We start from the raw sequence: 109,172 nt of genomic DNA, 5'->3' as shown, positions 1-109,172 counted from the left end.
TTGGTAGATCTTCAGGGCCGGGGAAAACGGGTCCAAATGGCTCTTTGGGTGATAAAGGTTGCCGACCCCTGATCTATATCATGCTAGGGACAATGGCTGTACACAAAAATGCCAGTCAGACATGGCACTATGAGGCACAGACTTAGGTGAAGCCAATGTCTACAGGATCACTTGCTGTGTCTACCACTATCAATTGCTGCCTTGGAGGAACAGAAACAAAGACGGCACAGAGAGCCAGCATGGTGTAGTAGTTAAGAGCGGTGAATCCTAATCTGAAGAACCAGGTTTGATTCCCCACTCCTCCACACGAGCAGCGAAATCTGATCTGGTGAACTAGGTTTGCATGAAGCCTGCTGGATGTTCTTGGGCCAGTCACAGTTCTCTCAGAACTCTCTCAGCCCCACAAGGTGCCTGTTGTGGGGAGAGGAAGGGAAGCCATTTTGAGACTCCTCACGGTTGAGAAAAGTGTGGTATAAATCTAGACTCTTCTTCTTTTTCACTAGAAAATGGAAATGGAAAACAGAACAATGGGAAATATTCTGACACTGTTTGAAAAAATGGCCACATCTCACTTGGCTATTTTGTACAGGACATTTTCAGATCAGTTATCTTTTCAAGGTTCACTGGCAGGGTGGCTTTTTAAATTGTGATAAGGGGTGCTGCAGACTTCATGGTGAACAGATTCCACTGGTGAATATGCCTTGGATTCAGAGGTGGGATCCAGCAGGTTCTCACGGGTTCCCGAGAGGAGGTTACTAATTATTTGTGTGTGCCGAGAGGGGGTTACTAATGGGTGATTTTGCCACGTGATTTTGGCCTCAGTTACGCCCCTCCTCTCAGCAGTAGCGCGCAGAACTTGAAGCAGTCTAGCAGGAGGTGCACCGGCATGTGTGGCAGCCTGCGCCTGTGCGCATTCGTTTCCCGCCCAAGGACCGACGCAGCTGCTGCGTCCTTGCCACAGCCCCGCCCACGAATGCCTTGCCCTCGGAATGCCCGGCCATGCCCCTGTCGTGCTCCGCCCAGCCCCATTTGGCGCTACGCCACAGCTTGAATCCCACCACCATGGGAACCTGTTACTAAAATTTTTGGATCCCACCACTGCTTGGATCTCTTCACAGTCAGCCTCTAGTACCGGCTGAACCCAGCCGAGTCAAAATAACATCTCAAACATTCCAGCTTAAAAGACAGGGACTCCAGGAGAGGTTTAAACAAGTGTGTTTGAGGCAGCTATGATTATGTGATGGGTATTACTGTGGGAAATGGTCAGCCATGCCATCTGTAATATTCTGAAGAATGAATAAGCTGCAAATTGTTATTATGTCCTTCTTGCAACAGTAGTGTAAGGGGTATACACTTCTGTATACATACAGTAGTGTATACCCCAACAGTAGTGTATGGGGCATACACTACTATATACATACAGTAGTGTATACATACCCTGGTCTGAAGCTGTTACAATTTTTCACTACAGAGTTAGCAACTCCACCTGGGACCTGGCCCTGTGAAAACATCTTCCCCTACTCCATGTTCCCATCATGTCAGCTAGAAAAACTTTATGGGCAATAAAAGGATTTGTGGGAAAGTTTTTAGAGTAATGCTGGAAAGTAAACATCCTTCTATTCCCTCCCCTTATCCTAGCCAATAGTCTCTTCTGATAAGCAGGTCCTTTTTCTTTTCCACAGTATCATAAATTTCAGTCCTCTGGCACCAGCTTTCTGAAAGGGAAGTTCCTCCAAGATTTTTCTGTAAAGTAATGTTCCATCTCTGACCCTGTACATTTTTGAAACGGGCCACCTTTTAAAAACAAACAAACAAGCAAACCAACAGCTTTCTCAAAGAGGTTTTGATGACGATTTTCTCCAAGATGGCACAACTGTGTGAGACGATGCTGGTGTTTTTAGTAAAAATAACATGGAAAAGTTGAGAACACCCAGCAAACTTTAATTCACTCTCATAGTTTGACAAGGTTGTGACTTTAATATCCAGGTGGGGTTCCAAGAAGAGGGCTAATCCCGCTAAACTTCTCCCCTTGGAATTAAGTTTGTAAGCTGGTAAATTATATATAGTATAGCCCTCCAGCTGGGGCTGGGTTGAGATCCAAGTCTCTTGGACAAGAATGACATTAAATCCCTTACGATAGTTAATAACATCAAGGTTTTGGGCCTTGTTGCTCCATCCTGCTATGCAGGGTTGGAGCGAGGGGAAACTGAGCCCGGGGCATGTGCGTGCCCTGCGGCCCTGCCACGGCACTGCCGAAACCCACCCCAGAATGCCCCCGGAACGCCCCCGGAACGCCCCCGGAATGCCCCATCCATGGCCCAGCCACACCTCTGCCACTACTTCACCCAGGGCGTTGCGCCCCTTCCAGCCCGTTTGCACTACGCCACTGCTGCTATGTTCCATGACAGGATCCTGACATCTGACATATAGGTGCAACGGGGTATCTGGCGTCATTCTAGTTCAAATTAAATAGATCAGCAAATATATACAGTCAAACCAATACTAAAAAAATTTCAGGCCAGCCAAGCCTAAGAAACACGGACTGTATATATAGTGATACAAGGCAATGAGCTAATTGGTATATGCAAATAGTTTGAGTATAAATTCAATAGATAATTCATAAACCGTTCATAAAGATTATACATAAAGATATATTGTGCTTATATGATAAGTAATATTCAACTGGGTATAAAAGTAATAACAAAACAAAACCAAAACATATAATGAGGGCACATAGGCAACTTAAGAAACTGTACAATGGGACTGTACTTAGTAATAAATTCTCAAAGGCATTGTATAGGATGTCATAAGCATTGTCCATAAGGCACGAAACCTGCAACACTCCTATTGCGTTCCAATCAATCCAATCATTGCCTTGTATGACTATATATACAGTCCATTCTTAGTCCATTAGTCCATATATACAGTCCATTCTTAGTCATTCTAGTTCAGCCAGATGGTCAAGTGTATTATTCATGTCATGGAACACACAGCCATTACCCCTCCCAGAAACATGGTTTTCAAATTCTAGATGCCTTGGGACGCATCATTCACCGTTTCCCTCAAACCCAGAGGAACAGATAGAACCTTGTTTATGTCGTTTTCCACTGAGGAGATTTCACAGGAAGGTTCAACTTGATTTAGTTCTATTAATTCCTGCAGCCCTAATTTTCCTCCCTCTGAATGAGGGCAGTGTAAAACTCGAGTAGAGCGCAGATCAAGGTCAAGGTCTGACGGAATCTCTTTGAGTTCTTTTCCCCGATCCAAAACAGTTAAGGAAATGCCAGACGGCTAAACTCTGTATTTGTATTCAACAAAATTCATTTTGAACTAAATTATTATCACAATGACTAGTACAAGAAGAGAAAAATAGCAAGTGAACTCCCACTTAAGTTCTCCGATGTCAGGAACTCCTGTTCTATGGAATTTGGCCACTGAATGGAAATTCCATTTAGCCCTCTTCCTTAATAACCACTGATAAGCAAGATTCTGAGGAAAGTGATGGATTCTCAATTCCAGACATTTCGGGATGAAGTCAAATATCAAGGCTGACTATCTAGAACTTTTTCAAGTTGGTTTCTGTCCTGTACAAGACACAGGAATCACCTCAGCCACTATGATCTATATCTTCACCAGGCTACTATAAATGCAAAACAGGGTACACAGCCCAATAAACTGGAAACCAACAGCACAACAAAAGTCTGTGTAGGCACAAGGAGATCTACTGTTAAGTACAATTTATTCCTCAGATAGGACTGAGAAGTCTTAATTCACCATGCAAACAAAACTTATTGGGTATATACCATGAAGCTAAAGAGTAAGACAACAATGCTATACTGGGAAGATATAATCTGTTGCCGGAGTTTTCCCACCCTCAAGTTGAATTATAATCTATTTTACTTCTGCAGTAGAGCTAGGGGGCCAGTCAGGCAGTTTCTCGATACTTGTCAAGGTGGAACCATAATTATGGTCATCATACATCCTCTGAGAATATGCAGCACAAACTTTTGGAGCTATGTGGAAATCAAAAGAAGATACTTCCTCACAAACGGAACCTGAGGTTATTTTCCAGAAGAGAGAGCGGTATTCCTGACTTTAGCTGCCTGATAAAGTTGTTTCTATGAGGCCTTAACATCTTCCTTCTTCTTGTAAGCAATCGTTTGTGTTTTTTCTTTTGATTGAGGAAGAATGTTGAGGGCAGTTGTCTAGAATCATCAACAACGTGCCAAGCTAACTACCCCATTGCTTAACAACAGCCAAGGTCGCTTGGCTCAGGCACTGGAGGATGGAAATCCCAGGATTACAGCGTCTGTAGCTACATTTTGAGCAATAGTTTATAAAATCCTATCAAATTATTTTGAGTCAGGTATAATTTAAGATATTTTAATACATTTTCAACGTCATCTGAACTTGACAGTGGTCAGGGGCATAGCTGCAATGGGGACATCTGGGACGGCTTGGCCTGGGTGCCGCCATTGCAGTCACGTGTCGGGGCCGGGGCTGGGCATGTCAGGGGCGTTTTGGGGGTGGAGTGGGAGGGGGTGCTTGGGCAGTTCACTCCCCGGGCACAGTTTCTTCTCCGTCACTGGCAGTGGTGGGCTGCAGCACTGGTGCAGCACTGGCCACCCTGCCACTCCCGTGGAGACCTCCTAGCAGCGCGGGGAGAACTGAATAATAAAAAAGGCTCCCTGCAACTGAGAAATCCCCCATGGGCTGAATGGACTTATGCTGTCTTTTTGGTCTGAGGCCTAGGCTGCCAGTGTAACACCAGCAAAGGCCGAGAGGCTCCTCCCCTATGCCAGGGGTGGCTGTGGCAGAGGTCCTGGGGCAGTAGCACAGCATCCAGGGAGGGCCATAGCGGCCGCACGCCAGCAAGTGTTCCGGAAAGGGTGAGCCTGCCAATGCAGCCATGTGCTGCCCTATATGTACCCTGGTCTCAAGCTGTTGGGCTTGAAAGGTGACCATGTGCCCTTTGAATTGGGTAGCTAGTGCAGCTGGGTCAGTAGTACAGTACCAGTGAGCAGTTGCTGCATGGCAGAGGGTTGGACTTGATGGCCCTTCCAACTCTATGATTCTATAAGAAATGAGTCACATTGGGGCAAGATCTCATGTCCCAACGTGCTTCCTCTTGTCCTGTGTGCACTTTTCCAGAGACGTTCCTCCCATTGGGCAAAGTGGGCAGTTGCCCAGGGTGCCCCCCTTGTGGGGGGCGCAAAAACTACAGGTTCGTTTGTGGGATTTTTTGTATTTCCAGTGTTTTTTCATTTGTGGCCTGCAGAGGGTGAGGTTTTTAGGCTACCAGCACCAAAATTTCAGGGATTTTTTTGGGAGACTCTCCTGATGATATCACCCAGGTTTGGTGAGGTTTGGTTTAGGGAGTCCAAAGTTACAGACTCCTAAAGGGAGTGCCCCCATGGGAGCTAATAGGAGATGGGGGCTACAGCTTTGAGGATCCATAACTTTGGACCCCCTGAACCAAACTTCACCAAACCTGGGTGGTATCATCAGGAGGGTCTCACAAAGATACTCTGAATTTTTGGTGCTGCTATCTTAATAATTGCACCCCTGACAGCAGGCACCCCCTAAATTTCCCCAGATTCTCCTTTTAAATCCACCCCTTCCTGCCAATGCTTGTTTTCTTTCTTTCTTTTATTGTCTCAATGCGTAATAAAGGTGGTTTATTATTATTATTATTATTATTATTATTATTATTATTATTATTATTATTATTATTATTATTATTATTAAATCCACCCCCTCCGACATGGATTTAAAGGGAGAATCTGAGATCCCCAGTTTAAACATTGAAAGTGATGCTGTTTCAGGGTGGGGGATAATCCAAGGATAGAGACATAAAGTTTTTGGTCCTATACAAACGTGAGGCCAGAAGCCCATTTGCGAATCTACATCAGAGTCTGTTAAGAGAAGAGGCTAAGTGGATATTTAGGCTTAAGACGTTTCGGACCCATTGGGGCTTAAATCAAGATCTTGACTTCAGATGTTTTTAATAAGTTTTTATATGTTTCTGTATTACAACTGTTCTTAACACGATAGGTTTATTTAAGTTGTATCTCTTTAAGTCAGACTGAGTTTTGTCCCACTGCACTTCTGTAATGTGGCACAGCTGCAGGCAATTTGAGTTTTGTTGAGTGGTTCTTCTAAAAAAATTATTGGATATTTCACTTTTTCACATACTGGCAGGATAATGGGCAGACCTGCGGTGTTGAGCTTGAGGCCAGAGCGAAATGCCTTATGTGTATGAGCCGGAATTGTATCGGGCTGTGAGTATGTTGCACATTATCTTGTTTAAATGGTTTTAGTTAATTCTGTAATGTTCAATCATTGGCCCCTTCCGCACATGCAAAATAATGCGCTTTCAAACCACTTTCACAACTGTTTGCAAGTGGATTTTGCCATTCCGCACAGCTTCAAAGAGCACTGAAAGCAGTTTGAAAGTGCATTGTTCTGCATGTGCGGAATGAGCCATTATTGGCCATTTTGCTATATTTTGTTATATCATGTGGGTTACTGTTGGCCACTGTTGTTTAGTGTGTGATGGAAGCAGGTATTTGTATTTATATTAATATTCTTATTACTGTAATAGAACAAACTGTGCCCAGAGTGATTTGAGTGGCTGAAGAAGACTACCAAGTCGAAAGTATTGGATTCATCCCGGGTCAATACTTCCACCTCCATCTCAGATTGACCATCAGCCAATGACTGGTTTTCAGAACTGTGCACACTCTACAGAATATCATGATCGCATCACAGAATATGATGATCTCATGATAGAGACTTGTTGCCTGTGAATTGGTTTAGGGATTTCCCTCCTAGTGTATGTGTGTTTGTGCTTCAGATTCATCTGTTGTCCACCTCATGTATAGTGCACAAGTTTAAGGACATATATGTTTTAAATATTTTCATTAAAATGGAGTTTTTAATCTTGTATTAGAGCCAGACAGGGGTATTGTGTTTTTGCTGTTGACATTTATACTGTCTCAGGCTCCGCTTTGTATGTAATTGGGGGATAATCCACCCCAAAACAGCATCACTTTCAATGTTGTTTAAACTGGGGATCCCAGATTCTCCCTTCAAAGTGGATTTAAAAGGAGAATCTGAGCTCCCTAGTTTAAACACCATTGAAAATAATGCTGTTTGGGGGTGGATTCCAGCATCACTTGTTTAAACTAGGGAGCCCAGATTCTTCTTTTAAATCCACCTTAAAGGGAGAATCTGGGGTCTCCAGTTTAAATAACATTGAAAGTGATGCTGTTTCCCCCCAATTGGGGGAACTGGATACAACACCATAAAATGTTTTCATAGCAATAATTGCAAAGCATTTTGAAAATGTTGTCAAAAATATTTCTGTTGTGTGGCATGGCCCACTGCTGTGTTCAGATTCGTGATGGTGACTTTGAAATGACCTGGTGGAAAAAAAAATCATTGTTTGGTCACGGTGGGAGAGGGTGGCCACCCATTGGGGGGGGCATCAAACTCAGGTTTTGCCCAGGGCTAAGTACGCCACTGCGCTTCTCGCTTTCCCTGGGGAAAGTGAGAGCACTTCTGGTGTGATTTTTCACATCAGAGAAGGGCAAGGCTGGGGGAAACACCAGCAGTGGGTAATTAACCATAGAGTTACTGGAGCTGTGTAGGAGCAGCTCCCATTGAGGTGCACCTGACACTGTTGTCTGCATCTTGGGCCAGTACCATGGCTCCTCCTCATACCTGTGTCCCTTGCTTGTCACTGGTGCTTCCAGGAGATCTGGAATTACAGCTGTTGTCCAGTCTGCAGATATCTGTTCCCCTGGAGAAAATGGCTGTTTTGGAAGGTCCACTCCAACAGCAGTATGCCCTACTAAGGTCACTGCCCTCCCCAAACCCCACTGTAAGCAGGCATCACCCCAAAATCTCTAGGAATTTTTCAGTGCAGAGTTAGCAACCCCACCTGGCACCTGGCCCTGTGGAAACATCTGCCCCTACTTCATGTTCCCATCATGTCAGCTAGAAAAACTTTATGGGCAATAAAAGGATTAGTGGGGAAGTTTGTAGAGTAACGCAAGAGAGAAAACATCCTTCTATTCTCTCCCCCTAACCTAACTAGCCAATATTCTCTTCTGATAAGCAGGCCCTTTTTCTTTTCCACAGTATCATAAATTTCAGTCCTCTGGCACCAGCTTTCTGAAAGGGAAGTTCCTCCAAGATTTTTCTTTTAAAAAGTCATGTTCCATCTCTGACCTTGTACGCTTTTGAAAAGGGCCACCTTTTTAAAAAACAAACCAACAGCTTTCTCAAAGAGGTTTTGATGACGATTTTCTCCAAGATGGCACATCTGTATGAGATGTTGCTGGTATTTTTTTTAGTAAAAATAACATGGAAAAGTTGAGGAAACCCAGCATACTTTCATCCACTCCCAAGACTGCCTGGATCATACTGTTCCTTAGGTGTGCAGCTGTGAATGTCCAGGTTGATTCTGTGATGTTACCATCTCTACATACACATCTAACAGCGTAGTGCAGTGATTAAGAACAGGTGGATTATAATCTGGAGAACCGGGTTTTATTCCCCACTCCTCCACCTAAGTGGCAGAGGCTTATCTGGTGAACCAGATGTGTTTCTGCACTCCTACATTCCTGCTGGGTGGCCTTGGGCTAGTCACAGTTCTTTGGAACTCTCTCAGCCCCACCCACCTCAAAAGGTGTCTGTTGTGGGGAGAGGAAGGGAAAGGAGCTTGTAAACCACCTTGAGTCTCCTTACAGGAGAGAAAGGTGGGATATAAATCCAAACTCCTCTTCTTCTTACACATCCAACACAGTGTTCCTCTCCAGGGAGCATCCGTGTTTCAAGGATCACAGCCAATCTCCAGGTGGGGCCCGGAGATCTCCCAGAATTACAACCAATATCCAGACTACAGAAATCAGTTCCTTTGGTGATAATGGCTGGTTTGTAAGGTTGGCTGCATGGCCTACTGATGTCTCCCTCTTCCCCAAACCCTGCTCTCTCTAGGCTCCGCCCCACATTTTTCTTTAGCAGCAGTGTGAATTTTTCTGCCAGGTCCCACCCGCATCCCTCCATTGGCTACGGTTGCCAGGTACCCCCTGGCCACCAGTAGAGGATGGGGAGCAGGGATAGCAGATCCAGGTTGACAAAGTCCTGGAGCCTGGGGAGGAACGGGACCTCAGTGGAGTACAGTGCCAAAGGGCCCACCCTCCAAAGCATCCATGTTCTCCAGGGGTACAGGTATCTTTAGTCTGGAGATGAGCTGTATTTCTAGGGGTTCCCTATATCCCACTAGGAGGCTGGTATCCAAATATTGTTGGGATCCAAAAGTGGTGGGATCCAAAAATTTTAGTAACAGGTTCCCATGGTGGTGGGATTCAAACTGTGGCGTATCGCCAATGGGGCTGGGTGGGGCATGACGGAGGCATGGTCGGGCATTCCGGGGATGGGGCATTCCTGGGCAGGGCTGTGGCAAGGATGCAGCCGCTGCGCCTGTCCTTGGGCAGGAAACAAATGCACGCAGGCGCAGGCTGCCACGCACACCGGTGCACCTCCTGCTAGACTGCTTCAAGTTCTGCGTGCTACTGCTGAGAGGAGGGGCATAACTAAGGCAAAAATCACATGGCAAAATCACCAATTAGTAACCCCCTCTTGGCACTCACAAATAATTAGTAACCTACTCTCGGGAACCTGTGAGAACCTGCTGGATCCCACCTCTGGCCAAAGTGCCCACCCTTCAAAGCATCCATGTTCTCCAGGGGTACAGATATCTTTAGTCTGGAGATGAGCTGTATTTCTAGGGGTTCCCCACATCCCACTAGGAGGCTGGTATCCCTGCATGGTGACAGCATGGATTCCCCATCATCACCACGTTACAGGTGGGATTTTGGTTTCTGCTGAAGGGGAGCAGAGGTGGAATTATGATTAGCAGAAGGTCCCAGCCAATCACCATGTAGCACAGCTGAACTCTGGTGCTTAAAGTGAGAGCCAGCGTGGTGTAGTGGTTAAGAGCAGGTGCACTCTAATCTGGGGAACCGGGTTTGATTCCCACTGTGCCACTTTAGCTGTGGAGGCTTATCTGGTTCACCAGATTAGCTGTGCACTCCAACACATACCAGCTGGGTGACCTTAAGCTAGTCACAGTTCTTCAGAGCTTTCTCAGTCCTACCCACTTCACAGGGTGTTTGTTGGGGGCGGGGGGTGGGGGAGGGAAGGGAAAGGAGATTGTAATCCCCTTTGAGTCTCCTTACAGGAGAGAAGGTGGGGATACAAATCCAAATTCTTCTTCTTCTTCTTCTTCTTAAAAAGAAGGTACTGATTTCTCCCCAGCCAATTCTGTCTGGAAGCTCATTCATCTGTTCAAAACGAGTAAATAAGGATCTACATCATCATCATCATCATCATCATTGGCTGCTCAAAGTATCATCATCATCAGCTGCTGAAAGGTTCTTGCGGTAACTCACAACATGGTAATACAAAAATCCACTGGCACTTTAAAAACAGACATTTATTTCAGTAGCAGCTTTTATGAATCACCATTCATTAGAAGTGTAGCTCCAAGGGAGCGGGGGGGTGGGGTGGTGCATGACGTACTGGGCGCGTGCCCCTGTGGGGGTGTGGCAAGGGTGTTCTGGGAGTGTGGCATGGGCGTTCCGGGGCGGGACGGGGGTGGAGGATGCACCAGTGCACTGGGTGCTTCCCCCCTTACTACTACTTAGAACCAGGGGGCATCCATTGAAAATGCTGGGGGGAAGAATTAGGACTAATAAAAGGAAACACTTCTTCACGCAACGTATGATTGGTGTTTGGAATATGCTGCCACAGGAGGTGGTGATGGCCACTAACCTGGATAGCTTTAAAAGGGGCTTGGACAGATTTATGGAGGAGAAGTCGATCTATGGCTACCAGTCTTGATCCTCCTTGATCTGAGATTGCAAATGCCTCAGCAGACCAGGTGCTCAGGAGCAGCAGCAGCAGCAGAAGGCCATTGCTTTCACCTCCTGCACTTGAGCTCCCAAAGGCACCTGGTGGGCCACTGCAAGTAGCAGAGTGCTGGACTAGATGGACTCTGGTCTGATCCAGCAGGCTAGTTCTTATGTTCTTATGTTCTTACTCCTCTGCCATTCATTTCTTCAGATACAAATGGAAATCAAATTGAGAATCCTTCAGATCACAATGGAGGAGGAGTTAAGGCACAGTAGTGCTAAAGAGTCATCATGAATCTTTCAAGTGCAGAAAGGAATTAGTGGTGGTGGAAAGTGCCGTCAAGAGACCCTTACGGGTTTTCAGGGCAAGTGATGTTTGGAGGTGGTTTGCCATTGCCTGCCTGTGTAGCGACCCCAGACTTCTTTGGTGAACTCCCACTGAAGTACAACCCAGGTGCTAGTGAAGCGTCCGTTCTGTCATAAAACTTCAAAATATGACTCCTCTCTCTGTTAGGGTTCCCAACCTCCAGGTGGTATTCTCCTGCTATTACAATTGATCCAGTGATGGGATCCAAAAATTTTAGTAACAGGTTCCCATGGTGGTGGGATTCAAACTGTGGTGTAGCGCCAATGGGGCTGGGTGGGGCACAACAGGGGTGTGGCCGGGCATTCTGGGGGTGGGGCATTCCTGGGCGGGGCTGTGGCAAGAACGCAGCCGCTGCGCTGGTCCTTGGCTGGAAATGAATGCACGCAGGCGCAGGCTGCCACGCACGCCGGTGCACCTCCTGCTAGACTGCTTCAAGTTCTGCGCGCTACTGCTGAGAGGAGGGGCGTAACTAAGGCAAAAACCACGTGGCAAAATCACCAATTAGTAACCCCCTCTCGGCACACACAAATAATTAGTAAACTACTCTCGGGAACCTGTGAGAACCTGCTGGATCCCACCTCTGAATTGACCTCTAGACAAGCAACATCAGTTGCTCTGGAGACAACAGCTGTTTTGGAAGGAGGACTTTATGGCATTATACCCTGCCGAAATAGCAAACAGATGACTGGCAAGCAGAGGAAACCTCTGTGGGGAATCTTCGTGGAGAATCTGCTGCAGCACACAAAATGGAGGGTGCCCCTGTGAATCTGACAAGAGCCCTTGCAGCATGCGGGGTGGGGTGGGGGGGAGATCTGTTTTGGCTGGCGACACTTGTGTTCTCCCATGCTGTGGGAACACAAAATGCTGAAATGAATCTTATTATAATGCCCAAAGGACGTTATATTTATGCTGTGTGAATTTACCCATGTAAACTGAAATAATCCACCATTCAAGAGCAGGTAGGGTTGCCAGTTCCAGCTTGAGAAATTCCTGGTGATTTTGGGACAGTGCCTTGGGTGGGGAAATTTGGGGAGGGATTTCACCTCTATGGTAAACCACAGAGCCTGTCCCCTGAAGCTGTCCTTTTTCTCCAGGGCACTTGATTTCTGAAGTCAAGATCAGTGATATTCAGGGGTCTTCAAACTATGGCCCTCCAGATGCTCATGGACTACAATTCCCATCAGCCCTCCCACTTGGCCATGCTGGCAGGGGCTGATGGGAATTGTAGTCCATGAACTTCTGGAGGGCCATAGTTTGAAGACCCCTGAGTTATATAATTCTGGAGGAATTCCAGGCCCCACCTAATCGAAGGACTGGGGTGAACAGAAACAGCTTTACCTGATGGTAGGTTCACCAGGATTTCTGACTGTAGTCACAGCTGTTCTTTTCCAGCATTTTTGGGTAAGAGGGGTAAGTAAATCCAGATGTGGCTGCAGCTGAATGAGTCATCACCCACTTAAGCCAAAATAAGGAATTAAATGGATGGCCCGTTATTTCCTGTTCTGAATGCAAGAAGATGGAACTTCTGTGTTCCAAAACTTTGGGGGGGGGGGGAGTCAAGCTGCCCCATTTGACTAAAAAATAGAAAATAGTTTTATTCCTGCTTTTGCCAGCAATAGTCAATCAGTAAATTTTATTTCTGGTTATATATCGCCATTACAATTTTAAAAATGCACCCAACATCACTCAAGGGGACTCAAATTCAATGGGACACAAACATACATAAAATAATTACAATAAGAATGTTTCAAAGTTAAAAACAGTAAAATATCAGTCCAGGGTTTTAAAGTTCTTTAAAGTCAGGATAAGGAACTTATTTAAAAAATATCTTTCCAATATTAGGCCAGTAATGAGGGAACTCTGTGTACTTTTAGAGGGAGAGAATTCCAAAGGTTAGAGGTGGCTGCCAAGAAGACCTGACAACAGAGGCGTATCTAGGCAAACTGGAGCCTGGGGACAAAACCTGAGTTTGGTGCCCCCACCATATGGGTGGCCACCCTCCCCCACCACGACCAAACAATGATTTTTTGCACCAGCTTACAAAGCACCCCACACCCTCAGAAAAACATACATGGCTCTCTCGCCACCAACTCTCTTTCCTAATTTTGTCCTCGCACCAACCCTATGAGGTAGGTTGTTAGCCTGAGAAACAGTTCCAAGACAGAGCAAGTGGGTATTAAGCATGTAAATCTTTCACAAGTCACCCCCAGCAAAATATTTACCAAACAAATGTCAGCATCATCTCTCACAAAACACCTCCAGTGGAATCCACCCCCAAGCAGCATCACTTTCAATGATGTTTAAACTAGGAAGCCCAAATTATTTTAAATCCACCTTAAAGGGAGAATCTGGGGTCTTCAGTTCAAACAACATTGAAAGTGATGCTGTTTTGGGGTGGATTCTCCCCCACCCTGAAACAGCATCACTTTCCATGTTTAAACTGGGGACCTCAGATTCTCCCTTTAAGTATATGCTGAAGGGGGTGGATTGAAAAGGAGAATCTGGGGAAATTTGGGGGATGCCTGCTTTCAGGGGTGCAATTGTTAAGCTAGCAGCACCAACATTTCAGGGTATTTTCAGGAGACTCTCCTGATGATACCACCCAGGTTTGGTGAAGTTTGTTCAGGGGATCCAAAGTTATGGACCCTCAAAGGTATAGCCCCCATCCCCTACTAGCTTCCATTGGAAACAATGGTGATGGGGTCACCCCCTTTGGGAATCCATAACTTTGGACCCCCTGACCCAAACCACACCAAACCTTGGTGGTATCATCAGGAGCATCTCCTGAAAAATCCCTGAAATTTTGATGCTGTTAGCCTAAAAACTGCACCACCTGGATCCACCTTGAAAGCGCCTCTATCTTCAAAAATAGAAATGGTGCCTCTATCTTCAAAAATGTGCAGCCTGCTTACAAACTCAGAAATTCCCCATTAGCTACAATGGAGCCAAGGCACTGCAAAGCAGAGAATCTGGGAAAATTTCTGGGGTGCCTGTCAGGGGTGCATTTTTAATGCTAGTGGCTTAACAATTGCCCTTTAAGTACATGTTGAAGGGGGTGGATTTAAAAGGAGAATCTGGGGAAATTTGGAGGGTGCCTGCTGCCAGGGGTGCAATTGTTAAGCTAGTGGCACCAAAATTTCAGGATATCATACAGAGACTGTCCTGATGACACCACCTGAGTTTGGTGAATTTTAGTTTGGGGGGGGGCAAAGTTATGGACACTCAAAGGTGTAGCCCCATCTCCTGTTAGCTCCCATTGGAAACAATGGGGGATGGGGCACCCCCTTTGGGGTCCATAACTTTGCCCCCCCTGAATCTAACTCCAGCAAACTCGGGTAGTATCATCAGGGCTGTCCCCAGATGATACCCTGAAAATGTGGTGCCACTAGCATTAACCCTGCATACTGAAACATGAAAAACATCAAAAAATACCAAAAAAGCAGACCGACCTGAATTTTTCGGGTTTACCGAATATTCGGGTATATCCGAATATGTTATTTGTCTTATTAGGGCATGCAGATAATTTTATGCCTGAATAAATCCGAATCTGAATTTTACCAAATTTCTAGGGCAGTGGTGGCGAACCTTTGGCACTCCAGATGTTATGGACTGCAATTCCCATCAGCCCCTGCCAATTGGCCATGCTGGGAGGGGCTGATGGGAATTGTAGTCCATAACATCTAGAGTGCCAAAGGTTCGCCATGATGGCTCTAGGGTATTGACCAAGCCTAATTTTATTTCCAGCCTCAAAACATTTTAAAACAATTCTCTGGCTCAAACATTTTGCAAATGTCTTCACCTGCTGTGGAGTCTATTGACTAGTCAATTGCTACACTTTCCCCAGTCAATGGCCACACTTTTCCCAGTCAATGGCTACACTTCTGTGCTTCCCTGAACTTCCTCCTCAGCGCCATTTTCTGAGATGACTCAGTTCTCCTTTGTTTATTTGCAGCATTTCTCTGTTTGTTCTTTTATTTGGGGGGGCAATCTTTGAAGCATCAAGTATATGAGGAATATAGAATGCAGCATGAGGCTGTGAAACACTGAAGTGTCGATTCAACACAAAATTAAAAAAATGGGGGAGGGGAATCACATAATAGCAGCCAGGAATCATTTGCAGGGGGCGAGTGCAGACATACATCATTGTAAAGGGAATTGGAAAAAACAATCCAAGATGGCGGCGTTGCAGCAGGTCTGTTGAACATTCTCCTTTCATTATTCAGCAATTATCAAACTCCAGGGTGCTGCCTCTGCTCTTTTTTGTGACTTGGAGCCCTTGAAGGTTTTGACGAATGATAACAAGTTATAACAAACAGCCAGAAATTCCAGATAAGCCGAAAGCTGAGTAATGCGTGACGGGTGTCTCCTCTAATTGTAATTTTTACAGCTGTTACACTGAAACCTCCTGTCTGCTGTCTATAATGTGCAGCTGTTGAGTCGGAACTGATAGCAGAACTTTTTACTACTCCCAGATGATTTTATAGACTATATCTTTTTTTAAAAAAAAATTATTTTAAAATATCTATGTTGGCAATCCTGACTGGGAAATGCCTCGTAATAAACAGCAGAGAGACATGGAGGAGGCTCGGTCAATTTGTACTCCTTCCTGTAAACAACTAAAAATAGGAGATTTCTTTGCTACTATGGACTTAGTAACTGGTCACCCATTGATAGCCTCAATACCAACCACAAAGAGATTTTCTTTACTAGTGCCAGGGCAAAAAATGAGTGACTGTGAAGATCTGGAGAAGTCCTCTCAATGTGACATTATACCTTTAACCAGCAAAGAGAATATGGATGCTGTTTCCCATGCTATTACCATGAAAGAAACAATTGCCAATATTGATAACATTGATAACTCTCAAACAACAGTACCAGATGCAGTCAATACCCATAAATTATGCCATCTTGTGGTAAGAACTCTACAGAGAACTGAACTATATCAATTCTCATCTAATCACTGTTAAAAAGACTTTTATGACCACGAATCATGGCTTCCAACCTGTCCTCAGAATGAAGCACAAAAGTCCAACTGTCACAGTGATGTAGGTATAGATTTTTTATGGGGTGGGTTCGGTGACTGAGGGCTTTCTGGATGTTCCATTCCATGCATTGTTTCAAGCAAGCCAGACTCAGCGTTTAGTCCTCGAAAGAAATAAATGATGTCTCGATGTCTATAATCACCTAGGTGTTCGACCAATGAGGAATTCTTTAAGTCTGGCCAAGTGACATCTTAGTATCTTACTTAAAAGAAAACCTAGCTCCGTTGACCTTCTGGCAATCAAAGCTCTTGATATAATCCATAATCTACATGATCATGAGCCCCCAAAAGTTATTCTTACTTATGGATCTGAAATCATACCAAGGCTATTTCTATCCCAGGCGTCAGTACTTGCTCGGAAAGGGATCCGACTTGCCTGTGTCTTTAACAAAGTGAACATCACTCCTCTAATTTATAAATCCAAAACTGATAATGTTAACTTACCTCCTGACAGTGGATCTTGTGTGGAGACTATTAACAAGCTGCTGAGTATCAATTCTGACATGTCGGATGCTCAAGCTACCGGCGATGCAATCTCCAAAGATCTGAACACAGTCACACCGATTGAAAATGGGATCATTGATCCCAGTGTTAAAGAATTCTCAAATCTGCTGCAAAATATAGTTCAATGGGACCTTACAACTCAACCTGAGACATCCGAAATAAATCTTCCTCCTTCTGAAGATAGTGGACAACTACTTATCAACATTGAAGTTCCATCGAATCCAACTCGGAAGTGCAATGATTGTTTGATGTGTGTTCAACCCAGTCCATCTCAGCCTGGATACCTTGTAACAACTCTATTGAACATCACATGGGTCAACTAATGGACTATGAAGTAGATCTGCATGCTAATAGAGTACTAAATGTAGACACCTTTGAGTCTTTGAAAAGTAAATCATGGGCACAGGAATTATTAGAAATTGTACCTATTAAACAGTTGCAAAATAAGCAATATATAGGAGAGAAGGATTGCGATTCAACAATAATAACTCCCATGGAAAGATGGCACAATATTTCTTTAATCTTGATAACCCATCTTATCACAGAGCATTTATGCTTGCTCGAGTTAATGCCTTTCCCTCCAAAGTTATGGCCGGAAGATATCAAGGCATTGCAATCTCAGAACTGCTCATGTCCTGCTAACTCTGTGGGTTCAATTCAGCATCTTCTTTTAGACTGTCAACTTCATTCCACCTTATGCAACACATATATAACTCTGCTTTTCAAAGTAACAAATAGTCTGCCTATGACACATGCGGTGCTATCTATTAAATGATCTCTCCCCCGAGATAACTTTCAAGGTTGCCACCTTTTTAGCCAAAGTGATAAATGAAAGATGATATTTTTTAACAAATTTGATCTTAATTAGTTGATTTAAGTATCCAAATATTTTGACGTATATTCAAGGATTTTTAGTCGGAGTGATAAACAGAAGACTATATCTTTAACAAATCTGATCTTAATTAGTTGATTTAAATATCTAAATATTTTGTCGTATATTCGAGGTACAGATAGTATTTTAATATAATGTGGATATTGGATATTCCATTATTTTGTATCTGTCTATATGATTATATCGTATGTAGTGTTTTGTATAATATTCCTAATAAAGGTCATACTGTACTGTAAAGGGGATTGAAAATGTTTTAGAAACGTTTTAGGGGATTTGCGCAGAAATCCCCTAAAATGGGGAAACTGGACAATGCCCTATCCTGGCTCCTGTAGCACCTTAACAGCTGTAAGATTGCGGTAAGAGAAAATCCTGGAGATGTACAGGTGGAGTCTGTGGAGGCCAGGCTTTGGGGAAGGGAGGGATTTCAACAGGGATGTGATATCATAAAGTCCAGCCTCCAAAGCTTCCATTTTCCCTAGCAGAACTGAGGCCCCTTCCACACATGCAGAATAATGCACTTTCAATCCACTTTCAATCCACTTTGTAGCTGTGCGGAATAGCAAAATCCACTAGCAAACAATTGTGAAAGTGGATTGAAAGTGCATTATTCTGCATGTGCGGAAGGGGTCTGAGTTTGCCTCGAGATACACCTGCAATTCTGAGAGCTCTCCAGGCTCACCTGAGGTGTAGTGACTTTGTGCTTCTTGCTGAGTTCTGGTTTGGCATTGCAAGGCCCCTAAAGAAAGAAGCCTGTGAAGGTGGGTTTTGTCCTCAGTGTATTACCTCACGTCCCCTCTGCTGGTAGTGGTGGCTGGTCAGTGTAGAAGGTGGGTCTGCATGGGCTGTGACTGTTCTTAGTCGTGGCCAGCGTAACCTCATCCCATCCTGTGTGATGTCCCTGGCATTGCTGCTTCATTGCTGGTGGCTTGGTGAATGTTGGCTGATTTTGCATGCCAAAATTGCCTCTCTGTTGGCACAGGGAATGCCCTAATGTAATTGGAATTTCCGCATAGCCCCCGGACCTGCAGTGTGTCTGTCCCATTTTTGGCTGCATGGCTTTCCTCCACGAATTTCCTGAAACTCAAAGGTTGAGGTCCTGTTGAAAAGCCCCTTTGTGGCGCTGGTGGCTCCAGCTGGAGTGCAGAAATCAGCAGAATCGAGCCCACTTTTCTCACTTGGCAGCTCTGGCCTGCCCCATCAATCGGGGCCTCCCCCCATGTGTGAGGAGTTTGCAGGGCATGTAAATGGTGATTCTCTTGCAAGCGTGAAAAGTTTAAAGGGGGGGAAGCCGGTGATTCTCTCGCGCGTGCGAGAGAATCACTGGCTTCCCTGCCAGCAAACTCCTCGCGCATGCGAGAGAATCACTGGGTTTTAAAAATAAAAAGTTGTAACAAGAAAATACTGTCAGTGAGTGGGGGGAATGGGATGAGATTCGGCCAATCAGAAGGCAGGAAACATAGCGAGATTTGGCCAATCAGAAGGCAGGAAATGAAGGCTGCCCGCACATGCGTGGAAGAGATCCCAGAAGAGCTGGCAGTGCTTAAACTGTTCTTAAGGGAAAGCCCTGGGCTTGTGGGGAACCTCTTGGGGTTTCTCGCAGCATTCCTGGCTGGAGTGAAGGAAGAGCTGGGGAGCTCTGGGGAACTATGAGCGGGGTGAGCAGCCCCGCAGCAGATATACCACAGGGAATTTTGAAAGTGCAAAATCAGTCGTTGAAATGCAGCTCTGGCACGAGGGCATTCGATGTACCCCCATCAGATTCTCAGACTCAGATGTGTCTTCCTGCAAACTGCTTCCTTAGCCGTTGGCTGTTGTTGGGGGCAGCAGCACACGGAATACTTCAAGGGACAGCTGGTTGTGCTCGGTTTATTCCAAGGAATCAACATCGGGAGCTCAAGGACAGCATGCAAATTCATTGTTCGCCCTCAGTGAATTATTCATCTCTCAAGACTTGGAATAAATGTCTAACGGAGATGGTTATGGTCTAGTTCTGGCCTCCCCTCCCCTGTGTATCATCTGCTTCTTTAGAAAATGCTACTGGGGAAACAGAGTGATGTATGTTCACTGTTCAGCTCATGTCTGCTCCTTTCTGAGTGATTTTACGATATATCCACCCAGATAAAAAGAAAAAAAACACCCCAGAGATAATATTTTGCAACAAATAAGAATTTTACAACAAGAATTATGTATGTATTCAACCTCAATTATTGAGGAAATATTAGATTTAAGTAACAAAGACGAAGTATATAGATATGATGGACCAGTTTATATGTATCTCAGGTAATCTAGTTAGAATTTAATATACAAATCACTTTCTGTATAAAACAGCAACAAGTATATATACTAGATATATAAATAGATAATATATAATAGTATATAAATAGATAGATCAAAACTGAACTGAAATGTATTAGATTATAGGTATCCTAGCTGGAAGTATATTATTTTAAAAATTGTAATGCATAAGTTAGAATGAGTTGTTTTTAAATGGATAGATTTTTTCATGTAATAACTTTATGCAAAAACTTATATGTAACAATTTCTGTTAATCCTGCAATAACTGAAATTCACATTGTTAATCTTTCTTATCCAATAAAATTATTTTTAAAAAAGCAGTAGATCAATTTAGTTTATATAGTCTTAGACCAGCAGATACAACAAATTATAACATTAGGCTTCATAGATCATAACTATCTATCTTTCTGTCTCTCTGTCTGTCTGTCTAGTTATAATTCATGAGGCCTGTGTGTGCGTATGTAACCCCCATGCTGAGGTTACTTGTACACGCACACACACACACACACACACACACACAACACACACACACAAACAGTTAAAAGGCATACACAACTTTTTATAATTAATTTATAGTTTCATACAATTAACTTATAGTTTTAAAGTTTTAAATTTTACAATTCATACATTAACATTATATCAAAGTGTGTGGGGGGAGGATCTGCTTGTGAGAGCAGCACGTGACTGCATTGGCGGACTCACCCTCTCCGGGACCCTTGCTGGCGTGCAACCGCTATGGCCCTCCCTGTCACTGAGATGCAGTACTGGGTACTGTGCCACCGCCCCAGGGCCTCTGCCGTTGCCACCCCTGGCGTAGGGGAGGAGCTTCCTTTGCTGGCTTTATGCTGGCTGCCTAGACCCCAGACCAAAAAGCTGGTATAAGTCCATTTAGCCCATTGGGGACTTCTCCACAGCGGGGAGCCTTTTTTTACTATTCAAGTCTCCCCGGGCCGCTGGGAAGCCTCCATGGGAGTGTCAGGGTGGCTCTGCATTGGTGCTGCAGCCCACTGCCGCCAAGTTTGGATGAAAATGTATTAAACTATCCTAATGTCCACATACACCTAACTCAAAATCATTTGACAAATGTTATAAGCTATTGCTCAAAATGTAGCTACAGATGCTGTAATCTTAGGATTCCCATCCTCCAGGGCCTGAGCCAAGCGACCTTGGCTGTTGTTAAGCAATGGAGCCCTTTGGGGATTGGGCGGTATAGAAATCCCATAAATAAATAAATAAAAATAAATAAATAGTTAGCTTGGCACGTTGTTGGTGATTCTAGAAAAGTGGCCTCAACACTCTTCCTCAATCAAAAGAAAAAACACAAACCATTGATTGCTTCCAACATAGGTGTCAAACTCGCAGCCCTCCAGATGGTATGGACTACAGTTCCCATCATCCCCTGCCAGCATCATGCTGGCAGGGGATGATGGGAACTGTAGTCCATACCATCTGGAGGGCCGCGAGTTTGACACCTGTGGCTTACAAGAAGAAGGAAGATGTTAAGGCCTCATGGAAACAAGTTTATCGGGCAGCTAAAGACAGGAATATCTCATTCTTCTGAAAGATAACCTCAGGTTCCATTTGGGAGGAAGTATCTTCTTTTGATTTCCTCATAGTTCTAGATTTGAGTTGCATATTCTCAGAGGATGTATGATGACCATAGTTATGGTTCCACCTTGACAAGTATTGACAAACTGCCTGACTGGCCCCCTATCTCTACTGCAGAAGTAAAACAGCTTATAATTCAACTTGAGGGTGAGAAAACTCTGACAACAGATTACCGGTATATCTTCCCAGTTTGTTGTGTAGCATTGTGTTGGGGTTTTTAAAAAAACTTTTTAACTTTTACTCTTCATGGTAAGTATTTTTGAATGGTGTATTAAGACTTTTCAATCCTATCTGAGGAGTAAATTGTACTTAGCAGTAGATCCAGTGGTGGGATCCAAAAATTTTAGTAACAGGTTCCCATGGTGGTGGGATTCAAACTGTTGTATAGTGCCAGTGGGGCTGGGTGGGGCACAATGGGGGGATGGCCGGGCATTCCGGGGGTGGGGCATTCCTAGGCGGGGCTGTGGCAAGGACGTAGCCACTGCACCGGTCCTTTGGCGGGAAACGAATGCACGCAGACGCAGGCTGCCACGCACGCCAGTGCACCTTCTGCTAGACTACTTCAAGTTCTGCACACTACTGCTGAGAGGAGGGCGTAGCTAAGGCAAAAATCACATGGCAAAATCACCAATTAGTAACCCCCGCTCGGCTCACACAAATAATTAGTAACCTACTCTCAGGAACCCGTGAGAACCTGCTGGATCCCACCTCTGAGTAGATCTCCTTGTGCCTACACAGACATTTGTTGTGCTGTTGGTTTCCAGTTTATTGGGCTGTGTTCCCTGTTTTGCATTTATAGTAGTCTGGTGAAGGTATAGATCATAGCGGCTGAGGTGATTCCTGTGTCTTGTACAGGACAGAAACCAGCTTGAAAGAGATCTAGATAGTCAGCCTTGATATTCAGCCTCATCCCGAAATGTCTGGAATTGAGAATCCATCACTTTCCTCAGAATCTTGCTTATCAGTGGTTATTAAGGAAGAGGACTAAATGGAATTTCCATTCGGTGGCCAAATTCCATAGAACAGCAGTTCCTGACATCGGAGAACATAAGTGGGAGTTCACTTGCTACTTTTCTCTTCTTGTACTAGTCATTGTGATAATAATTCAGTTCAAAATGAATTTTGTTGAATACAATTAGAAAGTTTAGCCACCTGGCATTTACTTAACAGTTCCAGTCATTTCCAACCACATTTTAACTCATCATAAATCCTGTCCAAAGTTGTCCTGTGTGGCACTTCCAAAATGATAGTCTTTGTTAATGTTTTTAATTCTTATCTTTTTAAAAATTATTTCCAACATTTTTCTGAATAAATGACCTTCCTATGATTGTCTTCTCAGTACTGCAAAAGAAAAACACATTGTGGCCACAGAGTGAATTCTACCAGAAAAAAACGATAGACAGTCCTGTTACCAAACCAACCAATGGGGGGCGGGGGGCTCTGTGGTAAGACAGTAATGCCTCTACCCATCTCTGCCAACCCTTGGGGTGCCTAGCAGTGCAGTGCCAAAATGGGGAGCCCATCCTCTGCATTGGCTCAGTGTACCCACAAAGATACACAGTAAGTAAAAACTTGTCTGCACTTGCATTCACCCACATCTGCCATTCAAAGACCTATTTCACACCCTTCCTGAAGGGATTGAGATAGCACAATGACCTTGCCTTGGCAAGCATTCCATCTCCAGCCCTGGACAGTACACCCCTGCCAAGACAAAGGACTTGCTAATTTGTTTGCCCCAAGTGTTCCTGTCCAGTGTTGTATTAACCCAATGCTTCTTCCTCTGATTGATCGCTCTAACAACTGCCTCATTTGCATTGTCATTGTTCTAAAGGTGTAATTTCATCAGTTACTTTCCCCCTTTCAGGCTCTCCCAAGCTTGGACCATCAAGTTAATTCCTCAATCCATTAGATTAATGGCCCAGCCATTAAGGTTGATGTCTGTCTCTTGTCTTTTTCCAGAAAGGCAGGATTCCTCTTTGTTCTTGGAGATTAAGGGCCATTCTGCATAATCCCAAGGGCCCATTTTTCCCTATATGAAGCCTCCTCTCCCAGTAGCCAGTGTTCAATGTCTTGGGACACCTCTCTGCCCTCAGACAATATCTCTGAACACCAATCTGTTCATCAGACCATTCTGCTCCACGATCAGGAGACTATAACCCTTATTCCCCAGTTCCCTCATCTATTCCAGACTTATCCATTCAATGCTACTTATATTTTAGGACTGTGTGTGTGTGTTGTGCTGTTTTGATTATTGTGTGCTTGTGTACCACCATTATCCCTTGATACAATTGCTAAACTTCATTTGCACCTCCTGTGGAATTTCTTACAAAAACAGATTTTCATAAACATAGGCAATCAAGATCTCAAGCTTGTCTGGCCTTTTGCAAAGCTAAGGGTCTGATCTTGCTAATTCCCCACTCTACAAGGGAGAGAATCCCATCATTTTGGGTAACAGTTCAGAGATTCTGCCCTCTCCCTCAAGATTTATATGAATTTATTTATAAAGAAGAAGAAGAGTTGGAGTAGTAGTAGTAGTAGTAGTAGTAGTAGTAGTAGTAGTAGTAGTAGTAGTAGTAGTAGTTTGGATTTATACCCCCCTTTCTCTCCTATAAGGAGACTCAAAGGGGCTTACAATCTCCTTTCCCTTCCCTCCCATAACAAACACCCTGTGAGATGGGTGGGGCTGAAAGGGCTCTGAAGAACTGTGACTAGCCCAAGGTCACCCAACCAGCATGTGTTGGAGTGCACAGGCTCAGATCTAGAATTCCAAAGGCCCCCCCAGACTCAAAAGAGTTGTAGACCCCTGAAATGTATGAAAGCAACTTCAAACTTCATTTTTAATGGTATTTATCATCTTTAAGGCTGAAATGTAATTATGGGCTGATTGCATGCAAGGGCTATTCATATTGACACTGTGCTTGTTCCTCAATTTACACTTGCAACAGAGATTCCATAAGGCGCAGGATATGTGTTCAGGAGGGTATAGAGGGAGCAGAGCTGTGATGTAAAGGATCAATGGGAGATGACTTCTGATGGTGATAACATTTTTTGTGAATTTTGTTAACATGCTTAGGTAAATTGGTCTTAAAATAATTTATTAAAATGTATAAAAAGTCAATAATATTGAAAATATGAATTTATTAATAATTGACAGCTGTTTGTATACATTTATGGTGTGATGTGGATCTTTTGGATGTGTAGGGTTTATCCCACATAACAAACATATTGGTTTTGTATACACCCCAGAAATGGCTGATGATAAGTATGAGAATCGTATCTGATGAAGAATGATCGAAAACGGCACAGAATGTGTACTCCGTTCATCTATTCTGTGCACATATGTTCACAGGATTCTCTCATAGACTTTTTGGAAAACGGAAATATTTTGTCTCATTAAGGACATTGGGGATAGATTCCCAACCTGAAAAAATTGCACAACTGTTTTGTAAATATTTTATTATTGCACTTTATTCACGGTTATGTTACTCACTTTGGTTCACATAAAGAGCGGTTGATGCAGTGCAAATTGTCATTGATTGTGGTAAAATGAGTTGCCAGCTTGCTGGGGGTAAAGTGTAGAGGGCTGGGGAAGGCAGTGGTAAACTACCCCATAAACAGTCTGCCTAGTAAACATGATGTGACACCAGAGGTGGGATCCGGCAGGTTCTCACAGGTTCCCGAGAGTAGGTTACTAATTATTTGTGTGTGCCGAGAGGGGGCTACTAATTGGTGATTTTGCCACGTGATTTTTGCCTTAGTTATGCCCCTCCTCCCTCTCAGCAGTAAAGCGCCGCGAAAAAACTTGAAGCAGTTCTAGCAGGAGGTGCACCGGCGCATGCAGCCTGGGCGCCGCGCAGCATTTGTTTCCCCGCCGATCAAGCAGCCGCTGTGTCCCGCCACAGCCCCAACCAGGAATGCTCCCGCTTCTCTGTGCCCAGCCGCCCGTCAGGCTCCCCGCCCATTCTATTGGCCACACCACATTTTGAATCCCACCATCATGGGAACCTGTTACTAAAATTTTTGGATCCCACAGCTGTGTGATGCCATCTCACAGGTAAGTAATGGCCCAGTGCTCTACCTTTTACGCAATTCTCTGCCCCTTAGGTGCATGCATAGCTCTTCTCAGAAATAAGACAACACTTGGGTCCTTTGTAATGCTAACTGCTGGAAGGTATTGGGTGTCCCAGTGTAGTTAGCTGCATTGAAAAGACCAACTTGGGATTCATTGCTTGGAAGAAAGGAAGAGAGCTCTTCAGGAATTTGTCAAATGCTAATTGAGAAAACAAAGAAAATCACTGGCCACTTGTATGGTCCTCATACAGTAATCACAACATGATGTTGCTCTGACCCATTAAAAAAATCTCAATTTTTGTGTGTGTCAGCATTGACATCAAGGCAGTTCACTGTGAAAATACCTATGAAGTGGGCCAAGATGGCATTAGCTTCCATTCAAATGCAAGGCATATTTTCCCTTTCAGACACATGAAAAAGATCATCCTGAAAAAGTCATATTCCCCCAAGGACGTAGGTAAGGGTTTTTTTTCTCGGGTTCAACCCCCCCCCCCCATTACATGTCCGAAGCTCCGCCCCCCCATTTGTGGGTTTTTTGTATTTTAAAGTGTTTTTTCAGTTTTTGTCCTGCAGGGGGCACAGTTTTTAAGCTAGCAGCACCAAACTTTCAGGGTATCTTCAGGAGACTCTCCTGATGATACCACCCAGGTTTGGTGAAGTTTGGTTCAGGGGGTCCAAAGTTATAGACCCCCAAAAGGGGTGCCCCATCCCCCATTGTTTCCAATGGGAGCTTAGCAGATGGGGGCTAAACATTTGAGGGTCCATAACTTTGGACCCCATTAACCAAACTTCTCCAAACCTGGGTATCATAAGGAGAGTCTCCTAATGATACACCCAGGTTTTATAAAGTTTGGTCTAGGGGATCCAAAGCTAAGGACTCCCAAAGGTGGTGCCCCTATCCCCCATTGTTTCCAATGGGAGCTAATAGGAGATGGGGGCTACACATTTGAGGGTTCATATAACTCTGTCTCATGAATCAAATCTTCTCCAGTTCCTGGGTGGTATCATCAGGAGAGTCTCCTAATGATACCACCCAGGGTTGGAGAAGTTTGGTCTAGAAGGATCCAAAGCTATGGACTCCCAAAGGGGGTGCCCCATCCCCCATTGTTTCCAATGGGAGTTATAAAAGATTAGGGCTACACATTTGAGGGTCCATAACTTTGGCCCCCCTGAACCAAACTTCACCAAACATGAGTGGAATCATCAGAAGGGTAAAGATACCCTAAAAGTTTGGTGCTGCTAGCTTAACAATTGTACCCCTGACAGCAGGCACCCCCCAATTTTTCCCAGATTCTCTTTAAATCCACCCCCTTCGGCATGGATTTAAATCTGAGAATCTGAGGTTCCCGTTTAAACATCGAAAGTGATGCTGTTTAAGGGTGGGGGATAATTCAACCTAAACAGCATCACTTTCAATGTTGTTTTAACTAGGGACCCTAGATTCTCCCTTTAAGGTGGATTTAAAAGGAGAATCTGGGCTCCCTAGTTTAAACACCATTGAAAGTGATGCTGTTTGGGGATGGATTCCAGCATCACAGTGGCTGCCCATGCGGGGGGGGGGAGAAACTCAGATTTTGCACTGGGCTCCATTTTCCCTAGCTACACCTCTGCCCGGAGGAGAGGGCAGAAGGGACTGCTGGCTGGGAGACCAGCCGGTGGCGGGGGCGGGGTGGGGGGCAGGGAAGTCTGTCATCCCTGGCCTTGGAGAGCTGCTCCACTGGGCCTCCCAGGAGCCTCTCGGCCCATCTATGACTGGGCAGCGGGGTGGGTAGAGTGTCGTGCTGAGATTCAGGAGCCTCGAGTTCGAATCCCCAGTCTGCTGCAGAACCTAGCTGGATGACCTCAGCTGAGTCACGTGTTCTCAGACTCTGCTACCTCAGAGGGCTGTTGTAAGGATGACAGTGGAGAGCACTGGGAAGAAGAATGGAGTTCCCAAATGTGTTAAAGTGCTCCCTTCTATTTCTTCTCTACTAACCTCCTCCAAATGTTTATATTTCTGTTAATATATGTTTATATCCTCCACAAATGTTTACATTTTTGTAATGTTTTAATGTTTACACTTTGTAATGTTTTATATTATGTAAGCTGCTTTGAGTCCCTAGGGAAATTATCAGGGTAAAAATGTTAAATTTTAATAAAAAATAAATTACTGAGGCCGGGTGGGGCTTGGAGAGGCATGGCCATGCCCCCCAGGGGTGGGTGGAGCGTGGTTCCACCCCCAACCCCCCATAAAAAATCTATACCTATGTCCCTGTATTCCCCCCTCCCCCTAGGTTTTAAATTAGCAGAATTTTTGACAGAATAAAAGGCCATTCACAATTTGAACAGGAATGGAGGACAATATTTTGTGGCTTGATTAGAGGTGATGAAACTGTTACTGTGTGGAATCAGTCATGATTTAGATGCATCAAATTATTGTCATAGTCAAGCGCAAAGGGCAGCTGTACCAAAGGTATTTTGGAACTGTTCAATGAACATTTTGGGAGCAGATCTGAGTGGCAATTGAAGAGATGACAGGTTATGAAATACCAGTGGATCTGTATGTGGTTCTGTACCTTTATTTTTGTCTTGAAACTGGTGATATATGCAATTGACCATGGCTCTGGGAACAGCAGCAATGGTTTTTGTGGCTGCAAATGAGCAATCTGCTATAATTGATAAATATAAAATAAATATAATACCGTGTTTCCCCGAAAATAAGACAGTGTCTTATATTAATTTTTGCTCCCAAAGATGCGCTATGTCTTATTTTCAGGGGATGTCTTATTTTTCTGTGTTCTGTTCGTCGGGCATGCTTCCAAACAAAAAACTTTGCTATGTCTTACTTTCGGAGGATGCCTTATATTTCGCACTTCAGCAAAACCTCTACTACGTCTTATTTTCAGGGGATGTCTTATATTCGGGGAAACAGGGTATATTTAACAATAATAATATAATGATGATGATGACGATGATGATGATGATGACGATGATGAAAAACTATGGAACAATAAACATCGTGAGAAAATTCCCAAGGTGATTCACTATTGCCTGTACTGTTTATCATCACCACGAACCCACTAACAGTGATTTTAAAGAAAACAAAGTTGGAATATCAAACAACCAAAGGCTCAGAAAAAAATCTCACATGTTCACTACATGAATGATTTGGAGCTCTACAGGAAATCAGACGCAGAAATCCAATCATTAGTGAACGCAGTCTGAATATTTAGCACAGACATTTTGATGGAATTTGGCCTGGAAAAGTGTGCCACTGTGGCAATAAAGAGGGTCAAGATCACTGAAAGTGATGGCATAGAAATGACTGCTGGCCAACTGATCAGGTGCAACCTAAAGGAAGCATATAAATACCTGGGCACTTTGAAACTAGATAACATCAAGCATGGCAAGTGAAATCTGCAGTCAGCAGAGAATATACCCAGTGGGTCAGGAAAAGTTTGAAATCCAAATTAAATACCATCGAGGCCATCAACACCTGGGCCATAACCATCACCAGGTCCACTGCTGGAATAATAAACTGGACACAGGCTGATTTGGATGCATTGGATGGAGAAACGTGGAAGTTTATGACAATGCACTATGCCTTGCATTCATGTAGTGATACAGTTGGACTATACCTTCCCCAGAGATCTGGTGGCAGAGGGTCACTGAAAGAAAAGCAAACAGCGGAGGAAGAGAAGCATGCGTTGGCCAATTATATGAATGAAAGTCAAGAACAGGCATTGATTGAAGTGAATAACCGGAATTTACTGAAAGCCCAGAGAACAAACAGGAGTACAGTTTCTGGAGAAGATTAACGTAGACAATGAAAAGACCTGGCTGTGGTCAACAGCCGGAACTTTGAAAAAAGAAAGTGAATATTTGATTTTAGCTGCTCAAGAGCAGGCGATTAGGACAAACATGATCAAGACCAGAATCCAGGAATCCTCAGATGATGCAAGGTGAAGATTGTGCAAGGAAGCCCACGAAACTATAGATCATGAACTCAGCTGCTCCAAAAAGATCGCCCTGACAGAGTACGAACAGAGGCACAACTCAGCCGTCAAGATGATCTACTGGAATTTATGCAAGAATTAAAACAGCAGGACAGCTAGAAACTGGTGGGAACATTGCTCAGAGAAAGTGAGAATGTTAAGATCTTGTGGGACGTTCAAATAGACAAAGCGTTGGCATATAACACACTGGACACCACAGTGATTGAGGATAAGAAAGTATCATTGACACAGCAATACCTGGGGACAGCAGGGTCGATGAGAAAGAACATGAGAAGGTCACTAAGTATCATGAAAATCAAAATTCAGAAACTATGGTGCAAATCAGCTGAGGCCGTCCCAGTGGTAATTAGCACCTCAGGAGCTATTCCGAAAACACTACATCTACTTTTGAAAAATCTTCAAATCGATAACATCAACATCTGTTAGATTCAAAAGGCAGCCTTGTTGGGATCCACGCAGATCCTACATCGATATATTACAACGTCCTAGGCCTCTGGGTGGAGCTAGAATGGCAGTGAAAGGCCAAAAACCAGCTAAAGTATTGGCAGCTGTGATATCAAACATAATTATCATTTATAATTCCCCATTTGTGAGGGATTGGTATAGGAACATCTGGAACGTAGCATTATTAAGAAGCTGGCTTACAGAAGAGGAGAGAATACTCAAACTAATAGACTGGTAAAGATACTGAGCACTGGAATACAAAACAGTGGATGTTGTATGACCATACAAATTATTTTATTTGGGCAAGAGCAGGGGAAAGCGAGAAGCACTGACAGGGCAAGAGGAAGTACGTCAGGACAAGAAATCTTGCCCCAACATACTTCCTCTTTTGGCACATGGCAGGGAGCAAGCGCATTGGGATAAGAAATCTTGCCCCGACATGCTTCCACTCCTGGTGTGTGGTAGGGAACAAGTGCGTCGGGGCAAGAAATCTTGCCTTGATGTGCTCCAGCTCCCAATGCCCGCCTGGAGCCCCGTGGAGCCCCAATTGTGATCGACCAGTGAGAGTTCGAAGCCCAAGTTGCTGAACATTAAAAAAAAAAATGCAATTTGATCCCCACCAGCTCATCTTCAGAACTAGTTGTTCAGGGCTACCGTGTTTCCCCGAAAATAAGACAGTGTCTTACATTAATTTTTGCTCCCAAAGATGCGCTATGCCTTCTTTTCAGGGGATGTCTTATTTTTCCTGGGTTCTGTTCGTCGGGCATGCTTCCCAACAAAAACTTTGCTACGTCTTACTTTCGGGGGATGCCTTATATTTCGCACTTCAGCAACACCTCTACTACGTCTTATTTTCAGGGGATGTCTTATATTCGGGGAAACAGGGTAAGCAGCATTTTCCTTAGCAAGGAATAAAATACCTTGTGGGTTGTAATCTCTTGAGAAGTGCAAAAGAGCAGGTGTTTTTTTAAAAAAATCAAACATACATCTGGCTCAATTAGGATTTTTTCCCTTTAATTTGCAGAGGACACAATAGTCTCGTGTAAACAGTTTCCTTACAAATGCATTATAATGTCATAGGAAGACCACCCAAAACAAATGTGCTGCTCTGACTCATGGGGTTGGTCACAGAGAATAGAGATGCCAATTTTTGGGTTGGGAAATTCCTGGAGATTTGGGAGTGGAGCTTAGGAAAGGCAAATTTGGGGAGGGGAGGGAGGTCAGCAGGGCATAATTGCATACCAATCCACCCTCCAAAGGAGCCATTTTCTCCAGGGCGATTGAGCTCTGTAGTCTGGAGATCAGTTGTCATTCCAGCAGATCTCCAGGCTCCGTCTGGATGTTGGCAACCCAAACAAGAGAACAGATTGCTAATGGGGGCTCTCAGAGGTGTATTGGGGGTAAATGGCACCTCGGGACAACACTTCCTGTGAGAGCCCCCCCCGCGCTTTGGAGGTGGGGCTCAGGGGCGGCTCAGATGGGCACTGCAGTGGCAGGCTGGCTCCTTGGCTGGCCTGCTGCCACTGTGCCCATCCAAGCTGCCCCCTGATGGGCGCCATGGCAGCAGGCCAGCTCCTGGCTCTATGTTTAGGTGCCCTCCCCTGCGCTGACCCTGCTCTTTTGAGCCGGGTTGGCACAGGGGAGGACGGGGGGAGGGGGCCGATTTTGCACTCCCTGGCCATTGCGCCCAGGGTCATCTGACCTCCCCCATCCCCATGGTGGCTCTTCAGGGCTTTTTCAGATCCGGGAAATGTTGGGGGACAGGCTTAACAACCCCTCAAGCCCTGGTCTCAATCCAGATGAGGCCCCCATGTGCGGAAATATGAAGTTTTTTAAAAAATCATTGGAAGCTCTTGACACAAAACTCTGAACATGCATCTGGTAAGGCCCTAAGTCATAGGTATCAAACTCGTGGCCCTCCAGATGTTATGGACTACAGTTCCCATCATCCCCTGCCAGCATCGTGCTGGCAGGAGATGATGGGAACTGTAGTCCATAACATCTGGAGGGCCGTGAGTTTAACACCTGTGCCCTAAGTGAACCTGAAAAGCTGCCCTTCGAGAGATCCCTGGTCGTATCAAGGTTGCTTCTGGAGTCTTCATGTTGCAAAAAGGCCGATTTCCAGTGAATGTTTTTTTTCTCATCCGATTGGAAACACGTTTCCTCGTTGGCTACCCTGAGACAAAGTCACTTTCCCTCCTTCCAAAATGGTGGAAAACAATTTATTTGAACATAACCTGAATGTGAACATCGGACAGTAAAAAAAACAGGCAGAAAATAAGACAAAGTGGTAAAATGGATCTTGATTACAAAACAGTAAAAGCCACCATACTGAAAATTGCGTCCACTGATTTCATAGCAAGAGCACCACTGGAAACGAGAGATGTAATGGTCCAAACTGTTCCCCAATTCTGACATGTCCCCCCCACCCCCAGGAACGACTGTGCAAACTTATTATGTAAACCTCAGGCTTTAGGGAAGGAGGGTTAGCACCAACCTGGACGCTCACATTGGACAGGATGTGGCTCTTGGAAGCCGGTCCCTGGCTTCCTTAAGATTTTATCTCAAGCAATTCTGATAATAATGCTAACTGCAAGATCGCTTATCAGGGCCTCTGATTTACTGGATATAAGAGACTGCCCTGCCCTGAACGGACCATGCTAACCTGTTCTCATCAGATCTCATAAGCTAAGCTCTTGTTAGTACGTGGATAGGAGACCTCTAAGAAATAACAGGGGCGTGATGCAGAGGAAGTCAATGGCGAACCACCTCTGTTAGTCTCTTGCCTTCCAAAGCTCTCTGGGTTCCCGTTAAGTCAGCTGCAACTCGACGGGACATCACACACGTAAGAAGAGACTAAGCAACCAATAACTAGACTGTTATTTGTATCAATGTTGTCGAGTTAAATTCTTTTAATATAACTTGTTTTGAACTGGAGGGTTTACGCAAGGTTACGATTTTAGTCATCGCCGCCCTTGCTCTGAAGAACAGCCGGTCTTCCAGGAATTTTCTCCTTGTCCTTAAAGGGTCAAGCGAATTTTCTGGAGCTGGGTAGCCAAGGCAACACTTTTTCTTATTATGAAAATAAAATAATAGCAAACTCTAAAAAAAAAATGTGTCAGCAAGATAAAGGATCGTTTTATTCTGGAAAGAGGATCCTAATAATGCAAGTAGAACGTGCTCTTGATCGTAGGAATAACGGTAGTGCATTTTAAGATTCTAAAGTTGTATCAACCAAGTTTCCCCCAGTTGAAAATATTGTGTAAGAATGAGCAAACCTGCATTTTGCCCCTTGTAGATTACAAACATTCTTGGGAAAAGAGAAATGGACAGCTAGGAGCATGACGTAGCTCAAAAGCAGGGACATGAGCGGGCTTTTTATAAAAAACATGGGATCTGTTGAGTGCTAACTTTTTAATTACTTTTTTAACGTAGACTCTATATATCCTGCTCCTTTTATGTTCCACCGATTCATTTTACAGCTATTCTCCTGGAAACAGTTTGATAGAAGACTCCCCTCAGCAGAGAGTTGTAATCAGGCACTCGGAAAAGGTGGCTCTCCCCATAGGCCACGTCATACTCAGTGGTTTTCCCAGTCACGAGGACGCGTAAATTGGACTCGTTGACTTGCGTGCCAACAGCCAGGACATAGATCTCGAGGCCTTGCTGCCGAGCTTCTTGAACTGCTCTCTCGATGGCACTTGCAGTGATGCCTTGAGAGTTGCCATCAGAGAAAATCAATACTCTGTTCTTTGCCCCTTGACGAGGAGGCGGCCGGTACAGGTTGGTGACGTAGCTGAGAGCAGCATTCACGTCTGTGGCGTCGTTCATGAACTGCATGTTGTCGATGGCCTCAGCAATCACAGTGTAGTTCTGCTCAAAGCGTGCCTCCATTTTCTGCTGAGCTTTGCCACTGTACTGGACAACTGAAATACGCACAGTGTCCTCGGAAGGCTTGGCTGCTGACAGGAACCGCTCGGCCAGGCGCTTCACAAATTTCTTGGTGGTATTGAAATTGCGACTCCCAACACTTGTAGAACTATCCACCAGGAGCGTAATATCAGCTGGACCATCAAAGGAGACTAAAAAGAGAAGAGATATTGGCTCTTAACTCTGCTGCACATATTCTAAATATCCTACAGAAAACATTGATTGACGATGGGGTGAGGTCTTCTTTTGTTGGTGTCCATGCACTGGTCATAGATACTTTGTCCCAAAATGCACATCAGAATAAACAGATCAGCACAACAATTTTTTGTGAATTTTCTGCGATAAAAGGGAGACAGGGGTTCCAAAAGCAATGAGATTATATTGGTTCCCCATTGAAACTGCCTTGCTTACTTCGTCAAATGCTATTTCTATAGCAGGGTTCTCAAAGGCACATTTTGGGGGCTGTACAAGAAAGCTGCCATTAATGTGGATTTATTTAGATCCTGTGGAAATTGTTCTTATACATGTAATCTTCCTTTTCAGGCCCAGGAGCATGAGATATAAAGCTATGTTACACAAAGAATTACATGCAAGTTGAGTAGAAAACACAGGAGGGTGACATAAAAAAAGAAATGATAGAGAAAGCAAAGATTAGGGATGGCCACCAAATCCAAAAGATGATTGTAATGGTAAACTTTTTTTTTTTTTTAAAAGAGCATATCCAAATTCTGGTGAAATTCAGGCCTGCTCACAAAAAGTTCCTGGCCAGCCAAAGCACATCTTTTCTCCTCTGACTTAAATCCTGGTGGCAACAGCATATGGACTGTTGCATCAGCCCCAGCTTGGGTGCCAGGGAAAGTCGAGGAAGAATGTTGAGTTCCTACTATGGGTGTCACACAATCTGGTGAGTATATGCTCCATAACTACATATTGGGAGGGGCTTTGGCTCAGTAGCAGAGGACACACTTCGCATGCAGAAGTTCCCAAGTTCAGTTCCCAGCTTCTCCACTTTTACTAGTAGGAGGTGCTGGGTAAAACCTGTCTTTGGTTGAGACTCAAATCAGAATAGACAATACTGTACAGGGCAGCTTCCTGCCTCCTTGGGTTAACTCAGCAGGCTAAAGAGGCTTGAAAGGCACAAGGAAAGCTTTGGAAAGAATACTCACTTGGGCAAGTGTAGTCTGGGCATTTCTTGTCTGTAAATCAACCAAAAACAAGATGGCTTCAAATCAATTTGTTCACATATGGACAACTTTTGGCAGTCAACTGGTGGCTTTTATTTAATTCCTTGTGCTATAAAAATCCCGAGGAGAGCAAACTGTAGAACAGGTATATTTCTAAGCCTGCACAGATAACCAGCCCTGCTTGTTTTCTGACATGGCTGACATTATAAACAACTTTTTGTAGAGATGTCAGGAATGTGGTTTTTTTCAATATATTTTAACATTTGTGACCCTCTTTTCTATAAAGCCCACCAAAAACACAGGAAAATTGAAGCCCTAATTATAATGGGGTAAATCTTAGAGAGCCAGTGTGATATAGAGGATAACAGACTCTAATCTGGAGAACCGGATTTGATTTCTCATTTTTCCACATGAACAGTGAACTCTAATGGTGAGTACCAAGTTTGATGCCCTGCTTCCCCATATGAGTGGTGGATCCTAGTCTGGAGAACCAGATTTGATTTTCTACTTCCCCACATGAGCAGTGGATTCTAATCTGGAGAACTGGGTTCAATTCCCCATTTCTCCCACATTATCTGCGAACTCTAATTTTGAGAACCGGGTTTGACTCCCCACTCCTCTACATGAAGCCTGCTGGGTGACCGTGGGCTGGTCACAGCTCTCACAACTTTCTCAGCCTCACCTACCTCACAAGCTGCTCATTGTGTGAAATGGGAGAACGGGAGCGAGACAAGCGACTGAAAGCTGCCTTGAGACTCCTCATGGTAGAGAAACACCGGGTATAAAAACTAACTCATCCTTCTTCTTACCCCTCCAATGAGCAAAGTTTATTTATTTAAATATTTACACCCTGCCTTTCGCTTGGGCTCAAATCCGAAGCCTTCTTCCAACTTGAGTGGCTCCTTCCATTAAGGCATAGGTGTCAAACTCACGGCCCTCCAGATGTTATGGACTACAGTTCCCATCATTCCCTACCAGCATCATGCTGGCAGAGGAGGATGGGAACTGTAGTCCATAACATCTGGAGGGCCGCGAGTTTGACACCTGTGCATTAAGGGAAGAGCTGTTTAGGCTGCAGGAAGGTTCCTTGGAGATTGGTTGGATCTACTTCCACTATACAGTAAACAAGTGGGCTAAAAGAGCAGTTATCAGTGGCAGCCTTCAGATAAAGCAACTAACCAATGTAGCCTTACAAAACAGAATTCCAGCACCAGAACAAATTAGGAATGCAGAAGATACTGGAGGGCTGATGTATGCTTAATTATACTTGTACATGTGAAGTTGATTTCACAAGAAATTTGCAAGCACCTGCATTCCAAAGCAATACTGCAAGGCCCCTTCTGCACATGATCTTGGGCCCCTTTCGCACTTGCAGACTAATACACTTTCAATCCACTTGCAATGCACTTTGCAGTTGGATTTTACAGTGCAAAATAGCAAAATCCACTTGCAAACAATTGTGAAAGTGGATTGAAAGTGCATTATTCTGCATGTGCAGAAGGAGCCCAAGATGGGTCAAAGCACCATTCATCTGTCTTTTACTCATTACTTAGTTCATGGTAGCGCTATGGCAGCAACGTGCGATCAACAGTTCTCATCTCACTTTCAAAAGCCAACAGGTGAGAGGAGGGAACGGAGAGCCACCCAGGTCGCCTTCCTGCCCAACTCTCCTTGCTTCCATTTTAGCCTTAAAGTATCATCTTATGAAGACCAGGAAAGCTCATATCTATGCATGCAGTCTCCATAGCGATGCAGACTCTTCAATGTGGCACAGTTCTACAGTGACTGCACACACTGCTCTGTATCTGGTGAGAGTGGCAGGACAGCTTGCCTGGGGTCTTCTACCTTGCTTACTCCACCACCCACTGGCCAAATGAGGACCACACTAGGGATTCAGAGGTTTCTGGAATATTGTACTGATGTCAGAGAACAGATAGTTTTGCCAAGAGCTTAGCCCATGCATAGGTCTGCAGATGGTGGGACAGGCAGGGCAGAAATATTTTAATAAAGTGAAATCCTTATTAGATCAAGGAACTGTATTTGAGGGTTGCCTGGAATGTAAAGAGAGAACTGTCAGGGACTGTTCTTGTTACAATACAAATGTAAAATGTTTGTAACGTGGCTGGTGTTTTACCCAGAAACATAAACATAACTCCCAGCTTCAGAACAAGTCCAAGCTTTTACCTCTCCAATCCCCCACCCAAGGGTGCACAACTTTTGTACAAAGACACGCAATAAGATAGTGAAGGGCTACTTAACATATGGTGGGTCCGTCCTTGAGTATTGTAAAATGGTATTCTGATTTCATTAGCCATACTTCTAAAAGCTGCATTGTTCCCTTGGGAAGAGACAGTCAGACTGCCCTCAAAGCAACCCTTCGCTCCTAACCTTTTCTGCATTGATTGTACTAAAGTGAGAATCCGGATTCCAGTTTCTCTGACTTGCTACTTCCTTGGACAACGGCCTAGAAATAGGTGGCAGCTGATCTCAACCAAGTACCTAAAGACATCTCACCCACCTTTGCAGATATAAGAGGTAATGTTGTGCATGAAACTGTCATCCAGAAGCTCCGCGTAGTTTTCTCGCAGAATAGATATGCCCGAACAGGCAATACTTGATAATTGCTCAGGGTTTGGAGGAGCGTGGAAGATATCACCAATACCCAAGGGGTACACCTACAGGGCAATAAATATTCATTGTTGTAACAATCTACACCAGGGACCCCCAACTTTTTTGGGACTGGGGGCAACTTCGGCATTCTGATACTGGGTGATGGATGAATTCACAACTTGGCTGTCATGGGACGGAGCCACAAACACACAGGAGGTTCAAATGCAGAGGAGAAGAGGGGTAATTGGAAAAAAAATGAGGGAGAACACTGAGGCGGCACCCACTGCTTAAACAACATTCTTTTAATCTGAACAGCCAATCAGATCTCCAGAGCCAATTGGAAACTTTTCAGGGCAGGGGCCCACCTAACCCCACTCACTTCCTAAAAACACTTGGTGAGCCTCAAGAAAGGTGTCTGCCGGCACCAGGGTGGTCACAGAATGGGGAAGTCTGAGGCATTCTAGGATGGTGAGCAAGTCCAAGGGTGCCCAAGATAATGGAAGGAAAACAACCTCTAAGCTTCTCTGGCTACGCTCTGGAAAGTTTCTCAATGCCCACAGGCAACATTTATTATTTTGCTCTGCTAGTTATGAGAACATAAGAACATAAGAAAGAGCCTGCTCGATCAGACCAGAGTCCATCTAGTCCAGCACTCTGCTACTCGCATTGGCCCACCAGGTGCCTTAGGGAGCTCAAGTGCAGGAGGTGAAAGCAATGGCCTGCTGCTGCTGCTGCTCCCGAGCACCTGGTCTGCTAAGGCATTTGCAATCTGAGATCAAGGAGGATCAAGATTGGTAGCCATAGATTGACTTCTCCTCCATAAATCTGTCCAAGCCCCTTTTTAAAGCTATCCAGGTGAGTGGCCATCACCACCTCCTGTGGCAGCATATTCCAAACACCAATCACACGCTCCGTGAAGAAGTGTTTCCTTTTATTAGTCCTAATTCTTCCCCCCAGCATTTTCAATGAATGCCCCCTGGTTCTAGCATTGTGAGAAAGAGAGTTTCTCCCCTGTGACAGTCTGTTTCCCTTACCAATACAGCTTATGCTGAGTTCCACCTTTAAATCACTCCCCAAATCCATGTGACGTGTGTCTGCATAATAAAAATGCTTCACATACTGGGAAAGACATTTTTGATCCTCAAAACATTGCTTCTGAAAGCACTGTGGTTCAAAGTTAGAACAATATCATACCAGGAAGCTCTGATATTGTTCTAACTTTGGCCACAGTGCTTTTGGAAGCAATGTTTCGAGCCCTTCTAAAAGGCTAGGTGGAGTCCATTTACAGCTGCATTTGCAATCAATTCACACCTGCACCTGCATATATCCCACTCTGCAATCACTCCACACTGTGCCACAGAAAGAAACACATTGACAAGCTGGAACGGGTCCAGAGGAGGGCAACCACAAAGGCAAAAGATCTGGAATCCATGCCCTACAAGGAGAGAGGGAGCTGGGGGTATTTAGTTTGGTTAAGAGGTGACATGATAGCCATGTTTAGATATTTGAAGGGATGTCACGTTGGTAAGGGAGCAAGCTTGTTTTCTGCGGCTCCAGAGACTAGGACCAGGAGTCATGGGTTCAAGGTGAAGGACAAGAGATTCCACCTAAACATCAGGAAAAACTTCCTAACATTAAGGGCTGTTAGACAGTGGAACGCACTACCTCGGAGTGTGGTGGAGTCTCCTTCTTTGGAGGTTTTTAAAGAGAGGCTCAAGGGCCATCTGTCAGGAGTGCTTTGATTATGTGTTCCTGCATTGCAGAGGGTTGGATTGGATGGCCCTCGAGGTCTCTTCCAAGTCTATGATTCTATGACAACTTGCTGTGATGTCCTTCTGATGATGCCAGCCATAGATGCAGGTGAAACATTAGGAGCAAAAACTATCAGACCATGGCCAGACGCCTGGAAAATCCACAACAATCAGCTGGTTCTGGTCATGAAAGCCTTCGACAAAACATGCATGCTTTTGCTTGACCAGAATTGGCCTCCTTTCCTTTTGACTAAATGTGCTGCGTCAGAAGACACAGTGGCATACCACCTCCCCTGCCTCTCCCCTGCCACTTGGTTATTAGTTTCACCTGGGTATTGGCTTCACAGAGAGCGTTCAGTGGGACTGGGTCTCGAAGGGTGTCAGATCGTCCGTCTGTGATAACGATGGCCACTCGGTTGTCAGAGGAAAACCGTCGCAGCAATTGGTCCTTGGTGAACTCCAGGGCCTCCCCTGTATAGGTGCCCCCAGCGATCCAGTGCAAGTTCTTCACAGCCCTATGAGGCAAAAACAGCAGCAAGGGTCAATGCCAAATCGTTGAAGCAAAGCTTCTCTCCAGACAAAGGCATGGCGGCTCGTCTCCCAGCCCCTTCCTTTGTGGTCCGCCTCTTACTTCCCCTAGGCATGCTGGAGTTAATTTTTTCCTTGCAGAAACCTGCAGTCATGTCTTCAAAAGACCACCGACGCAACTCTTTTGTGACACCAGAAGTGGAAACAACCCTGCTATTCTCTGTCTCAGAAAAAAGATTTTAGTACGGTCAGCTGAGGGGCGGAGGTCGAGAAAATCTTATGCTTCCGCACTAGAATATGGTCCAGAATGAATATGAGAATTATCATTCATTTTTATGCGCTGCCTTTGGGCTTTTCCCCATTCTCCACAATCCCCCCTATGCCGCACACTGCTCTCAGCGCGCGGTATCCCTGGCGCGCGCCCGGGCGTCCCCACGACCCCGCACTCTACGCGGGGTCATCAAAAGGCACCGTTTACAAGAGCGCCAGGGATGCCGCACGCTGAGGGGGCGCGACAGCGTCGGGGTGGCTGTGCTGTCGCTGCCCCTGTCGTGGGGAGTGCCGGGGGACCCCGCGCTACTTGAGGAGAGTAGCGCGGAGCTCAAGGTAAGTGGGGAAAGGTCCTTTGTCAAAATCATTGGTGCTTTAATGAACACTAGCAGTAAAGCCCATCATACTGAACAACACAGTGGGGTCTAGACAGCTGTTGGTGGGTTAACGATGGCCACCCAGGGGGCCAACCCCTCCTGTCTTTCTTCCCCCCTTGGCCATCTTTTTTTGCCTGTTCTGCCCCTTCTTCTCTGTCTGTCACTCTCTGTCCTGCTATTCCACATAGCCCACCCCCGTCTGCAAAGGGTGGATCGTGGCTCTGACAAGGGGGGGGGGGAGAGCCAGCAGGGTGTCTGTGAAGATGGAGAGAGTTCTCCTCATCTACATAGCTCCTGCACCACATGTGCAAAGCTGTATCATGGCTTTGCAAGGGGGGGGGGCATCAGGGTGCCTGTGAGGCTGGGAAGAGTTCTCCTCATCCCCATGCCCCCCATTTGCAAAGCTGGGATCCTGGAGATTTGGGGAATGCGCCGGTGTGTGTGTGTGTGTGTGTGTGTGTGTGTGTTCAGCAGGGATGTTACATCACAGCAGCTGGTAGGGAAGCTGATCTCTGGATCCCAGAGATTATGTTAGGTTGCCAACCTCCAGGTAGGGCCTGGAGATCTCAACTGTTCTCCAGACAGCTCCCCTGGAGAAAATGGCAGGATATGCCCTGCTGAGGGCCAAATCTCCAGGAATTTTCTATTTCACGGTTGCATATACTGGGGGTGGGGGATGATGGTCCTATCCCTTCCCTGGCAAAAGCCAGTTCCCCACATTTGATGGGAGGGGATGATGGACACTGTAGTCCATAACATCTGGAGCGCCGTGAGTTTGACACCTGTGTTCTACAGTCTTCTTATATTGCTTTTAAGACCGTTTCCACCAGTGGTTGACTAATTCAGGATTTTTCCTTGCTTTTGCTGCGTTGGCCTTGTCACTCCAGATCTAAACTTACTCCTTCAATTGTCCAACATTGTTGATGTTGGCATCTCCCATGGCCACCAGCTCCTGAGTCTTGTCATGGCTGTACTGTACGACACCAACACGTGACTCGCCGGGGTCAAACTGCGAAAGGAAAGTTAGACGTCATTTGTCAACCTGCACATTATTGTAACTGACTAAAACCACGGATGGTTGGCAGCACTTGGGTTTTTTCTTTTTGTGGAGGTGGGAGGAAGTTGGTGGGGAAGGTGGGCGTATAAATCCAAACTCCTCTTCGGGCCTTTCCCCACTTACCTTAAGCCCCGCGCTACTCTCCTCAAGTAGCGCAGGGTCCCCCGACACTCCCCACTATAGGGGCGGCGAAAACGCAGCCGCCCCGACGCTGCCGCTCTCGCGCCCCCTCAGCGCGCGGCATCCCTGGCGCTCCTCGAAACGGCGCTTTTTGATTAACCCGTCGTGGGGATGCCCGGGCACGCGCCAGAGATGACGCGCGCTGAGAGTGGAGTGCAGCAAAGGGCAGCAAAGGTAAGTGGGGAAACGCCCTTCTTCTCATCTGAGGTAAATGGGGCTGAGAGAGTTCTGAAACCACTGTGACTGGTCCAAGGTCACCCAGCAGGCTTCACGTGGAAGAGTGTGGAATCAAACTTTGGTCACCGGATTAGAGTCCTGTCACTCTTACCCATTACAGCATGGAAAGTCAGTCTCTACTTCATGTCTTCCATCAATCCAAATGGCCAGGCAGAATCTTTTCCAGAGTTGGACAGAGTAACTGGGGAAATATGGTCGAGGGCAAGCCTTACCCTCACGTGTTCGTCGCTGCTCAGCCTGTCAATGACTTTTATGATGAAATCCTTCGCAATCTGGAAGTTTTGGAGGCCGATACTCTCAGAACTGTCCAGGACAAAGAGGACATCCACAGGGCCACACTTGCATTCTGAAGCAAAACACAGGACCACATTATATATAATACTGGCTCTGGGAACACCTCAGTTCCTCACTATACAAGATAAGTCAGAAACGGTATAAATGTTCCAAAAAGAAAACCTCTGTCTGGCTCAAAAAGCAGCATTGAAAAACTAAACCTTTAATAGAATTAATTAAAAGGTCTATATCAGTGGTTCTCAACCTTCCCAATGCCACAACCCTTTAATATAGTTCCTCATGTTGTGGTGACCCCCCCCCAACCATAAAATTGGTATATATAAAATATAAAAAGACCGTTTTCCGATAGGCAACCCCTGTGAAAGGGTCATTTGACCTCCAAAGGAGTCGCGACCCCCAGGTTGAGAACCACTGGTCTATATCAAAAGACCAAAAGACCAACAATAAAGAAAAATACAAAACATGGATAACACATAACAAACAGAAAGGGGATCCCAAAACATACACTTAGAACTCAAAGTCTCTGTATGAATGGTATCCCTTCAGTGAAAATCCAAAGAGAAGAAGAAGAAGAGTTTGGATTTATATCCCCCTTTCTCTCCTGTAGGAGACTCAAAGGGGCTGACAACCTCCTTGCCCTTCCCCCCTCACAACAAACACCCTGTGAGGTAGGTGGGGCTGAGAGAGCTCCAAGAAGCTGTGACTAGCCCAAGGTCACCCAGCTGGCGTGTGTGGGAGTGCACAGGCTAATCTGAATTCCCCAGATAAGCCTCCACAGCTCAGGCAGCAGAGCTGGGAATCAAACCCGGTTCCTCCAGATTAGATACACGAGCTCTTAACCTCCGATGCCACTGCTTCTCCTGCTGTATAAATGGTATCCCTTCAGTGAAAATCCAAAGAGTAAGAAGGATTCCAATTGCTTGATGTTCAGCTGGATTCCACTTCAGGCGATAGGCCACATACAAGCTTCAGTTAATAGAAACATCATGGTGCCACCACCATTTGTGTTATCCATGTTTTGTATTTTGCTTTATTGTTGGTATTTTGATCTTTTGATATAGACTTTTTAATTAATTCTATAACAGTTTCTCTCAGATCCGGAATTTAACAGTGGTGGTGGCACTACCAGGGAAGAAGTCACATCCTTCTCAATGATCTAAGGCTCAGTCCAGGTTCCATGACAAACCACAGTTATGCTAACTATGGTTTAAAATTTCTAAATGGACAAGCAAAATATGGTTTGGAGCAGCTCCTACAGGTGCCCTGGGGTCTCCAGAAGAGGAGTAATTGCCATCCTATGACTTGCATCCTGTAGAGGGTTTCTGAGGATGAAGGAAGGATGACTTTTGCTGTTTCCTCTCTTCTGTTGCAGACCTTTGACTCTCTTCCCCATGTGGAAGTATTTTGAGCTACTATCGAGGGTGCGGGGAGTAGGGAAGTCCCAGTGAACAGGAATTCCTCTTGGCTGCACAAATTTCCAGTGGATCCCAGCCTTTGTGTTCTCAATTCAGATCATGTAAAACCATTTTGCAATGCAAGCCTGGTCTGAAAATCCCCTTTAGATTCTGGATTCTGATTCTAGCCCACCCCCAAATGGCAAACCATGGTTTGTCGGTTTGGACTGTGCACTATACCACTGTTACACTTCCTTATGGAGAATTTAGTAGACTGTCTGAAAATGCCCTGAGGATTAAGATTCCACGTTGGCTTTTCACATGCACGATAATTTATTATTTTTATTTATTTTACAAAATTTATATCCTGCCTATTTAACCACATCAGGGCTTCCAAAGCTGCTAATAAATTAAAACGCACATAATAAAACTGAATTTTAAAAACTATTGAAACCAATGTCTGCAAGGGCACACACCCATTATTAAAACAATTAATAACAAGGCTAAATGTATGCCAAAGAAACAAAGGGAACAATTAAAACACTGGTCAGGAAGGATGGATTATTAAGGAAACACTAAACAAAACATAAAAGTCTTCATCTGCTGTTAAAAGATGGCAACAGAAGGACAAGACACCATTAAGGTGACAGAACATTTAGCTCTCTTTAAATCAGACACATAGGTGACATTAAGTCTGATGAAACAGTAGTTTCAAAGAAATGATAATCAAAGCCCTTGTGCCTTTCATAAGACTTTAGTCACCACACAGACAAATGTAATTAAACAGCAGAGGAAGTGGCAATAGTAGGTGATCAACAACAAGAAGAACAGAAGAAGAGTCTGGATTTATTACCCCCTCCTCTCTCTCCTGTAAGGAGCCTCAAGGCAGCTTACAAACTCCTTTCCCTTCCTCTCCCCACAACAGACACCTTGTGAGGTAGGTGGGGCTGACAGAATCCTGAGAGAACTGTGACCAGCCCAAGGTCACCCAGCAGGCTTCATGTGTAGGAATGGGGAAACCAATTCACCAGACAAGAGTCTGCTACTTATGGGGAGGAGTGGAGAATCAAACCCAGTTCTCCAGATCAGAGTCCACCTGCTCTTAACCACTACACCGTGCTGTCTCTCAGTACAATTCATGTTGAACTGCTCTCTGAAGTCACCTGGGTGGATATTATTCCAAATGCCTCACTCTAGTTGAGGCAATTTCTGGCAGTGAACAAATGGCTCTCCCAATGGCTGCCGTGTTGCTAGTGATGAGTGCCTCTTTAGGACAAGGGCGTGTTGCCCTGGAGGCCAACTGTATGTATCCAAATGGCTTAAAATGGCGGCCAAGTGTCTAGGCCCAAGAAGAGGGTGCTCACGTGAAAATAAAACCACAATAAAACTAGCAAGTGTGATGTTGTGGTTGTGAGTGTTGGACTGGCATCCGGGAGACCCTGGTTTGAATCCCCACTCATGCCATGGAAGGTTGCTGGGTCACCTTGGATCAGTTCAATTTCAGCCGACCTCACAGAATTGCTGTGAGGATAAAATGGAGGAGAACGGTGTAAGCGGCGTCGGGTTCCCATTGGGGAGAAAGTGGGGCATAAACAGAGGTGGGATCCAGCAGGTTCTCACAGGTTCCCGAGAGTAGGTTACTAATTATTTGTGTGTGCCGAGAGGGGGTTACTAACTGGTGATTTTGCCACGTGATTTTTGCCTTAGTTACGCCCCTCCTCTCAGCAGTAGTGTGCAGAACTTGAAGCAGTCTAGCAGGAGGTGCACCGGCATGCATGGCAGCCTGCGCCTGCGTGCATTCGTTTCCCGCCCAAGGGCCGGTGCAGCGGCTACGGCCTTGCCACAGCCCCGCCCAGGAATGCCCCGCCCCCGGAATGCCCAGTCATGCCCCCGTCGGGCCCCGCCCAGCCCCATTGGCGCTATGCCACAGTTTGAATCCCACCACCATGGGAACCTGTTATTAAAATTTTTGGATCCCACCACTGGGCACAAATGAAATAAATAAATAAATAAATTTGCACAAGTGACACTCACCACAGCACGCTAGGAGAAAGGAAGGAAAAATAAGATATGTTTAGAGTCCCATGATGCAGAAACCATTGCACAATTCAATGCTACTACGGTGCATCTGATTTGATCGAGAGGACAGTTCGAACAGGAGCTGACCCCCACACTGAGTACGCCTGGGAATTACTTCCAGCTCTTGGACCCTGACATTTCTTCCCAATCCCAGCAGATAAATATTTGCAAAACGGAAAGAGAGCACCCTCAGGAAAAGGCAGGGGAGACTTAGCAGCGTGTAAGTAGGACACATGTTATCGTAGGTTGACCTCTCTTACAATGTTTGCAATAATTAAATCAACAATGTCTGCAGAAAATGGCATGCAAGCAGTAGGAATAGAAAATACTATTCTCAAACGCCCTAAATTAATTTTTTATAATATATTTGATGGATTATAGAATGTAGGAGGTGCTTGCTTGGCTGACATCCAACAGCAAACAGAAACATCTATTACTTTCAAAACATAAACTGACTAATCAGGCTGAGCTTGTAAACTAGGGGAACAATACAGCAATATATAGATTCTGATTCCAAGAAGCCGAAGTGGCCATAAATGGAGCTATTTGGTTTCCTCCCCACAGCTTTAAGCAGAGCAACAGTTCAATTTTCTCCCCAAGTTAGCTCTGGCTTTATGACTGCTGTGATGTATCTCTGCATACGCTGAGATCATTCACTTTCTTGGAAACACAAGCCAGAATTTGGTGGGCAGCAATGACCATTCAAACGAGGTTCCAAAACCAAACGCTTCCCCTGAAACAGAAGTGTGATGATCTCAGCACTGATAAAAGGAATTAACATTTACTGGACACCCGTACAAAAGGCACATGCGCTGCACATGCCATTCGTGGACCAGGCACCCTCTTCCCAAATGATTTGGAAAATTCCTGACAAGTTATCAGCAGTCAGTGCTGTAATGTTAGGCCCCTTCCGCACACGCAAAATAATGCGTTTTCAAACCACATTCACAACTGTTTGCAAGTGGATTTTGCCATTCTGCACAGCTTCAAAGAGCATTGAAAGCAGTTTGAAAGTGCATTATTCTGCATATGCGGAATGAGCCTTAGATTTCTGTATTCCTGTCCTTTTAGTAGAAAGCAGAAACAAGCACGCAAGATGGGAGTGCTGGCTCGTTTCTGCACGGCACAATTATACTGGGTTACAAATGATATCTTATGATCTGGGTAAATTTTATCCTGCTTTCTGCCTTTGCATGGCTGCCCATTTCTGGAATTGAGGGAAGACTGGGAGGAAATACTTCAGTTTGTTTTGCAGGAACCCATTTCTTTTGTATTTACACTGCAAACGTATCGGCACATGTGCAAACATCCCCGGTGTCCCGCATTCTGATTGGCTGTTGTTTTGGGGCAGCAGTGGGGGAAAAGAAAGCTCCCCATTTTTCCAGTTCTGGATAGGGCCCGGCGCAGGCCGCAACACAGCACATCACATTCCCACTCACGTGCTCATATTTTTGTGCAAAATGAGAGACTCCCTCTCCCCCCATGATATGCCTGCTAACATTCAGCCCAAAGTGCACATCTCCCCAGCAATGTGCTCTGAGCAACTAGTACATGTACAGAAAAGAAAACGGGGACATTTTGGGACTCCACTCCTGGTTAACCCAGCGAAATGGCACTCGATTGATACCATGAGAAGAACACATGCTTGAGGAAACGTTTCGGGAAGGGTGGGCTACAATAGTTGGTCAGCGGCTCAGAAGAGCTGAAAACTGTCAGGTGGAGAGATCAGGTGTCTTGGCAGGAAAAATAAACAGGTTCTGTTCCCGTGGTGTTTGAACGGTAACGGGTTCACTGCAGGATTTTGAAAAGAATTGCCAAATGGGCGATTTTTGAAAATCATGGGATGAGGGAACTATCACAGGACAAACCCGCTTTAGGACCAGGAACCGTGCGAACTTCTTGGCCAAACTGGGATATTTCTATTGCTCAACCTGGGATATTTGGACTGTGCAGTATTAACGACCCTGGTTAATACTGTAAGAATTGAAGCCAATACTTACAACACATTTTCATGATGATATCTAAAATTTCACATTCCTAAACAAAAAAGGAAGAATTATAGGCCTCATCTAAAACTTGGAAATCTAAGACCATTATCTGTCTCTAATGAGCTAGGCTTCTGATGGCATCCTGCCAGTAGATAGCATATAGTAAACAGTTGCTCACGTTGGGGTCTGTGAGGGACTCCAGGGTTTCACAAATGATTGGGAACTGCTCCACCCTCAATCCAGTTCAATGATGGCATGATGCCACTTCCAGGGAAAAACCCAGAAGTGATGCCACTCCTTCACTCCTTTCTAAGAGTCACCAGACTGACTTCCAGGTTTCCAATTTTCTCTCAGAAGTGCTGGAATGGGCCTTTGGCAGATGAGCCAAAGTTTATATAATACCACATTGAGCTTCTGTTCCAATTTTGCTCAGATTAATCCCCCATCCCCCTCCATTTAAAAAATAATAATGTTTAGTACATGGAATTTGTAGATGGACAAGCGGTTGACTTACATCTGGTCCTGGAGGGCCAGCAGGTCCTGGTGGTCCCTAGAAAATAAAAACATTGCATATGAGAATCTTCAGTTGTGCCGGCCAAATGCCAGAGGGAAAGCCATGTTAGTTTATTGCAGTGAAAACACTTCTTATTATGCCTGAAGGGCTCGTGAAAAGTGCTATAGCCCAGCAAAGCCCCATGAAGAAAAGTCACAGTATTGTCGAAGGCTTTCACGGCCAGATTCAACTGGTTCTGGTGGGTTTCCCGGGCTGTGTGGCAGTGGTCTGGTGGATCTTGTTCCTAACGTTTCGCCTGCATCTGTGGCTGGCATCTTCAGAGGTGTATCACAGAGGGAAGTCTATTACACACTGTGTCCAGACCACGGCCACACAGCCCGGAAAACCCACAACAACCAAAAGTCACAGTCTTTAAGGTAGTCAGTTTTATTTATTTGTTTATTAGATTTTTTTAGTGGCGACTTACAGAGCAGCATAAGTAAAACCAGATAACAAATGTAAAATATTAACGTTAAAATGCTAAATCTATTAAAATATGTAACTAGCACCATCCCACCAACACTAATAAGAACATAAGAACTAGTCTGCTGGATCAGACCAGAATCCATCTAGTCCAGCACTCTGCTACTCGCAGTGGCCCACCAGGTGCCTTTGGGAGCTCACATGCAGGATGTGAAAGCAATGGCCTTCTGCTGCTGCTGCTCCTGAGCACCTGGTCTGCTAAGGCATTTGCAATCTCAGATCAAAGAGGATCAAAGATAATAAAACACAGTACTGGAATTGTCTATAGGACTACTGAGGAGAAAGTGCGGGAGAATTCTGGAGAGTCTTCATTTCTCCTGCGGCTCTCCAGATGCTCATGGACTACAATTCCCATCAGCCCCTGCCAGCATGGTCAATTGGCCATGCTGGCAGGGGCTGATGGGATTTGTAGTCCATGAACATCTGGAGAGCCGCAGGTTGCAGACCCCTACACTAGGGATTTACTTTCATAAGCTTTCCAGCTGGGCCTGCTGTAAGGAGCAAATCTGGTAGAAAGAAACTTGTTTGTTTTGTTACAGGCTCATATTGTTTTGATGAGGCAATGGCCCCAAACCAGTTAAAGTAAGCCATGACTAATTCCCACCAAAAACAATTGAATGTTGTCATTAATTTAAATCCCATTTGCTTTAGTCATTTTTCAGCTGCATTGTGTCCAGAGTCTTTTAAAATAGCTGCGTGGATCTGGGCACGGAGTGGACCTAAAAACCTAGCTTGAGATAAATCCTCGGAAGCATATTTCTACAAAACCATTCGTTTCCACAGATTTCCATAGGTTTCTGAAGGCCCCGGCTGACTGGAACTATAGTTGCACATACTTCGTTTAAAATATTTTTCCCCAAGGAAAGGGAAGCTTCTGTTTTCCCCCAGGAAAGGGAAACTCCTGTCCAGTTCATTTATTTATTCAGCCCTCACACGAACAACACTCCCTGTACACTACAGTGATCTTGTGCTATCAAGAAGTTAAGAAGACCGGAATCTTTGCCAATGTAAATGGGGTGCTGCCAATATTGTGGGGTCCTAAACTGGTCATGCCCTGACCTGGTGGCCAGGCTAACCCGATCTCATCAGAAGATAAGCTGGGTCAGTCCTAATCAGTACTTGGATAGGAGACCACCAAGGAATACTTGGGTTGCTTCGCTGAGGCAGGAAATTAAATGCCTTTCTTTGAAAACCCTGCAACTTGAAGGCATTTTCCACCAAACATACCGTAGTACTCCAAATTAAACTTTACAGGATTATTTCTTCCTGACACTTGGAAAAATCTTTATTTCTTTACTTGATTTAATATCCCTCCCCTCCTCCTTCAGGCTCAGGGTGGCGTACAGCAATAAAAAACATTTAAATATCTTGTCAATATATTACAATACAGTACAATCCTATGATTCTGGAAGCTACCAAGTGGCGATTAAATACAAGGCAAAACAGATAAAAGAAGACGAAGACGAAGACGAAGACGAAGAAGAAGAAGAAGACGAAGAAGAAGAAGAAGAAGAAGAAGAAGAAGAAGAAGAAGAAGAAGAAGAAGAAGAAGAAGAAGAAGAAGAAGAAGAAGAAGAGTTGGATTTATATCCCCCCTTTCTCTCCTGGAAGGAGACTCAAAGGAGCTTACAAACTCCTTTCTCTTCCCCCCCACAACAAACACCCTGTGAGGTAGGCGGGGCTGAGAGAGTTCAAAAGAACTGTGACTAGCCCAAGGTCACCCAGCTGGCATATGTTGGAGTGTACAGGCTAATCTGAATTGCCTCCACAGCTCAGGCAGCAGAGAAAGAATCAAACCCGGTTCCTCCAGATTAGAACACACCTGCTCTTAACCACTACGCCACTGCTGGTCCCTAGAACTAACATGCCAAGGAACCTAAATGATGGCTCAAAATAATAAAGGTGGTAAAAGCTTAGTGGTTGAGAAGATGAAAGCTGAGACAATTGGATCAAAGGTGATGGGGAGGCCTCAGATGTTAACCCATAGTTGCCTCAACCGTATGCCTGATGGAACAGCTCCACAGGTCCTGTCCAACAGCATTGAGTCCTGCAGGGACTTGGTCTCGACAGACAGACCGTTCCACCAGGCTGGGGTCAGGGCTGCAAATGCCTGCTGCTTCAGCATTTAAAGACACTGGGAGGTCATTTTGCTCTCAATTCTGGTTCAGTTTTCTACCCATCATGACTCAAAATCTGTCTCGATCAGCTGTTCTCGCCCATCCTACACTATCATGACATTGTCTGTGAAGTTCTCATAAGTTCCTTTGTACATGCTATAGTCTCGGGGGGGGGGGTGGCATTCTAAAACTCTGTTACTTACTGGGGGGCCTTCTGGACCTCTGTATCCCTTTGATCCTTTCTGGCCTTGGACAGTACTTGTGCCATCCTGGAAGAATAAGAAAACATTTGTTGTTTTTGAGCAGCGCAGTAAGATCTTTCCGACGTTACAGAAGACGTTTGCTGTAGAAGAACTCTTTTTTTAATTGAGATTACAGGCTCGGTTTGTCCAAATATCTAGATTCATCTATAGAAAAGTCAAACCAGGTGCATTTGTAAGACTCAGTTCCTATTTAAGGACTAGTGGAAATTATAGATGAGTACATTCTTTTCCATAAAATGCTCTTAAAAGCCAGGAAGTGATGGCCTTCAGACTTTAAGTCTTTTCACACGTCTAATTTTAACTGTTTTCTGAGAGAAAAATCCAACACCAGTGACTAAGTGACTTTTCACTCTTTCCATGTGATCCCTTCAAAATGACTCCAAAGCACAACGTACCACGTTAGTCTCATACTTCTTCACTGAAGTCGGAAACAGGAAATGTTTTTGGCATGTTGAAAAATAAGCCAGGAAACGGACACAGGAATTGATCCGGAATCTTCCCCAGTATCTTCTCCTGAAGGAGAACCTCATTCTCCCAATACATACGGTCACTTCCAAAGTCTCCATCTCTTTTTTTTTTGGTATTCTGAAGTGGTGGCATTCAACACCATCATTAGTATCCTGAATTCATTTACAGCTGTGCTGTAACTGAAACAGTGACCACATTTCTCCACTCGTTCTGCTTCTTTTTATAGTATAACATATGGAAAGAAAGCCATAGTGTTGATTTCACTACAGAATCATGAATGCCTTTAAAAGAATAGCTGGTGTAGTAGCCATAAAACGCATAGGCTATGTTGCCTAGAGACCATTTCAGCTTTTGACAAGTTATCATGAACCCCCAGTATTTACTTACTTCGTCTCCTGGGTCTCCGATCTCTCCATCGTCACCTTTGGGACCAGGATAGCCTTTGGTGCCCTGAAGAAGACCAAAATAACATCTTTGAGGAGGAATGTACAAACTGATGTGGTCCAGGGACAATTCCAGAAGGGAAGAACCTGCTGACAGCACATCACACCCAACTTCTGGTCAAATGCCTGATGGCATTCGGAAAGCCAAATTCATGTTGTCCACAGGAGATGGCACTCTTGACCGGGGCACCCAAACTTCGGAACTCTCTCCCCAGGGAGACTTGTCTGTCCCCCTCTGTTGCCAACTTCCACTGATGAATGAAGACCTTTTTGTTTTGTTTGGTGTTTCCTCAGTGATTCTGTACCATGTTTTAATTGCTGTTTTTATGGTTTTTGTGCATGTTTTAGTTTGCTTTTAATTGTTTTATTATAATTATTATTTAAATTTAATAGGCTGCCCCTCCTCTTTCAAGCTCGGAGTGGCAGACAACAAATAGAAGAAGAGAAGAAGAAGAGTTTGGATTTATATCCCCCCTTTCTCTCCTGCAGGAAACTCAAAGGGGCTTACAATCTCCTTGCCCTTCCCCCCTCACAACAAACACCCTGTGAGGTAGATGGGGCTGAGAGAGCTCCGAGAAGCTGTGACTAGCCCAAAGTCACCCAGCTGGCGTGTGTGGGAGTGTACAGGCTAATCTGAATTCCCCAGAGAAGCCTCCACAGCTCAGGCGGCAGAGCGGGGAATCAAACCCAGTTCCTCCAGATTAGATATACGAGCTCTTAACCTCCTACGCCACTGCTGCTCCATGGTTTTACATTTCAATAACACTAATAACACTAATATACATTTCAATAACACTAATAACACAACCGACCTAGTTACAAATTCTGTATCAATTCTACAAAAAAGAAGAAACCCACCACACCGTAGGGACTAGTTGAAAGTTAATAACTAATAATTAATAGTAAATGGTTGATGGTAAACTATTGAAGCCTAGATGGGAATAATGTGTTTCTGTTTGGTTTTAATCGCTTAATAGATTTGTATTTACTGTGTATGGAATTATTCTGAAAGTAGAAAGGTGGGTATAAATGTTGTAAATAAATAAATGGTGAACTCAGTACAATTATTGCACAATTTACTACGACTGAACCAAGGAAACACTCTTCAATTAAGTTGCTTCTAATGAATGAATAGATCAATCAACTGATATTCTTTCAAGCGCAAAAGGAACTTTTATTTACATTAAATAAACCCCCAAATTTTGCGCACCTTATAGAATTAAAAACTGTTCAGTAAGGCCATGCCCATTTATTTGTCATGGCAATACCATCAGTTCAAGAAATCTTTTATATTTCTGCTTGGGAATTCGAACAATTCCTTTGAATTCATTGCTTGAACCTTTCAACTCATGGACACACGAAACAGAGACCCCAATAAACGTGGGCTAACCATGGTATGAAACCTCTGTGTATGGCCGTGGTGGCGAACCTATGGCACGGGTGCCAGTGGTGGCACTCAGAGCCCTCTCTGCGGGCACGCGCAAACAGAGTCCCCCCCACACACATCTGGGCTGGCCTGGGTCGCTGGGCTTGATTATTAGCATTAAACTTAAGACCTAGTTTTGGGGAAGCAGTGTAGGTAACCCTGTTAAGCGCTGTTAAACCCCACTGATTTTCATGGGAAGAACTAAAGCGCAATCCTTTACCTGGGAGTAAGCTCGGTTTCTGGCAATGGGGCTTGCTTCTGCGTAAATCCTCCTAGGGTCGTCATTCACCAGTTGGAAGAGTTGCACGGTTGCTTCAAAGCAAAGCCACCGACTAGCACCAAGCTTACTCCCAAGTAACACACGCCTTGGAGCCAACCATTTTTCCAAAACTAAAACCCCAGCATTCAGGTTAAATTGCCGTGTTGGCACTTTGCGATAAATAAGTGGGTTTTGGGTTGCAGTTTGGGCACTCGCTCTCAAAAAGGTTCGCCATCACTGGTGTATGGGAACTTCGCAAGGATCCCGCTCCTAACGCGAGTCCGCTCAACGTTTTCCCCCCAACCCGGGTTTGTCAAGAATTGCACTGTCTGCGATTCTTTTGTTTTAACATGGATTGCAGCTGTGCCAAGCGGGTTACTTGATCACACTTCCCTTTTTTCAGTTCCTGCCTCTCTGCTGCATAGCTACGGGATGGGGAGGGGGGACACAGGGATGGCAGCATGGCTGTAGAGGTCCATGCCTGCCAGGCTTCATAGCTACACAGTTGAGGGAGGTGAGTGAAAAAAACCCACCTCCGTGCAAAGGCTCCGTGCAAAGGTTCGGTCAATGCGCTCGCTGACCATGGGACACTCAGCCATGCAAATGACCTGGGGCTATGATGGGTTCATTTATCTGCAACCTGCTTTACATTTGCTGTGCGGAAAGGGCCAGAGTGGGACACATGCGTACCAACAGACCGGGAGAGTGAGACTTACATTCACTCCTGAATCACCTCTGTTGCCAGGATAGCCCTTGGAAAAAGAAAGCAGAAAGATCTCAGAAACATAACAGTGAAAACCCAGTCTATATTTCAGATGCTTTGGAGTACAACTCAAGTCAAGTTACCTTTAACGGCATGAAACAGAAAAAATGTCACACAATATGATAAAACTTCAAAATAAAATACCGTACGCTTTTAAAGAATTACCCAGCTATTACATTTACATTTAAACAGGAGCATTTCAAAAATGCATTCCCAACTAGAACAACTGGATAGATCTGTGCAGCCTCTTCATATTTAAGAACAGTTTGCTTCTTAAATTCAGCCAAGAAGTTTGCTACTATATGTGCCACTGTCTGGTTTCTGTCGCTCGGCAAGAGACTGGACAACTTGACACCTTTTTGATGTGAAGTGCAACTCACCGGGAAGCCAGGGAATCCATCTGTGCCATTGCCCGGGGCACCATCTTCTCCCTGGAAGGAACATAAAATGAAGTCATCCTCTTACTAGCAACGTTATTGGCACTTTTGAGCAGTCAATGCCCTTGTTCAATAGCACCTTGGGCATCCTGGTTTGATCAACAATTACACCTATCAAAGACAGGTAAAATGTTTTCTGATGTCATCAATCAAAGTTATGATAGTCAAGGGAAGTTACTTTGCTGTACTTTCAAGTCAGTCTTAGCTTTGCTGGGGTAACTTGCTGGAAAAGGGAAGGGCGGGAGGGTGGCCGTGTGCTTGGGAAGGAACAGGGAAATGGCCGAGTGGCAGGCATCGACCCTTTGCTCTGTTATGCTGTCCCAAGGAAATGTCTGACTTCCCGCAGGCAAAGGAAGAAACCCATGCATCAGAGGGAATTATATTCTCATTGAAATGGATCCAGAAGGTAAAAATGACCCCTCCCTGTCTCTTGTCATCCCCACACCTATTCATATGTAACAGTACCTAATTCTGATCTGACCCACTGCATTTTATAAAATGCACTTTCAACTACAAGCTTAGGGCCACAGAAATAGTTGAAGTCAGTGTGTGAAATCCCAACCCACTCGAGTGTTGCTTGGCTACAGTGACCAGAGGTGTACACCGGGTTTTCTTTTTCCCTGGTATTTTTCGGGTTGGGGTTTAATAGTCCTAAACATTTCTGAAAAATCCCAATGCCAGGGGCTTTTTTGCGGGGGGGAGGGCTGCCTCTGAGCTCTTGGAGCCCAGCATTCAGTTCTTCATTACTGCTACATGGGAGTGGGAGGGGAAAGAGGGGTTCCACCATTTTTTAAAAATGGCAGCAAGGTGGAAACAGCATTTTTGGCATTTTTCGAGATTTCCTTTTTTGGCCGCCATTTTGTTCCTGATCAAAAATGCAGCCATTTATTTTCAGTTTGTCTGTATCTGGATGCACGGCCCTAGTAGTGACCATAGAGGTCACAACATCTTCTTTCTGTGTCACACTTAAAGGTACATCAGTCTGGCCACGATTTAGGTGCCGGATCAGTGGTCTTCAATGTGGTGCCCGTGAATACCATGGCATCTGTTAATACCTTCCCTAGCACCTGCTGAGTGTTTTTAGAAAGTTACTTTCAGAGTTATGTGTTACCTCACCCCCTGACATTTTGTGGTTGGCTCCACCTCCAGGGGCAGCCATCTTGTCATCATGCTTACGACTCAGCCTGAATTCAAAAGATGCTACAGGCCACAAACATCTGGGGACTCCTGCTCTAGACCAAGATCTCCCTGGCTTGTAGTGCAGCATTCCGTCCTCCAAACCTCTGGCATCTTTCTCCTACCGCTTTCTCCTCTCCCCATTACTGCTCAGTGTGAGGTTCCAAACCAATCCAGGATTCATTCTTTCTTCCCGTCTTCCCATTTCCCCTGTTTTGTTTTTTGAATTTTCTCTTCCACTGCTCACCCTTTCGCCCATTAAGCCAGCATCTCCAGGTAATCCAGGTGGCCCAAGAGGTCCTTTGAGGCCCTACATCAAAACAGAAAACACCTGTTGTTTATTGCCAAGATAACAAATGCGGGTGACATGAGTCTGATGACTTCCAGTTCTTGATAGATTTTGTCCTGCGCTTTCCTTGCCCTGACGAATGTGAAACAGGCTCATGAGATATTCCTTTTCCTCATCTTTCTTTATCCTTTCCTGACTGGAGCACTTTTGCTCAGATGCCAGGCAATGAGCCTGCAACGGACTGCAAGGGCCTGCCATATTTGTAACTCACTTGGAAGCCAGATTGTCAGCCAAGGCAATTTACAGTTACAATTCATCACAACACACTCAACAATTGTTGCGGTCGGTAGCGTGGTTTGCAGAAATGGTTGGCGACAAAGCAGAGTTTCTATCTCAGGGGTTGGCAACCTGCGGCTCTCCAGATGTTCATGGTCTACAATTCCCATCAGCCAATTGGCCATGCTGGCAGGGGCTGATGGGATTTGTAGTCCATGAACATCTGGAGAGCCGCAGGTTGCAGACCCCTGTTCTATCTGTAGGGACAAGAAGCCTTACTTAAGCTAGAGGAGGAGACATTCTTTCACGCTGATGGACCGGAAATGGGAATGGAGGATTCAAATATGGCTCCCTCAAGTTTGCTCCTACCCAGAGTGTCCAGTCCTTGCCCCCTCTCCAAACTTCCCGGAGACCCTATCATCTCCCTCATTTCCTGCCCCCACAGTGGGTCCAAGGGAAATTCTCAACTCTCCATCCCCAAGCGTCTGGCTAGCTACTGCAGTGGGATTTCCTCACTCGGGCTAAGCAGCCTCCAAATGGCAACAGCTCTTGCCTTTTCCCTTCCTTCTTGTTGAAAGCAGCCACGAGGCTTTGGATGAACCACGATGTCGAAAATCTTCTCCCCACCCAGCCACTAGATGACCCACCTGCAGTTACTGTGGTTTTTCCTGACTATGCAGTATTCCTCGCCCTCTCCCCACCCCCAGTGCGTTGGGGCTTCCTCACTCGAGTTGCGGATTTGTGAGCTGGTGTTTATAGATGCTGTACACAAGGACAAATGTTGGACATGCCTTCCAAGTATCCTCAGATGTAGAAATCCACATCTGGAAAGCACATGTTGTTCAATGGACATGCCCTGGAATGACCCTAAATGTGGACTGGGTGATTTTTTCAAGCCCTTGAGGGAAGGGATATCCCTTTCCTGCCTGTCTCTTGCCAATTTAGATATACAATGACATGAAAAGATACTAACCTCTGGTCCGGGAGACCCTTCGTCTCCTCTGTACCCCTTAGGTCCAGCTGGGCCAGCCTCACCCTAGAAGAATTTAAAAAAGGATCATTTTTCAAGCCCTTTGGTAAAAGCAAGATAGCTACATAGAGGCTCAAACATCTGCAGCTGGTGATCTATACTGTAGATTAATTTTTCAGAGACTGGAGGAATCCATCTGCTGAATACACTGTGTGCAAGTATGAGTGTGTATACACAAACACACAAAACAGAATAAGATCTCTTATTAGTACGACTGCCAGCTATTTACAATGATCACTATGGTAGGTTTCCAAAGATGTGCAGTTTAATAGTTATCAGAGGCTCAATCCAAGATCAGATATACTATTTATAATGTAATGAGTTCCCTCCAGGCCCCAAATTGCTACAGAGACTCAGAGTGCAGCCAATATTGTTTGACTCAAGGTAAACTGAGAAAATTTCTCCTTCCCACTCTCTCTTACCCTACTCTTTAGTCACTGTGTGGCAGATGTCCAACATGCAAGCGATGAAAACAGAGTTAAAAACGCTCGGATTATGGGCACATCTGTAGCTGAAACTGCAATCCAATCTATACTTAATGAGGATTTAAGCTTCAGTTGGGCAAAATAAGTAAACAGGCAAAGGAGTGGGCTGCTAATGCATCCAGTGAAGCTGAAGGGCAGTAGATTCAGGACAGACAAAATGAAATACTTCTTTTGCTTAACAAGTGATTAAAATGTGGGGTTAGCTAATAGAGGGTGTAAGGATGGCCACTGACATAGACATATCCTGCATGAATGTGTTGAATCCTCTTTTAAAAAAGGGTTAGACAGCTTCATGGTGGGTAGGTCCATCAGTGGCTGCTAATCATGGTGACCATGGTCGCCTCCCCACTTTACCTTGACCACCTCTTCACAGTTCGGCTAAGGCCTCTCAAGGCTACCGTCATTTCTGGCGCGCTCCCGGAGCTTCCCTACTTAATTCCCGCGCAAGACTTTGGCGGCGGAGTCATCAAAAGGCGCCGTTTTGAGAAGCGCCAGGAATGACGCGAGCTGAGGGGGTGTGACAGTGGCAGCATCGGGGCGGCTGCATTGTCGCCGCCCCTGTAGTGGGGAATGCCGCAGGACCCCGCGCTACTTGGGGAGAGTAGCGCGCAGCAGACGGTAAGTGGGGAAACGACCCACATTCACAGGTGGTAAACTCCTGAGCCCAATGCCAGGAGGCAACATCAGGGGAAGGCCTTGAACTCTCCACCCTATCATTGGCTCTCCAAAGTAATTGGTTGGTGACTATGTGAGACGGGATGCTAGACTAGGTGGTCCATTGGTCTCGTCCAACAGGGTTCTTCTTTATGTAATTGTATGCTGGCCTATGATTTGATATTGAACCATTCTGAAGACCAGCTCACACGTGAGATGACTGATAACGGTCCCCATTTCATGTAAGCCAAGCTGGCATAGCTGGATACTCTTGATGACCATTGTTAAGCTGATAGCGTTTCATTTAATGGGGCTAGTTTTACATAGCCCCAAGACCCAACTATGGACTGACAATCTTATGAGCAGCACAAGTGGCTTGAGAAATATTGGACTTCTTTACGAAAGCTGCGGAACAACACTTTTTCAAGCTAAAGGAACAGCCATTTCCCCAGCAGGACAGGGCGTGAGGAGTTAGCTCAGGAAAAGAATTGGCAGCTTAATCACACAGAAAGGGTCCTTCCATGAAGCCCTCCCATCAAACTGCCCTGTGGCTCAATCAAGAGGCACAGGTTCTGGCTAAGAAAACTGCCCTACCAGACACAATAAGAGCTTGGCAGAGAGACCTTTTCTCTTCCCTCTTAGGAAGCTATGGGTGCTGAATAAGAACATAAGAACATAAGAACTAGCCTGCTGGATCAGACCAGAGTCCATCTAGTCCAGCACTCTGCTACTCGCAGTGGCCCATCAGGTGCCTTTGGGAGCTCACATGCAGGATGCGAAAGCAGTGGCCTTCTGCTGCTGCTGCTCCTGAGCACCTGGTCTGCTAAGGCATCTGCAATCTCAGATCAAGGAGGATCAAGATTGGTAGCCATAGATCGACTTCTCCTCCATAAATCTGTCCAAGCCCTTTTTAAAGCTATCCAGGTGAGTGGCCATCACCACCTCCTGTGGCAGCATATTCCAAACACCAATCACACGCTCCGTGAAGAAGTGTTTCCTTTTATTAGTCCACATTCTTCCCCCCAGCATTTTCAATGAATGCCCCCTGGTTCTAGTATTGTGAGAAAGAGAGAAAAATTTCTCTCTGTCAACATTTTCTACCCCATAAAAGACAAAACAGACTTTGGAAATAAAGGCATTGAAAGAAGTGTTAACAAATAAGCCCAGAAGGACAAGAAGGACCTGGGAGGAATTTCAGTGGAGCGGAGGCACCAAGAACCGTTTGTAACCTCACAAAAAGAGACGGCTGGATTGGGCACATCACAAACATTGGAGAGAAAGATGAAGGGGAATCTATTCGCCACCCCTTTATTCCTCTACCTAACTGTTGTGGTCCAGCTCTACCCTTCTTCCTAACTTTGGAGCTGAATTTCTCAGATTCCTCTGACTTCATGTCAACCACATGTCAACTTTCCTTACATTTATGGGTTTAATGGCCGTGACTGAAGTACCAGGCCTTTTCCACCCCCCTTACACAGAGGAAGAATCTGCAGGTCTTTTTCTCATGGAGTTTCTGAGTTTTCTTCCTCTGTGTTTTGGGGAACCCTTGCTTCTGTTAAGCATTTCCCTGCTGCCACCCCCCCCCCCCCACACACATAGGGAGAACAAAGAGGCAACTCCTGCTTCAAAGGGAGCGGGGGGATTATTCTAGGAAGGCTCTCATCTCCAAGACGGTGCGTGGGCCAGCATTTTGTTCCCGCTGCTGTTTTTAATTTGGAACAGTGGCTCTGGCACAGAACATCTGTGTTTAATTTCAACTGGGCTTAATGCCGTTGCTATAAAACACTGGAGCTTAACTACAGGCTGGATCGATCGATGTCTTGTGACAGAGAGAACAGAGTGCTCTCCTCTGGCTGAAAGGAGGGAACTTCCTGAGGCCAAGGAGTGACACACCACACCTCTAGCCTGGGGCGCTCTGCTGAAGGCGGACTTGGAGTGGCATAGGCCGGCAGCAACAGTGGGCCAGAAAGGAAGGTGCAAACATTTATTCCAGAAGGAGTGATAATAGATACTGATATAACCACATGGATTCTGTCAGGAATCACATGGGAGTACAGTTTGATGCGAAATACTCCAAGTTACTCAGGGTTAGTCCACAGGGGGCAATTCCGCACACGAGTAAAATAGGTTCGACCCAGTTCCTGAGAAGGGTACTAACCTAGGTCGAAGCCATTGTTGTTCCCCACTGCAACCAGCTTGATCCCAGCTCGGAGGGTGCAATCATCCTGTGGCTCTTCGCTGCTCCATTCCGATTGGCTACTGTTCTACGGCCATGTTCCGTCTATCCCCACACACGTTATAAAAAAAAACTGCCACAGGAATGGAGGGACAAAGGTGGTGTTTTTTGATTGGCCAGCTGATTACATTACGCCCCGAAACACTCAGCTGTGATTGGCTGAATGGGGGACTCCTGGCACCAGAGATTCCGCACTTTACTGGAATCGAGCTGAGTTCGAGCGTGGTTCCCTGAAAAAGTAGTAGTTCCCAACTGGAGTCAGAAATTTGACCATTACACGGGGCGAAGCTGGTACAAAGCCACGTTGATCCCAGTGGTTGCGTGGAGCACTTAGGTCGAACGAAGCTCGAACTTAGGTCAATAGCGCAAGTGTGGAATCGACCAGGGTGTGTTTTTCTGAGGCCAAGAAACAGAGCTTAGTATCTCCAACCTGGGGCACTTGGTTAAGTGGTGTGCTGAAACTAAATCCAGATGTACAATTTCCATAGTGGTGCTCCCTTGTTAGTGTCTGAAGGGAATACAAGAACTTGATCTATGATGAGGAAGAACCGTGCTTTATTTGACTGCCCTTTAATGCTGGATTAAAATATCCTAAATAAACCCACAATTTAAAAAATGAGCTGCAGTGAACTTTCCTGTAGTGGTTTGGGCAACCTCTCACACAAAGTTCCAGCTTTCTCTATGTGACAGAGGTGGGTAGGCCCTGAGAAAGAAGAGAAGTAGGGTTCACATTGGCCCACTTATGGTGGGAGACCTCTGGGCAAAGAGCTGATTGGTGGGTGGAACGGAGGCAAGATTGTCCCGAGGAGAAAAATTAAAGAAGGAAAAATAAAGCCTCGGCAACCTGCCAGAAGTTCAGACCATAGAGTTCTTGGTGATTCCTAGAGTTACTAAGATGTGATAAGGATAGCTCTAGCAATCACGCAAAACTGCTTGGCAATTTACTGAGAAGACTAGCAGTAGATCAGAGTGGACTCCTGGCTATTCTTTCCTGAGCTTCTGTTCTGACTCTTTTCTGTACAGACAGGAACCATGGGATGAAAAAAGGGTCGCCAAGAACTTACTGGCTCTCCAGGTGGTCCAAATGGTCCCTCACGGCCTTGGTCACCCTGTGGTCCTGGTTCACCCTAAAAAACAAGAGGGCAAAAAAAAATCAATCCGACAATATTTTGCAAAGCAGAAATAGAAAGATGTAAGTAGATTGTATATTCCTCCACCACAGAACAAAGCATGCTGGACCTTTTTTGTTGTAGAATGCTCCACCTGGGTCATATTGCCTACCTAGCCCTGCCCTTCCATCTTTTTGAAAGTAAAAACATATTTTGGCATAAATCAGTGGTGGGATCCAAAAATTTTAGTAACAGGTTCCCATGGTGGTGGGATTCAAACAGTGGCGTAGCGTCAATGGGGCTGGGCGGGGCACAACGGGGGCATGGCCGGGCATTCCGGGGGTGGGGCATTAATAATTTCTGTTACTGTAAAAAACTCTTACTGTAAAAAAAAAGTTCCTAATTTCCAGCTGGTATCTTTCTGCCCATAATTTAAACTCATTATAGCAAGTCCTATTGTCTACTGCCAACAGAAACAACTACTTCTCCTCTAATTGACTGCCTGTCAAATACTTAATACTTTCAAATACTTAATTTTGTTTCTAGAAATCAAAAGAAGGATACTTCCCTTAAACAAGGAACTTTACCATATTTCTAAAACATGTTTTTAAAACAGCCCAATAGGGAAAATTATCCAGTTTTCTACCTTCGCTAACCAGCCACATAGGAAACAACAGGACTTTATGATTTTTGGACCTAATGGAATTTCTAACGGAAAAGCAGACCCAATTAGTAACCCCCTCTCGGCACACACAAATTATTAGCAACCCACTCTCGGGAACTGGTGAGAACCTGCTGGGTCCCACCTCTGGAGTCAAGTCATAACAATCACGGGAGCTCTCTGAAATCAGGGGAGTTTAGAGGCTGTGGACTAGAAGCTCAGAAAGAGAGATCTGTTCACATCCTGCTCAGTATCTGTAAAACAGGAAGCAGCTTGCAGACTGGAACACAAGATGAACCCATTATTGAAGACAGCTGTTTTCAACTGTCCTAGATGAGAAGAATGAGAAACATATTCAATGGACTGAATGGCATGAACGGCCACATCCATTGGCACGCTGGCATGACAGACGCCATGGGGAAAGCACATGTCCATGCAGATATTCCACACAAACACATGCAGACCCTTCACAATGTATAAATTAACTGGCCCCTTCAGTTAGCCCTTTTGCAGGTTATCATAATTACAACTAATGAATCTGATGCACATTAATTCTACATGCCAGCATGACAACGGATGCGGTTGATCGGTTCATTCCATCGGGGGTGCGTTCCACAGTTATGCCAGCAAGTGATTTACTCAAAATCATTGGCATGCCCTTTTCAATCCTGGTTCCTGGTTAAGAAACATAACAGCAGCAGTGGCAAAGTGGTTAAGAGCAGTGGTGGGATCCAAAAATTTTAATAACAGGTTCCGACGGTGGTGGGATTCAAACAGTGGCGTCGCCGCACACACGCACCTCCAGTCCCTATTGGGCAGGGAGGTTGCTTTAGTAACCCCTTCTTGGCACTCAGATAAAATTAGTAACCACTTCTAGAGAAGTGGTGAGAACTGGTTGGATCCCACCTCTGGTTAAGAGCAGGTGAACTCTTATCTGGAGAACGGGGTTTGATTCCCTGCTCTGCCACTTGAGCAGTGGAGGCTAATCTGGGGACCTAGATTAGCCTGTGTACTCCAGCACACGCCAACTGGGTGACCTTGGGCTAGTCACAGCTCTTTGGAGCTCTCTCAGTCCCACCCACCTCACAAGGTGTTTGTTGGTGGGGGGGGGGAGGGAAAGGAGATTGTAAGCCCCTTTAAGTCTCTTTACAGGAGAAAGGGGATATAAATCCAAACTTCTCCTCCTCCTCCTCATGTTTTCCAGCAGTATATGCTATTCCCCCCCTCCCCAGTCAAGACTAAACCTCATCACATTCGAATACAACTAAATCCACTCCAAAGTTGGGAGTCTGGAGTTTGAGCAGTTCCTCTCATTTTAAATTCTCTTTCTGTGCAGATTTGCTCTCTGCAGATTGCCAAAAATCTCACTGTGCAAACTCCCACGTGACCTTTGCGCAAGAGAAGGCCGAGAAACCACGGCTTCCCCTTGCACAATGTGGCAGGACTCGAACAAACTAGCTTCAGGAGTTTACGAACTCCACGGTCACACATTATCGATGGCGTGGCTGTGGTGGTTCCTACTGATCAAAGTCTTTTTAAAATCTGCAGGAACCCAGCGTGGGCTTATGGATTCCTGCCAGAGGAGACAGAGCAGCTTGTTGATCCAGTTTCTTTGTGGGGCAAGCACTGAGAATGTGAGCTGGGTGGTATCGTCTTCATTTGGTGTAATTCATAGAAGTGGGGAGGGTCCTCTCACAAGTACCAGCAGCCCTCTTCTTGCATCTCCTGTTCCCCTTCAAGCCAACACTTGACGTGACAGAACATTTGGCAGTGTCGGCTGAGACCAGGAAATGCCACAGCTTCCACCCGTGCGCTCTGAGCCAGTTGGGTCGGCAGCCAGTTCTCTGAAAACTGGGCAAGCTCCGTCCGCATACACAGACTCTTGGCCTTGAGAAGAGCAGGAAATGACCTCCTCAGAAATCACTCCTCCATCCACACAGACCAGCTAAGCTGAGGCAGCAACCAAGTCATATCAATCCCCTTCCTGGAGGATGATAAAATCTTTTCACTGAGGATTTAGGTCTACCGTCGCTTGCTCCATCACTAGAACGTAGTCTAATGTACAAGATGAAATGGAAAACTCCATTCTGTCTTTGCGTTGCTGAAAGAAGGCCAACTGGACAGTGTCCATTGGCCACTGAAGCTGTCTAGTTGTTTGGGGGGGCAGACGAAAAAGAGCAATTTTTGATAATTTTTTAAAATTAGATTTTCATATAATTCCAGAACCTCATCCAAGTGTTCAGGCTGTAGGATTTCATTTTTCAGGTCTATGAAGTTCTGGGAGCGCAGGAGGTCCTGAATCGTATGTGCAATTACATCCAGCCATCCCAATTGAATTAGGATACGATTAGAGCCATAGGATGTTGAACGAGGACAACTCATGTCACGATTAAGCAGGACGACCAGAGGCAGGTGGTTGCCCAAAGAGCTGTGCTCTATTTGGAAGTCTCACACTCTTGTTAATATGACACCATAATATAGTCAGGGACGCTGCACCCTCTCCGCGACACAAATGTAAATTCTCTCGAGTGCGTGAATCTTTGCCGTCCATTAAGTGAAACCAGTTAAAATCAAGACAAAGGTCCCTAGCTCCTCGATGATGCAGTTGGCCTCTACCTGGGCCAGGGCTTTTACAGCCCTGGCCCCTGCCTGGTGGAACACTTTACCACCAGCTATCCGGGCCCTGCGGGATCTTGGAGAGTTTCGCAGGGCCTGTAAGACTGAATTGTTTCACTGGGCATTTGGAGGGGCCGACCGCTGATGTGCGCCCTCCTCCTCCCCCTTTTTATGCTCTGGGCCCTTAATTTCTATGGGGCCCTCAGCTCTTCGAGTCTGTTTTTCCAGGGTGGGTTTATTATGTTTTATGGAGTTTCTGCCGGATGCCGCTGTAATTTTATTTAATCCGCTGTTTTAATTGGGGTTTTAATGTTATTGTTGTTATCATTGTGTTGTTCACCGCCCAGAGCCCTTCGGGAGAGGGGCGGTATATAAAATTGATCATAATAAATAAATAAATAAATAAATAATTTTTTTTAAAAAAGATCACCTGCCGTGTTAATGACCTTGTCTTTACAACTTCTTGGAAGGGAAAAATACCAGGGCGGAAGTTCAGATGTAAAGAAATTATATGGGGGGAGAGCATATTTTTTAAAGTTCTGTTTCGTTGGACTCTTTTTGCTACTATTGCCTATCCCAATTCTGTGGAATAGGACAGTCTATTGATCTGTTTCAGTGATGTTCCAGGGACATTGTCCCCTTTGCCTCAATGGGATTATTTCCACACATGATGCAGACGGCATACAATGTCTTACATATCTGGGTGATGACATCACAAACATCTGGATCCCACATATTCCCCATCTTCCCTGGTCTTTTAAATTCAAAGAGGCCACACCCTCTGCGTGGGAGCCCAGATGCTGCCTTTTCAGCAACAGAGCTAATGAAACTGGTTCACGACTGCATTCATTTGGGGATGGGGGGGGGGATGTGCGTGAGTTAAAAATAGCACTTCAGTTATTTTAATCATAATGCAGATCTCCATAGAACTGTCAGCCCCAGTTCTAAAACGTAAAAGTTCATATTAAAAATGTGCACATCTGCAAAAGTCCAATCAGGTGGCATAAAGTACAGATTCCTTTCATGCCACAGTCTCAGAAGAGTCCTTGAGAAAGACAAAAAAAACCGAGTCTGAAGGTCAGCAGAAGACATCCCACTGGATGGTGGGAACAGTGTTGGAAGTGAAGGACTTTGCGCTGTCTCCTGCCTCTATGACAGAGGGAGTCTGATGCAGTGGTGGGATCCAAAAATTTTAGTAACAGGTTCCCATGGTGGTGGGATTCAAACTGTGGTGTAGCGCCAATGGGGCTGGGCGGGGCATTCCAGGGGCGTGGTCGGGCATTCTGGGGGCGGGGCATTCCTGGGCGGGGCTGTGGCAAGGACGCAGCCGCTGCGCCGGTCCTTGGGCGGGAAACGAATGCACACAGGCACAGGCTGCCATGCATGCCGGTGCACCTCCTGCTAGACTGCTTCAAGTTCTGCGCGCTACTGCTGAGAGGAGGGGCGTAACTAAGGCAAAAATCATGTGGCAAAATCACCAATTAGTAACCCCCTCTTGGCACACACAAAGAGTAACCTACTCTTGGGAACCTGTGAGAACCTGCTGGATCCCACCTCTGGTCTGATCAGTGAGTCAGATAGCTAAAGGGGATACCTTCTCTCTACTGCTCTGACATTATCCCTTTGATGTGCAGATTGCTACTCTCAGGGGACTTCTTGCTTCCTGCTTCTTCCCTTTCCTGCTCTCCAACCTTCTTGCACCAGGTATGCAGAGAGACGCAGAGAGCATTTCTCGCCATCCAGCTAGACTAAAATAGAAGGTCTGACTCTCCACTTTTCTATCTGAAATGGAGTTCACTAATCAAGACTCCTCTTCTTAGTTAGAAACTTGGAATTGGCTCCGGGTTTCTTTTGTTGCCAGCGCACACGGATGGCTGGGTAAGCTCCACTGTGTTTTGCCTCCATGCACTCTGCTGTAATGAAAAAGGGATCTCTTCCCAGAAAGAATTACTGACACTGCACCCAAAAAGTATTGCAGATGACTCCGAAAGGTATTCAGCAGATCATTTGAGAAAGCGCCTTGCAACTAGGAAGCAACCCCTTTTTTTCCATTGGAAAGAAATCTCCCTTCAGTACATTCTTCTGGAATGGCTTTCGCACCACATCTGCCCACATCTGGTCCCCAAGTACAGTTGCATTGTGATTAGTGAAAAACATAAAATGTAAACAGAAAGCGGAAATTTAGATAAGATGTAAACACGACTCCTGATGCCACGGGGGCAGATTTACAGGGTCGTGTGCTTGTATGGGCTCCACAGAACAAAACTGTTTGCAGTCAGCTCAGGAAGTTCCTTCACAACAGACAGCCAAATCCTAAACACTTTCAGAGAGTAATACACGACAAATATACTTCAGAGAAGTTAGTATGAGTTGAAAACAGACAATGCAAATCAAACCCTCACGAGAGCAAAAGTAGCCTTCAGAACTTTGCAAAGACAAGATGGAACAGGAACCTTCTAGAACATGTCCCTTGACTCTTGCCAAGCTTTTCAGAGGGCATTTCCCCACTCAGCATGATCCCCCTATGCCGCGCGCTGCTCTCAGCGGCCGGCATCCCTGGTGCGCATCCGGGCGTCCCCACGACCCCACGCTCTGCACGGGGTCATCAAAAGGCGCCCTTTGCAAGAGCGCCAGGGATACTGCATGCTGAGGGGGCGTGTTGGGGCGGCTGCGCTGTCACCGCCCCTCTCGTGGGGAGTGCCGGGGGACCCCGCGCTACTCTCCTCAAGTAGTGCGGGGCTTAAGGTAAGTGGGGAAAGACCCAGAAAGTGGTTAGGGCCACCATTAGGCAGTACTTGCTACTGGCTGCCTTAATTGAAATGAAAGAGTTTTCCATTGGAGGATGAGGGGGACTGGTAGGCAACATGTGGTTCATTCCCTCTTCAGGCTTTTCTTCACAGGAGAGAGTTATCCACTTGACTCCATCTCCAGCCATTTTGGATTTGGCACCAAAACATTAACATATTTACTCCTCTCTTGCAAACTGAGGGTCCTGGCTCTCTCCCAGGAAAAGAGGAGAGAGGGGAGATGATAAAACCCAATGATATTAGGGACTCACATGGAACAAAGACCCATATGGAACAGTGGGGGGGGGCACACTCAGCGGCTGGTCTCTCCAAAGGCCCGGTGGAACAACTCAGTCTTACAGGCCCTGCGGAAATCACCCAAGTTCCGCAGGGCCCGGACAGCGGGAGGAAGAGTGTTCCACCAGGCCGGTGCCAGAGCCGTAAAGGCCCTGGCCCGAGTGGAGGCCAGCCGCATCATTGAGGGGCCAGGGACCAATTAAAGAGAGACATTCTCCCCTCTGCAGTCACACAGATTACCCCTGGAGCTTGCAAGGTAGGACACATCTCCTCATGAGCGGGCATTGAGCAGATGAACACAGAAGCTCCCAAAGGCAATCGTGTTAAAAAAAATCAGCAGCTCTAACTTCTCCTTCAGTGGCTCTAGCACATTTTTCCATCCACCCTGGCGTAAGATGGGGGCACTGCCCATGTTGGTTTTGGACAGACAAATGCTACCCAATGCCCAGTTCGACTCATGTGCCGTTAGGATGACTCAGCTTGGGGCAGACATTCAAAAATGTTTCCAGCTCGCTCCCACCTCTTATAGAGGAATTTCAGCCCCCTCCCAGTGAAAGAGAGACATTCTCCCCTCTGCAGCCACACAGTTCTTGGTTTGTTTAGCACCAATCTATGAAGGCGGTTCAGGAACGGCCCGGTGACTCACAGAGAGTCTCCACGCCAACGCAGTGACAAGAACTTCTGTGCAGAACTGGGTGTTCATGGAAACAGGTAAGAATGTAGGGAGTGGACGCGAAAAGGCCTGTTCGTTTAGGCCAGGGGTAGGGAACCTGCGGCTCTCCAGATGTTCAGGAACTACAATTCCCATCAGCCCCTGCCAGCATGGCCAATTGGCCATGCTGACAGGGGCTGATGGGAATTGTAGTTCCTGAACATCTGGAGAGCCGCAGGTTCCCTACCCCTGGTTTAGGCGTTTGCACTAATTAGAACTATTTTTCCATTCATCTTGGGCAGTGGTGGCGAACCTATGGCACGGGTGCCAGAGGTGGCACTCAGAGCCCTCTCTGTGGGCACGTGCAAACAGAGTGCTCCCCACACACACACATCTAGGCTGGCCTGGGCTGCTGGGCTCAATTATTAGCATTAAACCTAAGACCTAGTTTTGCGGAAGCAGTGTAGGTAACCCTGTTAAGCGCTGTTAAACCCCACTGATTTTCATGGGAAGAACTGAAGTGCGATTCTTTACCTAGGAGTAAGCTCAGTTGCTGGCAATGGGGTTTACTTCTGAGTAAACCCTCTTAGGGTCGTGATTCACCCGTTGGAAAAGTTGCACGGTTGCTTCAAAGCAAAGCCACCGACTACCACCAAGCTTACTCCTGAGTAACGCACGCCTCGGAGCCAACTGCTTTTTCTAAACTAAAACCTCAGCATTCAGGTTAAATTGCCGTGTTGGCACTTTGCGATAAATAAGTGGGTTTTGGGGTGCAGTTTGGGCACTCGGTCTCGAAAAGGTTCGCCATCACTGATCTGGGGTCAAGTGAAGCTGCCTTATACATATGGGGTCAAAAGTCCCTGGGCTGTAACCATTTAGTCACATGGGGGCAGAAACTCACCCCCAATCCCCCTCCTCCTTCCCCCTGGACCAGGTGCAAAAAATGTTATTTGGTCGTGGTGGGGGAGGGCAGTCGCCGATGTGGGAGGGGGGACCCCTGGAAAACTCAGATTTTACACTGGGCTAAATATTCCCTAGATATGCCTCTGAGACTTTCACAACACCTACCACCCGGTCCCTCAATTGGAGATGCCAGGAATTGAACCCGGGACCTTTTGCACGCCAAGCAGATGGTCTTCCACCGAGCAACGGCCTCTCTTCATGAATCTGATGACCTGTCTTAAATGCTACATTTTCCTCTTTGAAGAAATCCAACCTTACACGAAGGCTGTTTTGGGCTTCACAGGAAGCTTTCAAGATCTCTCTGCAGAAATCGCCAGTGTGGTTAATGAAGGTGAGAAACTGTAAGGCGAACTCACTTGCGACAAGGGCCAGATATAACATAAATGTGATTAGTTGGTCGGGGACATGGGTGGGTGTGGCGCTGGGAGTGGGCGGCTACCTCAGCTAGAGAGGGCTTATCAGGCCCGCAAGCCAGCTGAAGCAATCTCCCCACTTCGCTCCCTATCTGGCTCCCAAACAGCTGGATTTATGGTCATTGCGCCTCATGTTTGACACCCCCCTTAAGAAGAAGAAGAAAAGTTTGGATCTGAAGATGCCAGCCACAGATGCAGGCGAAACGTCAGGAGAGAATGCTGCTAGAACACGGCCATACAGCCCGGAAACCACACGGCACCCCAAAGGTTAGACTGTTGCACCAAAACAAAATAAGAAAGGCTTTTTGGGCACCTTAAAAACTCACAGATTTATCAAGGCTTATAAATCTGTCAAATATATGGATCTTTACACATCTGACAAAGTAGGCCCAGAACGTATATCACAAGAAATCTGGTTATCTCTCCAGCATCACAACAATCTTGAGTGAAATGCTAGTAATCTTTTGCGATAATGCTCAGTGGTTCAGTTAGCAATAGGTTTGTGCGCATGTTAAGAAGGGTGTATGGTCAGTGTACATAAACAGGATGTACGCCACTGATGTGGGGGCAGAGGAGAAGATAGGTGGGTAGCAGAAATGGCACTACACAAACAAACTGAGAGCCCACTGACCTGTGCTTACTGTGGCTTCCATGGGACAAGCTCGGGTTCCCTTGCCCCAGTTAAGCATAAAGGGCCAGAGCTTGGTCATGCAAGTGCAAACATTGCCTCAGCTATGGTTGCCAATCTCCAGGTGAGATCTGGATATCAGGTGATCACCTGGATATCAGGTGACAGAGATCAGGTCCCCTGGAGAAAAAGGCTGCTTTGGAGGGTAGATTCTATGGTGTTTTCCGCACGGACCCTATATCCTGGGATAAGGAGGTGAAACATCCTGGTTCGGCCATGACTTCTGCATGGCTTCTGGGCCTAACTTGGGCCCGCCCCACGAGATTTCTCTTACCCCGCGACTTTCAAACCCCGCCAAGTCGGCGGTTCTTTTGGAGAACCCCCTGCCGCTCCCGCTCCCATGAAAACACCACGGGAGGCGGAGTGGTTTATTTTCCCCGCCTTGCCGCCTGCAGCCAATCAGAACGGAACACTTCGTGAATACGCGGCAACGTTGGCGTTCAAAATGAAGCCGAACCAGGCGCCGTGCACAATCGCCTGGAGTTCTTCCTCCCGGCCTGAGTGCGCTTGACAGAGCCGTGCGGAGGGAGAAACCGAGATACGAACATCCTGGTATGTATGATCCCGGTTTTCCCCTGGGACATTACGTCCATCCGGAAAACGCCTATGGCATTATATCCCACTGAAATCCTCCTCCTTTAAAATCTCTACTTCCCCAGGCTCCACTCCCAAAATCTCCAGGTGTTTCCCATCCCAGGGCAGGCACCCTTAGCCTCAACATCTCTCTCTTTCTGTCGCAGCTTGAACAACTTCCATGGATGCTTAGAGCTGCACAACAAAAGGAAAATAACCTGGTTCTTAATACTAACAAGACAAAGGAGCTTATAGTGGACTATAGAAGGAATAGCTCAGGAATTCAGCCCTTGACTATAAATGGAGATCAAGTAGAGCGGGTGGCTAGTTTTAAATTTCTGGGCGTTATGATTAAAGAGGACTTGACCTGGGGTGTACAGACTGCTGCGGTGGTTAAGAAGGCCCAGCAAAGTCTGTACTATCTGAGACTTTTAAGGAAACAACAACTGAATGGAAAACTCCTGGTGTCCTTTTACCGCTGTGCTATAGAGAGTGTCTTAACCTACTGCATTCTGTGTAGCATTGGTTCTCCTAGTTTCACAGTGGCAGATGGGAAGAAGCGCTCCAAAGGGTGATCACTACTGCACAGAGGGATTATCGGCTGCCCTCTCCCACTCCTTGGAAGAACTCTAGTAATCTTCCGAAGAAGCTTCTAAAGAAAGCCCCAAAATATTCTGAGACCCGTCTCATCCAGCACACTCTCTTTTTGAACTGTTACCATCCAGTAGACGATACAGGTCTATCAAAACTAGGACAAAGAGACTTAGAGACAGCTTCTACTCTATAGCTGTGGCTATGCTAAACTCCGCGGCTTCGTGTTGATGTGTTTGGGGCTATGTAGGGATGGGTGGAGGAAGGGGAAAGTGAGGATGGGGTATGAGTCTGAAATTGTGTGCATCGAGGAATGCTGCTGTAAATTTCGTTGTGCGTGCACAATGACAATAAAATGCTTATGCTTATGCAAAGGGAGAACTCCCCTACTGAACCGTGGAGTATTTTTGCTTTACCTTTTCCCCTCTCGGTCCACGGACGCCAGGGATACCTTGTGGCCCCCTTTCCCCATTGGCTCCCTGCATGAGAAGGAACATATTGCACTTAGAAATATTTTACACATTAGACTCACCTATTCCTCTAACCGACCTACCGGCTTCTGTGCTGGGGAAGGACTGCCAAATATACCAGGGCAGGACAATGACTTAAAGAGCAACCCTTTTCTTATCCAGTGGTTACCTTGGTTGTGGAAGTATCATGTTGGTCCTTAATGGGGAACGATGTTAGAGATCCCTGGAGTTGGATGGGACCTTCTAGGCCACAGGTGTCAAACTCGTGGCCCTCCAGATGTTATAGACTACAGTTCCTATCATCCCCTGCCAGCATGATGCTGGCAGGGGATGATGGGAACTGTAGTCTATAACATCTGGAGGGCTGCAAGTTTAGGCTGCACCTATGTTCTAGGCCAACTATGTTCTAGGCTGCACCTATGTTCTAGGCCAGTGGTGGCCAATTGGCCATGCTGGCAGGGGCTGATGGGAATTGTAATCCATAACATCTGGAGTGCCAAAGTTCCGCCACCACGGTTCTAGGCCAACTCATCTGCTCCTTGCTCAAGGCAGAGGAAATTCAAAGCAAGGACATCTCTTGGATGTCTAGCCTCTGCCACAAGATTTCCAACAAGTCATAAAACACCCAACCAGGAAAGCACTTCCTTTAGGGGCTGTTTGGGGATAGATATCCATACTGGGAAACTTCTTCTGATCCACAATCACATGGTTCTAAAGCATTTTCTAGGGTTTCTACCTTGTCACTTTGTTATTGCTCTAGTACTGTGCTAGAAGGATACTTTCTCAGCAACTCGGTCTAGAGATTTTCAAGAGATTCTTGAGTAGTGGTGGATGGATATTAGGGTGTTTTCCAGGGAACCCTTGGTCTAAGGAAATTTCCCAGCAAAGAAAAACACTGTTTCTGCTTCCTTCTGTAACATATCCAGAGATATACCTGGGGCAGAGGGAAGGATGCCATCTTGGGGAGGGTGTGTGTGTCTGCATCACAGTTTCCTGTGGGCAAACGGTTTTGTTCCTGCACAATCTGCAATTCTTTACACCTGCCAGTCGGGCAGGTGGGAAACAGCGATGGGCTTTGCATAGGAGTCGCCGGGATAACTTTTGCCAAAGGATAACTTTTGAAATGGGAAAGAAACTCTTGCTGGAAGAATCCGGAGTCACATTTGTCCTTCTACACCTTTACTTAGAAGGTAATCCCTACTGACCGCAGTGTGACTTGCGTCAGGATAAACAAGACTCTGTGCTACAGCATATCAGAGGCGGTTGCATTTGTTTGCCTTGCTCTAAATCAGGGGTGTCCAACTCTGGCGCCCCAGATGTTCATGGACTACAATTCCCATCAGCCCCTGCCACGATGGGGCGCCAGAGTTGGACACCCCTGCTCTAAATGGATGAGCCCACCCAGCCTCTACTTGGCTCCCTGAGATTTAAGCAACACAAGTTTCCAGGTTGCTCACTTCACTGGCAAATTGAACCTCCAAAGAAGACTGTCACCTTACCCTCTCTCCAACAGGGCCATCTGGACCAGGGTTGCCCTACAACGAAAGGAAAAGAAACATTGGAACCTTTCGTTCTGTGCTCCACTCCGACCCTTCAGTCCCGGAGAAAGTTTTATGGCGTACCTCATCTCCCGATTCTCCTTTCTCTCCAGCACCTCCAGAGCTCCCCGGCTGACCCTGAACAAGAGAAAAGAAACAATTGAAACCAAAGGATTGTTTGGGAGGACTTGACTTGGGGGTAGCCACATGCAACGGAAATCGATGTGGCCTCTCGGAGCAAGGTTTCACGCTTTGCAATCTTCCAGGCAAAATCTTAACCCAACTGGCCTTATAAAGAAGAAGCCTGAAACCCAGTACTTTGGAGGTGGGTTGGGGGTCTTTAATCTTGTTTACAGTCTTTAATTATGCATAGTTTTCTGCTATACAAGGGTTTGAAAGAAGAAATGCTTCTGAAGTTGAAGCTGGAAGAATTCCGGTCATCTCACTTCTGGCTTTGTCCCAGTGCTTGAGAGAAAATGGCTGCATAGGCCAGCAAAATCTCGATTCCGCTCAGTGACATGCACAGTCACGCATGCTAACTGGCTGAGGCCCAGGCATAGATGAAAGGCCTCCCACTCATGGGGTTCTGGACCACAGCAAACAAGTCCTAGAGCAGCACTACCCCACAATTCTGACAGCTGAACTCCAAGGGAAATGGTTTAGCTGGTTGTGAGCCTAGGTCAGTGTTTCCCAACCTTTTCGACGTCATGGTACCCTTGACCTCGCTCTTCATATCTCACAGTACCCCTGCCATCCCCCCTTCCCCCACCCAGTGCCCTTGCTTGCCACCCGCCCACCTTTCCCTCCCAGGGTGAAGGGAAGCACGGGGGGGGGGGGTGTGTGGCTGTTGACCTTGCAGCAGGCCCTGCCCTCTGGGACAGCTCCATGCCCTTGCAGGTGCCGGTGGGAGACATTCCAAAAGTGAGGGGGGCCGTTAGCGTTGCTGTGGTACCCCTGGGACATGATCACAGCACCCCAGGGTACCATGGAACCCTGGTTGGGAATCGTTGGCTAGGTTGTCACCTCTGGGTTGGGAAATTCTTGAGATTGGGGGGTGGCCCCTCGGGAGGGCGGGGCTTATGGAGGGGAGGAACATCAAAGTATTAGAATGTCACAAGGGCTTTCCCCACTACAGAAGGGAGCTAAGGTCAACTTGGTTCCCTTCAGTGGACGGCGATTCCAGGCTGTCCCCACAGCAACTGAGTTGGCCCCCTGGAACCGAGCTAAGTGGGCGGGATCATCATGGTGCCTGTTTCACTCCTCGATCGTGATTGGTGCTTGTGTTATGGCGGGAAACGGGAGCGTTCTTTTTTTTTTTACAGTTTTCGTACATTGCAACTACGTAGCACTAATGGGCCAAACTGCTTCAGTCGGAGCTATGAAGCATTGGTAGCAGTCATATGCTTGTAGCTTCGAAACGTCAGAGGAAGTTATTTTTTAAAAAGGCGCGCTTTCTGCCCGCCACGACTCTCCCGTTCTGCGCATGCCACAAAAGCGGCTTGTGATTGGTTAAACGGATGAGGTGTTGTTTCAATGCTTCCCCACTTCGAAGCTTCGAAGCGGTATTGACCTTGTTGCGGCAGAAAAGTGTAGTTCATAACTGCGACAAGGATGTTACAGTTCTGAGGGGGGGCAGGAACTGAGACAAAACAATGTTGAGCTCGGTGGCAGTGGGGATTCACTGAGGCAAACCTAGGTAGAAACTAGTTCAACTCTGTCTGTGGGGAAAGCCCCATAGAGTCCGCCCACCGAAGCCGCCATTTTCTCCAGAGGAACTAATGTCTGTTGTCTGGAGATCAGATGTAATTCTGGAAAGCAGGGCATTTCATGTCCCCCTCTGTATGCTGGATGGGACAATGGGGTAGGCAAAAGAGATGACATCAGGGCACATCCCCTGACCCTATTCTCACACATACCGCATTCTGAAATTGCTCAGACAAATGCTAGGGATCCTGTCTCCCTTGTAGATGAAGGTTGGAGTTTGTGCCTCAGTGAATGCGTGATTCTAATGCCTTGCCCCAACTATTTTAGCTGCGTAAGACCGAGCTCTTTAAAGCTTGCTGCATGCTGGCCTGAATCAGCAACCTAGCCACTCCCCAACCCCAACTGCAATGGTTAAAGATGATTGAGACATCCTCTGTGCCGCCATACCTTTTCTCCAGGGACTCCAGTATTCCCAGGTCTACCTGCTCTTCCGTCAAGCCCGGGATCTCCCTAGGTAGGCACAAAACCAGAACAGAATTAAGCAGGAAAACACAGGCCCGTTATTGTGAGTTCAGTGACCCTTTTTTCAATCATAATCATATGCATAGTTTTGCTGAAGAGGCCTTCAAGCCTGATTGGTTCATAATAACATGAAATAGGATTGAGAACCCACCAATCCAAGTCTTTAGGGATGGTGAGGGTTGGACAGCATCCAGACTTCTATGTTCTGGTTTTTGCTTGATGACACCACCGGGTGAGTTCTAGACCCACCCTGGACTTCTCAATCCCATTTTTAACATCTTCATTCTCAGAGTGGTGAAACGAGTTGGATGTAATGGCTCCTCAAAGACCGTAATAATAAACTGAACTAAGCAAAACATACCAGAATGCACAAAAGTTGTGGTCTCCTCATGCCCACGAGACATCTAATTAAACTAGAGTGTGCTGCAGGCCCAAAGCCCCCTCCATTTAACAACATCAAAAAGGAATTTTCCCGCTCACTGGCGGCAGAATTTAGATTACAGTCAGTATCTTAAGTACTGATTTTTCTAAAAGCTTCTGTTTATGAGCTGAAATAGAAAGCTCTTCGTGGCAGAAGGGAAAGAGTTTCTTCTTGGTGGTGTAGGCCACGGATAAGGACATTTGATTGCTACCAGTATCATCATACAGTTGTGTGTGTGTAAAATGCTGTTAAGTTACAGTTGATTTATGGCAACCCTGTAGGTTTTCAAGGCAAGAGGTGGTTTGCCATTGCCTTCGTCCGCACAGCAACACTGGCATTCTTTGGTGGCAACATTCCCGTAACTTGCGTGGCCGAGTGGCGGCACAGACACCATATTGGTGCCATGCAGGTTGGCTGGCCGCCAACAGGGGGAGCTCTCGCAGAGCTCTCCTGGGTGGCTCTGTGCCACTCGGTGGTAGGGAGCTTCCATGCAGTTCCCTACCAAGGTGCGGGGAACTACAGCTTGGTGGTCTCCCGTCCAATTGCTAACCAGGGCCGACCCTGCTAGCTTCTCAGATCTGATGAGATGAGGCCAGCCTGATCTATCCAGAACAGATCCACAAAGTGTTCATATTAAGAATTAGAATACAGCTGAAGAAAGATAGCAAAACATGATCAGGGCCAAGGTATCTCTTACTTCTGGCTAACACTTATGCAGTGGCAGCTATCGTCTTGATCCAGATGTTCGGCAATTCACCAGGAATGATAGGGATGAAATCTTGACAGCTTGAGACTGATGAACCGACTTCAAAATTGCTTCATTGTGGGCCATTTTATTGCCTAATTTGCATCTCTTTGTGGCAGCAGCACAAGAGAAAAAAATAGTTTATCGGCCCTCGCTGAAATATGAAGTGGGAAACTGGGATGTCATCCAAATGGTGGCTGCCCAAGGTCCTCTGCACAACTGCCCTTTCCTACATATTCCTCTTGACAAAGTTCACCAGGAAAACTGAGGGCCCCGCTTCCGCAAATGGACTGTTGCCGTTGCAGTTGTGCTCAACACCATGATCTCTATCATGTTTGTTTTGGAAGCAGTGATGCGTTTTTGTGCAGAAGGGGAAAAAAAGGACTTGCAATAGTTTTCGGCAACAGTGTTACTGAAAGTTTGCCTTCATTCCATACTTTGCCTCAGAAAAACGATGTTGGTACAGTCGCCTGAGGTGCAGCAGCCAAGAAAAACGGTATGCTTCCGCCTTAGAATATAGTCCTGAACGAATATGAGAATTATAATTCTATTTTACATGCTGCCTTGTTCAAAACCATTGTTCTGCGCTTACTGGACACGCTAAATTGAATGCCAAAATGTATTTTTCCTTTCAAATGAATGGGGGGTGGGCAGTGGTGGGATCCAAAAATTTTAATAACAGGTTCCTATGGTGGTGGGATTCAAACAGTGGCGCCGCCGCACACACGCACCTCCAGTCCCTATTGGGCAGGGGGGTTGCTTTAGTAACCCCTTCTCGGCACTCAGAAAAAATGAGTAACCACTTCTAAAGAAGTGGTGAGAACTGATTGGATCCCACCTCTGGGGGCGGGGAGCAGGGCTAGGTAGGCACTTTGACACAAGCTGAGCATTCTACAAAGAAGGTCCGGCATGTTGAGTTCTGTGATGGAGAAATATACAATCCTACCAACATCTCTCTTTTTTTGAGACAGACTGTACTGCAAGAATGATGTTCAGCTTGCTTCCACATTTTGGAGTGGAACTGACTCTCGGCCAGGATGTAACCAATTGTGACCCAGGTCATCAGAAGAAAACAGAAGATTCTAACTCACCGGTCCTCCTTTGGGCCCATAAGGACCAGGATCGCCTTTTGGTCCAGGAGGTCCTCGCAGGCCCTTTTAAAAAAACCAAGGGATAATGAGCATGTGCAGAAAATGAAAAGTTTAGTACATAGTTTTGTGTAGTGCAGAGCTTCTCAATAGAGCTGGTTGAAGAGGCGAATATGTGCCTTGGGCAGGAATCACAAAATCATAGTTGCAAGGGGCCACACAGGCCCCTGGCTGGACACAGGATCAGCCTAAAGCCGTGGTGGCGAACCTTTGGCACTCCAGATGTTATGGACTACAATTCCCATCAACCCCTGCCAATTGGCCATGTTGGCAGGGGCTGATGGGAATTGTAGTCCATAACATCTGGAGTGCCAAAGGTTCGCCACCACTGGCCTAAAGCATCTTTGAGAAGTGTTTGTCCAGCCTCGGATTGAAGACTGACAGTGAAGGGAAGTTCACCCGCTCCCCAGGTAGCCGATCCCACTGCTGAACTGCTCTTACTGTAAAAAACGTTTCCTAGTATCCATCAGGTACCATTTCACCCATAATTTAAACCCACTATTGTGAGTCCCATCCTCTACTGTCAACAGGAACAGCTCCCTGTCCTCCTTAAAGCAAAAGCCTTTCGAATAGCTCAAGAGAACAATCAAGTCCCCTCGACCGCATCTTCTCCAGACTAAACATTCCCAAATCCCTCAGCCTTTCCTAATAGGGTTTGGTCTCCAGGCCCCCAATCCCAGACTAGCTTTGCTGTTACTTTATAGCCATCCCAGAACTGCCTCCTGGGACGTACCTATGTTACAGAGTCCGCTACCCCTTCAACCGCACTCCTGGGAGACCTTGATACTCATTCAGTGCATTGGTCCAGCCTACTTTTCAGCTTGGTCTCACAATCCTTCTCTGTATTCCCACACCCATTCCATATGACTTTTGCCCACATACGTAGGTCCCATGATCCCCCACCATTGCCTCTTAGGTGAGTCCCTTCCTCTCCTTTTCACCAGCCCCCAAAACTGGTCAGATCCAAATTTGTCTGCATCTATACATCTGTTTTCACAGCTATGTGATCAGATCTATGGCTGGCAGCTGTTGGGACTAGAAATGCCATCTGTTAAAGCTACATACATCAAATCCAGGGGATCCTTTACATCCAGGTAACCCATGAAATCCAGGCTCGCCCTATAAGGAAAGAAGAGGTGTCCAAGTTAATTCTTCTTACAAGGCACAGTGATCAGTCATATTCTCAAAAACTGCAATGAGCCTCTATGGAATATGGCAACTGGAGGTACAATACAGCTTCGGTCTGGGGGTACCTAAGAGAGTGCATCTGCCCATATATTCCTGCCTGGGTGCTGAGATTGGCGGGGGAAGTCCATCTTGCTGTCCCGCCTCCTTTGGAGGGGGGGGCAGCCCGGAGGGCCTTCTCTGCAGTGGCTCCTACATTGTGGAATGCCCTCCATTCAGAGGTTCACCAGGCATCAACTCCTAGTTTTGGTGCCTGGCGAAGACCCTCCTCTTTATCTGGGCATTTGGCTGACTACCTCAACTGGAAGGGGGCCCCTTGAGGTCATCTGTGCACCCCTCCCCCTTTTGTGGGTGGGGTGGGTGCAGGAGATCTTAGATCCGTGGTGGCCAACCTTTGGCACTCCAGATGTTATGGACTACAATTCCCATCAGCCCCTGCCAGCATGGTCAATTGACCATGCTGGCAGGGGCTGATGGGAATTGTAGTCCATAACATCTGGAGTGCCAAAGGTTCGCCACCACTTTCTTAGATTGTTTTGGAGTTTTTAGGATAGGGTTTTATTGTGATCTTATCATTGTTGTGTGACATTTTCATGATTTTCATTGCAGCCTGCCCAGATAAAGGCGGGGAATAAATGTAAACAGATAAATATTGGCAGGCAAAGGAACCACAGTGGGAGAAAATGCTCCATTCATTGCAGGGGACTGGGAACCGAAGAGATCCACCTCCTCCTGCTGTACTTGATTCTTGTGGATGACATTTAGGCTTAAGTTGCTTCTGGCTGGGCTCGAAAGAACATAAGAAGAGCCCTGCTGGATCAGGCCAGTGGTCTGATTCACAGCTGATTCACTGCTTCTGAATGCGACAGTTCCCTTTAGTCACCGTTGCAGGGTCTCGTACAGCTAGAGTTTTCCTGCAATCAGTTTTTTTCAGATATCTCATTCGTGCACTTCTGTTTAAAACTTGCTTGCTTTATACATTTTCTGTTGCTTGGCAACTAAAGAAAAGCTTGGTAACATAACAGTTAGTCCTTAAGAGAGGAAACGAGAGACCTCCAGATGCTCAGAAAGGGTCTGAGACGGGACGCTTCACCACCCAAAGTTGAAACTCTACCTTTCTGCCGTCAATGCCGTCAATCCCACGCTTGCCCTTCTCCCCCTGAAAGCAGGAAAAGAACAGAATGAATGCCAAGAAATGGAACAAGTGTTTTATTGAGCAAAATCCTGCAAAGCAGAATCAACAACAGAAAAACCCCCAGGCCTTGGGACGCAGGGTGGAACGGGAAGGTGCAGTAGGCAGTAAAATTGCTGAAGCTGTGTGAGGTGCCAGAGAATTCTTTGTATGCCACCCAGAGTTTCCTGAGAAAAGAAAAGTGGGATATACGTATAGGAGAACCATGTGGGGTAGTGGTTAAAGTGTCAGATTAGGGCTTGGGAGACTCAGGATGGTGTGGTTGGTTAAGAGAAGGTGGAGAACCAGGTTTGATTCCTCACTCCTCCACCTGAGCAGCGGACTTTCATCTGGTGAACTAGATTGGTTTCCCCACTCCTACGCTCTTGCTGAGTGACCTTGGGCTAGTCACAGTTCTCTCAGAACTCTCTCAGCCCCACCTACCCTCACAAGGTGTCTGCTGGGGGAAGAAGAAAGGAAAGGAACTTGTAAGCCCCTTTGAGTCTCCTTACAGGAGAGAAAGGCGGGGTATAAATCCAAACTCTTCCTCTTCTTGTGCCATGGAAGCTTACTGAGTGATCTTGGGACAGTCAGCTAAACCACCTCACGGTCAGCTAAACTATCTTACAAGGTGGTTGTGACGATTAAATACAAGAGAGGATAACATAAGCCGTTTGGGTTCCCCATCAGGAAGAGAGGCAGTATATAAATGATGTACAATTTTTTTAAAAAATCAATCAATATTGAATAAATAAACCATGCACATACCTTGGATCCTTTTGAACCTCTGGAGCCCTGCGTGTGAGAAAAGATATTGAGAAATTAGTATCATTTATGGTGCCTACTGTGAGATGGACCTCAGAGTCCACCTAGCTGAACTTTTGCTCTTGTGCCAAATAACAGAAAAGCAAGAAGATGGAAAATAGGAGCTGATAACCTTTCCGTTTCTGTCCACAGCAGTTGTCAACCAGAGGTGTATGGCCTATAGAAGTGGTGGCGAACCTTTGGCACTCCAGATGTTATGGACTACAATTCCCATCAGCCCCTTCCAGCATGGCCAATTGGCCATGCTGGAAGGGGCTGATGGGAATTGTAGTCCATAACATCTGGAGTGCCAAAGGTTCGCCACCACAGGCCTATAGGGACATTGGGTCACCCATGACCCTGGGCGCAGGAACTATGGAAAAAACTTGTGCACTCCACTTTTTTGCAGGAACTATAGAAAAAACTTGTGCATTCCACTTTCCTACCTATATGAGAGACCAATGTCTTACTTAGCTTCTCTGGACTCTCCATCTATCTGTCAGGCTTTCACGCTGGCATGTTTAAATGCCTTCCCATCAAATGCCACTTGATGGAGGATATAAACAGATTCCATTCCAGCAGAGACGATGTTTCTTCGGCTGTGACATTCCAGATTCTCTACCCCATTTATTAAGTAATTTTAAACAATCTGCCTACCCACGCTAGTCTTTGAGATGCTATTTAATACGAAAAGGTCATCAATGTCACAACGATGACAAACTAATTAAAAACTCTCTTGAGTGATAAAAACTCTTTTGAGGGACAAAGCCTGAGACGCGGCCGCCATTGCAGGGAGGTGGACGGGCCCCAGTGAAGCCGTCTGCCCTGTTGTGGGCAGACAGGCAGCGTCTGGGCCCGGCGCACGCATGCACAAAGGCTGGGTGGTCTACGCATGCGGGAGGGCTGAGCCTGGATTGGCCGACGTGCTCTCGCGAGTCGTGGGAGAGCACGTCATCGGAGTGGGCCCTGCCTGCCATGTGGTCCAGGGCCCACTCCGAGCCTGGCCAGTGAGCGTTTGGATTTCTTATCCACACTAAATATTGTCTGGTGTTTTATTTCAGTTGATGGGAGTTATGTAACCTGAGCGGGAAGGGCCACACCTCTACCCGCAAAGGCCTGTTCACAATGGATTTGGTAGCTAAATTTTTAGCAGAAATTATGACCCAACTTGCAATCGAATGTGATAAAGTCAACCACTCTTCAACTATCGGTCTCGGAAATGACTTGTTATTGCTTTTTGATGTACCGGTTGAGGTGCTATTTTTAATATGGTTCTTTCCCCAACGTGTTTACTGGATGTCTTTGTACAAATGCCAGTAAAGGTACTCTGATGTCTGACTAGTGATTGTTGCAAGGATACATTTACTTACTTGTAATGCCTGCTTCACAAGAAGATAAAATATGCCAAATCATGGCGCCCCTATATTTGACACTCAGCTCTATTAGGAAAGGGATTGTGGCCAGAAAAACAACAAGAAGAAAGTATTGTAGGCAATGAACAGTATGTGGAAGAATCAAATGCCTTAGGAAACTGGATGGAAACCTAACAGCATCAGTCAAAAGTAAATGAACAAATATCAAAGTGCAGGTTGCCAGGTGGCATGCACCCTTACCTGGAAGTAAATCTCATCAGAAACAGTGGAACTTACTTCTAAGTAAACATGTATAGGATTGCATTATCAGTCAGTCAACAGCACACTTACCTTGTCACCTCGGCCTCCTTTTTCTCCCTATAAAGGACAAGAAGAACAAAAATGAAGACATGAGAAGACAGGAGACAAAATTTAATTCTGAGGCATAAAGAACAACAAGAAGAAGTCATGCTCACCTTCATCCCTTGGTAACCAACAGGGCCGGGGTCACCTTGCTTCCCCTAAAGTAAAGCAATAAGAGCAGCAGTCACAAATAATGCTGAGGTAGTCAACTTCATCATTAAGAAACTAAAGGAAATATCTGCTTTGAATAGAAGGTTGTTTCCTGGCAGTGACGTAGGTATAGATTTTTTTATGGGGGAGTTCGGGGGCAGAGCCACACCCCATTTGCCCCTGGGGGCATGGCCACGCCTCCCCAAGCCCCACCCCCAGCCTCAGTGTTTATAAAAGCAGCTCTCCAAGGCCAGAGACAGCAGTCCCTTCTGCCTTCCGCTCTGGACAGAGCCGTAGCTAGGGAAAATGGAGCCCAGTGCAAAATCTGAGTTTTGCACCCCCCCCATGGGCAGCCGCTGTGATGCTGGAATCCACCCCCAAACAGCATCACTTTCAATGGTGTTTAAACTAGAGAGCCCAGATTCTCCTTTTAAATCCATCTTAAAGGGAGAATCTGGGGGTCCCCAGTTAAAACAGCATTGAAAGTGATGCTGTTTTGGGGTGGATTATCCTCCACCCTGAAACAGCATCACTTTCAATGTTGAAACTGGGGACTTCAGATTCTCCCTTTAAATCCATGCCGAAGGGGGTGGATTTAAAAGGAGAATCTGGGGAAATTTTTTTTGAAGGGGTGCCTGCTGTCAGGGGTGCAATTGTTAAGCTAGCAGCACCAAAATTTCAGGGTATTTTCAGGCGACTCTCTTGATGATACCACCCAGGTTTGGTGAAGTTTGGTTCAGGGGGTCGAAAGTTATGGACCCTCAAAAGTGTAGCCCCCATCTTCTATTAGCTCCTATTGGAAACAATAGGGGATGGGGCACCCCCTTTGGGAGTCCATAACTTTGGACCCCCTGAACCAAACCTTACCAAACCTGGACGGTATTATCAGGAGAGTCTCCCAACAAATCCCTGAAATTATGGTGCTACTAGCCTAAACACTGCACCCCCTGTAGGCCACAAACCAAAAAAACACTTAAAATATTAAAAAAACACAAATGGGGCGGAGCATTGGACGTGTAATGGGGAGGGGGTTTGAACCCGAGAAACCCCCCCCCCTTACCTATGTCCTTGTTTTCTGGGCTTCCAAACTGAAGACAAACAAGGTGTATAACAGGCTATTTGTGGATGGCAGTGGGGGGGGGCATATAAAAGGACCTAGGCTTTTTTTAAAGCAAGGAGGGAAAATTACATTTACTCCACCCTTCGGCAAATTTGATCATGAACACACCCAAAGAACACGGCCTCGTTTATGCTTGGAAAGCGGCAGATTCCAAAATGCAGTCAAAGAAAGGAACTGGAGGGAACGGTGAGTCAGAGGAATCCTGTGTGGTCAAGTGCGGCTCCCTTTCCTTCTTTAAACTTTTGCATGACGAGGTTTTGAAACAAGAGAAACCATTTATAGAGAGAGATGCTATTCAGGAACCTCCCATCTAACTGGAGCTGAAGATTTGTTCCTTACTACCAACACTGTTTACCAGCCCAAAAAACAACTTCATGCCATGCTAGGTCAGGCGGAGAAGGAAACTGGAATGATGGCCAAAGAAATATCTATTTATGAATCCTGCAGGCTGCAGTTCTTGGCCCGTGGTTGTCATACATGCCATTAAGTGTCCTGTATTTAGGGCCTGATGAGTGACTGTGGGGCTTCCCAGGAAAACTGCTCAAGGGCATTAAAAATAAAATTAAGGAAGGCTTAAGGATAAAAGCTCTGTTGAAAAGCCTGAGTCATCACTACAGTCATTCACTGTTTAAACATGCGATTCACAGGATCATGGATTTCTGCAATGGCCAGCTTTGGAACCGGCTATACATGCATTGTATTTCTGCTTTCCTTTACACCACAGGTGTCAAACTCGCGGCCCTTCAGATGTTATGGACTTCAGTTCCCATCATCCCCTGCCAGCATGGGAAGTGTAGTCCATAACATCTGGAGGGCCGCGAGTTTGACACCTATGCTTTACACAATGCTTCTTAAGAATATCACTCCAACCTAAGGTCAGGAGGGCGCCTGCCTCCTCCTGGCATCAAACACGGAGGGGGAAAGAGGTGCTGAGAATGACACCTGGGGCAAAGAGCATGGTTTCCGCTGTGGATGGAGCTTGATCTATGTCCTTCAGCGTAATCGAACCTGTGATATGTTAATGGACCTTTCTTCTGTTTGATCTGTCCTTCAACTCACATAGGTAGATAACTAGGCTGACCTTGCTGGCACCCTGGGGGGAAGAAGGAAATACCAGAGTTGGTGGGGTCAGCCTGGCAAGAGGCATTCTCTGTCCCAGAGGCGTACCGCCTATGGAGACATGGGGCCACCCTGTAGGGTGCCCAGCAGGCTCTTGCCCCCCCCCGCCACTACTGCTGCTGCCGCCCGCTGCCACCCGCTGGCCAGCTGGCCCCCTCACTCACTCTTTACTTTCCCTGCAGGCTCTGAGGCTCGGCTTCAGGGAAGCTGCCGCTCAGGTAGCCTGTCTCTATGACTTTCTTAAAAGGGCAATCTTTGGAGCATTGCCTTTTAAGAAATCATAGAGACAGGCTGCCCAAGTGGCAGCTTCCCTGAAGCCGAGCCTCAGAACCTGTGGGAAAAGAAAAGAGTGAGTGAGAGGTAGAGGCGCTGCGCATGCGACTTGCGAGTAAGTGCTGTGGCGCTTACTCACTAGTTAGCGGGGCTCTGCGGGGGGGGGGCACCAGGAGGGTTTTTGGTCTCCGGGCACCTTTCACACCTCTCTTTCACACATTCTCTGGAAGACTGGGAGGGGGGACCCGAGGGAGCAAAAAGGAGGAATTAATATGAGTGTAGAAGCCAGCTCTTTCAGAACTGGCTTCCTGACTTTGGGTACCTGCTGCCTACTCAATAAAGACTACTGATTCTGCATCTAGAGTCTGCTTATTGATTATTGGTCTGGGACCTTCCACCTAGAATATTTCTAGTGTGTTTAGTAATCCCCGGAAAGATACCCCCCACACTCCATTCTCATCTACTTGCCATAGTGCAGGTGTGTGTATAACATAAAGTCAACTATGAAGGTGCAATTGAGTCTATGAACACCTGTGGGATTTTCAAGACAAGAGATGAGCAGAGGTGGTTTGCCATTGCCTGCCTCTGCATAGGAACCCTGATCTCTCATCCGAGTATTAACCAAGGCTGACCCTGCTCAGCTTCTGAGCTCTGATGAGATCGGGCTACTAAACTGGTTTATTAGGCAACATGTTCACAATTGGGCAACGGCGCTGCTCACCCTTGATCCAGCTCTAAACATACATCACTCGCGCTTCACTACAATCCTCAGCCTAAGACAGAGACATCCATCCCCATTCTCATTAAAAGATCGGCTCAGCCAATGCCAGGGTGCCCAGGTGAACATCTAGACATAAACGTTTGTTTGTGGATCACCCTTGCAGACGTCAATAAATGGCTTTTAGGAAACAGTGAACAACAGCTAGGATGGCCAGCTATAAGGGGTGACCATAACACAGAACTTCTAGCAATTGTCCAAGAGTGGGAATTTCATCGCTATGAAAGTGTCACATATTGTAATATTGTCGCACTGAAAAGAATGGACATTCCCAGGTGCTGTGTTTAAATCAAGTTTGCAAAATGTAAGCAAACATATGAATTGATAAAGGGCAACGGGGGATGGATGGGGGATCAGTTCGCATTTATGCCGTGGCAAATGTTACGTTGCAAAGGTTATTCTGCCACACTTCGGACCTGCACACAGTTAAGCATATGGGACGCTTGGAGGATTAATACCAGAGTATCAGAGATAGGCCAGCTGTCATGGGATCCAAGCCATATTTACATAGTCTCCCCTTCATATTTTCTATGACGCTCCCCATAGCAAATAGGGGTGTTTCCCCACTCACCCTGATCCCCCCTTTGCCGCGCGCTGCTCTCAGCGCGAGGCATCCCAGGCGTGCGCCTGGGCGTCCCCCCTTTGCAAGAGCGCCTGGGATGCCGCGCGCTGAGGGGGCGCGACAGCGGCAGCGTCGGGGCGGCTGCGCTGTCGCCACCCCTGTCATGGGGAGTGCTGGGGGACCCCGCGCAACTCTCCTCAAGTAGCACAGGGCTTAAGGTAAGTGGGGAAAGGCCCTCTGTTTGCAGAATCAGTCCTGAATTGCCTCTCCTAAAAGGAGGGAACCACCATGGCAGTGAGTGGAGAGTGCAAAATAATAATTAAACCCATTTCCCTAAATAAGGGATCCCGTTAACCGACTATTTCCCCGTGCAAAGTCAAACAAATGTTCTTACTTACAGGGTCTCCAGCGTCTCCTTTTTCACCAGGCAGACCCGGCTTCCCTCTTTCTCCCTGGAAACAAAACAACGGTGGACGTTATGATATCCTTTCAATTCTAGGTTATTCAGGTCAGGGCCTCTGCTGCCTACTGACTTTCATGCAGAACAAAGACATTCTGGGATTTGAAAAGAGTGTGGTACCCCTCAAGCCAGCAAAAAAGGTGGCACACCCACATACTTGCCAAGAATTAGAATCAGAAGCGAAATAGGCCCAAAACTGAGCAGTGCAGCTTGACAAAAACAGTGCCCAAAATATGAACGGGGCCACTTGGCATACTACCTGTATTGCTTAATAAACCCTGTTCAAAGGAGAGCCATAATGCTCGCCAGGTTTAATGTTGTGCCTTCTGCCTTGTTACATGGCACATTTAATAAGCAAGAAAAGGCTAAAAGATTGTGCCCATGTAACGATGGCTCAGTTGAATCTCTGGCCCACCAATTACTTCATTGTCTCAGATTCAAGGAAATCAGATCCAAGTATGTGAATCTCACTCCTTTACATTTACCCGATCTCCCTGATTTAATTAGATTACACTACTTGTTGGACAACCCTGATCCTTCTCTCTGTATGATAGTGGCAGACTTTCTCCTGGAAATTACTAAATGCCAGTAGATTTCCTTCGTCCTAACATGTATACCCTGTATTGTATATGCTTTTTAATCTGTTTTTATTATTGTTGTACTGCTGTCTATGCCAATAAAGGCTTGCTCCTTAAACAGTGCCCAATTTCCTTCAATCGCATTTGAATTCTTATAATGCTGCTTCGTTGCATGATATGCCCACTATGAAAATTCTCCATTAAAAGCGCTGTAAGCCAAGGGCCCTTTCCGCACAATCCTTTTAAAGTGTTTTGAGGTAGGAAATAAAACATTTCCTCCATGGAATTCCGCATTGTTTTCCCCCACTTTGGTTTTGAAGACATTTTATTTCCAGCCCCCACACATTTTCAGAGAATCTCCTTTTAAAGGATTCTTCGGTAGAAATGTTTTCAAAATGGCTTCACTTGCTGGGCGATCTATTTGCAGGGTTTTCAACCCTCCCCTGCTCCTTGAACTTCCTGCTCCGCGCCATTTTCTGAAGGCAGTTTTAAGCAATCACCTTTAAAAAGTCAGAAGAATGTATGCACCTTCACAGATACAAACTATCTTTCAGTTCGAGCCATACGAAAAGAGTGCCAAAACAGCGTTTGATCGAATCCAACCGCAGCCCTAGATTAGCTTTGCAGAAATGGCAGTTTGGCTGAAAAACTTACCTCATAACCTGCATCTCCAAGGGGTCCCGGGGGACCTCGGGCAGGCTAGAATAAAACAAACAGGTAGCAGTTAATACTGAGAACTGTGACCCCTACTGATTCCAATTTATTTAGCTCGAATATTATAAAGGTATTTTAAATGAGGAATCAACCGCAATTGTGCTCACCTGGCATTCAAAGGAACAGCACTGTCAACAAAGAAAAAAAAATGGCACAATTAGCGGAAACAGAGGGCAGGTTTCACAGAACAAACATGGAAAGTTACCTCAGGGTTTGCTGCCATCAGGTGAAAGAGGGTGAGAGACACGTCACATATCTTGCATCCACAGATAGCAAACTAGAAAAGTGGTTTCTTGATCTACTTGAACATTAATGTGAGCACCTTGAAACTGCGACAAAACACCTAGCAACACTGCACTGTCAAGATAGGCCCTCAAATGCTGATGAATTTTAAAAAAAGTTGTACTGTTGAGACTAATCTACCTTTTAATGTCATTTCCACCTGAATACAAAAATCTTATTCACACACTGTATTTTTCCCTACACAGTGTGCAAAAATTATGTCAATATGTATAATTATCTACCTTACTATATGTACAATTCAATCACTGCTACTGACTTTCCTCTTATAAACCTTCCACACTGATCTACCAGGGCTTCTGGCAAATGTCTGCCACGAAACGGCCCAAAGTAACCTCGGAATGGCATTGCAATCTCTTCTGCTGGTTGGTGGAACAACCAATATCTGGTGTACCAAGAAGAGAAGAAGACAATGCAGAGAGCAGCAAGCGGGCAGTTAGATAAAACAGTGAAGTCAGCACCTTTTCTTCTGTTAAGAATCCTTAACTGTCCCCAGACTGCTATCCTTAGAGCAATGTCCTCCTCCATCTTGGAAGTTCAACATTTGACTTGTCTATCAGCTGGTGATGTAGTTAGGACCCTATCTCTGTTTCTTCTCTTCACTATCCAGTATATTACTTCCTGAATAAAGCTTTATTTACACTCTAATCAGAGTGCTCCACCCGGGAAAGGGAAAGAAAAGCCGGCAAGTGGAGAGAAGTAGCCACAGAGCAGCCCACCACCCGACCAGGGAGGGCCTGGCCAACATGAGTGGCAGGCCAGGGATTGGCCAGTGCCCAAAACTCACCTCCCTCACTTGTTGTTTCTTCACTTTGTGCCCCTCCTGAGGGCTGGAGAGGGCAGGGAAGTAGCTGGCAGCTGCCATCACAACCCATCAGCAACCCTCTGAATTTTAAAGGTACCTACCAAAAGGTTTTTTTGGGTAGAAGCAGTGGCCGGGGGTGGGGGGCAGACTCATTGGCACCCCCCACGTGATGCCTTAAAATGGTGCTCGCCCCCCCGCCCCCCCAATCTGCTACTGACTAGGACATAAATAGATAATTATACTAGGCTTGCCAGATCCTCCCTTGCCATCAGTGAAGGATGAAGTGGGGAAGGTTACCAGAGCCAGGTTGGCGATGGGGGGTGGAGCCTGGAGAGGACAGTGACCTCAGTGGAGGCATGGGGCCACGGTGTCCACCCTCCAAAGCATCCATTTTTTCCCAGGGGAACTGATCTCTGTCGCCTGGTGATGAGCTGTAATTCTAGTGGCTCCCCAGGTCCCCCCTGGTGGCTCCCGCCTAAGACATAGTCCCAGGCAGAAAGGATTCCCCAGTTGCAAAACAGTGGGAAAAACGTACCTGGTGCTCCACGTTCTCCGTCTGAAATAAATAACAAAAGAAATCAAATGGTGAGGTGGAAATTAACAAGATAGCCTTGAAATCGCATCAGGCAGACAAGAAGCAGAGACGGAAAGACTCACGATCATATCAGTGATGGTGTCGATTGTTTTCTCAAGATCACGCTGAGGTGCGGTAGCTGTAAAGTTCCGCCGGAAAGTGTGGTCTGTGGCGATGATACTCAGCCTGGATTCCTGGGGGAAATTGAGCAGAGAGTCACAACATGATGATGATGATGAAGAAGAAGAAGAAGAGGAGGAGGAGGAGGAGGAGGAGTTTGGATTTATATCCCCCCTTTCTCTCCTGCAGGAGACTCAAAGGGGCTTACAATCTCCTTGCCCTTCCTCCCTCACAACAAACACCCTGCGAGGTAGGTGGGGCTGAGAGAGCTCCGAGAAGCTGTGACTAGCCCAAGGTCACCCAGCTGGCGTGTGTGGGAGTGTACAGGCTAATCTGAATCCCCCAGATAAGCCTCCACAGCTCAGGCGGCAGAGCGGAGAATCAAACCTGGTTCCTCCAGATTAGATACACGAGCTCTTAACCTCCTACGCCACTGCTGCTTAGCTTCTGAGCATTGACAAGCATGTGCTAATCAGGCTGCTAGTGGTGACTGAAACCTTTTTTTAAATTGTCATCACTCTCATGTGTTCTTCTAGATCAGCGGTTCTCAACCTGTGGGACCCCCTTTGGGGGTCGAACGACCCTTTCACAGGGGTCGCCTAAGACCATTGGAAAACACATATCCATGCAGATGCGCCCACATACGAGAAAATACATCCTGCACATCAGATGTTTACATTACGATTCATAACAGTAGCAGAATTACAGTTATGAAGTAGCAACAAAAGTAATTTTATGGTTGGGGGGTCACCACAACATGAGGGACTGTATTAAAGGGTCGCGGCATTAGGAAGGTTGAGAACCACTGTTCTAGAACCAGATCTACAAAAGGTTGTGCTTTATTAGATGACTGCAATACACCGTACTATGGATTGCTGTTGGTAGCAGCAGCTCCAGAATGTGATTTTAGCTCCTGCAAATGATGTACATAGGCAACGGCCACACAGGTCATGGCCACACAGCCCAGAAAACCAGAAACAACCAGATGAACATAGAGTTGCCAACTCAAGGTAGGTCAATTCGTGGAAGGGGAGTGTTTGAAGAGGTGAGAGGGACCTCAGTAGGGTACAATACCATAGAGCAGTGGTGGCGAACCTTTGGCACTCCAGATGTTATGGACTACAATTCCCATCAGCCCCTACCAGCATCGCCAATTGGCCATGCTGGCAGGGGCTGATGGGAATTGTAGTCCATAACATCTGGAGTGCCAAAGGTTCGCCACCACGGCCATAGAGTCCATCCCCCAAAGCAGACATTCTCTCCAGGGGAACTGATCCCTGTAGCCTAGAGAACAGCTGTAATGCTGAGAGACCTCCAGGCACCACAACGGTAGGCAGTAAGGCCATGGGCTCAGGAGCAAAGCATTGGCCTTGCATGCGGAAGGTGCCCAGTTCAATCCCCGGCGTGTCCAGTTGAAAAGGTGGTGGGCCATCTGAAAGACCTCCATACGACAACTGAAAGAGCTGCTCCTACTCTGAGTAGACAATTGTGGCCTTGATAGACCCCCAATGGCGTGACTCAGTGTAGGGCAGTTTCATATGTTTCTAATACTGCTAGATTCTTTTGACGGTATGTTGGCTTAATTCGTAAACATACATTCAAGAAATACAGATTGACTCCTGCGGGCAAAAATTGCTTCCGCATTGCAATAGCTGGTGTTTGTGGCTGCTCCATAGCTCTATGAATAACTTCCCCTGAAGATATTTCAAACTCTGAAACTTAAAACAGCCTGGCAAGCATTTTGTAGCAGGGTGTTCGTCTCTCTCCCTTACAGTCCTTGTATGCACATATTTCTATTAACATATTTATTGTTAATAGAACAATAGAACATATTTCTATTAACATATTTATTGTTAATAGTTAATTTATTGTTAACATATTTATTGTTAATAGTGTAGGGATGGGTGGAGGAAGGGGAAAGTGAGGATGATGTATGAGTCTGAAATTGTGTGCATCGAGGACTGCTGCTGTAAATTTCGTTGTGCGTGCACAATGACAATAAAATGCTTATGCTTATGCTTATTATTTGCACTTGTAGAAGAAGAAGAAGAGTTTGGATTTATATCCCCCCTTTCTCTCCTGCAGGAAACTCAAAGGGGCTCCTTGCCCTTCCCCCCTCACAACAAACACCCTGTGAGGGGAGTGGGGCTGAGAGAGCTCCGAGAAGCTGTGACTAGCCCAAGGTCACCCAGCTGGCGTGTGTGGGAGTGCACAGGCTAATCTGAATTCCCCAGATAAGCCTCCACAGCTCAGGCGGCAGAGCTGAGAATCAAACCCGGTTCCTCCAGATTAGATATACGAGCTCTTAACCTCCTACGCCACTGCTGCACTTGTCCTGTTTGGAACAAGGCGTATCCCACATTTCAATCAGCCTATCAGTCTGGCATCATTGTGTTTCGAGAATCTCAGTGGAGGATCTGCAGAGCCTCAAGCAAGATTACACTTCAAAATTTAGATGGGAGATGTCTTCTCTCAGTTCATAGGACACTAAGTGGAGGACGATCTACTGCATAGGTGTCAAACTCGCAGCCCACGAGTTTGACACCTGTGATCTATTGGATCAGCTAAGTAAACATCCTTTTTCTGCTCTGACTTTGCTTATGGGCAGCAGTCGTTCTAAGGACACCCACGCATCATACCAGATGATTTGGAGAGATGGCAATAGAGAACACTTTGATCCCCAGGTGTTTGGCTTCATTGACAGCATCTTCCAGTCCTCCACAGGGCTCTTTGTAGCCATCCCATGGATGTCCGTCTGTCACCACAACCAGATATTTATTTTCCTTCTGATGTGATCCCCTGGAAACAGTCAAACCAGTCAGTGATAAACAATCAACACTGCCTCTGTTAAGAATCTCACACTCATACACCCAAAACAATTGTGCCGTGGATCCCACCGTCGCTGTTCATTTCTCAAGGTTCCTCAAAGTTGACATGTCCTGTGCAACAACGCAATGTTGCCAATACTACCATGTTTCCCTGAAAATAAGACAGTGTCTTATATTAATTTTTGCTCCCAAAGATGCGCTATGTCTTATTTTCAGGGGATGTCTTATTTTTCTGTGTTCTGTTCGTCGGGCATGCTTCCAAACAAAAACTTTGCTACGTCTTACTTTCGGGGGATGCCTTTTATTTCGCACTTCAGCAAAACCTCTACTACGTCTTATTTTTGGGGGATGTCTTATATTTGGGGAAACAGGGTAGTTCTTTAAAATATGTGGAAACGTGACTGACCACTGTTACCTTGGAATGAATGCTGGCATTCAGGAAGACATGAGCAGAGCAGGCACAGACTCCATCTTGGCAAGGTGAAAGAATTTTAAGCCATCATGCCTTAAAAGCTCCTTTCCCTTCCTCTCCCCACAACAGACACCTTGTGAGGTAGGTGGGGTTGAGAGAATTCTGAAGAACTGTGACTAGCCCAGGGGTAGGGAACCTGCGGCTCTCCAGATGTTCAGGAACTACAATTCCCATCAGCCCCTACCAGCATGGCCAATTGGCCATGCTGACAGAAACTGATAGGGTGCTGAACATCTGGAGAGCTGCAGGTTCTGAACTAACTGGAATCACCCAGCTGGAGTGTAGGAGTATAGAAACAGAACTGAAATAACCCAACATGGACCCCAGTCAGTGGAGTCATAGGAAACCCCCTGCCAGAAGGTTTGTCTTTTGAATTGCTGGCCGTTTCCAAACGGCCAGGATGGGGGAGGTTAGTCAGTACACAATGCCGACCCAACCCCCCTGGAACCGTTCGCATGAATGGTCCCAGAAATTACCGGGAAGATGGCGCTGCGGAGTGCGGTCGCCCGGTCGACCTACCGTCTCTGCAGCCGTCCGGTGCATCGCCAAGGCCTGGGGACACGCCCCTCCTGCCTTGCGCGACCGCTCCGGCGTCGCAGGGCAGGGGTGTGTGTTCCCAGGCCTTGGCGACGCGCCTGATGGCCGCAGAGATGGTAAGTCGACTGGTCACAGGGGGGAGGGATAGCACCTTCGAGCCACCATTTTCCGTAAACCTCGCTCGGGAAGCAAGGTCAGAAAATGGCGGCTTCACACCACTTTCCGGAGGCGCGGGGCGATGATAAGCGAGCAGCTGCGCCCGTGCAAAACAGCTCCTGGAGTGCGGCGTTTTGCGCGCCCCAGGGTGCTGTTTATGGCCCGTGCGGAAAGGGCCGCTGTGTTCGTCCCAAACCAAGAAGGCAGAATGAACCACCAAGGTCCACTTCTAAGCTATTGGAACATATACAGGATGTCCCGCTATGCTGATGATAATTAAGGATGGCACTGACTTATTCTGTGCAGTGCACTTTGAGTCCCAGTGAGACAATTGGACTATAAATAATCCAAATAAATATATGAATAGGCACTTAGGAAGATTTCAGAGTCATCAATCTCTTTTCCTGAGGTAAAGAACAAAATATAGGGCCCTTTCCTTTGAGAAATTAGCCCTAATCCCACACTAACTCTCAGCATGGTAATTCTTGCCCTTCCTTTGAGCCCACGCGGTCCAAAGCCCTGGAAATTAGAGTTAAAAGGAGGAATCCTCCAGTCCACAAAAATCAAATTTAATTTCCCCAGAAGAACTGCTCCATCATTGGTCCTGTCTGCACAGGCAACACAAATGGGTTAAATAAACCTGTTTGCTTGGCAGGTGCAGGGGCCATCTGGGATTGCTGGGATCCCGGCATCAGGATACAGCATGGCTCACACAGGAAATGCTGTGTTTCCCTGAGATCTGCGCATCCGAGAAATTGCATCCAGAAGGGGGAGAAGGAAGCTTTGAAAAGCAAAGCCCTCATCCAGGCCACTAGAAGACCCATCTAAACCCAAATGGTTTACAACATTTGACACATGCACAATTCTGTGCAAGAAATCTGAACAGGGTCTTGCTGCACGGTTGTGGCCAGAAGTCAAATCATCATGTTACTACTACTATTATTATTACTAGTAGTGCCACCACCACTAGTAGTAGTGCTACTACTACATATTATCATTCACTTGGGCCTCATGAGGAGATGATTCTGAATGTTCCTCCCAGTCAGCCAGAAATGTTCTGTTTCAACTGCCTTCAACAGCCAGATTGAAATGTGTTCACTCACTTTTCTCTCCCCCTAGTAACTGCACAAGAAAAGCCCACTCACCCAATAAGGAGCTCTTCAATTCCTCTCTTGATGGCACAGTCCGTGTAGGTCCCTTTCCCAATAGAAATCACAGAAGACACTCGTTTCTTCAGGTCCTCCCGCCCATCAGGCAAACGAGTGAGTCCTTTGATCACCTCAACCACATCACTGTAATGCAGGGCACCAGCGTTCCACACCAGATTTCGGTCACACCGATAATATCTGTAGAAAGAGAAACATTTCCTTAGCTTTGACACCTCTAGTACACTAATATCTTCCACAGTATATAGCCAAAGGCCTCTACTATCTTCTTCAAAAAAGGAAAGAGAGATAAGGTCAATAGGTTCTTGCTTCAGGTGAGAGATCTGCTGCCACCAGGTTAGTCCTTCCTGCTGCCACTCAGCTGGGTAGCAGGAGAAAAATGGGAAGTAAAATGGCAGTGGTGGTAATGGGTGTTTCTACAGGCTTCCTGACACAATCTAGTTACCTATGGCACAATTGGATGCAATGTCATTGCATTGCCAGCAATAGTCTAGCCGTTTAGTCAAAACTCTATGGTTCTGGCCGAATTCTAGAGCATTGCTGGTGGCAACATGGTGAAAACATTTCTGGCAAAACTAGAAGTTGACTCCATTATGCCACCTATGATGTCATTACATTGCCAGCAAAACTCTCCATGGCAGTCACCCACCAGTTGCCCGTCTTGTGCTAGCAACCTCAAAGGAGACCTCAAAGGATCTCAGCAACCTTCTAGTAGTCTTCCAAAGTGTTTGCTGCACAATATCACAGTGACCTGACCAGTGGTGGGATCCAAAAATTTTAGTAACAGGTTCCCATGGTGGTGGGATTCAAACTGTGGTGTAGCGCCAATGGGGCTGGCCCGGGGGGGCTGCTTGAGTGATGGCTGGGCATTCTGGGGCATGGCATTCCTGGGCCGGGGCTGTGGCAGGGCGGCCGCTGCGCCGGTCCTTGGGCGGAAACGAATGCACGCAGGCACAGGCTGCCACACACGCCGGTGCACCTCCTGCTAGACTGCTTCAAGTTCTGCGCACTACTGCTGAGAGGAGGGCGTAACTAAGGCAAAAATCATGTGGCAAAATCACCAATTAGTAACCCTCTCTCGGGACACACAAATAATTAGTAACCTACTCTCGGGAACCTGTGAGAACCTGCTGGATCCCACCTCTGGACCTGATGACAGCAATCACATGATATGAAATCTACATTATTATAGTACTTAAATACTGGACACACGTATTGTTGGTTGCTTTCTTCTTTATGATTGCCAGCTACCTGAATCCCAGATGGGGTGGTAGTGTGTGTGAGTGGCTCTCAGATAGCGTGGGCGTGAGCAGCTGTCGTCACAAATTGGCGGTCTAAGCCGCAAAACATGGAGACCGCAAGCAACCATAGTGGCAGGAGCCTGCTCCAGTTCTATCCCCCATCCTTTGGGGACTGGGGCTGGGATGGTTCCTCCAGAGTGGGTCCCAGGGCAAATGCCCCAGTTGGCCACTGGCTAACCCCAACCTTGGTATCAAAAGAAGAAGAGCTTGGATTTATACCCCACCTTTCTCTCATGTGAGGAGACTCAAGGTGGCTTACAAGCTCCTTTCCCTTCCTCTCCCCATAACAGACACCTTGTGAGGGTAGGTGGGGCTGAGAGAGTTCTGAATGAACTGTGACTAGCCCAAGGTCACCCAGCAGGAATGTAGGTGTACAGAAATACGTCTGGTTCACCAGATAAGCCTCTGCCATTCAAGTGGAGGAGTGGAGAATCAAACCTGGTTCTCCACATTAGAATCCACCTGCTCTTCACCACTACACCACACTGGGTCACCTCTACTATGTTCTGACTTTGAGGCTCATTGCTCTCACATATTACTTTCTGAAAAGGAAGCAATTCAGTCAAACCTTGGCTCCTGTGAAGTGTCTGGCTGTTCATGAAAGTTGTGAGAAACTACATGAGCTCCCATCCTTTGCCAACAAGCACAAGACTGAAACACTCAGAATTCCTGCCTTCCTCCAAGGCCTTTTCTCGCCTTGTCTCTTTCGGTTGTTTGAGCAGGAACCTCCTTCCCATCTGCATTTTTGGCCACTTTAACAGTATCCTTAAACTGCGAATAATATACCTCAGCAGCTACCAAAGCGGATTAGCAAAGACATAAGTAGCAGAGACATAAGGTTGGATCCAGCAGTAATTTTCACTGATGGAAGAGATTCTTGTCAGTGGGACAGGACTTAATCGCTTCTCCCATCCCACACCAGACCAAAATACTCCCCTAAATGGTGCTCTTTTGGAGAAGGGAGAGGCGGTTAAGGAACAGCATGAGAGGATACTTGGTGTCAGCAATGGAAGGTAAAAATTGGCAAAAACTGTCCCACCCTCTCCATTAGTAGCAAACAACCACTAGATCTAACCCATAGCTGGCTGGCTCCGCCTCTTGCGGCAGCCATTTTGGTGCGATGTTAGGCTGACCAGACATCCCGTTTTTGGCGGGACAGTCCCACCTTAAAACAATTTGTCCCGCGTCAGCGGTTTTTCAAAGATCGATTTTGGAAGGCTGCCGCTGCCTTCTGGGCATGAACAGTCGCGGCAGCTCACATGTGACGCCCGGGAGCCGCGGCCTTCTGGGGTGCTCCGGTTTCCCGCCCTGTCACAGGGCAGGAAACGGGAGCGCCCAGAAGGCTGCATGCAGCTACTGCCAGCTTTTATCTTGTGCTGCGTCCGGTTTACAAAAGTGACCATCTGGTCACCTTATGCTATGTCCACCATGCTGTGTTAAAATTCCAAATGTGCCCACAGGCTCAAAAAAAAAAGGTTAGGGACCCCTGGCCAAGGCCTTCCTAGCTGTGAATCTTTGCCCTTTGGGCAAACACAAAAGGAAAGGGGAATAAAGGTTCCTGGCTGTTGTAGAGAATAAGGGTAGAGGAGAAGATGATGAAATGCCTCTCACTAGTGATGGCTGCCCAACGTACAGGCACAAAAACACAACCTAACTTTGCTGCTTTTCCAAGGGACATCCCATGATGACCCACCCATCAGCCATGAGCCATGAGCAGCAGCCAGATCCCAGGCTGAAGACTGTCCTTCACTGCCCGTCGCAATGCTACTGCCAATGCAGTTTGGTTGGGACTGCGAGAGAATCTCAAAGATCTAATGAGAGATTTGACTCAGGAGGAAGAAAGCAGGAATTTGAAACAAAACAAGCTGAAATGTTTGTTGCCTTTTCCTGATGTTCTCAGTATCCCCAGCCATTTGGGAAATTAATATTAGGGCATTTGCTTCCAGTTAAAGCAGAACGCAGGCAGAAGAGAAGGCGGGAATCCCTGGGATGAGAGGATAACTCTTCCACTCTGAGTTAATATACCCTCCAAAACTTTGCATGGGAAAATGGACAAGTTTGCATCAAGGATTACTGCATAAAGCACCTCCCGACACTACTAAATATGGCTGGCAGCACGTTATATTCAATTATTCACCATGGCCCATCTTCCACCAATTTAAAAGGTGTTTGAAAAGGTTGTTTGGACATCAGAAAAATACCACAAGAGTTTGGATTTAAACTCCCCTGTAAGGAGACTCAAAGGGGCCTACAAAGTCTTCCTCTTCCTCTCCCCACAACAGACACCTTGTGAGGCAGGGGGCACTGAGAGAGTTCTGAGAGAACTGTGACTAGCCCGAGGTCACCCAGCAGGCTTCATATGTGGAAACGGGGAAAACAAATGCAGTTCACCAGATAAGAGTCTGCCACTCTGATGGAGGATTGGGGAATCAAACCCAGTTCTCCAGATTAGAGTCCATCTGCTCTCAACCACTGCACCATAACTGCCCCACAATATATTATCAACAGATCAGTGCAGGCCATATGTGAAACATACAACCTGAACAGTGCTTTAGTGTTCTTTCACATCCACTGACACTACAGATGATGCAAACACATACACAGAGATAAGAACATCCTACTATTTGGCCCTATTTGGCAAGAAACAGTGGGTTGTGGATGGGATTGCCTGAAGGCCATTTTTTCTTTGCCGTCAAGTCACAGCTGACATGGAAACTCTGGTAGGGTTTTCAGGTCAAGAGACGTTCAGAAGTTGTTTGACATTACCTGCCCCCATATTACGTCTCTGGCAATTCCTGCATAGCATCTATGCCAGTGGTGGCGAACCTTTGGCACTCCAGATGTTATGGACTACAATTCCCATCAGCCCCTTCCAGCATGGCCAATTGGCCATGCTGGAAGGGGCTGATGGGAATTGTAGTCCATAACATCTGGAGTGCCAAAGGTTCGCCACCATGGATCTATGCCAGGGGTAGGGAACCTGCAGCTCTCCAGATGTTCAGGAACTACAATTCCCATCAGCCTCTGTCAGCATGGCCAATTGGCCATGCTGGTAGGGGCTGATGGGAATTGTAGTTCCTGAACATCTGGAGAGCCGCAGGTTCCCTACCCCTGATCTATGCAAACTCCAGGCCCAGTCCGAAGAAAATTAGTCCTGTGGAGGCAGACAATGGCCCTTTCCCCACTCACCTTTGTCCAAGGGTTGCTGCGCGCAATTCCCGGTGCGCGCCCCGGCTTCCCCACGACCAATTTATGGCAATCTTGCATGGTTTTAGCAGCGAGATGTTCACAGGTGGGTTTTTTCATTGCCTGCGTCCACGGGGCTAATTTTTGTTGGACTGGGCCTAGCGAATGCACAGATGCTACCTGATGATTCTTTTCTTTTTTTACTCCCTGGTTTTAACTCCAGAAATGGCCAAGAAAGTTTTTCTTACCACCATGCCAAAAAAAGTTTCACTTAACAAAATTTCTGCATTCTAAGCTGCTCCAGAAGCACAGGAATTGGGCCAAGAAAAAACGTTGCCAACCCTAGAATCTTTTATCATTCTTACAGAACAATTGGTGCGAGACACACGAGGTATTTTATGTACATTTAGAAGTATGTTTTGGCCATGTGCTGTGGAAACAAGGCAGCGCTGATCTGAATAAATAAATAGTACGACAATATACCCAGTATGTGATATTATCTCTAATTTTGAAATCCACACAATGGGTCAGACAGCAGGGATTTTTGTAGAACCTGAAGCAATCCCCCGGTTTGCAAAAAAAATCTGAAATTTAAAAATTGGGGGATTAATCCCCTCCAGAAGCAAAGTCTGTAGCTTTTAAAAAAAATGAATACCCACTGAGATCTTGAGAGACCACGTTCTGAGATCTCTGTGGCCATTTTGTGGGTTGCTAGGCAACCACAACAATACTGCGGAGACTTCCAAGGTTTGGTCAGTTAAATGCAAAGAGGGAAGAGAGACAGGGCCCCTCAAAAAGTAGAGGGAGGCAAGGAAGCAGGTAAAAGGGAAAGAAAGAGAAAATGAAGGGAACAGAAAAGGTAGTTGGGTGGGTGGGAGAGAAAAAAAGGGAAGGATGCCAGGTAGAAGGAGGAAAACCTACAGATGAGGAGGGGCAAATCAAGGTAGGTAGTTTGGTGGATGGGTGGCAGGGAGAAATGAAGGACAAAGGGAAAGGGGAGGTCTATGGAGACTGCAAGAGGGAAGAAAATAGGAAATAATATGGGAAGTGGGATACAGCCCCCCCCCCCCCCAAATCTCCCACAATCCCTTATGGTTACTTGCTAAACTTCCCACCTGCCTTTTCTGGTTTCATAGCTCTTAAGAGCAGCCAAACACTCTCAAAGTTAGCAGATGGACTTTTGCTCACCACTTATTTCCATACTGGGAAAACATCATCAGCTCCATCATCAGCTTCTAGCTATTGTAAAACACAGAGAGCCCAGGGTTTGTAGAAAGGTACCCAGTTCAGTCCTAAGTGTGTGAATTAAAACACAGTCCACATTCCTTCCCCTTACAGCAACTTCAGGGAACAGAAAACAGCAGAACAAAAATGATATCTTGTGACTTGTAACCATTTAGGGCGGGCTGTTTAGAGAAGCATGCCACCCCACCTGCAGCTTAGAGTCCCGAACACCCCCTACGAAATCTAGGGCACCGACTGGGAAAAATCACACACACATATAAAACAGATATCTATAAATTCAGGCAGCAGACATTGCAACAGATGTTGTGTGAATACCATCAATATTTCTTGAAACAAAAAACCATGACATTCCCAGATTTGGGTGATGTTTCATACATTGGCGCCCAATGCAGCAAATGTGTCGATTACCAAATATTACCTCTCAGTTAATCTATCAATGAAAAGGTTGGTGAAGTCTGTGATCTTGTCGACCAATGCTCCAAATGGCTTTTCCCTTAAGGCAACACTTTCAGAGGTATCCAGGACAAAAAACAAATCCACGGGGCAATCTGTTCAAAATCAAAAAGAGGAAATTTTTTTAATGAATGGTTCTCTTGTCGCAGGATTCCTCCAAAAACTTGTACGGTACCCTGATGAAGCTGAACTCAGTGTCTGGAAGGTAGAACTAAAGAAGGCTGTTCTGTCAGAGATTTGACAAGGAGGAAGGCCAAAGCCTGAATCTTGCCATTGTCATATCTCATAAGGCCGTGGTGGCGAACCTATGGCACTCCAGATGTTATGGACTACAAATCCCATCAGCCCCTGCCAGCATGGGCAATTGGCCATGCTGGCAGGGGCTGATGGGATTTGTAGTCCATAACATCTGGAGTGCCATAGGTTCGCCACCACTGACATAAGGGGCCTCATACAAGCAACAGAAGCGGCCTCCCTTACTGGGGGGTTGTAAAGATAATGATGTCATACACTTTGATCACCCAAGGGTGTAGGATTGCCAAATCTGGGCTGGGAGATCTCTGGAGATTGGGGGGCGGGGCCTGGAGAAGGCAGAGTTTAGGGAGGGACCTCTATTATGACATAGACTCCACCCACCAAAGCGGCCATTTTGATCTCTGGAGACTGCAGATAATTCTGATCTCTGGAGACTGCAGATAATTCCAGGCCCTATCTGCAGGTTGGCAATTCAGCAAAGGTGCTATATTATTACTAAATCTGTGAAAGAAGCCCATTAGAGAGAGCGGTGTTCGCAGGCTGCGATTCTGAGATCTGCCTGGCCGCTTGTTCATTTCTAGCAGGGCTTTGGGCCTTGTTCTCTGCCTCCTCGCACAACGTCACATTTAGCAACATTTCAGGAGATTTTGACACGCAACGAGGACTCTGTTGTTCGAGGAGAAGAGAACAACTCAAAGTCCTACAGGGCAAGTGGAAAAGTAATCCTCTTCATCATGAAAGGAGCTAGCACACATCCCAAAACGCTTATGGAGGAATCTCATTTACGTTCGTTGCATGCCCTGCCCGGATGGTAATTCTGCGTAGAGACACCAGGTCTGTGCCCTTCCCCTCCACACATTTTCAGGACAGAACACACCTATAATCCATATACTATTTAAAAAAATACAGGATACAGTTGGAGCATCTGGAATCTGTATGTAGCGGAGGGTACATGTAGGCAGTGGAGAGCTTCTAGGCCTGTGGTGGTGAACCTTTGGCACTCCAGATGGCCATGCTGGCAGGGGCTGATGGGAATTGTAGTCCATAACATCTGGAGTGCCAAAGGTTCGCCACCACTGTTCTAGGCAGAAGTGCCCTTTGACATATCCGCATACTGGGGCAAGGCCACGAAACCACCCCCAACTCCACTCCATATACAGGACAACAGAACGTCACGCTTTAGTCTAAACACTCTGCCAGAGAACGTTCCTTTTAGACAGGCAGTTTGTGGGCAAGGATTCAGAGGCAAAATGTTGTCACCGGACGCACTTTCCAATATAAACAGCTAAATGTGAGCAATGTCAATGCATGTCTAAGCCTTCTTCTACATGGTTTCTTAGGGTCTAAACGTCAGGGTTACGCTAGAATGGACGCACATCCCCTCGCTGCTTCCTTTGCCTTAATAATGTGGAAAACGGTAACATCTGCATACGGCCAGAACATTTTGAATCCAAGAAGGCAAGTACGTTCGCTCTCTCCGTGACTCATCGCAGACTTAAAGCTATTTGCTAGTGAAATTTCTTCAGAGCGGCACCCCACTTATTCTCAGTCACTGTCCACAAGACTGCTCTGCCTAAAAGGGAAATAAAAGCTAGTTCTTTCAAACTATCCCTACATCAACCTAACAAAGCCCAAAGGTCTTTGAGAACACTGTCAATGCGTTATTGTAGAAACCGCAATGCTTTAAAAGACGTGCAAAGCAGAGAATGCCATCTGACCCTACAAAATCCACATGATGCGGACCGTCTCCTTTCGGGAGCGTGCCTTTGGAAACATTAGGGCGAGCGCCTTGCCCTGTCCAATTTGGATCCTCCGTCACCCCATCCCCAAAAAAGATACTGAAGAGAATCTGGAAGACCCACACGCGAATGCAACCTTACCTTGGAAAGAGTTCCTGGAGATTTCAGTCTGTTGGGCGAGGACCCTTCTCAAGAAAAAGCAGCTCTGTAGCAGGAAAGGCAGGAACAGATAGAATAGCTTCATGGTGCAAAGGCTGGAAGGACCATTCACAGGGAGGAGGGAAAGCAAAGGGCTAAGGTGACCCCCCCGGGCAGCCCTTTGCCTGGCGGGCAATTTGGATGAAGTTTCTTCTCTGTTCCCTGAGTTAGCGAAGAGTGGAGAGGCAGAAGGGAAGAGGCTGAGGAGGAGCTGGAGGCTGAAGCCGTTCGTGCAGAAGGGAGGGAACAGAAACTCCCAGGGTCCAGCTGCAGCTGAACAGCAGCCCCAGGTGGTGACTCACGGAACGGGTCGGCCCCAGCCAAAGCAGCCTCGGCCTGTGCCCAGTTGCGTGTCTATCAACTGGAGAGGGTCTGGGGTCCAAGCGAGAGGCAGCCTCCCGTAGCGCCCAGTGTCCCCTTTCCAGCTTCGAACGGCGCTGTTTGTACACCTTATAGAGTCGCCTCAGCATTCAGAAAGCCGGGGGAAACAATTGTGTCTACATGATTCAGATGCTGTTATTGGCATTCAAGATTGTGCCTGCATTTATGAGCCGTCCATCGCTGGATGAGGTTTCTTGCTCTTATATCGAACATTGGGCAGACGGTAGAATAATTAAAAGGAGCCCCAGTTGATTGACGTTAAGAAGTAATATAAAACAGAGCAGGAAACAAAATTACAAAAATGCACATGTTATAGTTTCACAGTGCCTAAAAACTGACATTATTCCTAACAACGCAAAGGTTTATAACCTTTCTTCTTCCTTTTCTTTCTTCTTTGGCCTTAGATCGGGCTCCCGTGCCTATTTGTGTTTTACACAATCTGGTTGTTTTAATTCATTTATTAATTGCTGCTGAGTTTCAATGGTTTAACTTTTATGTTATATTATTTGCTGTTGGAAACAGCCGTGTTGGGAGCCGCCTCGAGCCCTTCGGGGATGAGGCGGCCTATAAATTTAATAAAAATTTAATAAAATAAATAACGCCCTGTAGGAAACTGGCTATCCTCTCGCACTGATCTGTAGGACATGCAGTTTGTGGGGTTACAAGAAATCGATAGGGACTCGGAAAGGACAAGCGACCTGAAGAGAAACTCCTGCTTTTCATTCCATCTCCTGTTCTCCCCCAACTTTTGGGGAAAATAGAACTCTCATGTTATAAATGAACAGCAGAGGCCTCTTTCTGGGGCCCTTATCATGTAAAAACACCCGGGAACAGAAATTTCAGTTTTTTGTTAATACATTAAATGTATGCAAACCCATACAGAGACAGAAGGCTCATTTTTTTTAAAGCAAGTATATTTTTCTGTGGAACTGAACTGCTGAGGAAGTTCATTAGGATTACATAATGAAATGTAATAATGCATTGTTCCATTTGCCACCTTGCATTAATATGGCAGCTCATCCCCAGGTATGGAAATAAATTAGTGTTTTTTTCATATATGCAACACCCCCCCCCCCCAATTGTCCCATCTCAAGAGTTGCCCCAAGTGAGGGCGAATGGATAGGGCTGCCTAGAATTTAGAATGGTGGGTTCTGCTCAGCAAATGTATAACAGGTTGCAGCCATTATAAAGGAACCCATTTTCCTTTTTCCTGTTCACCTGCGTGCCGTGCAGGCAGCGATTGGAGCCCATGGAAACAATCTGAGTTGCTTTCACATCTTTGCCTGGAGACGCCTCTCTTTTTAAAAAATTTCCTGCCCTAACATTTATTTCCTGTATTGTATATGCTTTTTAATCCGTTTTTTATTATTGTTGTACTGTTGTCTATGCCAATAAAGGCTTGCTGATCTGATCTTTAAATTTCCTGCAACACATGCGTAACTGCACAGGCTTATAGAAGCAACCGCCCACAGCCATGGCGATTGTCCCACAATATGATCGGCTGCATCTGCGTAGCTGCGCAGGTGCAGCACGCAAAATTAGAGAAAAGAAAAAGGAACCTCCCTGCAACAGCAGAGCAATAAGGAAAGTATTTCTGTGGCCGGAAGGTTCTCCCTGACAGTGGACAGTGCAGTGGAAGGGAGGGAAATAGTGGTTCCAGCCCGGGATTTTGCAAGAGAATTGCTTGTTTAGCAATTTTTGAAAATCCCAGGTTGACAGAAATGAAATGGGGCAAACTTGTTTTGGGGATGGGGGCCTGTGCAAAGCCTCCCTGGTCTCCAACGGTTTGTAAGAAGAAGAGTTTGGATTTATATCCCCCCTTTCTCTTCTGTAGGAGACTCAAAGGGGCTTACAATCTCCTTGCCCTTCCCCCTCACAACAAACACCCTGTGAGGTGGGTGGGGCTGAGAGAGCTCCGAGAAGCTATGACTAGTCCAGGGGTAGGGAACCTGCGGCTCTCCAGATGTTCAGGAACTACAATTCCCATCAGCCCCTACAATCATGGCCGATTGGCCATGCTGACAGAGGCTGATCGGAATTGTAGTTCCTGAACATCTGGAGAGCCGCAGGTTCCCTACCCCTGGACAAGGCCAAGATCACCCAGCTGGCTTGTGTGGGAGTATACACAACTCAAGCGGCAGAGCTGGGAATCAAACCCGGTTCCTCCAGATCAGAGTACACCTGCTCTTAGCCACTGCTCTTAGCCACTACGCCACTGCTCCACTGCTTGCTCTGTAGACCTGTTATATTTGCCACTACGCCACTACGCCACTGCTTGCTCTGTAGACCTGTTATATTTGCCACTACGCCACTACGCCACTGCTTGCTCTGTAGACCTGTTATATTTGCCACTACGCCACTACGCCACTGCTTGCTCTGTAGACCTGTTATATTTGCCACTACGCCACTACGCCACTGCTTGCTCTGTAGACCTGTTATATTTGCCACTACGCCACTACGCCACTGCTTGCTCTGTAGACCTGTTATATTTGCCACTACGCCACTACGCCACTGCTTGCTCTGTAGACCTGTTATATTTGCCCTGTGTGGAATCCACCAATGAGAACTTTTTTAAAGTGGAGGATGTTCTAAGCTGGTCTAGTCAGAATCCTACTTAAAGTAATTCAGTAAGGCTCACTCCCAGGAAAATGTTCTGAGCACTGCATGATGCACATGGTGCAGTATTATGTTGTTATAAGGGAGTTCTCACAGGAATGTATTGGTGAATTATTCCAGTACAGGATATTGTACCTGATTCAATAGAATTTGGGTATGTAACAATAAACATCAGCTTTGCTTCCCAAGGGACTGGCAAGACAAGTGTCAGAACAGAAAATGGAGGTTTCGCCAGGTAAAGCGAGCAAGAGAAATGTGTGCCCAGAATGAAACATCACAAATCCCAGGTACTCATGAAACGACAACAGTAAAGTGTTAAGATTGGAAATTTTTCATTTTCAGCAATCAATATCCCTCTAGCACTGCTGGCTAAAAAGGTCTGGGTCTAGATCTTTATCAGGAAAAAACCTGTATTCTGCCTCAGTGTTTCCTCCTCCTCCTCCTCCTCCTCCTCCTCCTCTTTCCCTTCCTTAGCCAAGTATCACTGCTGGCTAGCCTGCCTACTCTTCATATAGCCTGCCAACCCTTTGACCTTTTGCCAAAACAAGTTTAATAGTTCTTGTAATGTCAGGCAAAAGCTTTCTAAGGTGCTAAAGACTAGAAGATACCCTCTAGTTTGGCAGAAAGGACTTCATTCCTTTGCAAGCTCTTCAGTGTACCCCAGTGAGGTATAGCATGATAATCAAGCTGATAAAACAGTATATGTAAAGTTTCCAGGCTGTATGGCCGTGTTCTAGCAGCATTCTCTCCTGACTTGGGTGCTGTGTGGTTTCCGGGCTGTATGGCCGTGTTCTAGCAGCACGGCCATACAGCCCGGAAACCACACAGCACCCAAGTGATTCCGGCCGTGAAAGCCTTCGACAATACATTCTCTCCTGACGTTTCGCCTGCATCTGTGGCTGGCATCTTCAGAGGATCTGATAGTAGGAATGGAAAGC

General features: G+C 46.2%; 1 protein-coding gene across 1 annotated transcript; it reads right to left on the bottom strand.

The window, feature by feature from the left end:
• Positions 1–32,349: 32,349 nt before the first annotated feature.
• COL6A1 (collagen type VI alpha 1 chain) lies at positions 32,350–105,465 on the bottom strand. Its single transcript, XM_048500759.1, has 35 exons — positions 105,181–105,465; positions 103,011–103,140; positions 96,840–97,040; positions 94,341–94,500; positions 91,665–91,775; positions 91,543–91,563; positions 90,010–90,030; positions 89,843–89,887; positions 88,549–88,602; positions 84,262–84,306; positions 84,137–84,163; positions 82,398–82,424; positions 81,573–81,617; positions 80,339–80,392; positions 79,217–79,279; positions 76,885–76,947; positions 74,818–74,871; positions 74,695–74,730; positions 73,142–73,204; positions 62,441–62,503; positions 57,945–58,007; positions 56,654–56,716; positions 55,174–55,224; positions 54,747–54,782; positions 52,290–52,352; positions 51,375–51,440; positions 48,533–48,568; positions 48,031–48,067; positions 45,986–45,994; positions 42,476–42,609; positions 41,689–41,798; positions 39,943–40,129; positions 37,772–37,928; positions 35,236–35,265; positions 32,350–34,221 (listed from the first exon to the last, which is right to left on the bottom strand). The coding sequence occupies exons 1-35, from the start codon at positions 105,281–105,283 to the stop codon at positions 33,611–33,613; spliced, it is 3,039 nt and encodes a 1,012-aa protein (XP_048356716.1). The 5' UTR covers positions 105,284–105,465; the 3' UTR covers positions 32,350–33,610.
• Positions 105,466–109,172: the final 3,707 nt, after the last annotated feature.

The sequence above is a fragment of the Sphaerodactylus townsendi genome, linkage group LG01, assembly GCF_021028975.2.
Source record: "Sphaerodactylus townsendi isolate TG3544 linkage group LG01, MPM_Stown_v2.3, whole genome shotgun sequence".
NCBI lineage: Eukaryota > Metazoa > Chordata > Lepidosauria > Squamata > Sphaerodactylidae > Sphaerodactylus > Sphaerodactylus townsendi.
Note: the sequence above shows the minus strand (reverse complement) of the source record. Positions and strands in the feature narration are given on the sequence as shown.

Coding starts and splice junctions, on each gene's coding strand:
- COL6A1 (XM_048500759.1), bottom strand. CDS start 105,283: ATGAAGCTATTCTATCTGTTCCTGCCTTTCCTGCTACAGAGCTGCTTT. Junction 97,041..103,010: donor ATTGATAGATTAACTGAGAG/GTAATATTTGGT, acceptor CTCTTTCTACAG/ATATTATCGGTGTGACCGAA. Junction 48,569..51,374: donor GAGGTCCAGAAGGCCCCCCA/GTAAGTAACAGA, acceptor TTTATTTTCTAG/GGACCACCAGGACCTGCTGG.